Source organism: Thunnus maccoyii, chromosome 22 (genome assembly GCF_910596095.1).
Source record: "Thunnus maccoyii chromosome 22, fThuMac1.1, whole genome shotgun sequence".
NCBI classification, from domain to species: Eukaryota; Metazoa; Chordata; class Actinopteri; order Scombriformes; family Scombridae; genus Thunnus; species Thunnus maccoyii.
This window is the reverse complement of record NC_056554.1, coordinates 6,189,101-6,329,785: the sequence shown is the minus strand read 5'-3', so window position 1 is coordinate 6,329,785 and position 140,685 is coordinate 6,189,101. Positions and strand designations below refer to the sequence as shown.

The 140,685-nt window shown below is 38.9% G+C and overlaps 18 protein-coding genes across 22 annotated transcripts in view; 16 read left to right on the top strand and 2 right to left on the bottom strand.

Moving 5' to 3' along the window:
* The window catches only part of chrnb1 (cholinergic receptor, nicotinic, beta 1 (muscle)), a 26,676-nt gene extending 11,105 nt beyond the window's left edge, over positions 1-15,571 (top strand). The window contains exons 7-11 of the mRNA XM_042401156.1: positions 1-41; positions 4,269-4,492; positions 9,926-10,101; positions 14,047-14,194; positions 14,466-15,571. The exon at positions 1-41 is cut by the window's left edge and continues 145 nt beyond it. Coding sequence (XP_042257090.1) covers positions 1-41; positions 4,269-4,492; positions 9,926-10,101; positions 14,047-14,194; positions 14,466-14,612 — 736 coding nt within the window. The 3' untranslated portion in view covers positions 14,613-15,571. The remainder of the gene's footprint in view (positions 42-4,268; positions 4,493-9,925; positions 10,102-14,046; positions 14,195-14,465) is intronic.
* An 8,031-nt stretch (positions 15,572-23,602) lies between these two features.
* chrnb1l (cholinergic receptor, nicotinic, beta 1 (muscle) like) lies at positions 23,603-34,596 on the top strand. The gene is made up of 10 exons (XM_042401006.1): positions 23,603-23,748; positions 24,361-24,405; positions 24,884-24,993; positions 25,522-25,630; positions 25,711-25,858; positions 26,316-26,501; positions 27,055-27,278; positions 27,393-27,571; positions 34,034-34,172; positions 34,397-34,596. The coding sequence occupies exons 1-10, from the start codon at positions 23,707-23,709 to the stop codon at positions 34,535-34,537; spliced, it is 1,323 nt and encodes a 440-aa protein (XP_042256940.1). The 5' UTR covers positions 23,603-23,706; the 3' UTR covers positions 34,538-34,596.
* An 8,126-nt stretch (positions 34,597-42,722) lies between these two features.
* Positions 42,723-48,167, top strand: cldn7a (claudin 7a). The gene is made up of 4 exons (XM_042401007.1): positions 42,723-43,238; positions 45,854-46,018; positions 46,776-46,860; positions 46,949-48,167. Exons 1-4 carry the CDS (start codon positions 43,016-43,018, stop codon positions 47,115-47,117), a joined length of 642 nt encoding a protein of 213 aa, XP_042256941.1. The 5' UTR covers positions 42,723-43,015; the 3' UTR covers positions 47,118-48,167.
* Positions 48,168-49,352: 1,185 nt separating this feature from the next.
* Positions 49,353-52,892, bottom strand: si:dkey-112a7.4. Its single transcript, XM_042402439.1, has 2 exons — positions 52,702-52,892; positions 49,353-51,015 (listed from the first exon to the last, which is right to left on the bottom strand). The coding sequence occupies exons 1-2, from the start codon at positions 52,880-52,882 to the stop codon at positions 50,936-50,938; spliced, it is 261 nt and encodes an 86-aa protein (XP_042258373.1). The 5' UTR covers positions 52,883-52,892; the 3' UTR covers positions 49,353-50,935.
* Positions 52,893-59,913: 7,021 nt separating this feature from the next.
* Positions 59,914-64,337, top strand: LOC121890152 (placenta-specific gene 8 protein-like). The gene is made up of 3 exons (XM_042402438.1): positions 59,914-60,039; positions 60,218-60,372; positions 63,542-64,337. Exons 1-3 carry the CDS (start codon positions 59,925-59,927, stop codon positions 63,701-63,703), a joined length of 432 nt encoding a protein of 143 aa, XP_042258372.1. The 5' UTR covers positions 59,914-59,924; the 3' UTR covers positions 63,704-64,337.
* Positions 64,338-66,406: 2,069 nt separating this feature from the next.
* Positions 66,407-68,673, top strand: LOC121889473 (cornifelin homolog B-like). Of its 2 annotated transcripts, XM_042401452.1 has the most exons (4): positions 66,407-66,423; positions 67,149-67,265; positions 67,696-67,850; positions 68,324-68,673. In XM_042401452.1, exons 2-4 carry the CDS (start codon positions 67,160-67,162, stop codon positions 68,441-68,443), a joined length of 381 nt encoding a protein of 126 aa, XP_042257386.1. In that variant the 5' UTR covers positions 66,407-66,423; positions 67,149-67,159; the 3' UTR covers positions 68,444-68,673. The 2 variants fall into 2 exon arrangements, with proteins under 2 accessions (XP_042257386.1, XP_042257385.1); XM_042401451.1 differs by lacking the exon at positions 66,407-66,423 and having other exon boundaries at positions 67,049-67,265.
* An 814-nt stretch (positions 68,674-69,487) lies between these two features.
* On the top strand, positions 69,488-70,478 carry LOC121889894 (placenta-specific gene 8 protein-like). The gene is made up of 3 exons (XM_042402118.1): positions 69,488-69,608; positions 69,983-70,167; positions 70,257-70,478. The coding sequence occupies exons 1-3, from the start codon at positions 69,488-69,490 to the stop codon at positions 70,476-70,478; spliced, it is 528 nt and encodes a 175-aa protein (XP_042258052.1).
* Positions 70,479-72,848: 2,370 nt separating this feature from the next.
* ugt5g1 (UDP glucuronosyltransferase 5 family, polypeptide G1) lies at positions 72,849-76,071 on the top strand. The gene is made up of 2 exons (XM_042401144.1): positions 72,849-72,972; positions 74,482-76,071. The coding sequence occupies exon 2, from the start codon at positions 74,485-74,487 to the stop codon at positions 76,069-76,071; it is 1,587 nt and encodes a 528-aa protein (XP_042257078.1). The 5' UTR covers positions 72,849-72,972; positions 74,482-74,484.
* Positions 76,072-79,408: 3,337 nt separating this feature from the next.
* si:dkey-165a24.9 (G-protein coupled receptor 4) lies at positions 79,409-81,237 on the top strand. The gene is made up of 3 exons (XM_042400951.1): positions 79,409-79,504; positions 79,613-80,446; positions 80,799-81,237. Exons 2-3 carry the CDS (start codon positions 79,866-79,868, stop codon positions 81,220-81,222), a joined length of 1,005 nt encoding a protein of 334 aa, XP_042256885.1. The 5' UTR covers positions 79,409-79,504; positions 79,613-79,865; the 3' UTR covers positions 81,223-81,237.
* A 1,624-nt stretch (positions 81,238-82,861) lies between these two features.
* Positions 82,862-122,876, bottom strand: LOC121889184 (prostaglandin D2 receptor 2-like). Of its 2 annotated transcripts, XM_042400946.1 has the most exons (3): positions 121,042-122,876; positions 103,839-103,914; positions 82,862-84,100 (listed from the first exon to the last, which is right to left on the bottom strand). In XM_042400946.1, exon 3 carries the CDS (start codon positions 84,030-84,032, stop codon positions 82,875-82,877), a length of 1,158 nt encoding a protein of 385 aa, XP_042256880.1. In that variant the 5' UTR covers positions 84,033-84,100; positions 103,839-103,914; positions 121,042-122,876; the 3' UTR covers positions 82,862-82,874. The 2 variants fall into 2 exon arrangements, with proteins under 2 accessions (XP_042256880.1, XP_042256881.1); XM_042400947.1 differs by lacking the exons at positions 103,839-103,914; positions 121,042-122,876 and adding an exon at positions 89,301-89,389.
* On the top strand, positions 89,580-95,659 carry LOC121889186. Its single transcript, XM_042400949.1, has 7 exons — positions 89,580-89,783; positions 93,655-93,780; positions 93,888-94,211; positions 94,301-94,645; positions 94,832-94,963; positions 95,224-95,270; positions 95,374-95,659. The coding sequence occupies exons 2-7, from the start codon at positions 93,738-93,740 to the stop codon at positions 95,500-95,502; spliced, it is 1,020 nt and encodes a 339-aa protein (XP_042256883.1). The 5' UTR covers positions 89,580-89,783; positions 93,655-93,737; the 3' UTR covers positions 95,503-95,659.
* LOC121889190 lies at positions 101,863-103,398 on the top strand. The gene is made up of 5 exons (XM_042400952.1): positions 101,863-101,921; positions 102,028-102,729; positions 102,847-102,978; positions 103,057-103,100; positions 103,216-103,398. The coding sequence occupies exons 1-5, from the start codon at positions 101,879-101,881 to the stop codon at positions 103,339-103,341; spliced, it is 1,047 nt and encodes a 348-aa protein (XP_042256886.1). The 5' UTR covers positions 101,863-101,878; the 3' UTR covers positions 103,342-103,398.
* Positions 105,082-107,238, top strand: LOC121889185. The gene is made up of 5 exons (XM_042400948.1): positions 105,082-105,136; positions 105,280-105,978; positions 106,096-106,221; positions 106,711-106,754; positions 107,119-107,238. Exons 1-5 carry the CDS (start codon positions 105,082-105,084, stop codon positions 107,236-107,238), a joined length of 1,044 nt encoding a protein of 347 aa, XP_042256882.1.
* LOC121889893 lies at positions 109,041-111,218 on the top strand. The gene is made up of 5 exons (XM_042402117.1): positions 109,041-109,095; positions 109,211-109,906; positions 110,026-110,151; positions 110,640-110,683; positions 111,048-111,218. The coding sequence occupies exons 1-5, from the start codon at positions 109,041-109,043 to the stop codon at positions 111,165-111,167; spliced, it is 1,041 nt and encodes a 346-aa protein (XP_042258051.1). The 3' UTR covers positions 111,168-111,218.
* Positions 112,855-114,915, top strand: LOC121889187. Its single transcript, XM_042400950.1, has 5 exons — positions 112,855-113,055; positions 113,180-113,851; positions 113,946-114,065; positions 114,553-114,596; positions 114,763-114,915. Exons 1-5 carry the CDS (start codon positions 113,001-113,003, stop codon positions 114,880-114,882), a joined length of 1,011 nt encoding a protein of 336 aa, XP_042256884.1. The 5' UTR covers positions 112,855-113,000; the 3' UTR covers positions 114,883-114,915.
* On the top strand, positions 117,417-118,196 carry LOC121889892 (immunoglobulin kappa light chain-like; the record flags this gene model as incomplete). The annotated part of the gene is made up of 1 exon (XM_042402116.1): positions 117,417-118,196. A coding segment is annotated over one exon (780 nt), but the record flags the coding sequence as incomplete, so codon positions are not given.
* Positions 122,877-123,858: 982 nt separating the features above from the next.
* Positions 123,859-126,239, top strand: LOC121889362 (immunoglobulin kappa light chain-like). Its single transcript, XM_042401255.1, has 5 exons — positions 123,859-124,496; positions 124,619-125,322; positions 125,423-125,579; positions 125,658-125,701; positions 125,810-126,239. Exons 1-5 carry the CDS (start codon positions 124,442-124,444, stop codon positions 125,921-125,923), a joined length of 1,074 nt encoding a protein of 357 aa, XP_042257189.1. The 5' UTR covers positions 123,859-124,441; the 3' UTR covers positions 125,924-126,239.
* A 4,828-nt stretch (positions 126,240-131,067) lies between these two features.
* On the top strand, positions 131,068-132,903 carry LOC121889287 (immunoglobulin kappa light chain-like). 3 transcript variants are annotated; one of them, XM_042401135.1, is made up of 5 exons: positions 131,068-131,127; positions 131,250-131,960; positions 132,094-132,207; positions 132,286-132,329; positions 132,468-132,903. In XM_042401135.1, the coding sequence occupies exons 1-5, from the start codon at positions 131,073-131,075 to the stop codon at positions 132,585-132,587; spliced, it is 1,044 nt and encodes a 347-aa protein (XP_042257069.1). In that variant the 5' UTR covers positions 131,068-131,072; the 3' UTR covers positions 132,588-132,903. The 3 variants fall into 3 exon arrangements, 2 of the variants coding, with proteins under 2 accessions (XP_042257069.1, XP_042257070.1); XM_042401136.1 differs by having other exon boundaries at positions 132,090-132,207; positions 132,468-132,621; XR_006093492.1 differs by having other exon boundaries at positions 132,090-132,329; positions 132,468-132,521.
* The last annotated feature ends 7,782 nt before the right edge of the window (positions 132,904-140,685 follow it).

Below are 140,685 nucleotides of genomic sequence, written 5' to 3'. Positions count from 1 at the left end.
CATCATTGCCATCTTTAACTTCTACCTGCCTCCTGATGCAGGTATACCAATGCTACAATATAATACAGTATGTGCATGTCAATGAGCCAAATATTTTGTGTTTCCATGTTACTCAGTAGGGTCAGTTCTAAACAACTCAAAAGTAAGCACTTGCTTTGTGAATCTTAATTTGTCTGTGGCAGTTTGTGTTAATAGTGAGTCTAATGTGCAGTGAATAGCGTGATTTATTTCAATTTGGACCCTTTGGGTTTCATAATATATTCCTTCTCTGCTGTAGTAAGTCTCGCCTCCAACATCTTCTGTTGCTCTGCAGTTTTCTTGCTGGCTATGTAAGAAATTATTAAAACCCTTGCATAAGCCTTAGAGGTTTCCCAGAGCAAAGACAGGCTACTGGCCGAAGGAGAATTGAGAGAAAGAAAGACTTCTGATGTAAAATAATCTACGAATTTGTGATCTTTTAAAATGAAAGGGTTCAACCTCTAGTGCTGAGACTGTCCCCTAGCATTTTTAGGTTCAATATCTAAGTACACAGCTGCGTGATCATAGTTGATTCTCGAATAACACTTATGTGGGTTAGAGAAAAAAGTGTATTCTTTATCTGCAGGATGAAGTGTTCTCAACACATCCACATAACCCAATTCTTCGCAAAGACCAGCAATACGTTTTGTCTGTGCAGAGGCAGACAAGGGACCACTGGGAATTCTATCAATCAACGGGTTCATAAGGCAATTAAAATCACCTCCCCTAATAATATTCTCCGTCGGCAAATCAGCCAACGTTGACATTGCATCTGTGAGAAAGTTAAGGGGGTGACCTGGAGGGCAATACACGTTCAGGATACCAAATTCCCCTCCATGAATAATAGCTTTGATAAGCGCAAATGGCTCATTGTTGTCCTTGATACACTCTATCAGTTTAAAAGATGGCTCTTCCTGACTAAGATAGCCATTCCCCTGCTCTTAGTAGTGAACAAGGAAAAATACACATTCAAAAACACACTGTTGCAATTTTAGGTGTTCTATATCTGTTAAATGTATCTCTTGTAAAAGTGCTATATCAACATTTTTCTTTTTCAAAGCTACCAGTTCCTATTTCCTCTAAAGTGGTGAGTGGCTTCCCTTAATATTCCATGTCCACAGTCTCAGTATGTTACCAACCATAGTATCTTATTGTAGTCATGAAGATGCAGCCTTGTTGTTGATAGCGTGCCTGAAGAGACTGTAGCTGAGCGACAGAGAACAAGTAAACTATAATACAAATAACAAGAGCACTAACAGCACTTTTCAAAGGGGCTTCCCCATTTGCCAACCAGAGGACTACCGTGTCTCTAAATACACTGCACTTTGCCTCTCTGTTACATAATTAAACAATAAAAAACAGACAAAAGAAAAGAGAGAGGCACTTCTTCTCTTCACACATAGATATATATTTACTTCTTCGTATGAGCTAAAGCAGCACTACTTAAGTAACAAAACACATATTGTAAAAAGTTTTGGTTACACCATGATTACTCACACACATATAAAACCCTGCTGTCAGTCAGTGGAGACGGCACAGTGCTTAAGTGAGCCATCCATGAAGGCCATAGCTTGGTCAGGGGAGTCGAACACCTTGGCACTTCTGTCATGGATAAACCTTAAAGTCAGTGTAAAGCAATAATAAAGCAATAATAAATATCCGTTCTGAGTTTGTCATACCACAGAAAATTTGTGTATAAAATTAAGTTTCAAAATCATGAAAAAATAAGCAATATTCTCTGAAATGTTGTTTGTAGGTTTAAATTAAGCAACATGGATGATATTTTAAAAATAAAGGTGGTCATGGTCAGAAGCCTCCTCCACCTCCCGGAATTCTTTCCTCAGCCTTGTTGGCTCACTTTCCAAAGTGTTGCAGTTCCAATGCCTGAGCCTGAAGCATCTGGGATAGAGGGCTCAGCTTTTCGTTGATGACTTTTGAGATGTTATCTCAATTATTTCATATCATTTCTTGAATCGCTTGATGAAGGGTAGGGTCAAGTGTGCTGGTCTTGCTAGCAGCTGCTAACTCCTCTGCACCTGGTGGGAGGTTGGTGAGCTCACAGTGCATTCACTCCTGCTTGATTTCTTGGCATTTTTCGACGGCATCGTGTCAGAACGACTCAAAGAGTATTCATCGATGCTTATATTATATTATCCGATGCAAAAACACTAGTCTGATACTATTTAATGTGCGAAACTATCAAAGTTGCGGCGCATTGCTTAGCAAAGTGGACCATCTGCTATGCCGCCACCTTGAATGCCCCAACTGCATATTCTTACTATCCACTCCAACATGTAATAGTTAACTTAAAGTCTCCGTCCGCTCAAAAGTGTGTTTTTCCTCATTACTTCAGTTGGATATTTGAGCCTCACTGTGCAGAATGATGTATGTACAGAATTTGATGCTAAAAGGTTTTCACTTTCATCTGCTGAAGAAGTAAAGTTTCTCTATGCCCACTGAAAATCTGAGTTTAACTAACTAATGAGCATGATTTGTCACTACTAGTTTGGAGCCAATCCTGGACCAGCATTCAGCTTACACAAGTGTGATGTGGAAACTTGAAACCTCTGGTTCACATACACTGAGAATTGACTTTACAGAAAAGTAGGAGACATCTTGTACCCAACAGTTAAACTTTTGAAGTTAACAATATTTGCATATTCATAGTTTCTGGAATTTGAAATGAGGGGGAAGAAGTAGGTGTCATTATAAGGATTTACAAAAGGTAAACATTTTTGTGGAAAAAACACATTAGACATAAATTATCATTCAAAGTAGAGTGCTTCATATATATCTTAAAACATGTCTGGAGGGGATCTTTAATATTTTCACTAGTCTGATTTGGTTCTAGCAACAGGGAAGTTTTTTCAGGGACTCTACACTACAGTTCCTTACTACACTATGATTAAATGTCTTTATGGCAATGCTTCCCAGTTGATATGGGAGTTGATGTGGAATATATATGAGTGGTAGTAGTAGTAGTGGTAATGAGATCTTTTTCTCTTTTCACACTTCTCAGTCCTGTCAAAACAGAGCTGTAAAAAGTCTCCTTGAACTTTCTCGTAATGCAGTGTGATGGAGTAAGTGGAGGAAATGCCCCAGTTTTGGCTGTTTCCCTGAGGGATCATGCACCGTTCTAATTCACATCAATTTCTCGTTGCATACCAACTCTAACCAATCTGAGGTAAACACAGTTTGTAAGTGGCCACTGAATACACAAGGGAGGCCTTGCTCTATTGGCCAGTCAGCTTCACTTAGAATGGGAAATGAATTTTCTATTAGAGTCATTAGTGCTGAATAACATGGACCAAGTGCTGCTAAAATAGTAGATCTCACTCAGCTGAAGGAGGAACAAACCTTGTTCTGGTAAAACTAGATGAGTTGTAACAAGGGCCCAAAAGAATACAAAACTGAAGTCAACTTCCATAAAATGAACTAAACAAAATCAGAAAGAAAACAGTAAGAGCCCTTGGTGGTATTTTTTCAGCTTTTCCAAAAATACAACAGTAAAAATGTAAAGAATGGATTAAACACTGTGTGTCTGTCTGCCTTAATTAAGCTGCAAAGGATAGCATGTCTGGCTAATTAGCTTACTACCTACAGTAGTAATTAAGGACACAGCTACTTCCAACGTCAAGGAGCATTTCATTATCTAACATTTTGTGCGTTTACAGGTACATTAAAAAATAAGAAATAAAAAGCCACATCCACAATAGTACATGCACTGTTTAGTATAATCCCCACTGTGTGGAGGCCAGTCCTGGATGCTACTATATCCGAGTTTAGGATAGCGTTAGCGGCTCTGTCCTGCTTGGATTTGGGGAAGTGTACGGTCCAGCAACCCCAGCCAAGCTCGTTATCCTAGACAGAGCTACGTTCACCAAAAACAGTGGCTCATTTTCATCCTAAAAGTCTTTTCTCTTGTAACATTAAAATTGAAATACACTGTTTGAACATGCAAACAATAAAGCATAAATCTAACCTCTGATCTATCTTGAATGTCCAAGTATTTATGCTTAACAGCCAAAGAGGGTTATGTTAGAATATATATATACGTATATACTGTACAGTATACTGCAATACAAGAACAATGCTTCTTCACAGTGTGCATGTAAAATCAAGGTCCCATTGTTACAGTTATTGTTATTATTGAAAAACTGCATTGTGTGCCATGCGAAAGCTTAGCAAGCATAGCGACAGCAGCTAAGTGGGATGTGGTTATTGTAACATTCAATATGTTTCTCTATCAGGAGAGAAGATGGGTCTATCCATCAACGTTTTGCTCACCCTCACTGTGTTCTTGCTGCTGCTGGCTGACAAAATCCCTGAGACCTCACTGGGTGTTCCTATCATCGTCAATTACATCATGTTCACCATGATCCTGGTCACCTTCTCTGTCATCCTCAGCGTGGTCGTGCTTAACCTGCACCACCGCTCCCCAAACACCCACCAGATGCCCATGTGGGTCCGCAAGGTGAGCGCAGTGCCTCTCTGGGCCAAAGTGCAAAATATCATGTTATATGCTATGGTTGTACGTGTGCATACCCTGGTTGCAGACTGATTTTAATATTCAAACTTTACAGATGGATTAATAATGTTTCTTTTATGTGATTTTCTTTCAACTTCATAAGCTCTCTGGCTCTTAAAACAAGCAAAGTGGAATTTTACATCTGTATGTCTGCTTGTGACCTAAAACATTCATGAGTTAAAATTTGCAAATACTGTAGATGTCAAAATGTAATCATGCCATATATTAATAAGGGGGTAACATAAGATTCAGAGATTTGTGTCATAGATTTTCAGTACAACCCTCGATTCTCCGTCCATGGCAAATGAGTGAAATCACTTTGAAATTGCTGCTGCAAAACCTTGTAGGCACCTGTTAATGAACTCATTCAAGGATTCAAGGACCTTTATTGTCATCTCACCACAGTTACATTTATACTTTACAGTATCAAATGCTGCCTATGAAGAAATGAAATTGCGTAACTTTAGAAGAATTAAATGTAAGGTTTAAATAAGACAAAATAGAAAAAAAGATAATAGAGAATTAAAGAATCTCAAGAGAGTCTCAAGAACATGGATTGTGCAAAAGATATACATAAATAAATCTGGTTATTGTTCCACAATTCAGAAATACAGAATAGACAGAATAGTGCAATAGGATCAGGTGATTGACTCATTGACAGTAATTGACTATACATCTTTGTTGAGTTAGTGCAGTTGGATTTTATGTGTGTGAGTATGGTAGGGGGGGATTAGGGGCATGGGGTAGTTATATGTGGGGCAGAGAGTCTCTCTAAAAGTGTCTGTTGGCCTCTGGGGGGTAGCAGGGTGTTGACAAGTCTCACAGTCTGTGGGAAACTGCTGTTTCTCATGCAGGAAGTTCTGACTTTCAGACTAGAGAACCTCTTGTTGGAGGGGTGGTGGATGTAGAGGTTGTGGGAGGGGTGTGAACTGTCCAGTACAATGCTGCTGGCTCTGTGGATGCAGCTCTTATGGAAAGTGTCCCGGATGGCAGGGAGAGGGGCTGCAAAAAGATACACTCAGCAGTTATTAAGACCCTCTCCATTGTTGTGCGGTCAGCAGTAGAGCATCACCCAAACCATGTGGAGATGCAGCTTGTAAACACGCTCTCAATAGTGCTTTGGTAGAAGGTGGTGAGGATGGGGTGGGGGCGGCTTGCTCTCTTTAGGCGTCACAGGAAATAGAGGTGCTGTTGTGCCTTCTTGGCCATGGATGTGACGTGGCAGCCCCAGGTAAGGTTTACATTGAGAAATTTGAGTGAATTTTTTAATGAACTTATTCACACACAAACTAACCTACTAATGTATGTAAGTCTAAAATTAATTAAAACTGAAGCACATTTATTTTGTAAGTAAGCAACATCTCATTCCCTCAATGTAGTGAATTGTAGCCGTGAAATAATTACTTTGTTAACATAATTTTTTGTGTTAATTTGGAAATTGCAGCAGCAGTCGTTTGGGTTCAGGCAGTCTAGTGAATTACATCGACACAGTCCTTAACACCCTGAATGTCATGTTATACCATTAACCTCCATCAGTGGCTGTTGCCCTCACTATACATTATGTGAAACTAATTACAAGCCTGTGTTATGCTATCCTTTCAGGGTACATCCACCTTAAAAAGGCTCACTGATAACCATCAAAAGGTCATTTGGTTGGTTTAATGGAAGGAACTGGTGCTGGATTGATGGAGAAAACAAACATCATAGGCTCTCTTCATATATTAATCAAATTTGTTCTAGCTCTGACTTTTAGTTATGAGCAGGTCTAAAGCACGTGTTAACAGATTTTCTTTTACTTCAATTCATTTGCCAATGACTCCTGTTGATACTGTGTTGATAAAAGCTGCACTATTCAATGTTTTATAACAACAATGTATCAAATAAGTGCAAAATACTATGTAATGTTTATTGTATTGGATTAGCTTCTGCTGTTGCAGTTGCCAATCTTCTTGGGGTCCACACAATGTGAAAAAGGTCACAGAGGACAGGCAGTTCAGCAGCCACAGCCCAGTTAGCTCTGCTGAGTATCACTCATTTTTTTGGTTTTACAGCCTACTTATTAATTTATTATTTCAAATTAATTAAAATGTTGGATGGGTAAATGCTAACACATTCACCATGATATAGTAACATAGTGATAATATGTTGATGTTGTGTTTATAGCTTATCCTGCCGCCCCCAAGAGGGAAAAACAAATAAATTAATACAGCATTAGATTTTTTCATAGATGGTTTAGTGATTGTATGTATTTTTTATTACTTTGGACATAATATTAGAAAAGTAAATGTGAAACTGTAGCATATCATTTATACAATTTTGAAAGCCCAAAAAACAAGATCAACAAGAAAAAGATCAGTTTAATGAGAGTTGACTTTAATGTATACCGTTTGCAGCACAGCACTTTATGGAATGTCTGTGATGAGTCACCAAAACCAAATAACATCTCATTCTGAGAAAATATAAATCACTGACACTGACAAACACTGACAAACACTGACAAATGACTACAATAACTATATTCCAGAAAATGAGGGCAATATTCTTCTTTCAATATTTTATTGCAATTATTATGCTTTAATGGCAGCCTTCTCAAGCTGGGCGTTCAGCCCAGCCATTCTTCAAATTAATCCACACATCCTAGCCAATCAGCAGAACTGTTATACACAGCAAAAAAAGTCCTGCAATTTGAGATAAACAGCATTTGATTTTTTTTTAAAAGTCTGGTACAAAAAGTGTGCATTAATATTGCTGTAATATATCTTACATATATCTGAAACATTGCTGCTTTACCTCAAAGCCCTTACAGAGGGAAGAGCAGAAAGCCAGAGAGGTTGATATCACCCGACGCTGAGGGGGCAAATCTAGTATCAGGAAATATACGGATATCAGTAACATCTCCCCTCTCCAGCTGTAGAATCACTGTAAAGGACAAATTTAAATGACCCTCCCCATTTTCCAATTGTTTGTACTTTACAGATCTATCATTCTTATACAAGAAAACACCCATCCACTTATAAGCTCGGTCATCTATGCCGCTAAACCTAAAATAATAAACTCCTCTCATAGGTGCAGTGAAGCTGCCTGTAACTGGATTGTAGGCGTTGCCAATGTTGATATAGACCCATCTGAAAATTACTTTTGTAAGTGTGTCAAATGGTCCATATGTATCCCCACCAGGGAGGTCTAAAGCAACAGAGAAAGCTACTTTTGGAACGGTTTTCAGTCTCTGCATAGACGTCATCTCTGGTGCTTTGTCTTCCTTTCTTGTCTTGATGGTTGCCATCAGCATCCCATTTTCTTTCTCCAGTCGGTCAACTTGGGTGGCAGTGGCGTGTTGTGAGGCACGCAGGGCTGAGTTGTCTCTCCTCAGGTCTCCCATCAGGGTCCTCTGGGTGTCAAGCGCAGCCTTGGTGGCTTTCAGTTCCTCCTTCTGCTCCATCACCATGTCTCTCAGCTCCTTCAGCTCAGCCATTATGTCGCTCTGGATGCTCTCTGGTGCTGTGATGTCATTTTGTGTGAAGGTCTGGTCGGCTAAAGTCCCACAAAGACAGAGCAGCAACACTAGCTGAGTTATATCAGTCATGGTTGTAGAATAAGGTCTTTGTAGCTGAAGTGGAGCTCTCTGCTGTGCAGTTTCCTCTCTTATATTCACTGGGGGATACGCCAAGCTGTGGGAAATCTAACAGGTGTTGCATGTCAGTGAGAAAAATGCAAGTGTATGTTAAAACCAGCAAAGGCTTGAAATGTAGGACACAGTGCTAATCGCCTTGCTTTTATCCTAAAAGCTCATTTTGTGTCATTAACATACATGAACTGAAGAAAATTGTCTGTTTAATTAAATTATTCAGTATTTCCTTAATCAGCTCATATTTGAACAGGTGTCACAAATGGAATAATCCAGAGCTGAGCCAAGGGTGAGGTGTCCTGGAAAGTAGTTTGGCTAAACATTTATTAATGTCAGTCAGATGGGCTCATCTGGCTTTGGATTTAGAAATACTGAGGTTATAAGTACAAGTCTCAAAAGTCCAAAAAGAAATCTTCTTTTTGATTTATTCAGTTAAACATTGAATTATGTTTGTCATTTTTTCCAAACATGAAGGGCTAAATGCTGTTTCAAACCCTTCCTCATAATGCCAATGATACAATTTATGAAGGAAAATTCAGAATCCTTATTCATTTATTGTTGGCCATAAGTCGGTCAAACTCTACTGGAGTCTTAAATATACTGGAATCAGCCTTTGAAATAATATATAAAAATTTTCAGAAAAAAGCATCTACAATGTCCTGCAGCTTGATTTTCTTATGGCTGTGATCATGTGACTGTGTGTGACTCACTAGTCTGCAGTTCCACACAGAGATGACAGTCTACGGGAAATGTGACAGGTGTTGTAGCAGACTTGGAAACAAGGGAGCAGGGAAAGCAAGGTCAGAGGTGGTCATATAATAACATGGACATACTTGCTTCTGAATGAATTCAAGTCAAGCTCATTCACCTCACATTACTCTCACTATTGCAGCTACAGTACAGTATGTTCCCTGCCAGTGAGCTATTATTGACATCAATCTGTCAATACATGCAGGCAAGCCAAGACTTATTTCAAAAGCACTTCAAACTGCAGATAAAAGAGCCATTCACAGAGGCAAACAGCATTTATGATATTGATCAAGACTAACATTTAGTCCGGTGATTTGCTGTTTTATTTTCATGTCAGAGTCCTCTGGTATTCTTTTGAAAGGCAGCCTCATCTCTTAAAGCCAAAGAACAGTAACAGGGAGTAATATGAAGGGAGTAGTTACTTGACTTTCCTTGTGTTTTATCCAACATTGTCTATTTTTATCATTTTCCTACTACAATTCTAGTCCTTTACTGAGAAGCTCCGCTGAAGCGCCCAGAGATTACGTGCCATGCTCAAGGACACCTTGAGAGTAGACGTTGAGGAATTGGCGAGCATTACCCATTTGGTTTCCCCACCCACATCATTCAGCAGCAACTGTTCTCAAAGGTTATCTCACTGCTAAATTCAGCATTTTGAGTCATTTCTCACCCTTAATAGGCAAATACAGGGCAAGTACATTTCAGCTGAACCATAAATCATGAAACAAGAATCCAAACAAATGGATTTTTAATACGAGGAAAGACGATGGATTTGGGAGGTCCGGGAGAGCCAACCAGCTATCGATTGAAAGTGGAAAGCACAGTTAAATAACCCTCTGTTTCATAATGTGGTTTGGAGTCGAACAAATCTTTGTGTATTTTGACATTTTATTTCCATTTTTAAACTCACAACAGCTCAATTCTGCATTCAAGCCAAATGAGAAGCACCAGAAGAGCAAAGAAAAATTGACTTTGCTGCTCTTCACCTCTTTCTGTCCTCCTAGATCTTCATCCACATGCTGCCTCCTTACCTGGGCATGCTGCGGCCGAAGGTGGAGACCCCCCTGTCCCTAGAAACCCTGCCCCGTCGGGTGAAAAATGTGTGCGCCATCAGCAAAGTTTCTGATGAATACTTCATCCGAAAGCCTGATTGCTCCTTCTTGTTCCCCAAGCCTAACAGGTGAGGTCAGGCCTGCTCTGGGGTCAAGGGTCCTACTGTACTGTAGGTGTACATATTTGAGCCTGTGCATGTGTCCATTGTACTTGGGTACATATTTTGGTCAGAATGTATGTGACTTTATTAATGTGAGTAAGTGTGTTGAATGACAGTGTTCTTTACTCAACTCCATATTAACTCTTCAGTTAGTTATGCTAACAGCTTTGCTTCACTAAGACCTATATTAAAAACATATTTGACATTTTCTTAAATGTGACATTTGTATTCCCATCATTGAAATATCAATTATGTTTAGTTAGTGTAAGTTATTGTGAACTGTGATGTATCATGGTATTCTTGATTCAGATGGGTACATTATTGAGGTTATGGCCTAAATTAAACCCTGTTGTTGCAAAATGTCACGCAAAGATATGTATTTTCCAAATATTACCACAGAAACTGCCTTTATATGAGTAATATATAAGATCTAAGGTGTGTCAATATTTGTACAAAGTTCCTCTAAATGTGTGGAACCATTTGTTTTCTTTTTTTGTAAAAGATGTATTACACAAGAGCACTACACATAAAAGCTTTGATTTCAGTCCCATATCCACTTGTGATACATTATCCATATCTGACTAAAACATGTAACTTTTTGCAGTAGCAGTAATACTACTAAAAACTACTACTAAAGTTGGCAAAATGTGTTAGATAGTGCTATGTCATTAAAGTCAATAGTTTATGTGTCTTGTCCTGTGTTTTTAGTATTCATAGACTTTCAAGACTTTCTGTATAGATAAAACCATCTGGCCAGCAGTTTCTGTTCTCCCACAGTATTTATCTCACATTATGTTATTAAAACCTACAGCAACACAGTAGCTGTTATTGAGAGAGTGAATTTTTAGTTTTTAGTTTAGTTAGACATTTTCTTAAAAGTCATTGTCACATATTAGGTGTCCTCTGTGTAAATATCACAATGTCGTTTTTTATAAGCTTGCAGTAAATGCTGCACTCACTGCCAAAATTTAGGCTGTCAAATCTTATCCTCATTCCTACATTGCCAGGTTGTTTGAGAAATATGAGTTCAGATGTTAGCTCTTTACTTTCTGACCTTCGACTTTGAAATTGTACTACGCTGAGTTTTGAGCCAATATTCAGTATTTAAAACTTATCATGTAAAAAAGTATAAAACAAAGCTATTTTTGTTAAGGTCGTGCTGCCTCTAAAAAGGCATTTAGACCTTAGAACTCAAACACCTCCAGTGAAACGCAGACTGATGAGTTTCATCAAAAGTTTTACAGAGCGCTGCCCCTGAAGCTGTTAAGTAAGGAGCTGGATTTGGGCCAGTGTTGGCACACAACATGGTGACAAACTGTTCTATCAGTCTAACACTAGTCTCCATTCTTTGTACACAAGAAGTAGTTGACCTTGCTTGGGTCAATTTACGTAGAACTGTATGTCCTGTACGTCAGCCACTGAGTATTCTACAACGAAAATCTTCCTCATAGTCTGTAGCAGTCCCTCCCTTTCCATCCTTCACCTCCTCTGAGAAGTGAAATATGCCTACAGGGAGAGACTGGAGGCGGCAGAGAATCGTTGCTAAAATAATAATGACCCGCACAAATCGACTCTGACACATTAGAGCGGGACGCTGAGTGTCTAGGTGAAAGAACGGGTGACGAAGGAAGGGGAGGGGGACTCTATTAGAGCAATTTGATGAGACAGCAGTATCTCTCTTGAGCCCACACATACACACACCTTCTTAATTGGGTTTAGTGCATGTCTTGGCACCAGACGCAGCCAGTTTTAGTTGAATTAGTCTCCTGAATAGTCATTTACTTCTCGCTGATGAAGTGCTACTTTGAGCCACGAAGGAGGGAAAAGGGAGGAGGGGTAAAGAGGCCGAAGAGTGTCTCTGTCGCTCTCTTTCTCTCTCTCTCTCTCTCTTTCCCTCCCTCTCTTATCTCTCTTTCTCGATCTGATGAGGCTCCACCTCTCTTAGGTCGCAGCCTCTTCACCTGCCACACTCAAAGGAGCAGCAGTGACGGCAGCACTGCATTGTAAACTCCCAAATTCCTGCACTGAATACCAAGCAGTTCTTTACCCTGCCCTGACTTCCAGGTTACAATATGTTTATGTTTCCCACTAAAAGATACAGTGTCATACTGCCATCTGGTGTTAAGCTGCCTGACCTGCAATTCATCTTCTCTGGGGTTTTTTTTTTCCTTTTTTGGATTCTAAAAAATGTAAGTGGAAGAGGTGTTTCATATTTTAGGTGTTTCATATTGAAACAGATGTTTGGAAAAGGCAGATTGCAGCTGTTCTGCAAAGATGATAATATTAGTTGTTTTTTTTTGGATGAGGTCATGGCAGTGACCAAGAATAGATGAGTTTTAAGGACTTTGTTAAAGGGGGATACTGCTCAAAATGTTGTGCAAAATAGTTTAATATAATTTTCATGCAGTATGTGCTAGTACACACATAAGAGGCAATACCTTATAGCTGAATGTATATTGTGTGTGCATGTGTGGTTGTCTATTTGTATCTTTCTGAATCATTTGTAAGTTAACATGCCCTAAAATTTCATTATTAGCTTTCTGGTTTTAAATTTGACCTCCTGCACTTGCCGTACTTGTGCGCTCACACAGTTTTTCTGTACAAAGAGATTATTATTATTACAGATATTTTAGGTACACTCATTTTGATTTGACATCCAAATAAAGTTTTCTAGATAATCTGGATAAATGGTTGGCTTGTTTACAACCTGTCTGACTTGTGACTTGCAATGTCACTCTGTTCCCAGATCTCATCACTTAGCTTGGTGAGTCAAGTGTTATTATAACTGATAGCCCCCGTTGTAATAAACCAGAATTATTCTTTAATTTCAGATGCAATGTCATTTCTCAACTAAGCATTTTTCGCTGTGATGTCCTGCCAAGAGAGTCGTGCTGTATCACTACTTAAAGATGTGGGAGTATTAGAGCTCTGGGTCTGTGTCTCTGCTGGAATGAGCAAATGGAAATCCATGTGTCATTGCTCAAGGTCATGTTGCGCAACCGTGCATAGAAATACAGCAGGGAAAATCCTAGAAGAAAAAGCCGATGAGTAATGTTTCAACTTTTCTAAATAGTTGTCAACAGTGGAGCTGCTCAGTGGTCAAGAACAGAGGGTTTTAATTTAAATGGGCAGCTCCCATGTGTGAATGCAATGAGGAAGGAACTAAACGGTACGAAAATGTATCTGCAATGTTAAAAAGAGGCATAAAGTTCAACAAAACATTAAAACTACTCTCTAATACACTGTACTGTACTTCGGCAGCAGCAAAGTTTTTCCTGCATAAAAGATAGCAGAGAAAACACACTTAAACACACTCAACCTCAATTTTTGGTGGCGTGCCAATTTATTTCTTTATTGTGATTTTAATAAAGAAGGAAAACAAATTCCATTATATCACTTGACAGAGATAGAAAGCAACCTTCTCCCATCTTCCCCTGGCAACTGATGGTTGGTAACTGAGGGCAACAAGTAAACACAGAAACATGCTTACACACACACACACACACACACACACACACACAGACAGTGAGGGTTTGTCAGCCAGAGCAGCCCAGTCAGCAGATGCAGAGCGGTAGTACCACACAGGCAGAGAGAGCCCGGGGAGCTCCTCTGACCTTCTCTTTATTCCTCTCTGAATGAGAGAAGAGAGCAAAGGAGACATGCAGCCTGGCTCATAAACACTTTTCTACTTTACAGCTTTTAATTAGTCCCAACCGACATCTGCTTTCATGTTTCTACATTCCACAAGCTTGTGCATTTGTTAAATTTGGGTTTTGACACTTCGTGTGCATTTGCTCCTTCTTTTCTTCCAAATCAAGATTTATTTGTGACATCAAAATATGTTGTGCATCATAGATACTGTTCTGCAATTATTTCATTGGTTCCCACTTACATATGTGTGTAACTGTGCAGGTACCACCCAGAGGGCATGTGTACCGACCTGAGAAAGTTTATCGATGGACCCAGTAGCTACATTACACTACCTGATGAGCTCAAGTCAGCCATAGAGGCCATCACGTATATCGCCGAAGCTCTGCAGGCTGAGAAGGACTATGAGGCTGTAAGTTTGTGTGTGTTGTCTTCTTTGCATTCTTACTGCTTTATTTCTTTTAAAGAGCAGTTTTGTTAATTGTCTCTTTGTTAATTGTTTCTCATTTTTGCCCCTTTTGTCTCTTCTTTTCCTCCCTTTTCCACCACCTGTTCCTCCTCCATCTCTCTTCCTTCCTGTCATTCCATTTCATTTGTCTTCACTTCCATCTATCCATTTTTCACCATCTCTCCCATCTATCCTCCAATCAACCACCCATCCACCTTACAACCTCCTCACCCAGCTGAAAGAGGACTGGCAGTACGTGGCCATGGTGGTGGACCGCATGTTCCTCTGGATCTTCGTTGTCTTCACAACTGTGGGCACCTTGGCTATCTTCGCCGATGCCAGCTTCAACCACACACCTACTGACCCTTTCAAATCCCCCTGAAACATTGGGACATTTTGTTTCCTTGACCCATCATCTTCTTGATGTACCATCTCAAGAAATAGGGAAGAAGAAGTCACTGTATTATACGAGTGTAGCTCAACATAGGCCCTTCATGCCAAGAATTTTGAAATGTTTACTTGTATATGCACTTATGCAAATGGGGAATGATGGAAATACACTTCATGCTCCTCACATGTTTTCTGTCAACTTTTGTCTTGGAAAAGGAAACAGTACAAGTGTAATTATAGTGATGGGTTGAATGTTTGTGCACTGCTCTGACTGGCAAACCCTAAAGAACCTCGAGATGTTGGACTTTATTCATTTGCATAATGTTTAAACAGTGTAAATTCTTGACATACACATTGACAATATTTCATTATAATGTTTCCAATACAACACCTTCATTCTTGGTAATACAGAAGGCAAATCAACCTTCTCCTTGTGCAACCAGTTCTTGCCACCACTTTTTCAAGAGCAAAGTTGACAAATTTGGCATACAAGGTCAGTTTTTGGACTAACTCTTGAACAGAAGGGCATGTATCTTTATTCTACCTACACATAGAGCAGAGCATGTGTTTGACCAGTTGAGGTTTGTCAAATAGTATGCCGTCAAGAATTCCTCCAAGCATTCAGACTTCATTTGCAAAATAAATGCAAATGAATGAACATCTTGAGGTTTCTCGGCTGAATGAGCAACAGTGCTCAAGAACTTCTCGGCCTGCTGTACTGTTGCCTTAATTATAGGGGAATTAAATATTTGAGCAGATCTCTTGACACTCTGCCTGTGTTTGTCATATTTGCCATACACTGTTGAAAATGCTGAAAACCACAGCTACTGTATATGTGCAAGTATATTGATTATTGCATGTAATATACCAATCTAAGCAATGTTATGTGTGAATCTAGTGTTTGTTTTTTTTAACTGTACTTGCTACAGTGCGAGTCTGAAGAGTGTGGATCTGGCGTTTGATATTCATATGTGGTGTTAACAAATAAACACCAAAACAAACCAGATGCTATAATGAGCAAACTGTATGCCTTTCATTTCCCCGTGTCAGAATGTGCCAGAGTGTGGCACATGCTTTGTGGATATTTCTGCAACCATAGTAATCCTCTTTGTATTTCCAGCACTTGCGTATGTGTGCGTTTGCATGAAGGCTATTCTTATGTCGGAGTGCAGAGCAGCACGCCAACTCAATTCACCAGCTGCACCAATAGCCTGTGGAATTCCCATTATATACTTTAGGAGACCTGTGCCTCTCAATATCTGGCTTTCTTACAGACACCACATGCCCTTTTAGAATATCCCACTTGACACAAACACACACCTGTCCTTTTAATCTTATGCTTCCATTTAGTTTTAGTTTTTTAAATAAAGATCAGAGGGGGAGATATCAAAGGCTCCATCTGTTGTCAGAATGCTGCCGTGAGAGTTGCGACCCTCGCTCTGTCACCTGCCCACTCGGCTATTAATAACCCTGCACAAACACACACACACACATAACACAAACACACTGGCACTGGTTACTGGACACTTCTGCATGGGCTTCCCTGATATTTGTAATATGTGTAAATACATTCATGCATATATGCGCTGTGAGCTCCATCAGCTGAAGCATGTGAAGCCTGAAAGTCTGCAGTCATTCCCAAAAGCCCATTGTGGCGACAGGGCTGATAGTGCTTCAATATCATAGACTTGCCTGCAGCATTATCACCGCACTACTGTTTGACGCGTGCTTGTTTCTATCCTCGGCTCATGATCTCACACTTGAAACAGATGAAACTGCGGTATTGGGAACACAGGCTGTCTAACCAGTTCACAAAAACATACAGGGACCATTCTGATTGATGTATTTATACTGGGAGAGTTGAGCAGGAGGGCAAGTTGAAGACATTTTCCCTCTCCGAACTATCAACCTGAGTCTGATTTATGGCCTGTTTGTGTTTTTGTGCTGGAAACCCTGACCAGCATGAGAGAGAGAGGATACTATGAACTGAGATACAACAGAGAGGAGGTAATAGAAAGTGGAAAGTAGAGACAGAAATTATAGGTGATGGAGGGAAGGTTTTCTTATCTTGTGTAACAGAAGAAATTACTTCATGACCTTTGAAATACAGACATCACCTGCATGAAAAACAATGTGAAGGATCCAAGAAGCAGCAGGATCCAGAGTTCATTCCTCGGCCTTTACTTCAATGATCATAACACTTGTTCACTGGCTCAGACATCACGTCTCAGAACTTCATTTACCATTTCTATGGCAACAACATCCATCTCTATTTTTATGTCCTATTCGACATAGTTATCTACCCTCAAGCTCACCTGAAACTCAATATCAGCAAGACTGAGGTGCTTTTTCTCTGTTGAAACTCTTATAAGACCTCTACATCACAATTGGTAGCATCTCTCTGCTCCTGTCAAGAAGTTTGGTATAATTCTAGACTGCCTCTGCAACTCCATCCCTGCAGGTAATACAGAATCTGTTGAATAAGACCCTTCCTCATAAGAGACTCTGCCCATCTGTTTGTTCAAATTTTTATTCTGCGTCATTTTCATTTGGGAGCTGCTGGAACTTCTGAAGCACTCCACTCTGCCCTAAAACTCATTCAGGATACTTGAACACACCTTTGTCTCCTTATATCATTTATTCTTGTTACTTACAAACAGACATACATGTACATTAGCTTTAATGGCTGAATGATGTCTTCTCGGCTCTTCGAAGTGCTTTCCAAATATGTCTTTCTCCTACTTGTCATGACTTTTGTTATTACTAAATTGTCAATTATTGCCCTTAAAATTTATTAAAATTTTAAGAATGGCTCATTTTACGGTTGCACCACTTAAATGTAAGGTTTCATTCCAGTTTCATTAATCAGATTGTCTCGGACCTTTTTTTGCATGTCATTCCCCATCTCTCTCTACCCCCATTTCCTGTCATCTCACTACTGTCGACTATCTAGTATGGGAATAAAATGCCCCCCAAGTATAATTTTTTCTGACCCAAAATTCCGCTACTTAAAGCCACTATGTGCCTAAAGCCATACATTTTAATGATTATATAATCTTTTTGTTTGTAGAAAAGTAAACAGTCCCAACCATAGTTGGTTCAGTCTATGTGTTGCTTCAGCCTGTTCATCTCAGTATCCTCAGGATTGATTCATTAGACACTGTCATAACTATTGTCGTTCCTTCACTCCATCTCGTCCCCTCTGATGCAATATGCCACAGTGTCTTTTTTGATTCTACCACTGGGAGGCACCATAATTGTGAATCTTACACAATTCTTCACACGGTGGCTTACATACATTTTTGGAATTTGTCCAGGATATTTTCAAGAGAACTGTTTTTATACAGGAACAATTACATAAGTTACTGAAACAATGAAATCCACAAACCATTTAAGTATCAGTACTGTTAAATTAGATTGATTTTGTTTTAATCTTTTTAATAAGAGAAATAAGAGATCAGAGATATAATGCACAGCTTGAATTCCAGCATTTTTCCAACAGCCTTTATACCAGACTCAAGGCAGCATAACGGGAATGACTGCCACTGCACCAAAACAGGGAGGGTGGATACAAATGTGTGAAGGGATGGAAGAGGTTGAGGAATTGTGATTTAACAGCAAAGAATAATAGGGGCAGATGTTCATTAAAGGATAAAGAAGGCATTAAAATTGAAATGAGCAATAAATGCCATTAACCGCTTCAGCTCCAATCCACCACCAATACTTCATCCACAGAGAAAGTCAACCCCCCAATCAACTCTACGCTCCACTCCGCCCACTTGCTCTCTTTCCCAAAAATATCCCCATTGTCATAACCCGTAGCCCATTGCCATTCCTTTACCCCATCCCACCCCCTCCACTTCCTCTTCCTCCCACCCACCATCCCCTCAGTCCCCACCTCAGATTGGTGAGCACCAACAGGTGCCTTCCCCACAGGCTTCCCAGTACAAACACATTCCGCCCTCTCGTCACTCCCAGCACGCGCACCCAATCACGCCGTGGTTTCACCCATGGAGCCATGGCCACAAAAAGAAGAAGAGAAAGGAGAGAGAGCTGTTAGCTGAACAGTGTGTGCCGCTGAAGGTGCCAACTAGCTGTAATCCAATCGGAGGTGTGCATCTATTTGCTTGAGATAGAAAGGTGTGTGTGAGCTTTTGGAGACGCTCATCCTTATAGGTCCCAGGTGAGGGTGCAGAGGGGTCAAAGTGCGTGGTCATCGTGGAGAGGGGGGCCTCTGGTTGGCACAAGAGAAGTGTAAGAAGATGTCATGACTGTCACGATTGGACAAATTAAGATGAAGATGAACATTAATGTGAGAATGAACACATTTATCATCGTATGCAGCTGCCTCTGCTTCGCTTTCACTGGTAAGAACATTTAAGAACTGTTGGTGTGTGTTTGTGGAGACGACTGAATGATCTCATGATCGCACTGGTAATAGTTTTATATCAGCCGATATTTTCCGCAGTATTTAAACACATTTTTAGCACAATTTTAGTTGTTTAAATATTAATTTTTCAAGATGAATGAGATAAAACAGAATTTGAAAAGAACTTGAATCTCAATTTCTGTGTAAGGCTTACAGCATTTGCTTGTCAAAGTTTTGTTGACACTAAAAGAACAGAAATATTTTTTTCCTGTGTCATTTAAATTAAGATATAAGGTATATGTTGAAATGTACAATGAAGGAGATAAAGGGGGGGAAAGAAAAACAAAACTGTTTGACTGCCGTTGACTTTGACCTTCGACCTCATATCAGGCTTGGAAACAAACAGTTGCCCTGTGCTTGTTGGCGACCGGCAGTGCAGTGTTCCCATTCCTCCGTCTGTACAAACACTACTACCTGTTTCTTGTGGTACTGCCTGGAAGTGAATCTTTTCCACCTCCATTTTCACACATACACTTAAGAACTGAGGCATTTTTGTGCTAAAATCAGATATGATGAGATAACAGCCAAGTATCTCACATACCACTGCACTCTGTCAGTTCGGCTAAATTGGTATTGATTCCACTTCCTCTGTTTTTGGATAAAATCATGATTAGAATCGATTTCCGATGAAGTCCTCACCTGGAATCAGTTGAAGGGCTTTGACTTTGACCCCGCAGTGGGATTGGAAAGCAATGCACTGGCTGGTGACCTCGTCTGCGGTTGTGGTGTATTGTTCCTGTCCCTCTGTAAGTCCTACTGCCAGTGTGATTTTACAACTATATTGTCCTAAAGAGGTGGGCCAACAGAAAGAGGAGAGCAAGAGCAGGAGTGGGAGAAATAAAGGTCAATCCAAATGGAAACATATGATCTTACTATGTCCTATGATGTTGTTTCACTTAAAAAGCAAAAAAAAAAACCTGACTGTCCTGCTCTAGAACATATAATGAATCATATTAACACATCATTGTTTGATAATCAGAGCCTATTTTTGTCCCTGATGGAGCTGGTATCCCAGTCATCCCTTTGATCTCATTCCCTTGCTGCATATCAATTACATTAGCTCAGTCACCTTTGCTACCCATCGTACACCACATCCTTTCTGTCCTTCTTTGTCTTTTCCACATGTTAGTTTGTTACATATTTGGAATGAAAGTCAGTCTATCGTCAGCCAGTACTGAGACACATTTTTGGAAATCCATGTCATCACGCTGAGTGCTTAATTCTCCTGAATATTAAATTCCACATATTTCATTTCACACCTTTCTTAAAAAGTGAATAAAACACTATTTCTGTTTTCGTTCTTCCATAGGAAGGAAGCAAAATATACGTACAAAATCTCATTCAGCAACAGTATTTATTTCCAGATCAAAAAGTAATAGTATCTATGACACTAATAGAATGCGAATCAGACAGACCAGTCCATCCATACTGGGTATACATGACTACATGCAGTATATTTTTAGCATGGGTCATCCCAGAAGGAATTGAACCCCTAACCACTGCAGGTCTGACTCACTGATCCACGGAGAACAAAGCTGCTGTGGTCTGGGTGTCAGTGACTTAAAGCTGCAGATTGACATGTTCCCTGATTGTGTTGTATTTTATCTCATTTTTCCAGCTTTGGTCTTTTCTATTAACTCTTAATTTGCTCTTGGTTTCTTCCATTCTCTTTTTTTATCATCAAAAATAAAAGGTAAAAGAATGGGAAAATATTGCCCACCAAAAAAAGAAAAGAAAAGAAAAGAAAAGAAAAGAAAAGAAAAGAAAAGAAAAGAAAAAGAAAGGAAAAGAAAAGAAAAGAAAAGAAAAGAAAAACAATTAAAGAGAGAAAAAAAAGGTCAAAACATCAAATATTAGCTCCAGACAGACAGATAGTTATAAGACATATACAGATTACTCTGCTTTAAATAACAGTTTGTGTCTGATGTTTTTTCCCCCCACAAAAATAGTTTAAGTATCTAGTTAAAAATATTGCACATCTATTGTTCAAGTCTAACTGCTGAAAACATATGTCTCCTACTTAAAAGTCCATTCTCAGTGTATGTGCGCTGGAGACTTCAAGTTTCCACATCACACTTGTATGTTAGCTCCAAACTAGTTGTGATGTCACAAATCCTGCTTGTAAGTAGACAACTTAGGTGTGTGAGATTTAAGGTGAGCGAGAGAAAGTTTCCTCCTTCAGCTGATGAATGTGAAAACAAACTCTGCACATACATCATTCTGCACGGTGAAGCTCAAACATTACACACACACACATTAACATATTTTTGACTGGGGGGGTTAACATATTTTAGACTGCTGTAACACTATGTAGTCCTTTATAAACCTGTCAAAAAAATTTAAGCTAAATGTGTGTTTAAGTGTTTTAAGTGTGATAAAATTTCCTTGTGGTTTTTGTCTGGAAAAGTAAGTAAGTAAGTAAGTAAAAAAATATGAATTTCATGTGTCCCTTTTCTATAAGATTGTGTAAAATTTAGTCTCAAGCCAGTAATCGTTTTTAATTGATTAATTAATTAATTAATTTATTTATTTATTTATTTATCGGGACAGTGTACAGTTTTTAACATAAATGATGCACTGTACCAGATTTGGCTTCAAGCTAATTTTCATCTGCAGTCCCTAAAAACATATAACAGCACAATAGCAAACAGTAAAAAGCAAAAAGGACAGGACACATTATACAAAATACAAAGCTAAACACAACAGCACATCACATACACCCACAATGTCAATCAGAAATTAACAATGCAAGCATGTCAAACCAAAAGCAAGATTATTTGAGAAGACCATGAGATCAAATCCAGACTCAGTGGCCACAGAGCTGAGCAGCCTTCAGCAGATTCTTCAACCTGGCTCTGAATGCACTGATTGAACTGCAGCTCTTCATATCATCAGGGAGGACATTCTACTGAGTTGTGGCTTTCAAAGAGAAAGCTGACTGTCCAAATGCAGTGTGACGAAATGGCATGGTACAATCATGTATAGAGGATATTCTGGAGGATCTAATAGAACTTACTCAGTGAGTGTACACAAAATCACATAGTGGAGGAGGTGCCAAACCATTTAAAATTTTATAAACTAGGCACAAATTAGAGAATAATCTAACATTCTCAAAGCTCAGTAAATTGTATTTCTCCAGTACCCTACAGTGATGGAAATGCATTGGCTTTTTGTCCAGAGTTTTTAGTTTGTTTGTATAAGGACTCAAGAGGTTTTATGGCTGTTTCTCCAGCCTGCCCCCAACATGTGATGCAATACAACATATGGGAAAGAATCATAGCATGCATAAATATCTTGGCTGCGTACAAAGGGAGACAGTTTCTAATATGTCTAAAATTTGCTAAGTTGTACTTTATGGTTTTAACCATTTTTTAACATGTTTCTTAAAGTTCAAATTTGGATCCAGTGTCACACCAAGATATTTAAAGTCAGTAACTATGTAAGTCTTTTCACCTTTGATGAGAATATCAGCGTTAGGAGGTTGTACCATGGTTTTTTGAGAAAAACATACCTTTTGTCTTGTTTACGTTTAGACTCAGACATGATTGATCAAGCCAATTTGTGATCCTTTCCAATGCAATTGTTAACTTAGCAGCAGCTAACTTAGCTGTTTTTGCGTGTGTGTACACAATGGTGTCATCTGCATACATTTGTAGCTCTACATCATGACACCGTTGAGGGAGATCATTAATATATAGGCTAAATAATAGGGGACCTAATACTTTAGGGGACCTTGTGGAACACCCATTGTGCACTTCATGTTACTGGACAGTGCGTCACCAACTTTGACACATTGTATCCTATTAGATAAATATGAAGACATCCATGCCAGTCCTCTGGATGAGAAGTTAAATTTAGAGAGTTTCTATATTAAAACATCATGATTGACTGTGTCGAATGCTTTACGCAGATCTAAAAATACAGCACCAACTACTCCTCCTTTGTCCAGTTTTGATATAATTTTCTCTATTTAGAGCAAGGTAGCAGTTTCGGTGGAATGATTTGTTCTAAAGCCAAATTGCATACAATGTAGACCAAAGCTGCTTGTATTAAGAAATGTTATCAGTTGTTTAATGACAACTTTCTCAGCAACCTTTGAGAGTACTGGCAGTATACTTATTGGTCTGTAGTTACTGGCTTCAAGGCGGACTCCAGATTTAAAAATAGCCGTGACAATGGCACATTCCCAGTTATCAGGAAAGGAGCTGTGTTTAAAAGACAAGTTAATTAAATGAGCAATAGGGGGAGTTAAAATATATTTGTGTGATTTAACAAACATGGTGTCAAATTTGAAAGCATTTCTACTTTTGGAGCTTTTTAAGAAGCTGATGATTTTGTTTACTTGTAACTCATTAGTCTCTACCAGTTCGAGTTTGCATGATCCCCCCTTCTCCCTTGTTTCTATCATGTTTTGTCTTGTTCTTATTTTGCTGTTCTTCCTTTTTCATCCATGTCACCGTTCTCTGCTATTCTTTTTTTTCAGATGGTGCTGGCTTTTGTTATATTATTTTATCATTCCATGTTCCCCCTCATCATTTTCTGTCTCTTTGCATCTGTAATTTTAGGAGCCTCAGAAACAGAGCGGAGGCTCCATAAGAAGATATTTCAGAACTACAACTTGAAAGTCAGACCGGCACGCTACTGGGAAGAGAAGGTGATGGTCCGGGTAGGGATGACCCTCTCCCAGCTAGTCAGCTTGGTAAACACACACACACACACACACACACACACACACACACACACACACACACACACACACACATTTGTGTAGCTATCTTAGTGAGGACATTTATTGACATAATGCATTCCCTAGCCCCTAACCCTAAACTTAATCATCACAACTAAATGCCTAACCCTGACCCTAACCCTAAACTGAACCTAAACCCAATTCTAACCGTGACCTTAAAACCAAGTCTGAACCCTCAAACAGCCCTTTCAAGGTATGTCAGAAAGTGAGGACCAGCGAAAATATCAGTCACTTTCCTAAAATGTCCTCACTTCCAAGGTCTAAAACTCAAATTGATTCTCATAATGATAGCCATTCAAGTACACACACACACACACACACACACACACCAGCAACATGCACATAGACACTCATACATACAAACATATCCTTATGCATCATTTACACTATATATTAAGTTATTTTATGAAGTTATCCAATCACACAAAGGGTGCGTCATGGTTATCTATACCCAATTAGTTTCCACTGAGAGTAACAGCGCTGTAATGCACAACAAGATATTGTGGCATCATTAATTATGTCTCCTTTCTCTCTCTCTCTCTCTGTCTCTCTATCCCACAACAGAACGAGAAGAACGGCGAGATGACAACCAACGTGTTCATGAACCTGGTATAAGGATGAAAACATTCATCTTCATCACTGAGGCTCGCTCTGCTGCTCTGCTCAGACTCCTCTGCTCTCTCCCCGCTGCTCTGTCACTCTGATCTCAAATGGGCTTGTCACTTCTTATAAACACAAATTATTTCTTGCTTTATCTCTCTTATTCTCTTACTCACTCTTTCGCTTGTGCACCTCGCCCTCGTTAATTAGAGTTCAAGACGGCTAGAGTGGTTATGACAGTGGTGTGCGAGTGCGTGCGTATGTGTGTGTGTGTGTGATAGTCTGTCCACATTGGTTGTATTAAAATTAATTATCAAAGACAGGAAAAAAACAAGCACGTAAATGAAAGAGACATCAGGGCACCGTGGTAATGATTTCACCTCTTTTCTGCTCCTGCTATGCTTGTTATTTACATTCTCTCGTTTTTCTGCCCTCCCTTCCTTGCTGCTTTTTTCCTCCTCTCGTTCCTTCCTTCCATCCTTTCCAGGAATGGACAGACTACAGGTTGTCATGGAACCCAGAGGAATATGACAACATTAACGTTTTGAGGATTCCTCCCAACAAGGTGTGGCGTCCTGACATCTACCTCATAAATAAGTGAGTGTGTCTGCATTGACAGTCTTCCACTTCATCCATAATAATTTACAGACAATCTGCTCTGAAGACAAAAGTGGAAAGAAACATGTTCCACTTTAAAATATGTTCAGAAATATGCTAAAACAATGCAAAATATGTGAATGTTTTAAACATATTAGCATGACCTATGACCTAATTTTAAAGGTCACATTTTTAAATTTTCCTGTGACAAAACAAATAATCTGATGATAATCTGACTTGGTTGAGAGGGGAAACAAACAACAAACAAACAATTGTTGCCACTTAGCCCAGTTAGTCCCTGTTCCATCTGTTATTGACACAATATTAACACTTACTAACATGTCTGTGTGTATTAATGTATAAATATTTGGGCCCAAATACATGCTATCGACAGTTCACAGAAGGCAAATGTAAGGCAAAGGTACAAAATATACTTTGAATGAATGTCACATACTAAAGGCCACAATAAATCAAAGATGTAGAAGTAAATGTGAAATGTCACATTTGCTTTCTTTTTTCTCCCTGCAGTAATGACGGTCAGTTTGACGTGGCTCTGTATGTCAACGTCTTGGTTTACAGTGATGGGAAAGTCAACTGGCTCCCCCCAGCCATCTACCGCAGCTCCTGCTCTATAGAGGTACAGGCTTTGAGGATCATATGCCAAACACTTTTAGTTTATTCTTCTTCTTTCATTGACTTTCACCCAACAATCCATAGGTTGCGTATTTCCCGTTTGACTGGCAGAACTGCAGCATGGTTTTCCGCTCATATACCTATGATGCCTCTGAGGTGGACCTGCAGTACTTTCTGGACGATGAAGGCAAAGAGATCCAGGAGATTGTTATAGATGAGAACGCTTTCACTGGTATGTTTATTCACTAGCCTCTTCTGCTTCCCATAGTTTTGTTCAGTGTTCAATCTACACATAACCTGTGTCCTAGCCAATGTGTACAATGTGTGGAGTTTGTTTTATGAAATAATAATGTAACAAAATCCCACTTTGCTGCTATTACAAGTTGATTCAGTCTAGTACACAGTTATTCCCCACAAGTTGGGGAATATATTGAGTCAGTACTCAAGGTCAAAGGTTCACTTTTTCACATTTAAGCTTTTCTGAGCTTTCAACTGGACCTTTAATCTTTGATTATTTTGCTGCAAATACTGTTTACAATGGTTACAAATGAATTTTAATGCTCAAGTTACTGCACTATTAAATGAGCAGAGAGCGATTCTTGTTTATGTCCAATGAAAAGCCATCTCCCAACACTTAATTTAGGTCCCCCTTCCCAATACTTTTTGCTTCCCCACCTTGGTCTTCACAGAGAACGGGGAGTGGGCCATCTGTCACAAGCCCTCAAGGAAGAACGTTAAGGAAGACCTGTATGAGGACATCACCTTTTACCTCATCATAGAGAGGAAGCCTCTTTTCTACATCATCAACATCATCGTGCCCTGCATCCTCACCAGCGTGTTGGCTATATTTGTCTTCTACCTGCCTCCTGGAGCAGGTCAGCACATCAGACATGTTTTGACGTTGTGACTACACATCTACTCAGTGATGCATTGTCTAATGTCATGACAAGAGGCATGTGTCAGACTACATCATGAGGCAGGACAACCTTAAAAGGCACGGAAGGATTTTGATTTATTATGGATCAGAGGAAAGTGACCTTGGCTAGGAATCTACTTTGTCAGTATTTGGTCCTGTATGGCCAGAATGATGAGAGAGTAGGAATTACAGATTCAAGGGAAAGCAAAAGGATGGACGGTAAACAAACCAAACATGTTGAACTCTCAGAAAATGATTTTTTTTCATCTTTTTGGATATCTGTGAGACAGGCATCAATCAGACAAAATATCTTTAACTAAAACTTACCAGTAAACTCAATACTTGCAAGTAATGCCTTGGTCCAGCATTTTTAAAGATTAAGCCAATCTAGCAATTGCATGTCTCTCCAAAACAAATGCGTGCATTTGTCAATGCAAACCAGAAGCCAGTAGAGTAACATTTGTTGCTTCACTATCTTAATTAATTCATCAAATTGTCCCTGTCCTCTCCAGGAGAGAAGATGACTCTCTCCATTTCTGTCCTCATCGCTTTGACTGTCTTCATGCTCCTGCTGGCTGACAAGGTCCCTGAGACTTCCCTTGCCATACCCATTATTGTCAACTACGTCATGTTCACCATGATCCTGGTCACCTTCTCTGTCATCCTGAGCGTGGTTGTCCTCAACCTGCACCACCGAACAGCCAGCACGCACATCATGCCACACTGGGTTCGGAAGGTGAGGCTGGGATTGTTTAAGCCTAGTCTGTTAAAGCATCCCGATAGATATATAAAGAATTAGAAGCACATATATTTCATTACTCACCCTGATTTCTGAACCTTAAATTCCCAGTTCTTCATTCACTTCCTGCCCAAGTTCATTGGCATGATGAGGCCCAACCCAGAGGAGCCTCTGCTGAAGGAAGAGTCTAAAGACGACATCCCTATCCGAGGCTTCAGTGGACGGCAGCCTGGAGGAGAGTACTTCTTTCGCAAGATCAACCCTGATCTTGTCATACCCTGGAGGGGCAGGTAAGGCTGCATTTATAAGGTGACTCCTGGAGACATGAATACACAGTTTGACAGTTCATACTGCCTCATCAGAATAGAGTGTCCATAACGGCTACAGCAGATGAATCACTCCTTACATGATTACAAGTATAAAATTTATGTCAGGAAAGACATTCTTCCCATTTCAGACCAGTCAGTAAAGATGCGTTTTTGTTCTTTTTTTCCCCACTTGTATTGCGGTACGAAAAAGAAAGAAAAAACATCCATCTTCTAAAGTTTCAGCTTTCATTCATGCCAATTGCTGACAGTATGAATATCCAGCAACAAACTTTATACACTCTCTATAAAAAATAAAGATTTAGATTTCCCAAAACAACAGAAAACTCAAATAAATCTCATAAATATTGGTTTAAACTTTGATTAAAAAAAACTTGATTGGGTTTGACTCAAAAGATAAACCAAGCTCTTGGTTTGAATTGTTGAGAGTGATAAACTTCCAAAATGTTATAGTGCCTATATTCTTACCTGTCAAGACCTGTCAAGTTAAAAACTATGGATATGAAATAACGACCATGAGGGTCATTCATACTGATTCAACCTCTCTCTCGGCTAAGATGTGCTGATCCTGATGTTTAAACCTGGAGAAAGCTATTTCTATTAATGTTAATAAAAGCCAGCACAGGCATGAATCTTCTTTGTAGAGTCTGCCAAAGTGTGAATGTTGGATCAGATGCCAGACCAGCTATTATAGTAAAGTACACAGTGTGCTAGACTTGGCAGAATTACAGCCATCACCACAGCAGTTCAGAGAATCTGTCAAGACAGTAACAGTAGCTATGTGCACTTCTTTCAGCCTCATATACAGTATTTAAAGCTAGTTTAATATTACAGCCTGAAAGCTACTCTGACCAACAAAGGATGGATCTTCAAATAGTTCAGTGTACTGGGAGTAAACCAAGTGTCATTTTTATCCATGCTAGCAGCGTGGCTTTATGGATTGCGATTTCGGTCCATTAGTCTGTCCACTTCTTTGGTTCAGAATGAAATATTACAGCAACTATTGAATAGATTGCCATGAAATTGGGTACACACATTCATGGTCTCCAGAGGATGATGACTTTAGTGGTTCCCTAACTTTTCATTTTGCACCACCATGAGGTTGACATTTGTGGTTTTAAGCAAAATGTCTCAAAAGTTATTGAACGGATTGTCATAGAATTTGGTACATACATTTACATTCCCCTCAGGATGAGTTGTAATAATTTTAGCGATCCTTTAACATTTCCTCAAGTGCCATAAGTAGGTCAAAATTCCCCTTCCAAAAGATCCCCTTTCAATCTAGTTGTGGCAGCTGGCACTATTCCTTTGCTATTTAGCCACGATGGTCATAATGCTCAGAATTACACAGTTACTGTCCTAGACCTACCAAAATTTAGGCGTTTAGTTCAACAAATGTTGAGGCTTTAATTAATTGACTGAGCAAAGGATAGGTTATTGCCAATGAAATATCAATCAGTGATAGAGATCAAAATACACATTACCTCAAATTTTGCTTCAATTTTGTGCTGTGTGCCCAACTGTGCTGGCTTTACTCTGGTTAATCTGCCAGTAGGCATCAGCCTTGCCACCCAGCCCTGCTATCTTAAACAGCTCCACAGTCCCCTGAACCAGGCCTGGTGCTGTGCACCTCTCATCCCGTTCCAAAGGCATCAGATTCAGCCTCAGCTAAGCCCCGCACCCCAGTCCACAGTCGCCAGCTACTAAGCCTCTGTTTAGTTTGGGCATTAGGGGGTAATCCCACAGAAAGGAGGTGGACGGACAGTGAAGATTGGATAGGGCTGGATGAGTGGAGGGGAAGACCAGTGCTGAGTGATCGGAGCAGAAGAGGATTTTGTCGTTTTTGATGTGGAAGAGATGGTGGTTGTGCTGTTAAGGCAGACAGAAACACAGGCACCAGTGTCCAGTCTGTGTACTGTAGAGGTTTATTCCAGGCGTTGTCCTTTACAACACATTTATGAGAATTTTCTGGATGTTTGATGATGTGAGCTGCTAGTATGCGTCTTCATTTGTCTGTATTTATTCGGTATCACTGGTTGAGTGAGAGTCTGCGTCCTGCTCTACATCACCCATAGATGTGTATTTATGTGAGCATGCTGATATAAGTCAATATAGATACATTCACATGTACAGTAAGTATAGCTACAGTGTCAGTAGTGTATGTGTGATTGCTTAAGAGTGTGAGTGTCATAATGAGAAGGGCTTCATGTATCTGTGGTGATGAATGCAAGCTGTGGAATGTGGATGGCATGCAGCACGTAGGGCACCACATAGCTCTGCCCTGAGCTGTGGCCATGTACACACACACACACTCACACACATACACACACACTCATTTTTATTGTCCAGCAGTCCATCTGTTGTCACTCTGACTCTTTGCGACACTGATAACTTATCCCACTCCTTCACTGACGCCTTCCTCTCACTGGTGCCAGAGGTTCTACACGTTATCAACACCATACACACCATATACACACTGTACAACTCCACACTGCATACATAGACTGTATGTAGACATGCAGTGAAGGTGCCAGTCTGCACGAGCCAGACGTCCTCAGAGGGTTACACATTTGTATCAATGTTGTGTTCTCCCTCCCTCCCTCCCTCTCTCTCTCCCTCTCTCTCTCTATCTCTCTGTGTCTCTCTCCAGTGAAGTTCTTTAGTATTCTTAATATTGTCCCTCATTAGCAAATGAATGCATAAGTGAGCACAGCCCATAAATAAACAAATTGATGAACAAATGAATAAGCAAAACAAGCAACCAAAAAATGTATGAATAGAATAATTAAAAGAGAAGACAAAATACAACTACAAGTACAGACAAACAAATAAATCAACTAAGAAATCATGGAAATTCTATGACATGAAGGGCAATGCAGGAATATATTTATACTAAAAAAATCTAAAATACCTTTTTCACAAGTTTATACAAGTAAACTAATCAGAGTCAAAATAAGTATGAAGATAAAATTCTCAAAAGATCATTGTGACTCAGCTGTAGAAAACAAGACTTATTTGTTGGAAACATATATTGTGATAATAAATAAAGACACTGAACAGGACTTTAAAGAAGGCAATATGTTGTAACGTATGCTTTCATATACAGTAAATATACCGTATGTACATGAGGACACACACAATATTGGACAGAAGTGTATAAATACAAATACTTACAATTTATACAGTGGAGTTATACATAGAATAAAATAAACATATTAAAAATAAATGAATCTGCATGTCAGTACAGTATGATTTATCCTCTATATGCTTTTACTGTTTCTCATGTATGTGCTAATCCAACACACAAACACATATTTGTAGACAGTATATGTGTCTGCACTGCTTCATATGTGGTTGTGAAACAGGACAGGTGTGATAACCTTTCCAATTAACCCTCACCCGCTCATCACACCGCCACTCATGAATAACTTTCCCTCCTCGGCAGTTGTGCTGTATTTTCACAGAGCAGAGAGAGAGAGAGAGAGAGAGAGAGAGAGAGAGAGAGAGAGAGAGAGAGAGAGAGAGAGAGAGAGAGAGAGAGAGAGAGAGAGAGAGAGAGAGAGAGAGAGAGAGAGAGAGAGAGAGAGAGAGAGAGAGAGAGAAACCTATGTGCAGTGAAGAGATCAAACCTTTCATTATACTGTTACACGTTCAGTAATGTGACATTTAGCTGAAGGGTAGACATGTGCTGTCAACATGTATATACATGCCACAAGGGGCCACATACATCCCTTGTTACTGTAGCGATGTTGATGGATTGATCAGGCTGTGATGGTAAATGACTGTCATAAGTTCATAACACTCAAATATAGCAACAAAAAAGACATTTATATACTGTATGTTTAGCATCACATGGACATTTGTTCTGATGAAAATATGTGCACTATATAAAATATTGTATATTATTAATATGATCCCCTGTACAGGACAGAAGGATGAACATTTAATTTCACTGTGAGACATCTATATGCTGAAATACTCCTCAGTCAAGTGAAAAACATACAGTAATGTTCAGATATGATTGTTGTAAGGGGAAAACCACAAAGCCGACTTTGAGGAACCAACAGACTACCCTATTTATACAAAGTGTGTTAGAAAGATTTAACTTTCCATTCTTATAGAAGTGAATCAAGTTTTAGAAAACAGCACATATTTTTTAAAAAGTGAAAATTTAAAAAGTTTAAAAGTCTGGAAATCAAGTTTTCACCTGACACTGAGGATATGCATAATACACCCATGTTTCACAAGAGGTGAAGGGTGAATGGGGTGACAGAAAACACAGGGCAGCAGGAGGAAGTGGAATCGTTACCAAATAGTTAACACCCTATTTAAGTGTTTGCTTGAACTTGTGTAACGTGTGGTCAGACTGTGACCTGACCTGTAAGGGTCAAATATTAAGAAATGTGCACTTCACCACAGAAAATAGAGAAGTAAACATTACAGGGTTTGGTAACATCTTGTGTTTTTCTTCTGGAAATCCTTGAAAACACATCTGATTCTGTTAGAAATCTATTTTAAGGTATTTTCTGCAAAAGAAAAAGCAACGTGCAACCAGTCCTGTATGTTCCCTTTTAAATTATTTAAATAATGAACTTGAACTTGACACAGTCTCCTTATACACTGCCTATACATATATTCATTGTAACCCGTAATTTGAAACTGTCATCTGCTTAGTTAACAAATACTGACATGTACACATAGGGAAAGAAAATGTATCTCGCATTATAATTTGTAGTTTTGAGATTATAGTTTGTGCTAATATATTTTTATATTATTTTCCTCGCAATTCCAAAGACAATCTGCATTTATGGTTTTTATAAATTCCTCAATTGCAATTAAAAGATATTTATAAAATAATATTTCTGACTGAGCAGTGAAAAGCATGTTGCGACAAGAACGCTGTCAAAACAAACCTCCCCCTCTCGCTCATATGTTTTGGGTTATGGAACAGCTGTGTGAGTGTAAGAATGAAGGGGTCAAAGGTCATGGCATCACATAAACATTGACCCAGTGTTGTGTCAATGTCACCTCTGTGTCGGGAGTGTGCTGCTGCTGTCACTCAGTGCTCAGTGGAGCTGCAGGAAGCCTGTGAGTGGCTAGAGGGCACACAAGGACACATACTGTATGTTAGCAGGAATGTGGAGGAAGGCATGAAGAGGCAACACTGACATCTGCTTCTATACCGTGTGTCCTACGCTGGACACCTAATGTCAGTGCTGGTTTGTTTCAGCAGACGTGAACTATGGTGTGCTCATGACGTAGGTTACACGACATAAATCTGAGCTAATGGAGCTTTTGTGAAGGGTGTTGCTGCATGTTTTAACTTCTTCCAGAGGACATGTGTCTAAGTATTGTAAGTAATATGACACCCAGGTGTGACTGTGTTGCCTTTGGAAAAATCATGGGACACTGCCCATGTGTCCACTAAATAAAAACAGCCTATAATAAAATAATAATAACACTAAAATAATAATAAACAGATAAATCATTTAAAAAAAATTATATTTAACTAAGATAAAAGGAAATTGGATTGACTGTAGTTATCCTGAAGGAAAATTTTCTGCCCAAGATGCTCAATATACAAGGTCAAATAGTTAGTTGTGTTATTTATTGTGCCATGCATACAAATGCTCAGCCCACCTGCACTGTACTGTACTGTTGTGTTGCAGTGTTAAAACATTTTGTCAGTAAAAAAATAACCTCTTACATATAACTTTACATTTAAACAAATAATTTGTGTCTTCTGTGCCAAGATTGACAAATAAAATCTGCCACAAAAAAGGTTCCACTCCTATAATACAAGTCAAAGTTTTATAAATTATATAGTCAAGTTTTTTTAATCATCCATCCAGTAAAACTCAGAACTGGATTTTTAATTTTTATTTTTTAATTTTACAAAAAAGTATAGCCCTATCATCCTTATATAATGAGCAATAAAACATTAAATGGAATAGCTACATCAATTGTTTTTTTAAATTAAAGGTTATTAATTAAAAAATAAAGTAGAAAAAAATAAATAAAAGATGGTGCACATTACAATGCATGAATGAAAGTGCAGGTTACAGGTTATAAACAGGAATAAACTGCACATAAAGGTGCATCTGTGTTATTATGTTAATTACAAATTAGAAGCACGTGAAAGTAGGTTAATATGCAGGTATTAAGATTCATTCACACTTCTGGAAACTTTAAGAAATAAAATTAAGGCAGTTAAACAATAAGTTGGTACTTTTTTTTTACAGTTTATTATCTATCATATCTGCAGTAGGGCTCCACATAAAAGCTCAGATTGTTTCTCTGATGAGTTAATATTTAAGTTTTAGACAAGTTTTAGACAAACATTTGCAGCAGTTCAGTGTTCTATATGTCTTTTCATGTGTATCTCTGTTTCTTTACATCCTTCCCCCCCATGTCTGTGTCTTTTAGGTGTGAGAGCACAGTGCAGCTGCAGCGGCACCCAGACACTGACGGCTACTGTCTGATCCTCCCTCCCAACCTGAAGTCAGCCATCGCTGCTGTGACATACATGGCCGAGCAGCTGAAGAAGCAGGACACGGACGACACAGTGAGAAACATGCACAACACGACACACACCGTCAGGCAGCTTGTTATTCAGTCGGCATGCAGTTACTGAGCACAGAGTGTTCCAAACATGCCCCAGCGATGTTCATGTGTCACTGCATACATACAGTACACTGCTGACTCAGTGCTTACAGTAAGTCCTTTGTGTGTGTGTGTGTGTGTGTGTGTGTGTGTGTGTATGTGTGTGTGTGTGTGTGTTCCCTCCAGATGACAGGAGACTGGCAGTTCATTGCCCTGGTGGTGGACCGTCTCTTCCTGTGGTTATTTGTCATCATCACCACCCTGGGAACCCTGGCCATGTTCTTGGATGCCAGTTTCAACTATACACCCGACAACCCTTTCCCATAGGAGACAACACACACACACACACAAACACACAGACACACACACACACACACACATCACACATATATATATATATATATGCACACACACAACACATGGATACTAGGGTATTTTCAACAAAATCTTAATGAGATTTAAGTATATTTTATTGAATCTTCTGAACTCTTTACTGTTTGTTCTTTGATAAAAATAAATCCTAATAAGTCATGGTGCTCTCTGAGCTCACCAGATCTGACTTTCCATAATTCCATATTTCTGTTGCCAGTCTCTGAAATGTAGCAGACAAAGAATTGTCACCTTGTATAATGTAATAAAATTTTAAAAAATGGCATACCAGCTAATGCTAACAAAATCCATGTATGTAGATCTACAGTATAGAAGGTAAAAGCATCAGTGGTTTTGCATTATTTTTGTCGAAATCATGTATTTAACACATTGTGATCTTTGTTATTTAAGTTTAAAAGCTTGAAATACATGTTTCTTGAAAGTGACAGTTTGTGTTTTTTTAGTGATGTACTGTAGGCTAACTAGTTTGTTATTTGACTGTTTGTGACAGAGATATCTGTCCCAATTTTACTGTCAATAATCTCCCTGAATCAGATTCTCACAAATAGCTTTCCACCAATCAACCAAGACAACAAGGAAGACATCTCATAGGTTGTAATGTTGGTGTTTGAGCAATAGAGGGCAGTAATATTAAAGTAATTCATCAGAGATCTATGCTGGTGAGAGAAAAGTGATAAAAAGGTTACATTTTAATTAGTTTTTACAGAGTCATCGGTTTCATCATATTACATATATTATTATGTATACAAAAATCTAAATGTGATTACTTTAAGAGGGCAGGTGGATTCGTATGTTCTTGACCAACATGTTGCCATCTTTGGATGCATTATTTTCAGTGATCAGTTTGAGTCAAGTGCAGGAAAAATCCATCATGAGTCATGCTTCCATCTCAACCAGCACTGTGAATGATTCAATGACTCAAATCTGACTTTCATAAAAATTTCATTGTCATTCTCCTCTCAGCCAGGCTTTGACACACACATACACACACACACAGTAGGCCTTGATAAATCAAATGTCTTATTGCTTTGTAGAGCTGCAGAGCTGCACGAGGCAATTTATACTGTTTAATCAGAAATCACGGTGGGTCTCAGTGGTTCTGTACTTCAGTACAATTTTGAGGTACTTTACTTGAGTATTTCCATTTCCTGCTACTTTACATTACAATTACATTTCAGTGTGTTGTTCTTTTTTTTTAATATACTTTGTTTTTTCAAAATGATTTTCACATACTGTATGCAGCTTAGATGCATCCAAATTTATAATTCAAGGAAAATTTCAAAAAAATCAAAAGTTTAAATTACAGAGAAACAAAAGAGCAAAACAAAAAAAACCCAAAACATAACGAAAAAGGGGGAAGATATGACAGAGAGGTTGGATTCTGCACACATTTATGTACATTAAATACATTCACATACATCTATGTGTTCACCCATGTATGTTGTGCTTTTTAGTCCATCTGACAGTTATACTTACAACTTTGCAGATTAACATTTTACATTCAAAACATGTGATTATGCATTGTTATATATTAAGCTACCCAAAAGTAGTAAAAATAGCTCCATCTCAAGTTGCTACATTAAAATACTGCTCACTTGTTATTGCAAATTTGTCAGTAATAATTCAAGAATACATGATAATATAGAAAATTGATGCCATTATGCTGTATGAGTGCCTTTACTTTTGATACTTAAAGTACATTTTGCTGATATGTTTGCTTATTGTTACTTGACTGTGATGTTTGTTGTGATGTTTTGAGCTTCACTGTGCAGAATGATGTATGTGTAGAGTTTGGCACTAGATGGCTGTTTTCACATTCATCTGCTGAAGGGGGAAAGTTATGTGTTAATCTTAAATGTGAGTTTATCATGTACATGATTCTTGACATCACAACTAGTTTGTAGCCAGTTGTGGTCTAGTATGCTGCTTATACAAGTGTGATGTCGAAATCTGAAACTTTCCGGTGTATCAGCTTTTCAGTGAGGGAAAAAACATCTCGTGTCAGGAGAAGATCTTGAAGTAAAATTTTGAAAGCAGGACTTTTAGCTGTGATGGAGTTTTTGTACAGTGTTGTGTTGTATTGCTACTCTACCTAAGAAAAGGACCTGAAGACTTCTTTCACCACTGGTGGGGCTGCACACAGGTGAGCATCCACGACTCTAACTGAGATGATTGTACTGTCAACTGTGTTGAATATGTTAATCTCTGCATTCACTCCATTCACAGGAAGTGACACATTCAAATGTAAAGCAAAGTACAAACTGTGTGATTGTCAGAATCAGGTGAGTCATTTATGTTACCAGACTTTCTCCTCACAACGGTTAGTAAACATGAATTTACTGTAAGCAGTTCAATAACATCACCAGCTACTGTCATGTAGGTAGTTCCTACCATTTGTTTTTTGTATACAGATATCTACAGATCCAGACAGATACAGTGAGGGAAATTATTTAAAGGAAAACTACTTAAACTACTTAAAAATTCCTTAAATGACATCTACTCCTCCCTCATTGAAATCCAGAACCTATGAATATGCAAATGTGTGCCCTCTCAAAAGTTTAACTGCTGAACACAAGAAGTCTCCTACTTCACTGAAAAGCACATTCTTGTGAATGTACGCTGAGGCTTCAAGTTTCCACATCACACCTGTGTAAGTTGCATACTGGACCACAATTGGCTCCAAACTAGTTGTGATGTCACAAAATTCTTCTTATACACGCACACGTCTCTAAACAGATTAGAGGAGAGGACTGAGAAACTTTCCCCCTGTGCAGATGAACGTGAAAACACTCCTTTAGTGTCAAACTCTACACATACATCATTCTGCACAGTGAAGCTCAAACATCTAAGTAACAGAAAGCAAAACACATTTTTGAGAGGAGGGGGACTTTAAAGTTTAGAGGCCATAGTCATAAATGCTCATTATCTTTCATTTTCGACTTTGTTTGCAGAGTCTGTGTCAGAGTAAGACTTCAGAAGGTCAACTACTGTATATCCTATATGGTGGGTCTCCGCTGTGCACTGCCTCTTAGCTGATTAAGTTGTCTTGAACGGTACATTCCATAGTTACTCTGTAGCTATTTTCATGCTCACTGATGTGCAGCGTGAAGCCACAGAGTCTGACATTGTATTCACTGTGTCCAAACTGTGCAAATATGTTTCTACCCAATATGTAACACTTGCCAAACTCTTAAGAGAGAAAAGAACGCCTCTCTCTCTCTCATTGCCTCAGAGGGAAGACAAGAAGAATGAGTCCACAAGACCAACAACACAATCTATTGGTCCTGTCCTGCTGCTGCTGTACAAAAGCCAAGTCATGTTGCATAATAAGGCTGGAGGTGAAAAAGACATGGAGAGAAGGGCGCCATCCCCCTCGTTTGCGCACTCGGAGCTTTTCAGAGAAAAGCTGTGGGCCCAGCATGTTTTATTGCTAATGCCTCAGTGACTTCCAAGGGCACTTAAAAGACTTCAGTCATTGGATTTGCACTCCCCTTGCTCACTTCAGACCCGGAGGAGGCCTCAGAGATGGGAGGGAGAGCCCCCGAGAGAATGTTGTTAGTGCCCTTCTTTGGGCTGATTTAGCTGTTTTCTTTTTCACCTCCCATTGAGCGTTGAGCAACGGCTAAACCAGCAAGACAAATGTGTGTTTACGCTTCTAAAAAAGAAAGTAGTAAAAGTGGAAAGAGGCGCGAGAGAAGAGGGGGGGAAAAGAGCAATGTTCATTTTGTGGGCTTTACAACCCAGGATCTGGGTGGAGAAGCAGCCAAGAGGACATCATATAAATCAGGTTACCAATAGCAACAACACTGCTAGGCCTGAGACTGTCTATATACTGCGCTCCTGAATTTTCTTCCTCTTCTACACCTCACCTAGCTGTTTGTGCTCAATCTATGTTTTTTCACCTTTCCTTCATCTTTCTCTTCGCACCTTGACCCCAGACCTCTCAGCTCCTAACACCCCCCCCCCCACCTCCTCCTCCTCCTCCTCCTCCTCCTCCTCCTCCTCCTCTCTTCAACCACTGTATCAAAGTGAAACATTGCTTGAACTACGTGGTCACTCTTCCTTGGCAACAATGGGGCATTTGTTGGCCTCCACAGCTAAACCTTGAGGCCTATTACCCAATCCTGGATACAGTAGAGGGGGAAAGAGTTATAGTGAGAGAAGAGGTGGAGTGAAAGGGCAAGAATGTGAGAAAATGAAAGATCAGTGGAAGGCAGAGGAGAGGTGGAAAAGGAAAACAGGGCCTCCTTACATGTATGCCTATAAGTGAACTGATAATCCAGCCAGTAGGTGACCACATTCCCATCAACCTGGCAGTGGGGATAACTTCCACCAGGCTTATGGGTTATTACTTCCTCTCTCATTACTACAGGACTATTGTTTCTTCACAGTGTGAAGTCATACAGACTGCAGTGCCAAAGCCTGACCTCTGATATGGACAATGCTTCCTATTGTCTCTCGGTTTTTGCTCGTTCACTGCAGGAAGTGGCTACTGCTGGCATGATAATGAACCTAATAGAACTGATGTGTTGTTAACTATAACAAGAGGTATAAAATGGTCATCTCCAGTTAGGTTATGAACATTTGATTCACTGACAAAAAAACACTGTACGCACAGTTTGCATGGATCAAACAAAAAGCTACTTTAGAAGGTGTGTTATGCAACTTGAAAACCACTACTGAATTTGTAATCGCCTGGAGGTGATCATGTGTTTGGTCGTGTGTGTCCGTGTATTTGTGTGTGCATGTATGTGGGTGTGCGTGCGTGCGTGTGTGTGTGTGTGTCTGTCCACAGCTAATCTCACATACCACTGGACCCATCAGCCTAATATTTTTTGTGCACATTTATGACTGCATGCTCAAGGACCTCTTGTGATTGAGTAATTCATGATTGTTGAAAAACCTATTTTATAATGGGTTTTATACTGCCAGTATCTGCTGACTCCTCACACCTCTTAACTGGCCGGTTGGGACCACAAGTGATCACCAACAGCAGTGAATCGGCTAGGCTAAAAACAAGTCTGTTGCAGGCCACATTTTGGCCTTTGTCGTGGCTCAAAAACTCCATAGAAAAGTTTGGTCTCATCTTGAACTGGAGCATCTGCAGATTAATTCCATACCCAATATGTTATGATCCACTAAAGGTAGGTACGATATGAGATGAATAAATCCCTGTTTTGGTTAGCTTCGCTGCCATCTTGACTGTACGGGAGCCAGGAGGGACAATTTTGTGAGATTCGACACTTTTTTGTTTGGGAGGGGAGAAGGACGTAGGGAGGGGTTTTATTTTGTGTGGTGTGTTACAACAAATGTTGTAAATAAATAACAATGTTTCAATTGAGAAGTTTTGGACCCATCATCATTTATGGTTACTTTATTGAGTTCATACAGTTAGGTGGAGCCAGGAGGACACTCCTGGTATGCATCTGAAAGAAAACTGAGAATACATTTCCCCACACACACCTGGTAGAGATCTACAGTCTACTGAGTGCGCTCTTCTAGGGATGTGCAGAGGGCCCAGTATTTGTATTTGTATCTGTATTTGTTGAGGCACCAAATTATTTATATTTGTATTCGCATAAAAGTGGAAATAGGCGTAAGAATCCTGTTTTGTTTTTATTACACTTTTAATTTTAGGATATTTAAGTGTTAAAATAAATGTTTATGAATAAACTATCTTATGAAGGAGGTCCCCACACTGGGTCTTCAACTCAAGTCTCCCAGATAATAGACGACTATGCTGACTACTGAGCTAAAACTTTGCTCAGTGTTGCTCAGTGTAGACAGACCTGTATGCATTTATTCACCCATAACACAGAGACAGGACAGTGTATAACGTGTAGGGAAGAACTTCAAAGGTGATGATTGCTTTGCACTTTCAATTTATTGCCTATTTTTTACAACCTAACATTGTGGAAGGGAAAAAGGGAACAACAGGTTATGGAGAGTCCCTTGAGAGCACTTTGCTTATGTCATTAGTTCAGCTTTATCTCTGGGGAACACCCTCAACTCTGGGAGTGATGTCCAAATAAGGAAATGTGCGTCATATAGCAGGTGGATGTGACTCACCTCGATGAGACCTGCTGATAGACGTAACAGCGGAGCAGAGGAGAGAGATTGAGATAGTGATATTATCCACCTGTGCGCTGGTATTTGACATGTTTTTTTCCTTCCTCCCAAAAAAAAAATTTTTTTTAAATATTTGTACGAAATAAACATTCGTAAAAAAACCCATTATTTGTGCTTTGCCAAATAACATATTTGGATTTGGGCACACTCCCAAATTCTAGTTAGATTTGTGACTTGTTGGTGGCTACTGGGGTTTAACTTGTGTAAACCTTGTGAGGTATGCTAGTGGCCTGTACAACCCAACTGTACTGCAGCATGAGGTGCCTTGCTCCAGGACACTTCAGTTTCTCTTTTATTCACTATTTTTTCTAATAATAAATAATGAAACAAGCAGTAGTGGTAGAAGTATTCTGATCCTTTATTTAAGTAAAAGTCAGAATAGAACAATGTAACAATAATCTGTTACAAGTAGAAGTCCTGCACTGAAAATTTTACTTAGGTAACAGAATAAAAGCTTTATCAATAAATACTTTAAAAATACTCACTATGCAGCATGGCCTCTTTCATAGTATTATTATATATATTATTGGACTAGTATTATTGCTACACTACTTTTTAAGCAGCGTTATTGAGTTGGAGATCATTTTAACTATCTTATATACTTCATCATCATACTATAGAAGTTGGTAACTTGTTTTGTATGTAAAATCTGTAAACTAAACTCTCCAATAAATGTTGCGGGGTGAAAACTACAATAGTTCCCTCTGAAATGTAGTGGAGTAGAAGTATGAAGTGACATAAAATGAAATAACTTAAATACAGTACATGAGTAAATGTGCATAGTTACTTCCCATCACTGGAAACATGGAAGCATCTTCAATTATTACTAAATGTGGGTTTTGTTCACTTGTTTTTAGTGGTTTCAGATTCCCTCACAAGGCATGTTTCATGTTTCCCAGTTTACTTTAACCTACTATTACAGTGTGAAAAAGTAATAAGTCAATAAATATGTAGAAAATCAACATGGGTAAAAGTCCCACTTGATTTAATGAATATTTGTCTTTCATCCAATAACTGTGGTTAATTTTAAAACAGTCGAGTTTGTTATTACAGAAACACTATTGATGATAATACTTTAGTTTTGAGCAGAAACTCAACATCAGCATATCATCATGTCTTCTTTTTGACCTGTGGAGAAGCCTGCCCCTTTCCAAATGTCCCTCTGCCAGCTCCATTGAGCTGCTGAACTGAGCCTGGCTAAATGCTCCCTCTGGTCTACTTATATGATGCCTTCTCTGGCTTTAAAAGAGCTTTCACTGTAGTTCATCTGGTTCTCACCTGTTGATAGTTTGAATGCCACCAAAAGTTGAACAAGAATGGGAGAAAAGTTGTAACATCTCAGTTTTTCTAGTAATCCACCTCTTCCCGGTGTCTGAAACTATCTCAACTTGATGATGCAGCTCTCCCTTCATGTTAGAAGTTTTCAACATTGAATCTTTCCACTCGTACCCAGCGGTTTACAGTTACTCATTAACACATCAGTGGCAACAGAGAGGTCATGAATCAGCTCTGAGCCGGTCAGCAGCATGTGATTGGTGATCTGTGGTGAAAGGAGTTTAGTCTACTTTGTTCACAGACAGGTTGACTTATAGCATCAATCTGGGTCAGTGGGTATTCTGTACATACAGGCACACACACACACACTGTATGTACATACTTAGAAAAAATTAGACAAAAATGTATTTAGGCACCAATTCAAATGATGCCAGTGTGGGATGATACTTTCAATATATATAAGCCTAATATATAAGCCTACTTGTTGTTCATTTTTGCACTCATTTATTTTGGCATTGTGGGAGGAATAAGAAATGACCTCTTGAACCCTCCCTAAATACCACCTGAGAGTATTTTAAACAAGAAAAAAACATATCTCATATGAAGTTTATGTTGCTATTACATATCTTGTACAAATTTGAGACAAATTTCAGGTTTGGACAGGTTTGATTGAAAAGGTTAGAAAGTTAGAAAGAAATAGGCTTCAGTTGAGAGACAACCTGTTGCTCTGCTGGAAGCGGAGGGAACATTTCCCAGCAGCAACTCCATGCATCAGCAGGCATGATAACTACACACACCCACTTCACACCATCACCCACATCTTGCATGCCCATCCCCGAGCAGAAGACCCCCGGTACAGCACTCAGGAGCAGGCACGGATACAACAAGCTGCTTGTGCATCACTTAAAGACAATTAACAGAGCTTAACACAGCAATTTCAGGAGCTTTGCAGTTTGCAGGGGATACACAAGATCATCGTTTAAGTTCATTTAGAGACTTTAAAAGAAAACGATGGCAAACTCCGGTATTCAGCTGCTGGGATTTTTCCTGTCGTTAATCGGTATTGTCGGACTGATCATCGGGACTATTCTGCCTCAGTGGAAGATGTCCGCGTACATCGGGGACAACATCATCACAGCGGTGGCCATGTACCAGGGGCTGTGGATGTCATGCGCTTTCCAAAGTACCGGACAGCTCCAATGTAAAATCTACGACTCTATTCTGCAGCTCGACAGTAAGTGTGGTGATAGTTTAATTTATGTTGTGTAAAAACAAGAGGATGCTCACTGCAAATATATGTTGTTAAATCCACAGATAACACCTGCAGCTCACTCTAAATTAAACTCACTTGACAAGTATTACAGTGTTAGATTGTGTGCAGTTTCTCACTTGTTTAATTCGTTCAGCTTCTCCACCTGGACACCCACCTGGTCCATCAAAGCACCTCCTTCACCTGTCGTCATTGATTAGATTTGGTTCAACCTGCTAACCACACCTTAATTACCTCTCATCCACCCCCTGTAATCTATTACTACAGTGGGACATTGTCTTATTTATAAGGCTTTCTTTTATAAAGAAACTATTGCAAGGAACTTAAGAGATACATCTATAGCGAGCTTTCCTTAGAAACTTCACCTTCGCATTGTCACATTCTGGGAAATCCTCCCACTCTGCTCCCCATCTCCCAATATTTTCTGATGCTATCACATACAATAGATGACACAAGCTTAGTGTCAACAAGTTTAGAACTGCAACAATCAGTCAATTAATCAATTAAATGATTAATCGATTGACAGAAATGTATCAAACTATTTTGATAATCGATTCATAGTTTTAAATAGCCTAAATAACCCAAATTCTCTGATTCCAGCCTCTCACATCTGAATATTTTCTGGTTTTAGCTTTGGCTTTAGTCTTGTATGACAGTAAACTGAATATATTTGGGTTGTTGACTGACAAAGCTAGGTTGTATCTTGGGCTTTGGGAAGTGATGATCATCATTTTTCACCATTTTCTGACATTTTATGGATCAAACAACTAACCGATTAATCGAGAAAATAATTGACTGATTAATCGATAATGAAAATAATTAAGTTAGTTGCAGCCCTGGTGATGTTTCCAAAATAATCCATTTCCAACCTTCATGGATAGGGATGGCCATTGTGGCTACACTGATGCAGCACAAGCATCTCAAACATCCACTGACACACACATACACACAAATGTTTTCCACACTTCTTTAGGACAAATTGCACCTCTGGGTTTAACCTGTTCTTAATAGCATCTGTTCTGTAGTCATAACAGCTGATATATTGCAGACTTTTGGTCTCATTTGATGGTTTTCAGGTAGTGTAACAGCAACTCTGGCAGCCATATTGGAGATCCTGAGAAGTACTGTGGGTCGACTTTTGAAGCCAAGCACAGCATTTTCTGGCAATATACAGCACCAGTCAAAAGTTAGGACACACTTTCTCATAAAAGAGAATGGGAAAGTGTGTCCAAACTTTTGACTGGTGCTGTATTTGCAACTTTTGATTGACAACTAACAATTATCAGATAGATATATCAGATAGATTGTGTTTCTGTGTTAACAGATGTGATTTGCATTGCCTTGCTAACAGTTGTGTTCACTGCAGTAACTAGGCCTGATGGTTAGTTTGCATATGCTATGCAATGTTGAAGCCATGTAACTACTATTTGATGAAAGCTCCAGTATATTACCTGTTGCAGTGTGGTTGTCATTTATATTAAGAATGGGAAGGTGTGTCCAAACTTTTGACTGGTACAGTATTTGGTACCATATATATTTTTTCTTAAATCGATTGTATAACTAGTGGATTAGATAATGGAGTCGAACTACCTAGTATCTAAATGCTGAAAGAAATCTACCATTTTACTTGTATTTAACAATAGCAAACTGAACACAGGTCAAAGCAGCATCTTTCTCAGGTTCATTTTATTCTCTTCAGTAGATTTCCATGGAGACACCAGATGTGTTACATTTTTGAAACAACTGCAAAGCTCACTGGCAATAATCAGAACACTGTGATTTAACTCTGAGCCAGGATACTGTGCATCCTTCTCTGGATCTGCATTTTCTGTAATCCACCCTATTGTTCTTCACTATTTTATAGAGTCCACCTCCCTCCTCTCATCCTCTTACCCTCCGCCTCTCTCTACCCATCCCTCCTTCCCTCCCTTGCTGCTGGAGGGTTTTGTTTGTTTGGGCAGGGCAGGGATGGCCTAGACTGGCACAGACTGGTTCTAGGTGGACAGAGAGGGGAGAGAGACAAAGGGGGGGCTCACCCTGTGATAGGTTTATAGGATGAGGGGGGGGTGGGGGGGGGGGGGTTGCTGACAGATGAGGGTCCTGACAGTAGTGTGTTTCAGCAGTGTGTGTTTCCACCTCTCAAACAGCAACAGAAAGAAGAGTGTGAGATGTGTCTTTTCTCTTCCTGTTTGTGTGTGCTAGCGTGGCTTCATGTGTATCCCCTGGTTTCTCTTCCAGGAAAAGCTCACATTAAAATGTCCTGACAGGCTAATGTGAGTGTAATTCACAACCTCTGGACACACATACATAAAACCTCTCTGATAGGTGGAAGTTGGTTTATTTGAGTATTTCTTTTTCATTTCCCACTTTGTGCTTCGAGATTTGCACTTTGAATACAGGATTTATGATTCGACTTTATGTCCTCTTTGTGTTTTGTGCAAGATGTTCTATTATTTAACCTTTTTACACTGCACTCCCACATTCCACAAAATGAAAGGCCACTTATTGAATGCCTCTCTTAACAGAACCAACACAGTCTTGCTGTACTGTTCTCATGCTTACATTTTTGTCGTCTCCAGGTTCGCTCCAGGCCACTCGTGCCTTGATGATAGTCGGCATCATTGTGTCTATCGCTGGGCTGGGTGTGGCCTGTATGGGAATGAAGTGCACCACCTGTGGAGGAAGTGACAAACTACGAAAATCCCGCATCGCCATGACAGGAGGCATCATCCTGCTAGTGGGAGGTGAGGATTAAAATGCTTGTTTTTAAAGTTTCCCTGTACATCATGCCACAATGGCCATCATATGTGAATGTGACATTTCAGACCCTCCATATATAACCAAACATTTGGTAAAACATGTCAGAACTGTTCACACAATATGAAGCCATGCTCCTAAATGCATATCACTTTGAATGCACTTATGACACACTTATGAATAGTAATCATAATTAGACTATAATGCCATCCCTAGAGCTCCCAGCATGCCTAAAAAACATATCAACCTTGCATTAAGAAAATTGAAAAATGTGAAAAATTGATTAATGACTAGCTGAAATGGTAAAATAATACAATATGTATACAAAAGTGTGTAAAAGTTTATTCTTTGCTGACCAAATGATAAAGCCACAGATGGGGCCGATGTTCATCTGATAAACAATACATATCTGGTTATATAATTTCAAAACACCTAAACTCACCTCAGATCTTAGATCCTATGTGCATGATACAGTACTGTAGGTAGGAGGCAGTTTGATCCTCAGTCCAAAAAGCTTTCTTCCCACTCCTCTGCTCCGGCCCTCCAGAGGTCATTAGACTGAAAGAGTCCGGTGCTGCTGGCACTGATTCTAACATAAGAGGTCTAACTGCCTCTAAGGAGAAACACTAAAAGCTAATTGTGCTGGAGTCAGTAGCTAGGGGATAAAAGCATGTCTGGCCTCTTAGCTTTTGATGATGTGCTGATGGGTGATTGATCTTTGTTGTTGACTTGTCTTCCTGTTAGGGCTGTGTGCCATTGTAGCATGCTCCTGGTTTGCTCACAATGTGATCCGGGCCTTCTATAATCCCTACACTCCTGTCAACACCAAGTAAGTAACCCCAAAGCACCTTGTTCTTGCTTGACCACCATATTTTATTTGTTTAATATAAAATTCATATCATGAACCACTGTCTCAGGTTTGAGTTTGGTGCTGCCATCTTCATCGCGTGGGGAGGCTCCCTTCTAGATGTCCTGGGCGGGGCCATGATGGCTGCTTCCTGTCCACGAAAGAAGCAGGTATCCAAATACCCATCTATGGCCAGTTCCCGCTCCGGCCCATCGAGCAGCACTAAGGAATACGTCTGAGAGCTCCCCCTGCAGTCTGGGTGTCCAACAGAAGCCGCTGAAGAAGTTCCCCCTTGTTTCAGCACCAGTAAAGAGTGAAACTGAAGGTGTACGGGCAGTTATGAGTCATAGACAGGAGAATTACTGAAATGGGACTTTTTCTTTACTTTTTTTCCAGGCAGGCCTTTGATAACCCTTTGATTATCATGCAGCACTCTCAGTCATTTCATGAATGATGTCTCTCACCCCATCCAAACATTCCACAATTGTTTACAATTGGTCTTCACAAATACATTATAATTGGATCGCCTGACTTAATGGACAAGCCCTCAGGGTGTAACCTCTTGAATCGTAGCCTAAATGGTGGATTATGGCCAACACTTGCACCTCCGTGTCAGAACCAGCATCTATTAGCGTTTGCCATGTAATTGAATGCAATCAATTCCAGTTTGGTGTCTAGGCTCCGGCTCAGGAGCTCACAACAGAAACACAGGGTGACAATACGGTGTTTTGTATCAACTGTTGGTGGTTCTAAAATAGACATTACAATGAGCAGGGTGTGACTTCACACACAGGACACACTGTGTAGGGTGACAGTGCCACACAGGCCTTTTACTACAACACTCACTACAGGCCCTGCAGCTCTTCATACCAGTCTGTTACAAACCCTGCTCATATATGAAATATTTTATAATGTAGTCACTGTGCCATTATCACTCTAATAGCTTCCATATCAGCCACTATGAGATACCTTTTAAACTGCCTCTATTTATTTTGTCAAACGCAGGATGAAGCTTTTGCTCCGTTGTAGATTTGCATAATTGGTAGTTCACTGTGGCCCGATTCTAGCTTTCAGAGATTATAATGTCATATTTTTATTACAATGTTTTATGCTCTGATCTGTGTCTGCTGTTTTTTTTTAAATGTCATAGCTGTATTTTGTATACACTTGGCACATCTAGCTGATTATGGTGTACTGAAAATGACTGGAAGACACTTTTTAACATGTCCAACAGTACTTAATAATAAAGCAACATTGTTAATCGTGTGGTGGTCATGGTAGCTGATTACAGTTTTTCTCTATTGTTAGAAACATAGATCCTAGTTTTGATAGTAGGTGACACTAACACCAAAACTGGCTATTTGTAAAACAGCAAATGCATGTAAAAAAAAAAAACCCTCCTCACTTAAGACACCAAAAGAACCTTTTTTTTCCCAAAACCCCCCAAAAAAGTTTATACCTGCAAAACTAAGCAAAACTAAAAATAAAATATTTTGAAATCCCCCTCCACTCATAAATATGTTTTGCTTATTGTTACTTCACTTGGATGTTTGACCTTCACTCTGCAGATTGATGTAGTCACAGACTTCAGTTGTTTTCATATTCATCTACTTAAAGGGGAAAGTTTCTTTGTGTTCACCATGAATCTCAGTTTATGATTTTATGATTTTATCTTATCACAGCTAGTTTTGAAGCCAGTCATGCTATGACATACAGAAGTTGGATGTGGAAAGTTCACATAGTGCACATACTGAGAATGGACTAGTCCATGTCTAACAGTTTAACATTTGAAATGGAAAATATTTGCATATTCATAAATTATGGATTTTTCAATTCAGGAGAAGGAGTAGATGTAATTTTAGGTATACAGTGTTTAAATTGGTTCACTTCTCCATATCTTGCCTGTAATTTGCATCAGGCCACATCAGCACTACTGTTACATTCTCACAGGTCAGACACCTTACATAGATAAAATTGCTTTGTGTGATAAATCCAATCATGGCACGACTAAGAGAATCATCACAGGCCAAGTGTGACTTGACCTCACCTACATCAGAGATGCATTGCATATTGTCTTTTGCTTCCTTTTTTCCCTTTTTTTTGGAAAACAGCAGGTAACCAATCAGATATGTATCTTTACATTTGATTTTGTAGTTCTGGAGTCAAATGTTCTGTAACTCTGCATATGTTCATAGAGTGAATGAGTCAACAAAACAGATGTTTTTCTTCCATTGTGATCAGGATTGAGAATACTATAAGTAAATACTCATTAGTAGTCTGAATTTGTGTAACAACGCTCTGCAAACAGTGTTTTATATGATAGTTGTATGAAAAGAAAAAGAGAACTAGTGTATGTGAAAAAACAAATCACTGCAAGTTATGTGAATGCAGTTGACAGACTTGTATCAGAGAAACAGAGAAAACCTATAAATCAGTCATGTTAAAATACCATTGGTGAACATAAAATACAAATATTTCACAAAGATTCATCCTTTATTTCCCGAGATGCATTAAGAAAAGTCGACCATTTCCATGCAAACGGCCACCACAACCCAAACAACAATCTTTGAGTCAGAGAATGAGCTGTGAAACGCAGTGCTTTCATGACACAACAAAAAAATTAAAGTAGTAACAATTTCACAGCCAACAAGGTAACATGACATCAGCATGAGCCTTTGTAAGCAATAATATGTCATTAGGTGCATCTTTTAAAAAAACCCAGATGACCCAAAACACATCAGTGTAGGATTGTCTCAGCAGTGAGAGCTAATCGTAAGCTGTTGTTTGCTTTCCATGATCCCATACTGTAATTATAAGGTGGAGGCTGACTTTATCTTTAAACAGTCCACTTGAACCTGAACAATGTCATGACGTCATTTAGGTGTAGTTAAGCAAGCACTTTGTACTGCTATACAACTAAACACTAATACAAAGTAGGTGTTGTTCATCATGATAAGCCAATCAGAATTAAGTTGAATCAGTTCAATCTGATGTAGCGTTAAATATCATTTGGCAATTTTTTCAAAACATTTAGAACTGTACACATTCTTTGCATCACAGTTGTCTGGCCAACTGGGGAAACCCTGCCACTGAAAACACACAAATCCTCCATAAGTCAGTTGTTGTCTTGTTTATGATATTTTCCCGCTGAGTCAGCAACTCAAGCTAACAATGAGCTCAGAGAAATGTTGACTCTGCATGATCTAAAGAGCAAAACGGTGACATGGTCTGGAATACTTCTACATAGCCCTTGATAACGGGATACCAGTTACGTGTTTTGATGCTTTAACAGACTCCATGCATTGAATTCTGCAACATGTCACTGCACATAACAGGCATTCCCACAAAGTGCACCATTTGGAAACATAATACATCTCAGTTATAGATGACTGAAGCAATATCCATTCAGAAACAAGTAAAAAACATGTAGAAGCCATAACAACACAACAAAGTGTTTCTTCTTGTTTTTTTAAACAATAAATAATTAGCAGTAGTTTTTTCCCCCGTAAATAGCGAGCTTTCATCCACTGGATAATAGTACACCACTTGCATCAGTGTGAGAGTAGAGAATGATAGTCATTGCACAACCTAAGCATAACATTTCACCTGTGTGGTACACATTTACAGGCTTGTGTTCCCTCACACGACCGACTCGCAGACAATCAGTAACCCATACCAGAAAACAGGCTGGTGAGAGGCTGCTTTTCATCAAACCATTTGCTCAGTGCAACTTTAGAAATGTAGCCCTTGTTAAGAAGCTCTGAAAAATATAGACACTTTCTTCAAATCCTTCTCAAGTCCTGATAGTCTAGTACCTACCGAGGTATAGAGTAGAGGGCAATGCAGTACAATTCATTCACAGTCTGACCAAAAGGTAAGTTAAATAAACACTATTTACAAAGAGGGCCTAGGCTTCAGCTGGCGCTAAATTAGCCATTTTTGTGCCTTGTTGAGCCATCAGAAGCTTCAGTAGGACACTTGACAGGATCAAGGCCAAGATCACTGACAGGGAGTTTTGGCGTCCCGGGGGATTTTTTTTGGCACTTCTTGGTGAAGTTTAGGAGATGGGCGACAAGGATACAGGACACTGCCCGTTGTTGTTCATGATGTCATCCAAGTCTTCATCACCCAAGTCCACTGAGGAGGAAAAGTCAGAAGTCAGGAATGTGTGCCTCTAGGTGAAGAATGCATTAATACTAATACCAGATACTTGATACTGGGAAAAATGGAGGTTGTCTATTCTGTCCATTTAGAGAGATGAATTGGATCAGTTCTCTCAAAGCAGTAGTTCAACATTTTGAGAAATACATGTTTACACTTTCTTGCAGAGAGCTAGTTGAGAAGATTGATACTACTCTCATATCTGTCCATTATTTATGAAGCTACCGCCAGCAGGTTAGCTTAGCTTAGCATGATGACTGAAAACAAGGCAAACAGCAAGGAGTGTAAAACATAAAAGATATGGTTTTACAGGGTAACCAGGAAATCACTGCAGTGCACCCAACAAGAAATAATCAGGCTCATAAACCCGACAAATGATATTAAACATCTTAATTTGTGATCTTCAGAGATGCTGTTAGGTAGATCTTTTTTTAATCTTTGGACAGAGCCAGGCTGTTCCCATCTGCTGTCTTTACGCTAAGCTAAGATAACCGATTGATGGCTACAGCTACATATTTCACATACGAAATGGCATAAGAGCGGTGTCAATCTTCTCAACTACCTCTGGGAAGGAACATGTATTTACCAAATTGTCAAACTACTGCTTTAAATATTTCAAATACAATCCCTGCTTCAGCAGCTATAGTATTTGCAGATTAAGTTACATTATACTCAATCTAATTGAGCACAGCCTTGCTGACATTTACTGTAGGACTGCAACTATCAGCTATGTTTTGAAAAATCAATGACATATTCACCAAATATTCAAATATCCTTTAAACAATTCCAACTAAACTTTGTCTTCTTGCTCTGAAGACAGGCGAGCCATGGAGTTAAATTAAAAATGTTTTTTTTCCTATGTGGTGTGGGTATTTGTGGTTTTGTTCTGATCATTAGGTTAGTGTAAAATGAATATGCTTTATGCATTATGAAGAACTTCTCAAACTGGTGAATCTTTTTTAACTTTCTCTAAATGGGTAGAAAAAAAAGGAACTGCAAACACCCCCTGAAATTCCCCCTTTTGTTTCAAAACTCCCATCCAGGAACTCTGGACTACCCAGACTGGGAACCACCTGATGTTAAAGGTAGATTACCGTAGTCATAACACTATAGTTTCTATCAGAAATGTCATAATGACAAAAATGTAACTTTAAGTATTGATACACTTAATTTACATACGGTAGGAGGGCAGTTCATATTGCCTAAAACTAGAAAAACAAACTGTCTTAATACTAGAGATATATATGAATGGACTCACTCCCTCGATAGATTACTCAAGAAAATAGTACGTCTAGTTTTTAAATTTTATCAAAGAGGGATCTTCTGAAAAGAGACTTCAAATAGAGTTAAACAATTTGGATGGTGCTTATTTCTTTCTTATACTGAGCTTGTGTGTGTCTGTCCTCTCATGTTGTGTTATGGTTTATTGTTTGCTTATGAAAGTCATTTTAATTTCAGATCATGTCTATGTGGGTGTAGCAGTTGCTTGTGTCATCATTATTGACATTATATATACACACAATGTGCTTGTTTTGTCACTGCACATATAATATGCAAATACATATTTTAATATGGACCTCAGGTGGAATAGTGTTACGCAGCAACCAATGGAGATCCAAACAAACAAATAAACAAACATCTCTGAAAGGTGCCGTCACTCACCTTTCTTGGACCGACCAATCTGACCCAGCTTGGGTGCTCTCTGCCCGAGTCTCTGAGGGTTGGGCCCGCTGCCGTGGCCGTTGACCTGGGGGTGTCCCGGGTTGTACTGTCCGGCCGGACCGGGCTGCCGGGGCGGCCCACTGGGCGGGATGAGCTCGGGGATACCTGAAGCTCCGTACATCTCGAGAAGGCGCCTTCTCCTGATTGGCCGCTAGATGTCCGCACAGCCCAAGCTTAGTGTCGTGTCGGAAAGCCTCTCACTTCCGTAATGGCATTCAACAATGAATGTATGGACAGCGGACGACGAAATGTTGGAAATAACAGCGAGAAAGTCCTCGTAGCCTGTGAATGAAAGTAAACACGTTTGTCAAAAATAGCTCTCCTGCGTCAGAGAGCGGCTGGTTTTTGGCAAGTGCGCACAAACACTTCTCCGCTGTTTATACTAAAATAAGCGATGTACTCCTGTGTTTTCCTCTGTATTCCACTGTATAACTAACAGGTGTAGCAAATGCCTTCCTGGCCATTACAGTAGCTGAACAGTACAATAACCTGTCTCCTGTTTGATGTGTTCACTATAATTAACTGCTTTTCCGTCCGACTCTGAAATCAACATTAACAGATCGCTTTCTCTACAATCCTCTCAAAATACTCGTAAACATGATAAATATTACCTCACCTCTTCTTAACCGAGGCCGCAGTTATGAGCTGAATCCGGTAAAAGCGGCTTCTGAGAACCGTGTTGTTGTTTATCAGAGCTCTCTCTCTCTCTCTCTTTCTCTCTCTCTCTCGGCACAACAGCGAGGAAGCGTCGATTTAAAGGGGCCTCTCGTCGTTTTCTCGGCCTTGGGGATTTCCTCGTATTTTGTCTTGACTCATATCGGCATACGGACGTCACCGTGCGGTTGATATACGCGACTGTGCTGACACTTTGGATTATACGGTGGAGGTGTGCCAAAGTTTCGAGGGCGCAGTGCGTAATTACGCACCTTCAATAATGACAGAGTGACTCAGGCGCCAGCCAATGGCAGACACAGTTCAATAATCCCCCATACATAACACATGTAATGCTTTATGTCATAGACACCAACTCAGGTCTCCTCACTGAACTGCTGCCCTGGAGTCATAAAGAAAAAGATAAATTAGATAAAACACAAAGAAAAAGATTTAAAAAAAAAACATAGAAATCAGGACACTGATCTTCTATGTTGCAAAGTTTGTGACCACTAATTTCTTCACTTTATGAATCAGTGCCAGTGTTGTGTTGAAGTGTTTCCCCATTCATTTGTATTTTTCCTTACCTTATTCTGAAACCTTACCCAACCAGTTATTTCTCCATCTAACCATTGCCTGCGTATAGAGACTCAGATGCAGAGAGCAACCTTAAGGAAAACATACAGAGAAAAAATATTTTAAGGGAAACCTGACTGAACACTAATGTTACTTCCGAAGAACACTGCTTTCAAATAGATTCCTGGTGTTTTTGGCCAGAGCTCTGCCTGTAATTCTGATGCAAATGGTCAGTTTTATCAAAATGTGTCCACTTTGGACAAAAGGAACAAGTTAACCTCTTAATCCCAACAAACCTGCCAGCGGACCAGTCATACAATCTCATGTTGTGCAGACAAACATGGTTCAAACCCCATAAAGCTTTACTTAAAGTGTGAGTGGAGATCCTGAAGTTTCCTGAAATACCAAATATGTCATATAAAGAGTTAAAATAAGCTGATACAGAATATATACAATATGATAATGTCAGACAGTGTGGAATAAGATGAACTTTCCTACCTTAAAACTATGGCTACAAAAACATAAATACTGTAATGTATTATTCTAATGATTAAATCAATATTTGTGTTAATGTTTACAACATGTAGGCTTGTTATTTTTTATATTTATCAATCATTATTAAAAAAATGTAAAAGACCAAAACTGATGATTGTTGGGTAGCTGACCTTATTTGAAAAACTATAAGTTATGATCAGGTGATATAAGAGCTACAACAATGAGTCGATTAATCGATGGACAGAAAATGAATCAGCAACTATTTTGATAATCAAATAATCATTTTAGTAATTTTTTAAAGGAAAAATGTCAAACATTTGCTGGTGTCAGCTTCTCATATGTGAGGATTTGATACTTTTCTGTCTTTTCATGTGTCAAATATCTTTGGGTTTTGGGCTGCTGACCAGACAAAACAAGACATTTGAAGATGTCTCACTGAGTTCTACAAAATGATAACAGTTTTCACTTCTTTCACTTCTGACATTTTAGATACACACAATATAACCATTAGTTGCTGACCTCGGTTATACATGCTGTATATATATTTACAATATATGTTCTGGTGCATAAAAACTAGTTAGCAAGTGAGCAGGAAAGTGTGAATGGATAAAGTAATGGACAATAGTTGAAATGCTTTTCTGCTTCTGCTACTCTGACTGGTAGTAGTATGAATGCAAACTCGATGAAACGAAACAAAGAAATGAACAAAGAGATCAAGCCTGAACATCTGCAATTCCAGCACTATCTCTAGGTTCATCACATTTTAGGGATGAATCCATGCACAGTTGAAAGATTATCCCCCCCAAAAAATCCCCCCTGTAGACATGCCAAGACTGATCTACCTGTAGATCAAAACTCTGAAGACCCACGTGGATCTGGACTATCTGGGCCAGTATATAATTGTCGGGAATGATCTTCTCTTGAGCAATAACTCAAACACATTGTCGTGAACAGAGCGAACACACTAACTGCTGCCATCATGTCCAGAATCATAGGTGTGACTCTGCTGTTCATTGTTCTGGTGGACAACTTCTACTACAACGCAGGTAAATACAAAGAAAATTGGTTTTCATGGGCATACATGCGTCTTAACAGTCAACAATTGACTGTGCTTGCACCATTCTGTCAATATGTAAATTTATATTTAACAGTGAATGTTAGAAGGGGTGGATGGGTAACATATTATTGTTCCACACAAATGATTTCTTGCTATTTGTCTCTTTCCACTGTTTACAGTTTTATCTGCTGGATTTCATGTGACCAAAGTTCACATCCGTGAGTGCAGGTGTAGAGGTGAGTGATCACTGCTCTTTAATACTTTTTGGTTAAAAATTGGCAACAATGACAACGAGCCTAAACTGGTTCCTGCATTATGTGGTCATCAGCAATACATACAAAAATGATTCAAATCAATCAAACAATTATTAGGATGTCTGTCTGTGTGAAGAGCTTAGTGCAAGTCATTTAAATTCATCAAAGGGGTAAGAAAGTTCAACTTTTTGTAGAGAAAGAGCTGTTGTGATGCTGTATTGGGATCTGTTACTTGGAATAGATTAGCTGTAGACTTTCCTGCCATTGTAAACAATACTATGCTGTCAAGTAAAGAAGAAAAACAGGCATTAAGAGCACTTATGATAAGAGTTTCTGTGAGGTGAATTTAAGTGACCACCTGTGTTTTTATTTCAGTTCTTCCCAACGGAAAACTCAAGTGTCGCTCCCTACACTTTCCCAAAACCCAAGCAGCCAAACTGGATCTGATCAAATGCTTCTGCAACAAAACAAACCAACACAGTGAGTGAACTGAAATTGTGTGTGGGTGTCAGATACAAAGATTATCTCTTTTCTCTGTTAATATTCAGTTGAGGAGTGTAATGTGTTGCTGTTGCTTCTTTTTGTATGTTTCCAGAGTTTCCAGAGTTTCAGGAACCCTGCAAGTCATGGCTTCCCGGTTTTCCAATCTCCCTTGTATGAATTAGCGGAATTGTGCAGAGAGACCTGGAGTGAAGGAGCTTGTACATATTTCATGATGAGCTAAGATGGAATCACCACATCATACCACATGATGTTAAACATCCTGTTATATCCTGGTATATAAAGTCACATGACAAATAGCACATCATTGTAAATCACATAACAAAACCAGGTTAATGACATGACATGAAATCACATTACACTGTGTATCTCACCATCCTTGTAATATTGTCACACATTGTAAATAAAGACATATTTTCTATTAGTTTTGCTTCTGTCTTTGTGTAGGTTTCCATTTTTCTGTGGATCATTCACAATCCTCCATCAAGCCTGAAGGAATAGTGTGAAATTTTGGGAAATATGTTTATTTGCTTTTTTGCCGAGAGTTGAATGAGAAGATTAATACCACTCTAACTGAGCAAGGTATTGATCTTCTCAGTTTACTCCTTTGCTCCTTCAAAGCTTTCTTTACTGGAATGGTTGTAAAATCTATACTGTGAAAACCTTACGGTCAGTTATTTTTGATCTTTTTATTATATCTTCAATCGAGACATAAACAGCTAAATGTGGCAAATTCCTTCCTTCCAGTTTCCTTCATTTTCAGCCTTTTTGTCACCTCTGACATACAGTATACTGTAGAAATTAAATTGTCATTGTCAGCTGTGACTGTAAATAATCAAGTTTTACATGTTTACGTAGATGTGACACTTTTAACTAACCATGAATTTCCCCTCTGTTAATCTTCTGTGTGATCATATGTGTCAGCTACAGCCCTTATGGAAGAGTTGACTGGTTTTGCTTGATAAGGGTAGGATTCACTGTGGGCCCTTCCTGATCTGTCTTAAACTCACTTCTGACTGAACAATGAGAAATCAGATATCCTAGAAGAAACTGTTTTAATGTTGCACTGCCTCATTGAGAATGATCTCTCTGAAATCCTATTACTGTCAATGGTTTGATTTTCGGATGGTTGATGGTTTGAAGTTTCATAAAAGTGATCTGTGATGACATTTTGTGATTTCTTACGTCTCTTACTCAACTGTTTACTGGAATGGTTGTAAAATCTATACTGTGAAAACCTTACGGTCAGTTATTTTTGATCTTTTTATTATATCTTCAATCGAGACATAAACAGCTAAATGTGGCAAATTCCTTCCTTCCAGTTTCCTTCATTTTCAGCCTTTTTGTCACCTCTGACATACAGTATACTGTAGAAATTAAATTGTCATTGTCAGCTGTGACTGTAAATAATCAAGTTTTACATGTTTACGTAGATGTGACACTTTTAACTAACCATGAATTTCCCCTCTGTTAATCTTCTGTGTGATCATATGTGTCAGCTACAGCCCTTATGGAAGAGTTGACTGGTTTTGCTTGATAAGGGTAGGATTCACTGTGGGCCCTTCCTGATCTGTCTTAAACTCACTTCTGACTGAACAATGAGAAATCAGATATCCTAGAAGAAACTGTTTTAATGTTGCACTGCCTCATTGAGAATGATCTCTCTGAAATCCTATTACTGTCAATGGTTTGATTTTCGGATGGTTGATGGTTTGAAGTTTCATAAAAGTGATCTGTGATGACATTTTGTGATTTCTTACGTCTCTTACTCAACTGTTAGAAATCAGTGTCCGGTGGAGTAACACTCAAACCAAAACATCTTCTTTTACATAGGGGCAATAAGTGAAAGTTACTGAATGAAGTGGAATTGACCATCCCACTGTAAGGAAATACTTAGACTGAAATTCCTGGTGTCTGGGCATCTTTTTAAACATCAACTAATCTCTCAATGAGTACTCCAAATACATCGTTGTCAGCAGAGTTAACTGTCACGGGAACTGGGTGTCTGCCTTGTTTACTTGTCTTATCTGACAGTTTCATATTTACACCAAAACACTGCAGTCATGCAAAGAGCACACGGAAATGTGAAAGACAAAGCAGGAAGACATAAAGAGAGTAAAAGTCAAACACAGTAGAAGAAAAGTGTGCCCAATACATGGATTTCCAAGGATTTTGGTAACTGAAAAAAAAAAACTCTAAACACAGGTAAGTCATCTGTTCTTTAAAACAAGGCTGGTTATATTTTCAACTGGACTTCATGCTGCCTAAAAAGGTAAATCATTTGTTAAAGCACAGCAGGCTGGCTCAGCCATGCATGTACCAGAGAAAGGGGAAGTTTGAGTGGAATCTACCACCTTCTGATAGCGGTTTCCGGTGGATGTTGGCTTTGGTTTATCTCAGGATTACACGTTTTTGTAACTGTAATCAGCACCTTAGTCATAGTTTCCCTTAGATGCAAGTTTGTAATTCAGATGTTGATGTTATGCCTTACTAAACAGGCTTATGTACTAATTTGCTTTGCCAAATACATTTTGGAGGAGGGTAAATGTTTAATCTCAGATAAGGGTTTGTGTGTTGCGCTGCATGTGTTGTCAGATTTACGCCACCATAATAGGTTATGGTAAGACGTTGTTTGGTTAAATATTTAAAAAGTCGATGTGTCCTGTCATGTAGTCATGGTGGTTTTGACATCTTAAACCATTAAGGCAAGATCACAATCTTTCCATAACCTTAACCAACTGCTTTGAATTGCTTTACCATACTGGTCACCATATAAACAACAATGTAGTTGTAAAGGGAAAACAAATTAAATGCACTGAGTGAAAGCTTTGCAAATATGTTCACTTTTAAAGTTTATGTTGGTAAAAAACATAACATAGCTGCCATTATGTTTTCAATAAAACATGCTTGTACAAGACAGGGTTGCTAAAAAGACACATAACAAGCCTCCATCATTTAAAGCTGCAGTAGCTTAGTTTTTTTTTTGTTTTTGGTGTCACTTGGGGGCAACATTAGCATTCATTTTATGTCTTTTTATATCCACTTGGTCAATAAGTCCAATATCTAATATTCAGCAACAGAGCTGTTGATAATTCTCTGTGGCTCAGTCACTATGAGTCACCACTTTCACATTACATGTAGTCATTTGATCCATTGTTTATAACAAAATATTTATTATTGTAGCTTTAACTTTTCAGAAATGAAAGAAGGCTTTCTGGAGAATTTTATCCTAAATACAGTGTACGAATGATTAGTGAACTTTGAGTGATAAGTTTGGTCAACTCATCATTTGAATTGACAAGATCTGAACTCACAATAATAACTTAATGGCATAATGGCTCTGAATGTGATAACTAGACATTTAAATGGATCTGATTTAAAACTGATGAATGTATCTAAACACAACAAGTTGAATGATTAAAGATGAGTTGATTTAATGAAAATGATTATGAGACTTTACTGTGTATATACTGTATGTATGTACAGAATGGAAAAAACAATATGTTCTGCTCAAAACACATGAGGAACATCAGATCTAGAAAAAACAATGAATGTTCTTGGAGTTATAGTCTGGCTGTGACCCATATCTTCTGACTACAACAGTCCCCACCTCTTTTTTACAGTCGTGGATGAGCAGCTCAGCCATGTCCCGACAGGTGGTCCAGGTCCAGCCGCAAAGCAGGGTTCAAGATGCAGGGCAATGGAGCACTGGCCTGTGTGAATGCTATAAAGACATAGGAGACTGTAAGTGTCCAAACATGAACCATTCAGTGTGGATTTAAAGTACATTTGACCATCTGTGCTCAATGACAGCTTAAGTGCATTTCCTGAAATGTTGGACTGTTGTAAAACAAACAAACAAAGAAAAACATCAATTGTCATCTTTTTGTGTATTGTGACTTGACCCTGTATGTGTGTGCAGGCTGCTTTGCCCTGTGCTGCCTCCCAGTGTTTACCTGTAAGGTGACCAGTGCGGTGGGTGCATGTCCCTGCCTGCCTCTGCTGGACTGTATCGGCTGTGTACCTCCAGCTTCATTAGCCATGAGGGCTTCTGTCAGGGAACGATACGGCATACAGGTAATACAGCATACAGGAGTATGAAAGAAAAAATCTAAAATATATCACTAGTTGCTTCATTTACTCCTCAACTGTCTGTTACCTTTCATCTTTAATTTAAAACTTATTTCTTGAGTCAAAAATAGTTCCAATGGAAGAAAAGTGTACTACTAACAACATACAGGGTAAGTGGGAAAGACATGGGTGACAAATTAAAGGAAAAACTGGGCACTGGGTGATATGTTCCTTCACTGTAATAAACATGGCACCCGTAGTTCAACTTGACTTCTGGTCCTGGTATCGTAAGTACTCACTTGTGCAGAGAAAGTGTATTCATTCACTGAAAAATAGTTCCCAACAAATTCACCAATTACTCCTGTTTAAGTAACATTTGCAAAAACCTACAGTGCCCAACTGTTTTAGGAAATCCCTGAGTCTTTATTAAAAACTCAAACTACATATTTGTGACCCATTTTTAAAGGTTTACTTCTTCAGTAAGAACAAACGGGCTTGGGGCTGAACGCTACCAACAGGGTAGCAAAGGGCAAAAATATTATGAGACTAATTAATTGTTGGTTTTGGTCTTTTAATTGGATTTGCTGACAATACAAAACATAGAATAACGCCAGCCTCATCCTTTCATATAAAACATTTGATAGACTCACAGCACTTTGCCTAAATTAAGAGGACAATATGTCTTTGCAAAGACTCATGTGCTTTGGACTTAGTGGAAAAAATAACAATTTGTCTTCCACTGACTTCCATTATTTTATCATTAATTGAATCCCATGGGAAACATTAGCAATGCCAAACACTGAAAGACCTGACTGTGCTCAAACAAAGCTAATGGACTGATAACATTTCAACAGGTTGCGCGACACTGCAATTGCCATAACTGGTTCAACAGCTTTGACCGCTATACTTAACATTTGACAGCTAACTTGACAGCTTTGCTCATGCAGCTTTTAAGATGTTTTCCTCGTTCGCGTGGGAATGTGAGAGTTAACTTTCACTCTCACAAGTAACGATTAAATTCTTTCATTCAAGTGGAGTGGCCCCTGTTGTTGTGATGTTGTGATAAATACTGCCTTGAACAATGCAGCTGATTGCTTTCGCTCATACCACACTGTATCCCCGGCTCAATTACGCAGAGCTGCTGGTGCTTTGAATAATTATGATTACTGCTGAGGAGATGGAGACGGTTCAGTGATGAAACACAATAAAAGCACACATGGGAAATAGCGGCAAAATTAAGTACGTGTGCCTAATGACACAGTTATTACTTTATTATGCAATGCAAACAATGGTTTAGTCTATATAGTGACATCAGAAGAATCTTATGCTGAGAATGCAGGACACATTTATTAAATCTGCACTAGAGTTATAAATAATTTAATGAATAAACAACATACTGTTAGTGCTTTTAAGATACAGCAAGCTGCTGAGGATACCCACCCACTGCTTCACTGCTGTGCTGTTTGTCCACATTGAACACTCATACACCTGCCTGCATGACCCCCACATCCTGATAGACATCAGGTCTCCATCACTGATCAGCGCCCATAGCTCGAAACAGTTGTTCCACATGCAAACAGGCACATGCCAGGCCAAGTTGTGAGTTTGATTTTGGATAAGCCGAGCCTTTGTCGTTTCTGGGACAGTGAAGAGAATCAGAGATAAGGCTGGAGGTGGGAGTGGTTGGAGGCCAGGCAGGCAGGAGCTGGAGAGCTGCCATCCCAGAAGGAGGTGGTTGGTAATGTTGGCTTCTCTGGAGGTGGAGTGGGCTGTGGATCGCTGTCAATACTGCAGAGCACGAGCTAGGAAGGTGCCAGAAGTTCTTATGAAAACAAGTCTCAGCATGTAGGTTGTTTGTAAAGCAAGAGAAGTACTTACGGGGGGAGGGAGATAATGCTGTAACAGCATGTATCATTAGGATATAACTATAGATTACACCAACCTCATTTGGATATCTACCAATATTTGTGTGTAAACTGTGTTTATGTGTATACCACCACATTTTCTTTTCTTTATCACAATAAACTTGCTGTTTTTGGTCTTGCATGCTCATAATTATGCACGTTTTTCATTCTTATTTGTATGTTATTGTATTGATAGCTTTGCATCTTCTAAATTTGCACAGTGTAACTGTGTACTTGTCCATGTAGCAGCTGTCAGGGCGTCTTAATACACTAAATAAACCAACAAATTATTCAAACATATCAATGCAAACTAGTAGTTCAGATGCTATATTCTCATTTGATTATGTATATTATGATATAGTTGTATCTGCATACAAACTCTACATCAGAAAGTTGCGTGTTGTATTCACATCCTCAGACCTGTAATGATGTTTGGGGGCGGTGTGATAATTTTAGTTGTTAATGTCACCCTCCCACAGTAAATAAGGGAGGCAGAAGGCACAGGAGAGAGACAGCGTGTTGAGTGTGCTGCTCACCAAAGAGAGTGTAAATGTTAGTTGGTATTAATATATGTATTTTTCATAAATATCCTGTTGGTAAAGTAAACTCAATGCATAATAGTCAAGTTAGAATTAAAGTTTTGATTTTTCTTTTGAGATGTTGATGTCTAAGTATAATGTTTTGACTTGACAGTGATGAAGCTAACAGTACTGCAGTAATCAAAGCTTATTGGGCTCTAAGTTGCAGCGCTGACTCAGTATCCTGAAGGAGAAATCACATGCACAGGCTGCACATGGAACAATAAGGATTGGCCTTCTTGTGTTTCTCAGACTTTATTGATTTTTCATATCTCACCCACCAACATTTCCATCTTGACATTACTGACAAGGCCTTTATCCTGGTTGCTGTTGCTAAGAGTAAAGACTACAAGCAGCCTTTCATTACTATACATTACTCTTTTTTGTTCATTATTATTGGTGTATTTACTAAATTTGGTCCTCTGTAACACTTGTTTGTTTGTCTTACATTTATCAAAAAGGAATGTGGTAAAACTATAGATTTTACCACCAGACAAGAGTCTAACTAACTATAAGTAATACTGTTATTTACAAAAGATGTGAGTATACACTCATAACAGAGGACCACAGGTACATGAAGTGCTGAACTGCTGCATTGTATATCATCAAACATGTCTTTTTTGCACCTAAATGTAAATGTTCACCTTTTGTTCGCACCTCCCACATGTGTTCAGTCCTCTCTGTGTCTTACAGGGGAGTGTTTGGAGCGACTGCCTGTATGGATGCTGCTGCTACCCGCTATCTTGGCTCCAGATCTCCAGAGAGCTGAAGAGAAGAGCAGCATCCCACGCCTCCTCCTCCTCCTCAGCCAGATACACTGCCCTAACCTCCCTGCAGGGGGCGCACTTGGTCTAGACATGTCCAACATTTCTTTCATCTGGCCTCCGCTGCTGCCTGTCCCTGCAGGGTACAGGAGTTGATTTAATCACATTTCCTCCGGTCTGCCGCCACTCCTTGTTACCTCAGAGATTTCAGCGGGGACACAATGTGTCTCACAGAAAGAAAAGTTAAGTCTGTGCTGAAAAGCAGCACAAAAGTGAATCAAATGTTAAAGCAGGGGGAACTTTGCATGCAATTTTAAGTCACTGATTGGTATATTTCCTTTGGGAGAATGGAAAAGTACCACTGATGATGCCTTTAGTAAGAATACATTAACAAACAATACACAAAGACAATAAAACCTGCATTTCAAAATATGAGTTTGACATTGTCAACAAGGTAAAGCAAGAGAACTGCACATGCCACTTTTCAAAATGATAGTGTAAACTTTTCCTGAATGTATGGAAACCAAATGTCACATTACTCCCAAAGTCTGTCTTAGTAAGTTTAGTTTTCTTATTTTATGAAGAATTATCAATTAATGAGGACAAATAGAGCATTCACTTCCACATTCAGTGGCCAAATCAAAGGTTGCTCACCAAATCTCATAGCAATAGCTTAGTAACTGATTTTACTGTAGTTTTACTGTTTTAACACTTTGCATGATTTGCAGGGAAATAATAAATAATACACCACAAACTATTTTGGCTGATTTCATGGATCTTCATATAGTCTACAGCCATACTAGCAGCTCTGTGAGACTGTATTTAAGCACAGCAGCTAAATGCTATCAATCTGAGGCTGATGGGAATGCCAGTAGTTTAAACCTACAGTGCTGAACTTTTACATATAAATGAAACATTAATTACATTGAAAAACCCTTGCCAAAGGAGTTCACACAATGCTGATTAAGTCTATCACTGCCAAATCAATCTCTCTGTATTTCACAGCATACAGAGTTTTTAAATCTCATGCTGGGCAGGACATTCCCACTCTGGCTGTTGCACACCCAGAGACTTCCACCGGCCAAGCTGGCTAACTTCCAGTTAGCTCTCTGCTAACTTGAATGAGGATAAAATAATTTAATCGTGTGGCTCCTTCAGCCTTTCCCAATGTTATTGGATCCAATAGATAAAATTCTGATAGTGGAAGGAATCATTTCGTGGGGGTTGTGTGACGCTCAAAACAATTTATCCACCGTTTTACAGCCACAACAGTCGCAGTGGCATAGGCTACGGCAGTGCCTATGACATAAGCACAAGTTGACAGTGTTTTTGTAATTACTCTCACTGCCAGAAGGGGGAGACAAAAGTCCCGCACTCCAGCTTTAAGCCATTTTGGACATCATATATTTCTGTACTAAATTTTATGGTAATTCACCCAACACTGTAGTTCTTGAGACATTTCACTTAAAACCAAAATGGCCAAAATGGTGGTGCTAGAGGAAAAGTCAGGGGATCACCAAAATAATCCTTTTGGGACCATGGATGTCTGTAGAAAACATTTGGCAATCTCTCCAATAGAGATATTTCTGTCTGGACCAACCAAATGACAAACTGACATTGCCATTCCTGCCCACACTGCTACCTAAAAAGAAACATTTTTATTACTCAAGTAAGTGTTTAGTTATAGTTTTGTCCATCATTTAGGATTATGATAAACAACAACAACCAGGAATTATTAAAATGACGTAGCATTGACAGCTATTGACAATTTGACTTGTGACACTGGCAACAACTATGCAAATTTGTAAATGTTCCTGTTGTAATCCTTCATGATAACCCAGAAGTTCTACATTTTAATTTTTGCTATTATTGCTTTTCCTACAAACATCTCCTCAGCTGTCTTCAAGTTTGAATTGGCCCTACCATTAATATACAAAAAAATCCAAATATTTTGTGTTGAATTTTTTTGAATTCACGCAGGCAGTCAGTTTATAGACACATGTTCCATATACCCTTCAATCATGTATGTCCACAACCTGCTTCTCTCAATAGTCTATATGAACCTTTGCCACCCATTCAGTCTGCATATAACCCCTGCCTCCCCTTCTATAGCACTCAGTTTTGTTCTGAATTTTGAATGTTTCTTTTTTATGTGTCAGGTCCATCAAATGTTGTGTATCTCAGGCTCTGCCAGGGAGTTTGTGAGCTCAAGGCATCACATGACGAGAGCCACACCACCAAACTAAAATGCATTTTGTTACAATAAATGGTTAAATCTTGACATGACTGTCTCAACTGAAATTAATTCTAATAAAACAACCACCTCAAATGTTGCGATGCTAATCTGAAAACAATGAGGAGATGTGAATTCAAGGAAATGGCAGATTCAACAGCTTCTCAGTGAACGTGACAAAGAACTCTGAAACATTCAAACAAAGCCATAGAGCTGCATGTCACTGTGGCAGAGAGGAGGAATACTGTACAAGACATTCTCTTTTGTTCTTATCACATACTGCTGTCTAAGAACAGACTAGTGAACTTTAAATATGAGGTAATGTGTGTTATGGGGTGTGATGACGTCTGAAGCTTCAAAATATCTGTGATGGTCAGATAGCCTCATGTCTGATTTTCAGAGGTGTTGACACACGTCAGACTGGACAGACCAGTTGGTGACATGCAGACTCTGCTGTCCTGTCACGTTCACTGCTCTCCAGTGTGTCTATAAGATGCCCCGTTGCCCTGCAAACTCAACAGTCATCCGGTTTGCAGATTTGAAAAAACACTGCTCCCTCTCCCTTGAAGAACAATAAGGTAAGAAAATCCACTTAGTCAAGACGGGAATACTGACATATTGGCAGCATTTAAATTTACATTTTCTACTGTTATCATAGGAGATAGGAGAAAAAATACAGTTTGGCTCAAATGGATGAAACATTAATTTCTATTATGAGCATTGGATTTAGATGACTTTCACATTTTAACTCAAGGTGGAGGATTGCCTCATATAATAACTATATTATATCATAATAAATTCTGAAACTCTTCAAAAACAAAGGTAGATTAACTCTTATCTCCAGACCTGTCCTCCTACCATCAAGCCTTTTTTTTCTTGGAGATAAGAGGTTTTTACTTAATAACAGATATGCAATTTTCATGGCCCAGGGCAGTGTAGTAAAGTTGCCTGAACATGCATCACTCTTAATGCAAGAAACTGAAAAACTGCCTTGAGGCCTTGAATTTATGACATCACTAGGATTTAAAATCTGGCACTGACCCAAATATGACAAATTTGGTGCTGACTTTGATCTTGCTCCCAACTGAGGGTTGTGCAATGACATCCCTGGTTTTTGGCTTTCAGGGAGATATGTTCACCCCAAGTTTTGGACCCTTGACTATGTTTAACATAGACATCATAACAGTACATAAATGACAGAAAATCACAAAAAGCATGATATGTCCCCCATCAGGACTCATATTGCTCACATATACGATTTTCAGCAGTTTTATATTTTATGTTATCTATATGTTTCCTTCAGAAGCTGTTGCCATGTCTGAAAATATGGTTGTGACCCAACCCCGGCCTTTCATCATGAATACTGTATCCAACCAATGGACCTCTGGCATCTGTGACTGCTTTGATGACCTGCCCCAGTGTAAGTGAACTACTTTTTTATGTTGATTCTTAACTAAGTTACAATTTTCAGGACACATGTTGAGACAAGCACCCATAATCTAATCCTTGTCACGTGCATAGAACTGAAACCACACTGATCATTCAGACTGATCTGGGTTCATAGGAATGCCAACAGGCGGCAGATTGGAGATCTGTAGGTGTAGTGAAGTATGTGGGCTTTGTTATGCATTACCACTCTTGATGCTCCATATGATAATGCAAACTAACAGTTAACCTTAAAGAAAGTAACTTCATCACTTGCAAATCTGAACCCCAAAGCTGATATTCTGACTTATTTACTCTTTTTATGGGCACTACAGCAATGCGTCAGGAGGCTTAAATGTTCAAGAAGGGATATTTGGACATGATCTCTCAAATGAGCACATTCTTATGTCATAAATATTTTTTAGGTTGCTTTGCCTTTTGGTGCCTTCCATGCTTCACCTGTAAGACATCGCGTGAGGCCGGGGAGTGTCTATGTTTACCTCTGCTGGACGCTTTTGGAGTCATCCCACCAATGACCACAGCCCTCAGGGTGTCAGTACGCCAGCGATATGGCATTGAGGTAAAAATACATAAATAAAAACTGTTCAACCGTGTGCCATGACTGAGGCTTTTTGGTGTTGGACCAGATGTAAATAAAATGCACTTCACCTGTGTCAATACTAGCATAGTGTTTACCAGCATAAAAGTCAGTGTCACAGTCAGGGTTTATCTGATCTCTATTCAGTCTTAAACCTGTTTATGTTTACGACCATACTACATGAATTACTGGATTACAACATCCAGTAATTCATGTAGTATGGTCATTAAAGAGGGTTGCAGTACACAGTGTTCCTTTGGTCCAGCTGATTTGTTTAGGTGGAATCTAACAATGATTACTGATTGTGGCAGAAATATCAGCAACATTTATGCAAATAAATCTGTATTGCACATTGTAAACAAATATTTGTGAGTGTGAACAAGCTGGATGACTTTGTTTTATCCCATTACTGTTTGATTCATGTATGTTTAACCTCTCACCCTCTGTCTTCACAGGGTACAGTTTGTAATGACTGCGTGTATGCTTGCTTCTGCGGGCCCTGCACCTGGTGTCAAATAGCAAGAGAAATCAAAACAAGAATGAATCCCATTACCTTCGTTAACATGGCTGCCTGATAAGAACAAAGGCTGAATTCATCAGTGCATCATTATTACTGAAACAAACGTCATCACCACCATGGACTTCTTTTCCTCGCCAGGACCAGTGCTTTCATGCTACTCGGAAATGAGAGAGATACTGATTTCTGCCTCTGAGGAATGTCACTGAACAGCTGATTACAGATCAACACATGAGGGTTACATAGAGAATGTATCATCAAATAAAGCAAGAGATACTGTGAGCAGACATTCAGCCTCTGTGACATCCATAATTTTCATTACGTATTCTTTTTCTGATGCTTTATAAACTTTTATCCTATTGTCGTAATTGCCATTTGCATTTACATTCATGAATTCTGTTTGTTTTAATGGCTAGAGCGATTCACATCCATTTATATTCAAATTTTTCATATTTATAACTATGTGAGTCCTCTTGAACGGTACAATAAAATTTGTATAGATCAAAGCCTGTCCTTGTTAAGTTGATCAAATGAATCTCAGTGATCTCAGTCCTATGCAAACTACACATGCAAATCTGCTAAATCCTCCCTTGATGTGCTAAATGCCACTTCTTGCTCCATTGAAATCCAACCTGTGTTCACAGAGAGGCACACATCAACATCAGGTGAGTGATTATCAAATTTAAATTAAAAAAAAGGATTGCAAAGAAAACCGAATAGTTGGCTACTGGACTATGCATGCAAGGAAGCTCAACTGCTGAGACATTTACATTATCAGTAACTTCAGGCTCCAGTGAAATTCCTGCAAAAATGTGTTTTGATTAATAGTAAACAGCTGTCACCATGTGATAGTGCACACAGAGCGTGTGAGTTAATGGTGTGAACACTGTCATGGGGATTTAAATGACCCATATCATGACGCAGAACAATTGAAGGAAGGAAAGCTTCTGAACCAGCGAGCGTCCCGGGAGCTTTGTTCAGACATTTGGGCTGCAGGTCAACTTTGAAAAGGTGCAACATAGAAAGACCCCCATGAGAAAAAAAAAAGAGAAAAAGTTGTGATTGTTTTTATTCTCAGGCCTTCCTTATTTGAGTGATCACCATGGCAACGAATGTGTTCATCAACAACCAGCAGCCTCAACCTCAGCCTCCGACTCTGATCGCTGTCCACTCCAACCAGTGGAGCACTGGCATCTGTGACTGCTTCGATGATTTAAATGTCTGTAAGTCTGCTTCCCTTTAGCGTGTCACATGTTTTCCTTCCACTGAAACTTACAATTATTGTCAAAGTGGCATTTGAATGTTAAGGGCTTTCGATGTGAAGAATACTGCAAACCCATATCCATAGGGAATAAAAACTGCAAACTGCTTGAAAAACTCAGACTGGCTACTTCAGCAACTTTATTCCATTTTCACATAGTAAGGAACAAACAACGTGTTCGACCAAAGTCTCAACTTAGAATGTGCTAATCTGAAATCTGAAACCTTTTATGAAACTGCCAGGGCTATTTTGAACCTTCCCATGATAAAGACCCTCTGACTGCGTCTTGACATAAAGCCTTTTACTGCCTGTTATCTCTTATCTTTTCCTCATCAGGTTGCTTTGCTTACTGGTGCTTTCCTTGCTTTGCCTGCAAAACCACCTCTGAGTTTGGGGAGTGTTTCTGTCTCCCCCTGCTGGATATGCTATGGACCAGCACACAGATGGCGTGCATCCCAACATGCATTCCACCTATTTCTATGTCCTTGAGGGTTGCTGTGCGTAACCGCTATGGAATACAGGTAAATATAGACAAAAAGAAGAGCCAGAAAGCCCTATTTGGTCAACAGTTTCAGAAAGCTTGTATTAATCTTTTTTTGTGTCTGATCAGGGTGACATGACAGCTGACTGCGTATATGCCACTTTCTGCAACGTGTGCTCCTGGTGCCAGGTGGCCAGAGAGATCAAGAGACGCAAGCAGACGCACACCATCATCAACGCCCAGCCAGGGCTCATGGGTGCCCAGCAATATATGATGACCACCCAGCCGGGGGTCATCACTTCTCAGCCTATGATCTCAGCTGCTCCTCAGGCTGTTCTAACTTCCATGTAAACCTATGATTTTCTCCAAAGCAGAAGCGGTTTATAGCATATGAATGTCAAAAAAAGAATTTAATATGCTTTGTTAATTTATGACACTCTGGGGAACCTAATAGCATTATATTTTTAAGAAGAAGGCTAAAGGCAAATTTGTACTGTTTTATAATGCCTTTACAAATAAACATGTGTTTCTGTAAATTGCTTTACATCACATTATGTCAAGCATAATCTTCATAATAACATTTATATCATGATTAATTTTTATTGACTGCTCTGACTGTCATAAAACTGTGATGCCTTTCATACTTCTTGCTGAGAGTATGTAACCGGGTGCAGTATCTTCCTGTACTCTCTGCACATTGCCTTGCAACTGGTCCCAGCCAAGACATAGTCCAGCATATGACCCATCATAAACCTGCGAATTGTCATTTTTACACTTAGATTATTGTTCAGATTAAACAAACAAGATATGACGTGTAAATTAGTGAGTAGTGCTGGTAGGTGGGTTTTGTTATGGTTGGACAGAGCCAGGCTAGCTGTTTCCCCCTCTGTGCTATAACTACAGCCGTGGGTTGAAAATGCTCATATGCATCTTCTTAGACATTTTTGGAATGACTGTATAGCATTACTCATGATAAACAATAAATGATAAATTATCTAGAGCAATATATTCAGTTCAGAATAGTAGTTTTAGCTTACCAGTTACAGCTGCTGCTTTCCTGTATGAAATTAACCTTTGATTGGATGTTACACTTTTTTGAGTTCCTTAGGGTAAATGACAAAATAAAACTGGCATTGATTTTGTTTGCAATCTCTTTCTCTGTGCATATGTTTTGTAAGAACTTATTAAGGTGTTACTTGATACCCTTTATGATAGATTTTCTCTTAAGTACCCCCTCTACCAGTAGCAGACTTTCCTTCCTGCTTCAGTTTGGTTTTCTTTTTGTTTTCATTTCCGCCAGGGTCCTATAATTCATTCCCTATTTATATAGTGGGCCACTTGTTTCTGCCATTGATATTTAAGATAAAGACAAATAAAATCACACTGCACAGCTTCTGCACAGTAACACATAAGGATTTTGTGAAGAATGAACAGTTGGACAGACGTAGATGAATCCCTTGTCTCTGATTGGCTATTCCTGCGCTGAGCACACATGTGATTAATCATATGGATGGTTAAGAGCTTCTTTGAGGTTACTGCTCCAATTTGCTGCAGTGGGAGCAAGCTGCTTGATAACAGTATCTTATTTTCTTACTTTTAGCCAGAAAACTCCAAAAAGTTTCCTCTTTAAGGCATTCTTAAATGTAACTAAATACATATAGTAATATATACTGTACTTTGATACATACAGGCCCTGAGCTGCACAGTCACAAAACTCTTTGCACAGGTTACTCTTATCAAACTGCGTAGCAAAGCAGCAAAGATGCAAGCAAAATAAATCTACCTTACATGCATTTATTTGCAACTTAATGGGCTGCATCAGTCTTTTTCAACTATGTCACTTTTGTAAACATACGTATACATGTTCCTTGTAAATTCTTGAGTCACGCAAGCCACAAGCGGCATATCTTCATCTGCTGTTACCTCAAGCTGACTGTTGTTCCCTGGCTCAGGTTTATATAACTCCACAGAGGCAGAGGAGAGGAGGGGAAGGCTGCGGTTCACTGATATGACTGCTCACTTTATTTTCCCTCCGCTGTGTGACCTTGCTGCTTCCTCCTTCCCTCTTTCCCCGCCACTCCCGTCTCACACACTCTGACTGTGTCTCAGTTTGGATTTTTCCCTCATTCTTCCCGAGGTTTCCTCATCAATCTCAACAGCATAAACGTCAGTTTTACATTTCTCAGGCAGATTGTGAAGCATGTAAATGGAGTTTGCCAGTGAGTGCTCAAATAGGAATCTATAAGAAATGAAAACAGTCATCCAAAGAAATTTGGAGCTCAGCAAGATAAAGTAGTATAAGACGTACAAAAACTCATAGTGCACGCACAACTAAATCAATCAAATGAAATGTTCCTTAGTAAACTTTAAACAAATTCCTTAATTTAATACAAATTCTAGCATCTATGAACAAATCTAAAGTCTTTAAGGTGGCTCAATTAAACAATCTCTTCACTTATGAGTGACTTTTGCTATATATTGTATATTGATTTGGCAAAAGACTTCACCAATCAGCACTCACTTCATTTAAATGAGTGGACATGAGGGGGAAGACATAGAGGAATTTAAATGACTTGAGACAATGTAGAAATTGTGTAAAATGTTGGATAACTCACCTAAAAAGCCATTACCAATATTACATAAGCACACTACCATATAACATTGACCTTTGCCCTTTATTACAACACTTTTGAACTTTGTTAGGTACATATAATCCACAAACTGGACTTTGGCTGGACAGAAAGAGGTCCGTTTGTGTAGAGGTTAAGCTGTATTGAAACACAAGACCTCACTCAGGACCTGGAGCTTGAGCCAAATGCCTGGATTGTAATACAGCAAGGACCAGGTGAGGCATTCAATTCACTTTTAATTATATAACAAAAAACTTATCAACTTATCAACTAGCTCTGACTATACATCTTTTATGCCACTGTATAAAGTAAAAAAGGTATGTATAGTAATAATAATAATCAAAAATAAGTAAATGTTATGTAAAATGTGGCACGAAAAGTGTTTATTCAGAACTTGATTCTGTTTTTGTTGAATTTTAAAGTTGATGTTTTATCATTACAACCAGGGTTAGATAACATTTTAGGCTCAGTCTCTGCAGCTACTGAACATGCTGTCAGTAAAGATTCCTCTGCTTAGACTTGTGATCAAATGTGTATGCAATATTATAAAACCGTAGGCTTATATTTTTAACTTATATAAATATAACTTAGAATTACAGACTTATAATGTTTGGCATTGTCACATGGCAGATAACGATCTATGTGGCAATAAGCTAACCTGTTTTGTGCAACCCTTGAAGTTTAACAACCAGCTACTGATAAGCTAGGAGTGGAGCAAAGTAAAATATGGGTCCATATCTCACTTAAATGGGGCCAAAGAGAAGAAGATCCACACTTTTAAGGCAGACATACAAAGATGCATGTATAAGATGAGTGGTGACAGTTTCTTTGTGAAGCTTCCATCTTGTCGCAGTTCAATCGTCTGTGGTTTGAAGTGAATCTTCTTTACAGACTCCTACAAATCTAAAGATGTAAAATAGGTTGCATCCATTATTTCAAAGCAGGTTTATAGCTGTAATTTATTGATTAGTAGCTGATCATCACTGTATTCCTATAAAAATAATATATTGGCCTACTTTGTATATGAGCATTAAGCCCCACAGTATTTTCTCTCGCAGGATTATGTCCAATTTCATCCACATACTTCATACACAATACTCACTGTCCTACAGTAAACCATGCACACCCAAAACATCAACTTTTCATGTGCTAAGACTTTGTGACAATGCATTTTGGGGCTTTTAAATACTTTGTTTAACTTAAGTAAAAAGAATTTTCCCAAATGCATAAAAATAGAAAAAACTCAGAGGAGATACAAGGTTTTCTTTGGACAGCTGCCATAAAAACATGGTGTAAATATAATGTTTGGACGATAATGATTGTTTAAATATACTAACACTGTATGATCATACAATATACAAAGTGACAAGGTCAAGTGGCTTAGAAAATACTGCAGATGACCCTTTGCTCAAGAGCAGAAGCAGGTTAAATGCCGAAGTCTTCTGTGGGTAAAGAAGGGAGAAGCAAGAAACCCCATTCTTCTTATTCTGCAGTGGGTAACACTGTGCTGTGTGACCAGTCACACCACAAATTAGGTGATGTAACGCTGGCACAAATTAGACATGCCATTCTTTTGTCGCCTGACAAAATTAATTAATGGTTTGGTTTAGGCAGCCATGAAGAGTTGTAAATCACTTTCATTCCAGCATTTTCAGCTACACCTCAATGTTAAGTGTTACGGGGTTTTTGTCAGTCTAACTATTGCTACCTGTTGTTTCTCCCAGGAAATGTCAAGCCCCATCACCATAGCCCTGGCAACGCTTTGCTTCCTGTTTCTCTGGCCCACTTGTTGTAAAGGCAGCAGGATTCTGGTAGTGCCTGTAGATGGCAGCCACTGGATCAACATGGAGGTGATCCTTCGGGAGCTGCACTCCAGAGGCCACGACCTCACTGTGCTGCACTCTGCCAAAAGCTGGTACATCCCCAGTAACTCCTCAATTTATACCTCTATTAATGTGCGCATGCTGGAGGATGATTCAGACAAGGAGTACTACAATAGAATGCTACAAAATGTTATGGAGTGCCGCAAGTTCCCAATTTTTATACGCACCTTTTGCCAACAAAACTTGCTTACATCCATGTTGGCAACAGGCCATCAGATTCTTGCTGGAGCAGCTGCCACAATGTTGGATGACCCTGTTTTTATGAAGAAGCTGCAGGATGCCAAGTTTGACTTAATGTTAACTGACCCTGGTCTGACACTAGGGGTTCTTCTAGGTGGTTACCTCAGGCTGCCAATGGTTTTCAACGTGCGCTGGATTAACACTGGAGAGAGCCATTTCACCATAGCTCCCTCCCCTGTCTCCTATGTCCCTGTGCCAGGAAGTGAACTTCATGATCAGATGGATTTTCTGGAGCGAACAAAGAATATGTTACATTATCTTTATAGTGTTGTTGAACAGCACTTTTTCATTAATCCTGCGTACTCAGATCTGATTCAGCGGCACTTCCCTCCTGGAACAGACTTGCTATCTTTGGAGCGTGCTGCTGATATATGGCTGGTGAGGACAGATTTTGTCTTTGAGTTCCCTCGGCCAACCATGCCCAATGTGGTCTACATAGGGGGGTTCCAGTGCAAAAAGGCCCGTCCCCTCCCTGCTGAGCTGGAGGCCTTTATGCAGACCTCCGGGGAGCATGGGGTGGTGGTCATGTCTTTGGGGACATTTGTGTCAGCCCTGCCTCGTGAGGCCTCAGAGGCAATTGCCGCTGCTTTTGCTCAGCTTCCTCAAAAGGTAGTGTGGAAGTTTATGGGTAAAAAGCCTTCATCTTTGGGGAACAACACCCTGCTGGTGGACTGGCTGCCTCAGAATGATCTCCTGGGACACCCCAAGACTCGTGTCTTTGTAGCCCACGGAGGCACCAATGGCATGTATGAGGCCATCTACCATGGCGTTCCTGTTCTGGGGCTGCCGCTCCTCTTTGACCAGTTTGACAACGTACTCCGGCTGAAGGTGCGTGGGGCAGCTCGGGTGGTGGAAGCCAAATCACTCACCAAAGACAACTTCCTGGAGGCTATAAAGGACATCCTGGAGACTCCTTCATACCGCAACAACATACAGCGTCTCTCCAAGCTACACCGTGACTATCCAATGTCTCCTATGGACACTGCCATCTTTTGGATTGAGTATGTCATCAGGAACCAAGGAGCAGCCCACCTGCGCTCAGCAGCTTTTAGCCTGCCTTGGTACTCCTACTTTTGCCTGGATGTGTTTTTTTTAATCATGTTCCTCATTGGAGCCTTTGTCTGGGCTTCAGTCTCAGTCTGCAGGATTCTCTGTTGCCGGAGGTCCAGGAGAAAAATGAAAGCAGAGTAACTAATTGGAACATAACTCATGCTAAGTGACTGCTCAATGACTTGAACAGTGACTGACATGCATTTACATGTTTAGAAATGTTTCTGCCTCATATTTGAACCTTTTCCAGAAAACAAAGGTCTTAATCATTGTGTAAATTGTTTGAAATATTTATTTTAGACAATCTTGTAATAGAAATGTTTTCGCCAGAGATGAATGAGAAATAGTTAGGAGAAGTGAAGGGTTGTCTCAACTTCAGGAAGATTTATCAGCTTTAGGGAATACTTTCACTTGTCATACACTGTATGGGTAAAGTCCATAAGTTTTCACTACAACGTGTTATCAGAGTGTTCTGACCTGAGAATGAACTGGTGGTCAGTGGTACAGGATGTTGCCCAAACAGGAGTTTAAGCCAGATTTTATTAAAACAAGTGACATATTTTATAAGATATATATACACTGTATATAACAGTAGCAACATGGCATATCATTATATCATCCCCATATAAACTACTATCTCACAATGGTGACAACCTCCATCTTACAGCCTGATCATGGACAAAAACTTGAACACCATATTATCTTTTTTTTTTTTTTACAGAACATATTTTAATATCTTCTATCTCTTTCCCGTGGCTCTTCCCCAAAAGCTGACAAATGTAATTAGTGATTAGTAGTTGCATGTTTACTCAACACTATAACAAACATTACATTTTTACTTATGCACAGTATGTGCTTATATCAAGATAATATGATATGAACATACTAATGACCTCAAGGAGTCTGATTGTTTGATTGTCAATGTCAGAAACTTTTATGAACGCTATACATTTAAACAGATTATAATTGCAAACACATGTGGAGTCTTTTTTATGAAATTGTTCACTTTGGTGCTGCAAACTACAAACAAGTGTGAGATCATGGTGCACACAATTGTTTTTGTAGCTGCTAAATTTGAAAAAGAACCTTAAACCAGGTCAAGCAAAGGGCTCAGGCACTAAGGAGAAAAAGTACTTTGGTTAAAATGAAACCACTCACCGGACTGTAGTAGCAGAGCTGACAATATACATATTGTGTTGAAATGTTTTTACAAATCTGTTGGAATTTTATCTCACCTGTGCAGATTTTGAAAAAAGAGAAAGGAAAACTAACATTTTTGTTCAGTGATGTGGCAGTATGTATATGGTGGTGACTTGGGGGTGGATAAGAGCAATAGCTGATGAAGTGAAACTGACAATGGGTTGCATAATATATACCCAGAGTACATACTATAATGCACATCTCACACCACAGAGCTGCCCACAGAGGGCCTCAGATGTAGTAATATGGTGATGATGCTACATTGGCTGAAACAGTAAAAATGAAAGCCTCAGTATTTGTTTTACTAAATTTCCCTTTTTTCCCCCTTACTAGAGCTCTGACGAGAGAATCAGCCCTGATTTTTTCTTTTTTCATGATGTGATAGAGCCACACCTGGGCTTTTTGATTATCGGAAGAATGTAGCAATGCAGTTACCACTTTCACACAGCAACTTCCTGTGTGAGCATAATTTTGAAGCTCTTTGAAGTGGCACCTGACTTGAGACTTCAAGCTGTGACTTTGTTTTTACTGAACCAGTGTTCCCTCTAGGCATTCTAATAGCCCAGTAGCTAAGTTTACAACTCGCTGTTCCATGACAAGATGAAATTCCAGCAAAAAACAGAATACTTCCTTTGATATGCAGCCAGCCTGCTGCAGGAACAACTTATCATGTTGCCTCTCTACTGGGAGCTTCTCCAGCAGCACTTCCCATTGGACTTGCTGTCTATGCAGCATACAGCTGATATCTGGCACATCAAGACCAATGTGGTCTGCATACTGCAGGGACATGGAGACCTTTATGCAGCACTCTGGAGAGCATAGGGTGGTAGTAATGTCTCAGGGGATTAGTCAGTATATTAGTAACCATCTTGGATTATTCAATAAATCAGAGATTGTGACATTTTAAAGGAAATAAAGTGACTGATTAGACCCTCCTCCCTTTGAAACCATGTAGCAAAAATACTGCCTAACACCCATTGTCTCAACATACCCATTCTTCCCCAAAACAATTTCAATTGTGCAAGATTTTTTCCTCCCTGTGGTGCCTGAGAAAAGTTCACCCTGGTTAAATTAAACATATTCAATGTCTACAAATTGTATAAATAAAATTAATCATTTTAAGTTCAGTTAAGTGACATTGCATTTTATTTAACTCCTATATTTACTTTTACTGCAAAAAAAGTGTTTGTGCTACAGAGCTGTTTTTGTCTGCTCTGTTTTTTTTTTCTTCTAATCTTGTCAATCACCTCTCTGTGGTAAATGAGATATGTGCACAGTGTCACACACACATGCTTGTTTTTGTCACTTAGGAGGACGCTGTAATGTATTGTACTTATTTATCGGGACAGTGTACAGTTTTTAACATAAATGATGCAAGCTAATTTTCATCCGCAGTCCCTTACAATTAAAACATATAACAGCACAATAACAAACAGTACAAAGCAAAAAACACGCAGGACACACTATACAAAATACAAAGCCACACACGACAGCACATCACATACACCCAAAATGTCAACCAGAAATCAACAATGCAACCATGTCAAACCAAAAGCAAGATTATTTGAGAGGACCATGAGATCAAATCTAGACTCAGTGGCCACAGAGCCGAGCAGCCTTCAACAGATTCTTCAACCTCATCCATAACCATTACTTGCCTTACCCTAACCCTGGTCCAAACTCTAACCCTACTCCTAACAAAGAAACAAGTCTTTAATCTGGAATTCAATGGTTTACTTTGTGGAGACTTTTTGAGTGTTTAATCCCCATAATGTGACTGTATGAATAGATTTTGACATCTTTAGTTATAGAAAGCGAATCTAAAATTGCTACATAAAATGTCTGCATCCTACAGTATGTAATAAAAACAATATTCAAATGTGCTGAAAAGCATGTTTAAAGGCGGCACAGGAGAACAGTTAAGAATAAGAGTTAATGTGTTTAATGGCACATAGCCAGCAACCAACAATCTAAACAGCATTAGTGGACACCCTACATCAGTTCCTCCCCTCACAGCCCTTGTCCACCTTAATCATCGTGTCTACTACTGGAGTAAGAGAGTGGGAGACAGAGAGAGAGAGAGAGAGAGAGAGAGAGAGAGAGAGAGAGAGAGAGAGAGAGAGAGAGAGAGAGAGAGAGAGAGAGAGAGAGAGAGAGAGTGTATGTTTTTGTTCTGGGACAGAAAGGCGTTCTCCTGCCTCAGGATGTTGCCTTTAAAGCTGAAGAAGTGGGTTTCCTGTGGAGGAAACGATTACAGAATAGACAAGGCTCAGTCGAGACACCATGTTCCCAACATTTCTTGAGTACAGGTCACCCAGCTGCAGAGCGGGCAGTGCGCTTTTGTGGAACAAAGTCGGTCTTGCTGTCTTCAGAGGTGAGTGAAAAGTCTTGGACAGAGATTGCATTATACTGTATGGTTGAAATCATCATGCACCTGCTGATACTAAACCACCTGAGAATGATCTTTCTATCTGCCTCGCAGGTGTTTTTTTCCCCTGATGGATTCTGGATGCTTTGAAGACTGGTTGACTGACAGCACGAAGTCTGAGCCTGACCTTTCCCACAGGAGAATGTTGACAAAACTTAGACTTTTTGTCTTTTTTTTTCTTTTGCTTTGAATGAATGAATGAATGGGTATTTCTGCACCAAGTCATCCTCCTGTAAGTATCAATCCAATCAATGTCTGAGTGAGGTCACCTGTAGTTTTCTATGTCAGGTATTTGACCAACAGAGACATGTCCAATGACAGCTGCAACTTCCCCTTGGACACGGACACATTTGGCCTGACCTGTATCTATGGCCTGATCTTCTCTTTGGGTCTCCCCAGCAACCTGCTGTCTCTCTGGGGACTGTACCACCTGGGCCGCTCAGGTGGGGGAGGCTGCCAGCTGGTCTACATCCTCAACCTACTGCTGTCAGACCTCCTCCAGCTGCTCACCCTGCCTTTGTGGATTCTTTACCTCCAGGGTGCGCACCGCTGGCCCTACGGCCAGCTGACCTGTGAGCTGGTGGGCTATGTGTTTTACGTAAACGTCTACGCCAGCGTCATGTTCCTGTGCCTGATAGCGCTGGACCGCTGCCTGGCCATCGTGTACCCACTGAGCAGCCGCAGGGTGAGAACTGTCAGGGTGGCAGCGATGTCAGGTGTGGCAGTGTGGAGTCTCACTTTCCTGTTCTGCCTGTGGGGGCTGCTGCCATCAGTGTTTGATGCTGAAAGACTGCTGTGTCTGGAGCAGTACCCTGTCAGCCCCAGATATGCCCACTTCAAGATCACCACAGTGGCTCTCGGCTTCCTGCTGCCATGTGCCATACTAGGGTGAGTTACCCCCAAGATACCAGTGACGATACTCTAAACTGAAATTGGTCTACCCTTTTCCAATGCCATAAGAACTTCTTTCATGTCTAAGTCTTGAAAGTGGTCACATTTGTGGGACAGTAAAAAGGCTACCTTAAGTTGAAATAATACAATAAAAACTTATAAAGACGATGTTAAGAATTTGTGTTTTTTGAGTCTGACCAACTCCAGAGTCTGTGAACATGGAGTGATTGTGTGAATGTGCAAGTTATAATGGAGCTACTGGGCTACTTTTATCTTTTTGTGATTGGTATAGTTTAACAGAATCCTTTGGGGATACCATTTTCTAATCTGCATCTCTCTATCTCCTCAGCTACACCTCAGCCCACATTGGGGTAACACTCCGACGATCTCCCTCCCTCTCTGACCATGAGCGGCACAAAATTGTGGGCATCCTGGTTGTGATCACCGTCAATTTCATTGTTGTGTTCGGACCCTACCACCTCGTGGGCGGATACAGGTTTGTCTCCTTGCTGCTGACTGATGAGCCGTGCGGACTAGAGCGTTCCATTTTCCTCATCTATCGCCTGTGCTACGGTCTGACTAGCCTCAACACCCTGCTAGATCCCCTCTTCTACATCTTCCTGTGCCCTGATGCCCGCCTAGAGCTGCAAAGGTCCTTGCCCTGTTTAGGGAGGGGTCAAAACACCCGCAAAAAGATGGCCCTCAGTACCAGAGCTCACACAGACACCCAGAACGAGAGTGAAACTGGACATAATAATCTTCTAGCAATATAAATTGGATCAAACCACAGATATGACTTCTGTAATTTAGACAAAGCAATTGTGCCACCCAGTGGAAATGCATGTGTTAAATTAATGTGCAGTTTTAGTTTCTCATGATTTCATAGGTTACTTTGTAAGTAGCACAAAGGTGTCAAAGTACAGACACTTGAAGTGCTGCTTTCAATTATCTCAATAAACCAAAAATACATGGTTTCATATTTCAAAAATACATTTTTTTCTGACAACCCACAAAATCTCTTGTGGCTAGATCCACATGAGATAAAATCTAGAATTAATCTGATCCATTCATTCATATCTTCTAGATTTGTTTGGGTTTGTTTTTGAAGTCTTAGCAGTGTATGGGATTGAGCCAGTGTGAAAATGTCAACATTTTTTGTCAAAAGTTTTTTTTTTACTGTTATGTTTACAAGAATTAAAAAGTCATGTGTACTCACTTGTTTACTGGAAATCATTTTAATAATAGAATTGGTGTGAATCACTACGGAAGCACAAGCATGACTGTGGTTATAAAGGAAGTTGTTGCAAAGGCGGTGTCATACTGAAGCGTCAGATTTTTCTTTTTGTTTATTATGGATTAAAAATGTCACTTCACAGTATTAAAAAGCATTAAATGAGTACAATAATACACATTGAAGAATATGCACAATGCAAAATGTATCTATTATAATGAACATGTTATGCATCTGTGACTTATACTGTGGTTTAAACACTTTTTACAAAGCAAAAAAGAAACTGAAAAACAATATCATATGGCTCATTCAGCAAGATGTACATGACAAACAAGCATCAGCATAAACAAAACAAATGTTCTATTATATGTGTTTGATTTTTTTTTATGTTTAGCAGTAAATGTTCAGGTTAAGAGCTATAAGAACATCCCTAGTTTGAGTATTCAGTGCATACTGTACAATAATGCTGACTAACCCATTGAATGCTCTGGAGAATATAACAATTGGTTGGATGGATGGATGAGACACTTTAAGTACCATTAGTTCTGTAATAAAAGTCAGTATTGAAATAATAGTCATAATGGCTGGGGGCATGGCCAGCACAAACAAATAAAGGCCAGTAACTTATAAAGGCTGGTTAAAAAATATTGAGGAAGGCTGGAATAACTTGTGCTTATATGAAAAATTTTAAATAAAATTATTTCCACACCACTAATTCCATTAGTACAACAATGTCAAGTCAATTCTTTGCTAAGGTTCTGTCAGTGAAACTTAAGACTCCTTGCTCATGTTTCAAAGTAAAAGTATGCCAGGAATATGGATAATGCCTATTGAGGTGCTGGGTGGCTGTGCAAGAAATGTCATTGACAGTGGTTTATCACTCTAAAGATGGAAAAAGGAAGCAAAGGGAATTAGGAGGCAACAGGAGATGAATGAAAACTGTATTTCTGTTAGAGAAGAGGAGCAGAGTGGTGAATATCAATGACTCCGTCGAAGTTTTGAGTTTAATACCAAACAGCATCAGTTGCAAATTCAAACATGAGCAGATCAGAAAACAGTGGTATCTGGCTAAAATATGATAAGATAAAAGAAAAGGCCCCGTCTCTTGTACAGGACTGTTTCAAATAAAGGGTGGTTCTCTTTACAGTTGAAGTTAACAAAATTTCGTTCACTGTTAGTGAATTCATGGTATGTTTACGTTAAGTTCTGAGCAGGGTTATCCAGATCTTCCCCCTGCTCTTGCTCCTCTGTTTTCAGGCTCGTGCTTTGAATGGAATTTCTCTGCCTAAACACAGCCCCAGTTGTGCTGACAGAGGTGCGAATGGTGCTGCGGCGCCGGGCCAGCTCTGCCAGATCCTCAGCCAGAACACTCTCCATCACCGCGCCTAAAGAATGTCTTATCCTATTGCACAGGTCAGGGCAGCTGAACACATATAGAAAGGGGTTTAGGACACTGTTAAGGAAGCCAATAGTGGCTGAAATTGGGAGGACTTTGCTTGCAAATGTCTGTGCAGGATGCCGACTGGGGGCCACCACCTCCATAACACTGAAGAAGTGGTACGGAGCCCAGCAGACTACAAAGCTCACCACCACGGCCACTACGAGCCGGACAAAACGAAAAGAGCGCCGGCAGCCTCTGCGTGCCAAGCTGGTATTCACGGCAGCATAGCTGAGGATGATGATTAGAAGAGGAATCAGGAAGGCTAGAAAGAGCTTCATGAAGGCCAAGCTCTTCCCACGCTGCTTACATAAAGATTTCAGGTCAAAGGGCTCACTAGGGAGGAGTAGAGCATAGTTGTAGTAACAGAGGACTTTGTTATTGCGTAGGGGAATGGTGTCACGGAATATGTAGAAGGGGATAGTGCAGAGCACAGCCAAGGCCCAAATCCCACAACATATCTTCCCTATTAGTTGGATGTTCCTGTAGTTCTGGGCCCAGACGGGTCTCAACACAACAAGGCAGCGATCCATAGAAATGGCTGCCAGCAGGAAGCCGCTGACAAACATGTTGAGAAAGAAAATGGAGGAATGGATGCGGCAGAAGGTTGTGCCCAATGTCCAGGTGTTACCACTGGCCATGTAGAGGGTGAAGAAGGGCAGTGAAGCAGTGGCCAGCAGGTCAGAGGCTGCGAGGTTAAGGATCCAAATGCTGATGACAGAGCGGCGGACATGAAAGCCCACTACTCCGAGGATGAGGAGGTTTTCCAGGATGCCAATGGTAGAGAACAAGCCATGCAGGGAAATGGTAAAAACACTCAAGGAACTTGTTTTGGTTGTTTGGTTTGATGGAGAAGCGCTGATATTTATCATCTTCTGGATGAGAGGACAGTAGTCAGTATTAACGGAGGCCATCTTGCAGGGAAAAGGTCCTATTGAGCTGATGTCCTTTAATTTAGCCTTTTGCTTCACACTGCTGAGATCTACAACAGAGATTAGAGCATGTCAAACTTAACAGGCAATTTACAATTTCAAGTGTCAGAATCTGTTTTGAAAGAGCAAGAAAAAACTTAAGAATATAGAAAGAGGATTGTTTCTAAAAATGTCCATTGTTATGATGTGTATTTATGGAGATTATAAGGGACATTTTAGCTTTTGGACCTTACTGATAATTTCTCTTTCAATAAACCTGTAATGGCTATTTAATTTAAAAGCTCTTGAAAGCTCTTTAGTATAGTTCATACAGTCTTAATAACAATTCATATGGTTTCAATTCATTGCAAAAACTGTTTTAAGTTGTTCATGAAATGAAAATGTGTTTGTGGTTATAATGCTGACACAGAAACACCATTGCTGAAAGCTAAAATAAGAAAGTTGGTAGAAGTGAGAGGAACATGGGTGTACTGTTTCTCAGCTAAACCAGCCTCTGCATTGAAATGATCTGTGAGTGTTTGTTTGCACCTTTTGTTTTCCCTATTAAAATTAAGACTATAAAACTGTTTATAAGCTGTAGTGAATAAACCATTTATTGATGTATTTCATTAGGAAAATGTTTGGGTTGTCAGGCTGTGAAAACTCCCGAGCCAAAATGATTTTTTTGCAACCTGGCAACCCAAAATGTATTTCTTATCATGATTTTACCCTAATATACCTTAATAAAATGACGCTGTATAACAATCACACATTTTACCGACCACCAGTTTTATTTTATATAATAAAACTGACATTTTATCCGACTCAACAAACTTTGGAAAATATAATGTCAATTTATAAGACTCTCATTTGCCATTTTGTTTGCAACCTTTGTGCTGGCACTGAAAGTCTTATCAGTCTTATCTGTGACACTACCCACATCCTCTGCAATTCGTTTCGGGCGCATTTGTATAACTATAAGCCTGTCCAATTTGAACATGTAACTAAATATGCACAGTATTAAAATATCTCTACATGCTAGAGTTTCACATAAACTGTAGTAGTCAACTCAAAAGCTCACATAATTGCTGAATTACAATAGGGAAGGTATGCAGTAAGCATAATACATTAACTTTGGCTTATTTTGTTAAATGAAGATCAGAGTGAAGATTTAGTCTATCTCTTGTTTTCAGCCATGTGTGAAAAAGGAAATTAGCTAGACTGATCGGTCAGCCATTTGTGGTTACTACTGTGCTGCTGATGCAAACTCAGCAAAAAAAACACCAAATAAAACCAAGGAGACAAATACATAAAAAATAAATTCAACAAGTCTGGCTTTGTTGTCTTAAAACTGTCCTTAAAGCCACATAATCAAGTCACAACATTTAACCTCTTTCAGTGCATATTCATATGATTTTTTAAAATTATGAGTGAAGAAATGACCTCAGTGGATATATCTGTCTCATTGCAAGATAATGACTCTGACATAGACGGCCTTTGTTTTAGCCCCTTGCACTAACCCCTTTATGCAAACATGCAGACCATCCCCATGCAAAAAATCACTCACCTGTTCCTCTGTCTTGTGCAGGTCTAATGAGGTCTCTGTCATGTTATAGTAACGTATGACACAACACACAGCATGAGCTTGAGTGTAGAAGTCAATAATAGGAAGTCAAAAACCTCAACCTAAAGACTTCTCATAAGATGAAGTACAACCAAGTGTTACACCAATGTGTTTGAGAGGACCTTTAAGAGAGTTGTTTGATATGAATACAGTCTGTTAGGTTTCTGGTTTCTGTAAAGAGACTCTCAGGAAATGAGGTTTGCAATTTATAGAGCTTTATGTATATGATTCCAGTAGTTCACACTCTTCAGTTCATGAGAATCTTGCGGGTTACTATTTCACAATCTTTCCTTTTACTGTTTGAATTTGGCTTAGTTGATTTGTTATAGCCATATTAGTTTCTCTTAAGAACTCTGTTTTTTAAATGTTCTATTATGGTTAAATTGTTGATTTTTTTGGCATCAGAACGGTATCCTTTGACCAAACCACTACTGAAACTACTTCTATGACTCAAGTATGAACATCAAAGGTTACTAATAAAACAAAGCATACTGAACTGAATATACTGTAATTTGACAATATATTAATATTTGTTCCTAACCATTTAATTGGTCTCCACTACATTACTTGTCATTTGGGACCATAAAAGGCAAAGAGTAAGTAAACAGCATTGTTTTGAAATAAGTCAGAATGTGGTCTGGCCTTGCCTAATAAGTTGGCAGCCCAATTATGCAATAGGGGTCTGTATTATTGAGCTACCAACTTAAAGGATGACTTCACTAATTTTCAAGTTGATTCCTATATTTCTAATGTGGGAAGATACCTATAAATGAATAACATTAAACTTCCCTGTATTAAAATATCACTCTTCAGGTGCAAAAGACTGCGGAAATCTGCCTTGGACTGCAAACTATTTTTCCTCATTTGTATTTCCTCATTGTATTGGTGCTTTCAAGGACTGTGTGGGGGTTCTCTGAACTCAGGGAGCACAACAATCTATCTGTCTTGTTGTTTTCTCACTATAGCGATAGGGAAAAGCAGACAAAAAATATCAGTGTATTTGGAGGAAAACTAGTTTCATGATATGATGTTGGAATCAGAGATATGGCGCTACTGCAGTGTTATGAAGCCGAATATGTGTGTAGGAGAAAGCGACCACTGGAGCGACTTTACAGCCGCAGCCAAAAGAGAGGCGCTGCGGCCGGTGCCAGTTGAGGATCGTCATAAAGAATGGAGACACAATTAATTTTGTCAGTTGATTATGTGATAGAAATTATCAGTACTATCAGAGAATGGTTGAAGGGTATTTACACGCAACTTCAATCTGTGAAATAATCCAAATGTATGCGTATCTGATGACTAAACAGGTAGAGACATTTCTTGTTTATTCAGACATTTCAGATCAGGAAAAGACAACATTTGAGTTATCTCAGCAAAAAACAGAATGCCAGATAAGAAGCTACTGAAGCAACTAGAAGTAGACTAGAAGGACTAGAAGTAGCAAACAGAATAGGACCAAGATCATGGAAACATGTTTGCATGTTTTCTGTTTCACTTCTTTCTTGCGCTGGTGAACTGGCAGACAGAAAAACAGAACAGAAAAAAACACTGAGGTTTGATTGTGTTTTGGAATGAAAGGAAATTGCATAATTGGTTGAAGTCCTTTTTATGCACATAAAGCACATTGGTGGACACTGGCCATAATAACAATTTCATCAAGGGGATAAATAAAGTTTTACTTGTCATGCTCTAAATTTTATTTGACCTATTGACCTTTATCTGTAGATGATGATCTCTCGAAAATGAAAAAAGGAACAACCTAGAAATAAACTGTGTGAACTACCTATGATCTGCTCTATAGTCTTAAATCCTTGTAACCACAGTTTGTGACTTAGACTGAATCATTTTATCTCTTTTAGTAATGTGCAGACTGTTGTCGATACATTACAGTCTTCTGATATAACTCTGCAAACTGGTAAACCTCTTGCTTTGTATCTTTCAGTACAAGAAATAGATGATGGTGTTTCATTGCTCTGTGTTATTTAGTAGAGAAAACACATTGCGTCAACACATGGGCTTCATACTCAAGACTCAAAGCAGAAGTTACTAAACACAAGAACAAGGGAGGCTGTCACATCATGAAACATGACATACTCCAATCAGTCTCTTACATCAGTGCCAAACATCACTGTTGATAAAAATACCAAGAAATGTGGGTTCATGTCTTTTTTTCCTAGTCTGAGGATGTAAATGCCTGGGATGTGTCATGGCAGAGCAAATATAACCTACATGTTTGATTATGTTGTGTTCTGGGTTTACACTGCCTCCTGCTGGTCCACTGGGGAGCTGATAGATTCTAAAACTTTCTCTGACAGTTCCTCTTTATGAAAACCCAACCTCTCTCTGTTTTTGTGTTGACATAACACAAATTATGTCAAAACAATAAATACATCATTGTTATTGTTTAAATACATAAAGATACTTATAATTTCTTCATATGGTGATTAAGCAAATGATGATGTGACAAGGACTTCTGCTTTTTATCTCACTGCTGCATGTATTTGTGTGTGTATGTGAGAGAGAGAGAGAGCATGGATGGGTGTGTTATGTGTCTTTACATTCTATTTGTGACATGGCAAAAAAAAGTGATAAAACAAATAAACAGCTCGCACACAGCAGGGCTCCAATATCCACTAGAATTTATTGCACCAAGGTGATGTTTCGAGCACACCTGCTCTTCATCAGACTGAAAAAAAACGAAAAAAAAAAACCCTTTGTTCATACTGAAATCAGTTTCTCGGTTTCACAATTGCTGGCTAAGCATTATGACTCAAAAGGCATAGGCTGATGACTGCATCTTTACTAGAAGTGTAGTGTTCATCATTATAGAGGTTGCTGCATCTACAGATAATCAGTTAAGACTTTTGTCACATGCCAAAATCACCCAACATACCATTTTCCCATAACTATATTGATTTGGAATCACCTTCTTTAGCACATGTGGATATGACACGGATACAAAGAATCAACACATTGATCCAAATTTGTGAACATCCCAAAAAACTAGAATGATATAATATGTTAAATTGTAGTCAAAATTGTAGCCAAAAATGGTCAATGTTGCCAACTTTGGCCATAATGTATGTAACACATATGTGATTCCTGACACATATGAGGATTTCTGACAGGATCTGTATGTATATATATATATATATATATATATATATATATATATATATATATATATATATATATATATATATATATATATATATATATATATATCTTATTTTTCTTTGAAGGAAGAAGAAGAAGAAGAAGAAAGAAGAAGGGTCTACTTTGAGCTGATTGCTAATTACAAATCTGACTGAACAAAACTGATGTGGAGTTCCCTAAGGGTCCATTCTAGGGCCTCTTCTGTTCAACATCTACATCCTCCCACTGGCTAAGACCATGCAAAATTACAAAATATCAGTCACACTTTATGGTAATCATACATGAAAAAGCTTGAATTAATTTATGTAAGGTCACCACTTTATTTGAGGGGCCACAAAAATGATGAAGTCATTAAAAATTCATTCTTAGTTAATCATGATTACACCACTTGTTATTTAACAGAATGCGTATGCACTATTGTGATTGGTCTTACAGACTTATGTATGAAGAAGACATGAACATCATTAATTGAAGATTGATGATTGAAATACCTTAGTTGTTGCTATAAGCGGAGCCACCACAGGGGCAGAGGCCCACGCTCACTAGGGGCCCCGCTGGGGACATAGCGCGCGACCCGATCTGCGAGCGCAGCAGGAATAGCAGAACTCTCTTAACTTTTTCATTTCATTCTCTATGGTAGTTCTTATCACTACAGATGTAATACCCCCTCCGACCACAGTGTGGGTTGCAATGGCAGAGTGGCGCTGTCCGTATTTCTGCTTGGTGACTCCGCGGGAAGTGAGGACTGCAGAAGCAGTGATTCAAAGTTAATGATCAACTTCGCTGAAAACTTTATCCAAAATATGAGCCATTTGTGTCTTTTTATGTTTGTGGTGAATGAAACTCGTAAGACGAAGTTTCAGACAACTGAGGCTCATTATGAGCTATTTGTGTTCGTGCATGGATGAGGCCAGACTACCGACCCTACTGTAATGGACTACACTAAACTACAGGCTGAGCAGGGACAACAATTGGTGAGTGAAACATGTAACTTTCATAACTTATGGAAATTATGTTATGTACTGGATCTTGTACTGGGACTGACAAGCCAGCCAAGGCTTTGGCTTCCGCATTGGCTTCATTTTATAGTCCCAGAGGTTGCTGCTTAGGTATTACAAATACAATGTTACAATTTAATTTGGCAGATGCTTTCATCCAAAGCCACATACACATAGAATTAATACACAAGCAGAGAGGATCTATTCAGGAGAGAACAACACGAATAAGTGCCATGAATATCCATGTACCTTCGTTTCAGTTGATTTCCTAATGAAAATCTGAAAATGAAACAATGTAATGTAACAATATTTTAAAAATGGAAATAGTTTGGAAATGGAAATCTGTTTTCCTTTTAAATTTGTCCTGAAAATAGAATTTTGTATTGTTGCCTTATTACAGATTTTCATATAGTGAGTCAAACACAAAAAATCCAGTTTCCATTGCTATAAAATGCAAAATTGGGGCAATTTTAAATGATCCTTGGTATCAAAAGGTGAACCGGAAGCATTCATTGTCGGTATTTTTTTCTATGATTTTAGCAGCAGGTCAGGGCAAGTATATCTGTGTTGGCACCAAGGGGTGCAATCCCCATGTTTATTAATCAAACATAATTATTTTGTCTCTAAAAAATATCTTCTTTACATCACTGGTTTGATAAAACAACCCAAAAATAAGAGTATAGGTAAGACAGGTTATGCAACAACAACTCTGACTCCTTCCATGTAGTTGTAAGCTATTTATCTAAATATGCAACAGAAAATATGCATATCAGAAAATGGATCCACTCTCCTCCGGTAGTTAATTCAAGACCAGATGCAAGTTAGCAAGTAGATGATGCACAGGCAGACATCGACCTCACACCGCGTTGCCTGTGTGTGCACCTTGTGCCACAGAAATGGATGGAGAGGCCACGAAGCAAAAGCAGACGATGTTTAATGTTCTTACAGCACATCAAAAGGCACTGAAGGTTAGTTTAGGGAAAAAAATCTAAAGAAAGTATTTCTCTGTTGAAAATGAGAGATTTTTTTTATAAGTTGAAACAAGGTAATAGCACAAAGGACTATTATAAAAGACTGTTAATCTAACAAAAAGGAATGGAAAGGAAATATAAGAGTGTTAAGTTAAACAAACATCTTCCTGAAGACAGTTATTTGACTGTGTAGTACAGTACAGCACACAGGGAGGGAGTGTTAGTGTTATCTGACTTGTGTTATGGTACATTACTGCTACCTGGTGGACGGATACAGACAGTATCCTGTAATAGGGTTTGGGTTTTGTTTTAAATAAAGTTTATACTGAGCTTCTACACCCCTTTCTTTCCATCCAAACATAACAGTGAAGAAAAAACTACGATACATTATAGCCAATTATTCTATGGTCAGGGATTGATATTTTTAGTGGGTGAACATTTCCATTTTGGCAGATATGTCTGATGAGACTAAATTAACTATGATCACAGGGCAACTGTTGGTTGTTGATGGGATCTCTGGCCATGTGAGGACATTTATTATATTCAGTTAATATTTCCAAAACCATAGCCTATGTTCTGTTAATATATAGACTTTTATCAGTAGGCATATTTTCAACCAAATAATCAATAACAGACTGTGCATTGCCAGACCTATTCCAAACCTCTATTAGTGCAACAGTGGAAGAAAACTCAACAACATGCCGCCATCAACTTTTATAATAAGTGGGTAGAGTCCTTGATATGTGCTGTTGTAGGCCTAAGTGCCGTATAGCTTTGATTATTCATTTGGCCACAGGATTAGGCTACTGTTGACAGGTTAGTGGATGTGATATATTAACAGAGGATATGCCATCATTTTGCAGCCAATTTATGTTGAAGGTGGAAAAGTTTAGAGTTTGAGAAATTACATGGGCGCGGGTAGGCTGTTAAATTTGATGAAACAGTTGGGAGATTACCCTGCATATTGTAGGCAGACCACTGTTGTCTTGCACTTCTTCTGTGCAGGCCATTCTTGCTTATTTATAGACTGGACACATATACATATAACTGAACTGTCCATGTGGTAGCTGTTGTTAATAATGTTGAAGGGTTAGGGTCAATATTAACCTAGAAAGAGGGTTCCTTATCAAGAAATATTAAACTGGAAAATGAAAAAACAGAATTTTGGGCCTTTTTCTATAAATTCTATTTCATGTCAGCAAATGCTTTGATATCCATTTTTTTCCGAACTGAGTGACAAAACCATCTTTTAAAAAAGCCCTGTTTTATATTTTCTGACTTTTGTCTCAGAATAGGAAATCAATTGAGACGAAGGTACACAGATTCATGAAGCCAAGTTCAGGTCCAATAGGGCAACGGACAGTGCATAGAAGAGTACATAGAGGCTAATACTTTTTTTTCAGTTCATCAGTGTGGAAGTGTTCACAAAAGAGCTGGGTCTTTAGCATTTTCTTAAAGATTGAGATATATATATATATATATATATATATATATATATATATGTGTGTGTGTGTGTGTGTGTGTGTGTGTGTGTGTGTGTGCATATATATATATATATATACACACACATTAAGACAATTACAGAATTGACCTTCCATTACCTTGAAAAATATATCAATAATTAAAAAACTTATGTCTCAGCCAGATTTAGAAAAAAACTTGTCATTGCTTTTATCTTTTGGAAGATGATGATGTAATGGTAATTGATCAGACAGCTGCAGCTGATTCAGAATGCTGTGGCTAGAGTCCTCACTACAACCAAGAAGGTGGATCACATCACATCCAGTTCTCACATCTTTGCACTGGCTTGGTTTAAAAAACACTGAATGGTTCAGGGCCAACATACATTTCTCTATACTGCTATAATATGAACCATCCAGATCTCTCACATCATCCGGGACAGGTTTCCTTTCTCAAAGGTTCTCAAAGTCTAAACTAAACATGGAGAAGCAGCATTCAGTTTTTAATGTACCACAAATCCCGAACAACCTCCCAGAAAACATGAGGTCTGCTCCACCTCTCAGTTCTTTTAAATCAAGGCTTAAAAGTTTTGTTTGCCACTTCCTTTCTTAAATAAAATTTGGGACTATACATTCACATCTTGCGCTGCACCATTACTGCAGTATAATTTCTATTCTTACAGCAGTTCTATTTTATTCAATTTTGGCTCATTTTTATTTTGCATTTAATTTTTCTCTTACAAAATTCTATTTATATGTGTCTTTTTATACTGCCTTGTGTTTTCTTAATGCCCTTTTTATGTCTTGCACAAAGCATTATTGAATTGCCTTGTTGTTGAAAGGTGCTATACAAGTAAACTTGCCTTGCCTGTGAATCACTCTAATCACCCTGTGGGGCTGACTGCTGGCCACAAGGCAACAATAAACATCTCTTCCAGAAAAGATGATGCAGTTGTTGGCGCCCTCCTCAGGCCAATCAATGTAATGTTCAAATAAGGGGAGATAAGTCATGAGAAGCATCATTTAAATGCACAATAGAGATACAGAATCACAGGCCATCTCAAGCAAGCCTGGCAAGCCTCATACATCTGATAAAGCGCATCTAAACCACAAAAAGTTCAATCAAAAACAGCCAAAGATGTCCTAGAAAGATTGTTTTAGGTCACCTAGAGTCAGTGGAAAATTACAGCACTGTGCGAAAAACAAGCAGTTCTTTTGGATCGAGTACAAAGAAATATAGTAACAAGTTTTGAGCATCAAGAAGTTTATTGTTTAGATTCTATGGAAATGTTCTATCTAAATACAATGAGAAAGAAACCTACTAAATGTCAATATAAGAGGTCAAATCAAAGCTTCTCATATCCTTTTGTACAAGCACTGACACCCACAAATCTGCACCACCTGTTTTACGTGCAGACCTTTTGCGGTTGAAAGTGTAGGTGTTGTCTTCAAACCCTTTGCTGAATATGCCATTGCACTGGAACACCGGAGAGTGAAGGATGTTCAAGTTCTATGTGCTCTTGGTTCCTCTCTCTAGAGCCTGTAAGTCACTGCGTACAATCTTTTTCATATTGAAAATGAATTATAGGTCTGAGAAAAGCTTTTCTGTACCGTCAGTGGTCTTTAATTTATCTTCATCTGTGTTTCAGATGGTGCTCTGCTCTATGCTAACCTCGGAGACAATGTGACTTTGCCATGTTCCTATGACTCCGGTGCCAAATATCTGTGTTGGTATAAGCAGGTTGCAGGGGAGCAACCTGAAATAATATCCTCTTTCTACAAACATTTACCTGACTCCAACAACTTCCACAACCAGTTTAAAAACAACAAACGATTTTCAGTTCACACTGGAGAAAGGTTCTACCATCTGAACATTTCTAATGTCCAGCACATGGATTCTGCTATGTACTTCTGTGGACAGACCAGTATTACTGTCACTGAGTTTCACGATGGAATACTTTTGGTGTTCAAAGGTATATTTTTTCATCACATTTTTTCCATCAGATTTTGTCTCTTTTTTCTTTCGTGACCCTGTCTAAAATAAAATTTCTCTATTTTTTAGAGTCCCGTCACTTGTCTTTTCTCCAGCAGCCGATTTCCGACTCTGTGCAGGCAGGAGGCTCTGTGACTCTGAACTGCACAGTGTACACTGGAACCAGTGACAGAGAACACAGCGTTTACTGGTACAAAAAGGACTCAGGAGACTCCCACTTGGGAATCATGTACATCCACACACACAGCAGCACTCAGTGTGTGAAGAGCTTTGAGTCGGAGTCTCCTGCACAGAGCTGTGTGTACAGTTTATCGAAAAGGAACGTGAGCCTGTCGGACGCTGGGACGTACTACTGTGCTTTGGCTTCATGCGGAGAGATACTGTTTGGGAAAGGAACAAGACTGGATGTTGGAGGTGAGCAACAAATATTCTTTTCAATTTTATCCTTATGTTGTTAACCTATTTAGAATATGCATTGTTGATATCAGTCTAGACTGATACACTTTAAGGGTGAAAAAATATGCCTGTATCATTAGGACAGGTGTGTCATTCATATTTCTTCCTATTTTTTTTCTAGTCTATGCTTTTATATTTTCACAGGGAAACAGCATGACACTTTGCCTGTCTTGGTGCATGGTCTGGTTGCAGTTCTGCTTGTGTCTGTCATCTTGAACATCATCCTAACCTGTATCCTCTGCAATATGGCCAGGAGAAAACACATTCATTCTGGAGGTATACATGGCCAATATTTATTAGAGACAAAAGGCTAGTTTACCCAATTTCTATTCCAATACAATGGAGGTGAATGGCATGTAGATTGTGGTGGTAACATTAAAAATGTAATTTTTCTCATTTAACATCACCATGTCTTTCCACTGTGAACTCAATTTATTGAACCTAATTTCCATCAAAGACATAGTGAACCAACACTGAACCCTTTAATGGCAGATGACTAGAGGGTAATTGCTGTAAAATCTGATTTTTTTTTCTAGGGCCGCACCCCCAGCCAAGTGCCCCAGAATACACTGCTGGCAGTCAGGTTGGCTAGTAAAATCATCCAGACATGCCTGTTGACACATGTCATTTCTCTGAAATAAGTTTTGCATCCCATGATAATTATTTAGTCTTCTTATTTCCAACAGAATGAGGAATCTGGTGCTTTGCAGTACGTGGCGCTGGACTTCAAAAAAAGGCAACGCAAGGGCAGGAGACAGAGGAGCACAGAGAGGGAGATGATTTACTCTGGACTGAGAGTGTCAGACCTGGACTGATGTTTACTGTTGAATCAAACCAAACCTTCCAAAACCTGCACTGCTGCTGCTCTCTCTCTGACTCATGTCATTCCAATTATTATTAATATCCTTCATGAGATCAGCTTTTGTGGTTTTAATACTTATGATCATCCTAAATCATGAATTTGCTGTACTGCTCCATTAAATGTTTATTCTTATAATAAAAATATAATTTAAAAAATATGACTAATTTATAGTTTAAATATATTTTTCTTGTTGATTACAATAACTTTATTAAGGACACAGCTCATGGGGGTCTGTAGAACAATAAAATACAATGATAAATAAATACACAATATCTAAAAAAGAACATTTACAATTAATGCACTGCATAAGCTACAATGGGTTTGTGTGACTTTACTGTGCTGCCTTCTACTGTACATCTTTGGCTGTGGATGAATTCAGTATCAGCAGTTCTGTGCAGTTAAGCTCTCTGTCAGTAGGGAGCAGCAGCCCACCTAAAATAAATATAACCGATCACACAACACACAGACTGTTGTGACCACCAGATAGCTAAAACTGGAAAGACGTGATGTCAAATATCTTTTTTGAGTGAATTCACCGCAGAGAGAGGCTGAACTGCATTTGAACATTTCAGAGACAGAACTTGTAAGGTGTGTCCTGTTTGCTCTTAACATGCTGTAGCCATCCGCCCACGGAGGGATGTGCCTGGAGGTTTAGTTGTGGTCGCCTGACATAAAAAGCTTGCTTTTACCCTTCATTCAGAATGCTCCGGTGCTGTGGATGCAGCGAATAGATTGATACAAATGGATATGTCAAAACTTTCTTTAAATTCTGTTTTGACTTGATCACTGTTTTGATGCTTAGAAATAAAAAGTGGTGCCATACTCAGACGATAAAAACTCATGATCACATATTTGTATGGTTTGGTGGATGTTTTGTTCAAACTTAAAGGTTTGCTGTTTCTCTCTTCCTCTCAAACTCTCATCAAGTCAGTGAGCTGTTTTCAAGCGGTAACAGCCAAGTGAGAAATGAGAAAAAAAATGAGAAAAAGAAAAAAAAGTCTCGCTTCTGAATTCCCGCTCTGGTCAAGCTCTCACACTGTTCTACTTAAGCGGTTTTCTCGCCCCCCACCCCCGCCCTCCTAACAGGATGTCTATGTGGTTTTATTTGTGATGCTGTTTCTTGTTTGTTTGTTCCAGTCGCTTCACTACAACGCCTCTGTTCTTTCACTGCTGATTCTGATGTATATTTTTACACTTTAATGTCTGTTGGGTTAAAAACCAATACACAAAGTCACACTTTTAACTTCATCTAAACAAAACAGCAATGATAACAATCCATCCACATTGGTCACACTGCTGACTTGAAGCTGTCACACCAGTTATAAAGTAAGGAGGAGGAGGAGCTCTGTGACAAGGTCACTGGAGGCCTGTCTTTGCTTTCTCTCCACTCTGTAACCACATGGCTTTTGTTCCTGTTTTTGAAATATATATCTTTATAAATGTTAAGAGAAACATATGAAAGAATAATAATGCAAACTTGCTAACTTAGTGTCATTTGCAGCATGCAAATAGCAAAATTCTTGTGATTGCAACACAAGCCACAAAAAAGGTATTTGATCTTAATGTTTTATAGTGCAGAAGTACAAAGGAAGTATATTTGCCTCTAACTGACCTGAATTCACTTCTTAATGCCAACAGTGCAGTGGAAAAAAAATCCAATATTGCCACAAGAAACATGGGCTGACCAAGCTGGTGCTCTGGTAGCCAGCTAACAGTTTCTGACGTAATTTCAACAGTTATGAGAAACAACTTGACTACAGAAAACAAATTAAGAAAATTCAACCCATCTTATCCACAAAAGGCCATGATCAAAGTAATGTGTAACTTGTAATTTGTGACTGAATCGTAAAAATGGTGAGATGAGATGTAAAAGATCAACAGTAGTGAGGTTTCTCTGCCTCCACTGACTCCTGTTATAAAGTCTCATAAACAGCATAAAATCTCAAATGTGATTTCCCAAAATATTCAAGTGGTTTCCAAAAAAAATAATGTTTATGGTTTGGTGGCCAATTTAAAGTTCAGATAAAGTTTGATGAAGTTGTAGGACTTCAATAGGGAGTGGCTTTTTAAAAAATATTTATGGATAAAGGACTCCACCTCAAAATTACATATAGTAGCATATACATCTGTGATAAGGAGTCTTCAGTCGTGGTTTTGATGTGAAATGGTCAAGTATACTGTACAAAACACACAAACCACACACAAAAAACAATTCTGTGATAGTATTTTGTTCTAAATTGTCCTATAAAATTAGCAAGTAACTCACCAAAATTGAAAGCTAAGACGACAAGAGTGGTGCAACTCACAACCTGCTGTCAGTTTCACGCTATTCCACAGCAGTAATAACCACCTAGAAGTGAATGTGCCAACAACAAGGCAAGGAAGAAGAGGAGTGCTGGCATGTAAACATGTAAACAATGCATGCATTCAAAATAAAAATTGGCTTTGCAAATTTTTGATGTGGAATGAAATGCGTTTGACATTTATTAGACTAGACAAGGATACACACAAGTTCTATGAGCTGCCTCCTAAGTCATTTCACAAAATAAGCTCATAATGATACTGTAGCTTTCACATCGTCTACACTTGTCAAGGTTGCAACCATGCATGCAGCAACTCTGTGTGGCCCCATGGAGGAAGGAGACTCTGCAGGTCAAAGGTATTTGTTTTGAATAAAGAAAGGAGGAGCTGGTTGTATAATGAAAGCTGAGCTGACTAATAATAAGAGCATCAACTGAAGAAAGTCAAACTTAAAGTGAACCAAAATAAAAAAAGCAAGGTACCAAACTAAAGTAAAAGAGTCCTCCAAACACCCTTTTTTGGGAAGTGCAGCACAAACACGTCAGTAGTGAACACTTAGCTCCAAATGACCTTGAAATAACATTGAAGGCATAACACAGTGCAGAGTTGTGCTTGGCAAACAGCTACATGCTTAACACACTGAAACCACAGTTAACATTTACTCTCAGTAATCCATCTCTACCTTTTTTGCTTTTCTTTAAGAAATATGTTAATATAAAGCACCGTTTAATTTCTTCATTGTTGGGTGTATGGTTTGTTGTTTCAGTTTAGCTTTGACTCATCTGAGAAACACTGAAGATTAGGCCGTCCTACTGTCACTTCTCAGGAAGTATGGGTTCAAGTGAGAAGAGTGTCGGTCAGTAATGGCTCATCTCTACTGAGTAAACAGCCTTCTTCTTTCACCACAGCTTTGTTAAAGCATGTACGTACTACCACAAAGATCAAAAGACATGTTTGAGTCACACACAGCAGCCTGCTTCTGCTAGGCAAAGGTCTTCTGCATGAGTTGACAGTGCTGTTACATCTTTCAGGGTGAGGCTGAGGGAATTAGACAAAAATACTAAATTGTACTTAAAGCATAAGAACAGATGCAGATATCTGACAACAACCAGACCATTTCTTTCTCACTCCAACAGAAACACAAGCTCCTACACAATTGTACAGTATAGACACACAAGTGTACATGAGCAATGAAATCTTTTAACCATGTGTTACAGTCAAGTACCCTGAGTCCATTACACAGCATTCAGCCCTCTGTAGCAGCTAATGTTTAGAGGACAGTACCTGGATTTTTGTATGTTTTAGGTCATGTGCTACTTTAAATTACTACCACCCTCTTTCCAAAGCCTGCACTTTGGAAAGTATACCTGGGGATCATTTTGAAACAACTTCCAACTGAATTACCATGCCAAAATGATGTAATTCTGACAAAAATAGATCCAAGCTTCATGAACTAATGATTTAACAAAAACCAACAGATGTATGGGCAGCAAAAACACATTTGTCAGTCTAAAACTCTACGGTATGTTTTAAGAAATGGTTAGAAACACACAGACGGGTGACAAGTTAAAGGAAAAACTGGTACAGGCCTGAATGCTTGACGCCTACAGTGAGGGGATTTGGTGGCTCTGTTATGCTTTGGGGGGCATTTTGCTGGCATGGTTTGGGTCCACTTGTTCCCTTAGAGGGAAGGGTCACTGCAAATCAATACAAAGTTGTTCTGAGTCATCACCTTTATCCTATGATGAAACCTTTCTATCCTGATGGGAGTGGTCTCTTCCAGGATGAAACTGCCCCAATTCATAGGGCATGAGGGGTCATTTAATGGTTTGATGAGTATGGAAATGATGTGAATCATATGCTATGGCCTTCGTCGTCACCAGATCTCAACCCAATTGAACACCAATGGGAGATTTTGGACTGACATGTTAGACAGCACTCTCCACCACCATCATCAAAACACCAAATGAAGGAATATCTTTTTGAAGAATGGTGTTCCTCAGCCTTGGCATTGATTTTATAAGTCCCTGGAACTCTTCTGGAGGGATGAACACCATTTTTCAAGCAAAATGCCCCTCAAAGCACAGCAGAGCCACCGGATCCCCTCATTGTAGGGGTCAAGTATTCAGGCCTGTACCGGTTTTTCTGTTAATTTGTCACTGTATGTGATTTGTCATAGGTCTGATAAAAGATAAAATTGTCCACTTTATCTCCTGTTACAAATAGTAAAACCAGCTATCTCAGACAGTTGTGTTACTAGCATAATAAAAGTTATCAGTGTTAGCTGTTTACTTTCCACAACAGGAACTCATTTATTATGAGTATAGTTATGTTTTTAATCATGCTAGCAGTTTTGCTCTAAGGATGGCAATGTTGGCTTAGTTGGTCCACCACCTTGGTCTTTGGATGTTGTACAAACATTCATGGTCCTCAGAAGATGAAGCCCATTGACTGTGGTGATCCCCTGACTCTTCCTCTATTGCTAACATGAGGTTGACATTTTTTGTGTTTGTGTTTTTGAGGGAACATTGCGAAACCCATCAACAGAGAGTGTGATATGCCTACATATAACTATGTGTAATAAAATAGGAATGGAAACGAGGCCATCTCAGAGTGTGGTGCTCTCTTCCATTTCTTCCCTTTTTTATCTTAACCTCCTTCCTCTTTCTACTTACAGAGATTTTTGAATGCTGCACTTGGCATTGAGGGATAACCATTATATATAATATAATGCCTCAAATAGATAAGGTCTATTTGATCAGCAGAAGGCAGTAATCAGTGGTGGAAAGTACTAAAGTACTGTGGAACCACTATATGAACCACTGGACTAAACTAGCTAACTGTATATTGTAGTTCAAACTAGCTCCACCTCTAGCAGCTACAACAGTAACATGCTAATTACACACTGATGCTTCAGTATTAATAATATAATGATGTCATATATAACAATAAATCAGTCAGAGGGACCAAACCACTACTTTTACTGTGATACTTTAACTATACTTTGCTGATAATACTTATGGACTTTTATTTAAATAAGATTTTTCACGCTGAACTTTTACTTGTAATGGAGTCGTTTTACGTTGCTGTATTGGAACTTTTACTCAAGTAAAGGATCTGAATACTTCCTCCACCACTGGCAGTAATGAAACATCAAATTAATGCGGTCTGCCATTAAAAAACACCAAAAGAAGAACAAAAACAATGGCCCTCGAAAACATTGGTGTCACTCAGTCTTTACATGTGGTTTCATCTGAACAGACAACTTCTGATGTTGATGTGAACAAGTCAGTGGGTGTTGTCCCATTCCAATAAAGGGTTATGGGAATGTATAAGGACTAGAGACTAGGGACAAGGGACTAGGACTAAGGAGTAAGTCCTGGGACAAATGCCACATCTGACCTGAGAGGCATCACCGACTTGTAAAGACATATGTAATTAACTGTAAGTTATCATCATTAACTTTAAAGTACTTTACTGGGTTACATTACTTGAACTGTCTTTTTTCTGCCTTCTGCCCACATGTTCCCTTTCAACCCACTTAGCCATTCAAACATGCACATCACCACAGACACACTTAATCAGCACAAGTAATCCTATAAATAATCATATATGCACACCTAAATCTAACAAATAGAATAACAAACCTGTGTCATGACTGAAGAATACAGCATGTTTTTCCAAATGGAAATAAATCACCTCTAAGCACATTGCATATAGTGAAACACCTAACCTCCACACCTCCATTCAAAAATGGACTTGAGAGAATTTCCTTTTCATGGTATACAAGCATGTTGTCACACTTGTTGTCCTCCAGTGTACAGCAACAAGAATATAACCAAACAGACTCGATCAATACCAATTACACCTCTGGTCACCTGATCACATTGATCTTTTGGGAGAAAACAAATTGCAGGTCTGACTCTAGACCAAACCAGTCACCTTAGCCAATCACAAACAGCCTTCGTCTCCTATAAGAGTTGGGTGCGATCGTCAAAACACAGCACACAGACTGCAGAGCTTCAGAGATGATGCCACTTTGCATTCTACTTGTATTTCTCAGTCAATTATGTGAGTATTTTACACATTTTTCTCACTGTTTCTACTTGTAGGAATATAATTTTGAGGGATTTTCTGGTTTTGAAAGTATAATTCATATATTTTGTTTCTTATGCAGGTCAGGTACCAGCTGTTCACGAGATCTCAAGTATAACTCAGGATAGTGGTGTCAGAACAGCCAAAGTTGGGGGAAATATTACTTTGCAATGCCTCTGTCAGGAAGATTCTGTAAATTTTTTCTTCTGGTACCAGCAAACATTGGGAGGTAAACCTCAGCTCATATCATCACGGATGAAGCACATCACAGAAGCAGAGATCTCCCCCGAGTTTAAGGAGAGGTTTCAAGTTCTTGCAAAAAGTGGAGAAAGTATCAATCATCTTATAATCACAGACCTTCGCCTGTCGGATTCAGCAACATATTACTGTGGGATTTTAGCATTCAACGCAATTGAATTTGGACAAGGAGCTTTCCTTCATGTCAAAACATCACTGTCCAACATCCAAGCTGTTATCCATCAGCCATCATTACAGCCATTTCAGTCAGGAGACTCTGTAAATTTGAGCTGCACAGTACACGCTGAACCATGTGTAGGGGAGCAGAGCTTCTACTGGTTCAGACATGGTGCGTCTCAGCCTGCAGTCATATACCCCAGAGCAGGACAATACAAAAACATCTCCAATGAAGAGTCTGTCACAAAAAGTTGCACTATAAACCTTTCTATAAAGTCTGTGAGCTCCTCTGATGCTGGGATCTACTACTGTGCTCTGTCCTCCTGTGGGGAGATTGTTTTCGGAAATGGAACAGAAATCAAGATTGCAGGTATGTGGTGGCAGCTGATGTTGCATAACATTGTTTTTTCCATTTTGAAAAAGTCATGAATGAACTTTTGTATATGAAATGGGATTTGATGTATCTCTTCTCTTGATTGCATGTTAGGAGGCTCGACCAAAGACTCCATTCTCCTTGTGTATTGTCTGAGTGTAGCATTGGCAGTTTTCATTATTGTGCTCCTTGTATTGGTTTTCATTGTGCACAAGTTGAAGAAAAATCTGTGCTCTGTCTGTTATGGTAAGATTTTCAGAATCAAGGTTTTCAAAATGTTGCCATGTTGACCTGGCTTGATCATTCCTCTATTCTGATTTGCAGGAACTGTTTCTCATCTGACATGTTCTGCAGCCTCTGACGTTGCGGTAGGTGAAATGAATGTATAACGAAAAGCCAAATTCATTCCTATAGAAACAACCATCATATTTGCTCCACTTATATTTCTGTCATTATTTCCTATTGTTTATTTGCCATTACCAGAGCCAAGATGCAGACAATCTCCATTATGCTGCTCTGAGTGTGAACAGGAACAGTGAACGACACCGCCGAGAGGACAATGTGGAGAGTGTTTGTGTGTACTCTAAAATAAAGAGTAGAAAAGAGTGAAGTAGAACTTTGCTTGTCAACAATTCACAAGAATAAATGTAAATAATATGGAAATAAAGACAATAAAACATTTTAGCAAAATGTGTTTGCAGTGTTTTTGGATAAAATACATTCTGAAAGTGTTCCTCAGTCACACAGAGAAACTTCTTCGTAGAGACAATATGGAGGCAGATTTAGACAAAGCAGGCTCATGAAAATCCCCTATGTTCTATTAATACCTTCTTCTACCAGAAACGTCAACAGAGATTGCACCATTTTATCTAGCCGGCTCTCACCGTTTACCTTTCACTTTTGCGGTGAAGGTGGTGTGAAGTACAGACAATAAGTTTCCATTGGTGGAAACACAAGTCCCTAGCTTCAACACAGGAAGAGTGGCCTGTAGCATTCAGTTCACAGCGTCTTACACCTCAGCAAGCCCAATCTCACAGGACTGTGAAACAAGTATCATGTCCAAGGTGCAGAAAACAAATGACTGAAAAAAACTGATTTTTACATACCTCCATTCCAACAGCTGAGATGTATTTACAGAAGAGTGCTTTGAGTGACGCTTTCATTTCAGTCTGTTTTCTTCTTCTATAAATAACAAACAAAAAGTTTCAATCATCCCATTGTTGCACAATTTCACTATTTCGGTTCCCTAAAACTCCGGCCCAAACTTGACCCAAAGCTTTGCTTTTTAGGAGACTCCCAGTTTTGCAATGTTTTGAGGAAGTTGACATATTATGCAGGTCCACAAGTCGAACTACATGAGGTTTTTCTGGTTAAAGAAGTTGAAGTAGTGGATAAAGTCACATTGAACAGAACATACAGGAACATTTCCAGTGGTTCCTTCACTACTTTTTACATTAGAAGCTGTACTAAAGTGGTGGGCAATATGGCTGCCATATAATATCACAGTATGACATGATATTTAATGAAATATTTTCTGCTGCTGTCAGCATTAGAAGCATAATGTGCATAATGAAGGAGATCAACTTTCTTACTGTTCACACAACCAAACTGGCATTTTACCACGTCTTGCAGCACATTATGAATACGACTCAACACAAATAAGCACAACTTCATCTATACCATCACTAAAAATGTCCATAAGAAAGAATATTATAAACAGGCTACTATAAGGAGGTCAGAGGTCAATTTTAAATCTTATTTTCAACCTTTCCATTATTGCAAAAATGTGTCTTTTGTAACATCACAGATTCTAACCAATGAATAAAAACACGCTTTAGGTTTTAAGTTTAAATTTATCAACTTGGTGTCAGGGAGAAAACACACATATTATATGTGTCCTATGAAATCAGTAAGAAACAGTAGGTCTGCAAATACCAAACAGAGATGGGAGAAAGGTCAAGAAGAGCGGTGTTAATGGTCAGAGTTGCCATAACCAGTTTTATACAGTCTTATCTTAAGACTGATAAAACTAAGCTAAAAGTAAGAAGGCTCCTTCATTTATACAGCAGATGATCCCGTAGTTTTCTCATGTACATTCATGCATATTCAACCACATTAACTTTGGAATATGATCATCACAGTCGTGTGTAAAACCTGAACTCGCAACTCTGCCCTCTTGGAATCAGTCCTTTCTAGACCAAACATGAAAACTGTAGGAGGCACTGAACATGCGATCAATGTTACTTTAACAGAGTCTTTTCTGATTGGCCAATCAAACACAGCCTTGTTCCTCTGAAAAGTAGAGGATGTATAAAGATTCTCTCCAATGATCACGGGGGTTACAACAAAATGACATCTCCAGTTTTTGTTTTGTATGTGACATGTCTGCTCTTGGAGAGAATTGGTAAGCTGCATCTTTTACATTTGGTTTCCTTTATATATCAATATTTTTGATTTGTTCTGTCACACATTATGTATGTTACAATATGCTCCCTGTCATGGTGTAAAGTTAACTGTGTATTTGCTTGGTCTCCATTTTCTCTTCAGCTCCTATTACATCTCTGAATACATCATCATCTTTACGCTTTGAATCAGTTAATGTTGGTGAAGATGTGACTTTGGAATGTTTCTATAAAGATGATGCTGCAGTGATGTTTTACTGGTATAAACAAACTCTGGGACAGAAGCCAAAGCTGATGTCTAAACTCTATAAACATGATACAAATGGCAATTTTCAAGGTGAATTTAAGAACCATCCACGCTTAGGACTGGAAGCTAGCCCTGGTAAAAATCACTTGAAGATCGCAAATGTGCAAATTTCAGACTCGGCTACTTACTACTGCGTAGCTGGCTATTCATATTTGTATGAATTTTTAGAGAGCATTATTGTCGGTGTAAAGGATTCAGGTTCAAACATCCAAGCTTTGGTCCATCAGTCGGCATCTGAGAGCATCCAGCCAGGAGGCTCTGTGACTCTGAACTGTACACTACATACTGGGACCTGTGATGATGGAGAACACAGTGTTTACTGGTTCAAAAACTCTCAAGAATCTCATCCAGGAATCATTTACACACATGGAGGCAGGAATGATCAGTGTGAGAGGAACAGCAACACACAAACACACACCTGTGTCTACAACTTGCTGATGAAGAGTCTGAATCTTTCTCATGCTGGGACCTACTACTGTGCTGTCGCCTCATGTGGACAGATACTGTTTGGAAACGGGACCACATTGGATTTTGAGCGTAAGTAACTTTGTAGCAAAGATGGCCTCATTTGTTAAGCAGTGGAGGAAACTTTATAATCAAATTTGATGAACAAAGAAAGAAAACTGTAATGTGTCCTAATGTTTGGATCTGCAGATGAGGAAGACTCTCTTGTCTTGGTGTATATCTTGAGTGGAGCTTTGGCACTCACCACCATCCTGGTTGTTTTCCTGGCTTACACAGTATATACAATGTTCAAGACAAACAGCTGCCAAGGCACAGGTAGGCTAAACTGCAGTTCCTTATATTTGGAGTGTGTAATGAACGTGATATTGATGCGCAGTAATGTGGACATTAGTAAAGATTTAGATTTTAACATTGTACATTGAAGAACATGCACATACCATGAGAATATACTGTGTATTTTTTATTTCATGTTTCATCAGCTGCAAACATCATCAGTGTTGAACTGTTCACTTCTGCTTCAGATTTATAGTCAAAGAATCCTGGAAAAATGAGCCAGTCAAGAACGATATTTTTTAAATAAGAATCTGAAATGAAAACAGTATTCTAAATAAACTGATGTAAGTTTAATAAATACTCAAATCTGGCTTCTATATTTAAGCGCCGCCTCGCCCTGCAGTTTCGTGTTTGTCACATTTCAGTGACCGATAAATCAGAAGAACTGTTTCATTACTTTCAGTATAAATGATCAAACTAAGTTAAAAAGGAATTTTGAAAAACAATTTTGTTGTTTTTTTCCATGACTAGACTCGCAAGCAAGACCATCAGCTGCCGCGGCTCCAAATGCAGAGGTAGGTGTTTAAGTGCTCTAATGTCACTGTAACATATTTTACAGAATGAAAACAGAGCACAGGGGAAACATAATACAATACAAGAAGAGCAACATTTTTTAACCAATTAGAAATAGTGCAGTAAGTGCTACATACCCTTGTAAAGGTTGATTGTAGATTGTAAAACAGTCTGCAATGGTAACTGTGGGAGACTGAATTTGTTGTTGTTGTTGTACTAGATTACATTTTAAGCTTCACAAAGGAAGTTATTTTTGCAGGAAGTATATATTGATTTGCATGACAGTGAACAGAAGTTGCTGATACTTTTTTCAATGCTTGTTTGTATCAATAATGAGACAAACACTGTTTTATATTTTATTACCAGGGCTACCAAGATGCAGATAACCTCCATTACGCTGCTTTAAGGGAGAACAAGGTCAGCAGGTCAAGACGACAGAGGGACGACACCAGGATTGAATGTGTTTACTCCGGTGTGAGACAGTAGAGCTGAACATGTTTCATTTGTACTTTGTGTCTCTGTGACTAGAAGAATGAACTGAATATAATATAACCAAATAAATACTTTCTTTCAGTTACAGTTGAGCCAGGGTTCTTTGATGTGATCTGTTTTGTCAAAGGTGCCATATTTCCATTCTCACCATGCCTGCAGTTAACAAAGTACAAACACACGACCACACACAACACATCTCTGCAGTGTTTGTGGAGTCAGATATTTGAGAGAGAGTTTCTGCAGCTGTCTGTATCAGTCTCTAAGTGCTGCACTGTTAAAGGCATGATGTCACATTATTTTACAAAGCAAAACCATCATCATATGACAGAAACACTATTTCAGAGTCAGAGGGACACATTCAGCTTGTTGTGCTAACATCCTGTGTGTCTGGTACAGACGAGACTCCTCTCAGGTGTGGTAGCACGTTCAGAAACATCAGAACCGGCCCTCTCACAGCAGGCTGGCGACAATACTCATCAACATGTGTATTCTGAACACACTCTGGCACTGATACTGCCCATTGTTCTTCACAAGTTGTTTACAGTAAATTAGCAGATTGCACATCACAAACCCAGAGATGTGAGGATCTTTTTTTAGCTTCTGTGCGGTCTGCAGTCGAAAGATTCACTCTCAGTGTACTTCATGTAATTCAGTAGGACCCTCTGCTCTCTTTGTGGTTTTAAACAGGAAGTCTCTGCAGTGTTTTCATGCACAGCCTCCACACAGTATAACTCTAATGCCCAGACTTGATTAAAAAAAAAAGACTGATGCTCTGTAACCAATTTTCACATTGTGTCATATTCAAGAACTAAAACAGGGTTCAAATGTTCAAAACTAATAGCTAGTAACTCTGTGCATTTGCTTAGAGGAATCCAATATTGTCAATGTTTTTGTCAAAACCTGTTAATGTACACCAGCTTTTCATCATGTCCAGCCATAGAAATCAGGAAATTCTGCCTGCCAGAGTTGTGCCAACATACAGGCATTACATTCACTCTTATATCAACCAAATGGTGGCCATGACTGTGCCATGTGTGCTTGGGTAAGAACAGGTAAAGCAATAAACATCCTCATATAACAAGTCAATGTTAACGATAACCACAAAAGATAACAGTGTATTTACTTTGTTGACATAATATGAACATAATATCAGGTTACAGCTATGCACCAACCTTTGGCACTGGCAACATAATCTCACACAATCTCACAGTCCAGAGTGAAAGTCAAAGCAGAAGGATTATGGTTATTATAAACACACCATCCCATTACTGATACACAAGAAGTTGCCACAACTGATTTGTGGGGATGTTGTGAGGTGATCATAAATGTTCATTATTTTTAATACTGATGATTTCTGAGAAATAAGACTGAAGATGTCATCTGGTATTCAGGATATATTTGAATATTAATGCACAATCTGAAAGTATCCAAATGATATATTTCAATAAAAACCAACCAATTACAGAACTTTAACTAGTGCAAGTAGCAAAGTAAGATTAGTGAGTTTTCTAAGAGCCACTCCCCACATTCATAGCAACTGGACATTACAGAACCTGATAGCATGTATGGAATGAAAGAGCAGAAATCAGATGAGTGAAACTTCTCTCCAAAGCTCTGTTTGAACTTGCAGGTCTTTGTTAATGCATTGCATTCAAGGCAGCACTTAAAATGTTTTCACTGTTTCCACATGTGGATATTAGGCGTTCCTTCTCACTAGCCAATCAAACAGAGTCTTCTCTCTGAAGAGTAGAGAACATCCTGAGATTTAATTCTTTAAGCGCAGCATTTTGAACACGATGACACCTTTGACGATTGCTGTGTACTTGACTTGTTTGTTCTTGGGAACTTCAGGTAAGTTGTTTATCTTTAATTGTTTTTGATATATTACATTTTTTTCGTGCAATCATTATGATACACTTTTATTACGGAATTAAATGTGCACTTTCTGAATCTCTTTTCTCTTCAGCTCAGAAATCACCGAAGTATGTGCATCAAGAGAAGACTTTTTATTCAGTTAATGTTAGTGAAGACGTGACTTTGGAATGTTTCTATAAAAATGATGCTGCAGTGATGTTTTACTGGTATAAACAAACTCTGGGACAGAAACCAAAGCTGATGTCTAAATTCTATAAACATGATCCAAATGGCAATTTTCAAGGTGAATTTAAGAACGATCCACGCTTAGAACTGGAAGCTAGCCTTGGTAAAAATCACTTGAAGATCTCAGATGTGCAAATTTCAGACTCGGCTACTTACTACTGCGTTAGTAGCTATTTAAATAACTTAGAATTTTTGGAAAGCACTACTCTCAATGTAAAGGGTTCAGGTTTAAACATCCAAGCTTTGGTCCATCAGTCGGCATCTGAGAGCATCCAGCCAGGAGGCTCTTTGACTCTGAACTGTATAGTACATACTGGGACCTGTGATGATGGAGAACACAGTGTTTACTGGTTCAAAAACTCTCAAGAATCTCATCCAGGAATCATTTACACACATGGAGGCAGGAATGATCAGTGTGAGAGGAACAGCAACACACAAACACACACCTGTGTCTACAACTTGCCAATGAAGAGTCTGAATCTTTCTCATACTGAGACTGACTGTGCTGTCGCCTCATGTGGACAGATACTGTTTGGAAACAAAACCAAGCTGGACTTTGAGCGTAAGTAACTTTGTAGCAAAGGTGGCCTCATTTGTTAAGTAGTGGAGGAAACTTTATAATCAAATTTGATGAACAAAGAAAGAAAACTCTGTAATGTCTCCTAATGTTTGGATCTGCAGATGAGGAAGACTCTCTTGTCTTGGTGTATATCTTGAGTGGAGCTTTGGCACTCACCACCATCCTGGTTGTTTTCCTGGCTTACACAGTATATACAATGTTCAGGACAAACAGCTGCCAAGGCACAGGTAGGCTAAACTGCAGTTCCTTATATTTGGAGTGTGTAATGTACGTGATATTGAAGGGCAGCAATGTGGACATTAGTAAAGATTTAGATTTTAACATGTTCATTTGTACATTGAAGAACATGCACATACTATGAGAATAAACTGTGTATTTTTTAAATTCATGTTTCATCAGCTGCAAACATCATCAGTGTTGAACTGTGCATTTCTGCTTCAGATTTATAAAAATCCAGGAAAAATGAGCCAGTCAAGAACAATATTTTTGAAATAAATCTCTGAAATTAAAACAGCTAAATACATTGATGTAAGTTTAATAAATACTCAAATCTGGCTTCCATATTTAAGCGCCGCCTCGCCCTGCAGTTTCGTGTTCGTCACATTTCAGTGACCGATAAATCAGAAGAACTGTTTCATTACTTTCAGTATAAATGATCAAACTAAGTTAAAAAGGAATTTTGAAAAACAATTTTGTTGTTTTTTTCCATGACTAGACTCACAAGCAAGACCATCAGCTGCCGCAGCTCCAAATGCAGAGGTAGGTGTTTAAGTGCTCTAATGTCACTGTAACATATTTTACAGAATGAAAACAGAGCACAGGGGAAACATAATACAATACAAGAAGAGCAACATTTTTTAACCAATTAGAAATAGTGCAGTAAGTGCTACATACCCTTGTAAAGGTTGATTGTAGATTGTAAAACAGTCTGCAATGGTAACTGTGGGAGACTGAATTTGTTGTTGTTGTTGTACTAGATTACATTTTAAGCTTCACAAAGGAAGTTATTTTTGCAGGAAGTATATATTGATTTGCATGACAGTGAACAGAAGTTGCTGATACTTTTTTCAATGCTTGTTTGTATCAATAATGAGACAAACACTGTTTTATATTTTATTACCAGGGCTACCAAGATGCAGATAACCTCCATTACGCTGCTTTAAGGGAGAACAAGGTCAGCAGGTCAAGACGACAGAGGGACGACACCAGGACTGAATGTGTTTACTCCGGTGTGAGACAGTAGAGCTGAACATGTTTCATTTGTACTTTGTGTCTCTGTGACTAGAAGAATGAACTGAATATAATATAACCAAATAAACACTTTCTTTCAGTTACAGTTGAGCCAGGGTTCTTTGATGTGATCTGTTTTGTCAAAGGTGCGATATTTCCACTCTCACTATACCTGCAGTTAACAAAGTACAAACACACGACCACACACAACACATCTCTGCGGTGTTTGTGGAGTCAGATATTCAAGAGAGAGTTTGCAAGCCTGAAAAATGAACATTAAAACAAAGTACTGTGCCGTCTGTATCAGTCTCTAAGTGCTGCACTGTTAAAGGCATGATGTCACATTATTTTACAAAGCAAAACCATCATCATATGACAGAAACACTATTTCAGAATCAGAGGGACACATTCAGCTTGTTGTGCTAACATCCTGTATGTCTGGTACGGACGAGGTGTGGTAGCACGTTCAGAAACATCAGAACCGGCCCTCTCACAGCAGGCTGGCGACAATACTCATCAACATGTGTATTCTGAACACACTCTTGCACTGATACTGCCTATTGTTCTTCACAAGTTGTTTACAGTAAATTAGTAGATTGCACATCACAAACCCAGAGATGTGAGGATCTTTTTTAAGCTTCTGTGCGGTCTGCAGTCAAAAGATTCACTCTCAGTGTACTTCATGTACTTCAGTAGGACCCTCTGCTCTCTTTGTGGTTTTAAACAGGAAGTCTCTCTGCAGTGTTTTCATGCACAGCCTCCACACAGTATAACTCTAATGCCCAGACTTGATTAAAAAAAAAAGACTGATGCTCTGTAACCAATTTTCACATTGTGTCATATTCAAGAACTAAAACAGGGTTCAAATGTTCAAAACTAATAGAGTAGTAACTAGTAACTCTTTGCATTTGGTTAGAGGCATCCAATATTGTCAATGTTTTTGTCAAAACCTGTTAATGTACACCAGCTTTTCATCATGTCCAGCCATAGAAATCAGGTAATTCTGCCTGCCAGAGTTGTGCCAACATACAGGCATTACATTCACTCTTATATCAACCAAATGGTGGCCATGACTGTGCCATGTGTGCTTGAGTAAGAACAGGTAACGCAATAAACATCCCTATATAACACGTCAATGTTAACAATAACCACAAAAGATAACAGTGTATTTACTTTGTTGACATAATATGAACATAATATCAGGTTACAGCTATGCACCAACCTTTGGCACTGGCAACATAATCTCACACAATCTCACAGTCCAGAGTGAAAGTCAAAGCAGAAGGATTATGGTTATTATAAACACACCATCCCATTACTGATACACAAGAAGTTGCCACAACTGATTTGTGGGGATGTTGTGAGGTGATCACAAATGTTCATTATTTTTAATACTGATGATTTCTGAGAAATAAGACTGAAGATGTCATCTGGTATTCAGGATATATTTGAATATTAATGCACAATCTGAAAGTATCCAAATGATATATTTCAATAAAAACCAACCAATTACAGAACATTAACTAGAGCAAGTAGCAAAGTAAGATTAGTGAGCTTTCTAAGAGCCACTCCCCACATTCATAGCAACTGGACATTACAGAACCTGATAGCATGTATGGAATAAAAGAGCAGAAATCAGATGAGTGAAACTTCTCTCCAAAGCTCTGTTTGAACTTGCAGGTCTTTGTTAATGCATTGCATTCAAGGCAGCACTAAAAAATTTTTCATTGTTTCCACATGTGGATATTAGGCGTTCCTTCTCACTAGCCAATCAAACAGAGTCTTCTCTCTGAAGAGTAGAGAACATCCTGAGATTCAATTCTTTCAGCGCAGCATTTTGAACACGATGACACCTTTGACGATTGCTTGGTACCTGACTTGTTTGTTCTTGGGAACTTCAGGTAAGTTGTTTATTTTTAATTGTTTATTGTTTATGTTGTATATTACATTTTTTTCGTGCAATCATTATGATACACTTTTATTATGGAATTAAATGTGCACTTTCTGGATCTCTTTTCTCTTCAGCTCAGAAATCACCGAAGTATGTGCATCAAGAGAAGACTTTTTATTCAGTTAATGTTGGTGAAAGTGTGACTTTGCAGTGTTTCTATGAAGGTGATGCAGTGATGTTTTACTGGTATAAACAAACTCTAGGACAGAAACCAAAGCTCATCTCTACCTTCTATCAACATAAAAGTGGCACATTTCATGATGAATTTAAGAATGATTCTCGTTTCACACTGGACACAAGAGATGGTAAAAAACACTTGACAATCTCCAATTTACGTGTTTCTGACTCAGCTACTTATTACTGTATAGGTAGCTATGCATTTCAGTTTGAATTTGCGGACGGCATTGTTGTCAGCGTTAAGGGTTCAGGTTTGGACATCCAAGCTGAGAGCATCCAGCCAGGAGGCTCTGTGACTCTGAACTGTACAGTACACACTGGGACCTGTGATGATGGAGAACACAGTGTTTACTGGTTCAAAAACTCTGAAGAATCTCAACCAGGAATCATTTACACACATGGAGGCAGGAATGATCAGTGTGAGAGGAACAGCAACACACAAACACACACCTGTGTCTACAACTTACCAATGAAGAGTGTGAATCTTTCTCATACTGGGACCTACTACTGTGCTGTCGCCTCATGTGGACAGATACTGTTTGGAAACGGGACCAAGCTGGACCTTGGCAGTAAGTAACCTTCTAGCTTTCATATGTGGTTATGATTTCTACCTACTCAATATTCCTACAACTCTATAATGTCTCCTATCATCTGAATCTACAGATGAAGTGGACTTTGTCCTGGTCTACTTCTTGTTTGGAGCTTTGACATTCTCCACCATCCTGATCGTTTTTCTGGCATATGCAGCATATACAATGAACAAAAACTGCTGCCAACGTACAGGTAGGCCAACTGTTATTTATTACTGTTGGTAGTTTGAATTCATGTACTTAATATTGGAGGCACAGCTATTGGAAGTTGATAAGAACAACAAGTTAATCAAATCAAGACAAGAGTGTTAACATATTCCACCACAGTGATTACTTCCACATACTGTAGGAACATATTTTCATGGTTTATCAACTAGAACTTCAAGTTTTTATTTATCAATTCATAGGAAACTGAGCCAGTCAACAAGAATATTAACTAAAGAGGCCATAAGTTAGAAACTTTATACTGTACTGTTAAATGGTGTCAGTGTTACAGTAAGAAGTGGTTTTGGTTTGGATCTTTATTGATTTATATCTATCATGGTGCAATGGTTCATTTTCCATCATGTTTGAGAAATATATCAGACATAAAATCATAAGTTTTAAAAAGTCTTAAATTTGTCCTCCCATCACCAGCTTAGTGCATTTTAAAAGCTTTTGTTCTTTTTTCACAACTCAAGAGTCTCAAGAAAGATCTCCAGTGGACACGACTCCAGATCCAGAGGTGAGTGTTCTTAGAGTTGTACTACTACAACAACAATATACTGTATATTACAGCATGACAACATGTACAGGGGATGGACACAATTCAGTACAATCATCCTAAAATAAGACATAATGAGACACAGGATGTATACTAATGTGGTGATTGTTTCATACTTTATTTTCAGAGTTACAGAGACGCAGATAACCTCCATTACGCTGCTTTAAGGGAGAACAAGGTCAGCAGGTCAAGAAGACAGAGGGACAACACTGGGACTGAGTGCGTTTACTCCAGTGTGAAGCAATAACCTGGCTGCACTTTTAGAAGACATGACTCTCTAAGTCTGCCTATCAATCTATCTATAATGTATATTTAAGATGTGTTTTTTCTCTATCTGTCTTTCCCCTTATTTGACATACAAATAAACATTTGGTCATTTCTGAACCTTAAGATGTCTTTTAAAACTGAGTAAGAGAAAGAGAAAGCTACAGAGAGTGTGCAGGATAGTGAGTGAGAGTGAGGAAGTGAAAGCAAAACGTTTCAGGCAGTGAACTTTAATGTTATTTGGTCCATGTTTGTGGTTACTTGCTAATTCAAAAGCAGATAAAGCTCTGCCACACTAAGGTAGTTCACCATCTCACATATCCTGTGCTACAAATGTTACTGGTCAGAGGGACACAGTCAGAAAGGTATTGCAAACATCAAGCTTGTGTGATGCGGACGTGACTCATTCCCCACATGGTTACAGCCTCAGAAACAACACGTTGGGCCTTCTCACAGCAAGATGGCAACAAGACCTACCAACATGTAATTTCCTATTTGTCTGTCAGATAGTGAGAGTTCACCGAAAGCACAGTCTTACCCAAACTGTAAATGTGTGTTTTAGCCTGTGTGGGGTTGGCAGTCAAAAGATTTACTCTCGATATACTCCAGTCATGTACGTCTGCAAGACCCTCTGCTCTCTTTGTCTTTGTGGTTTCAAACAGGAAGTCTACAGTGTGTTCATGCAAAGCAGCCACACAGTCTAACTGTAATGCCCAGAGCATTTCAGTAGATTGTATCAGCAAATCAGCACCAAAAAGCTGAGACAAACAGCTCTATAACATTAATATACTGTATATGCTCTTGGTTATTAGATTGTTTTTGTCAATATCGTTTAGAATACTGTGTAACTGTAATGCCAAAAACACTCAAGACTTTGCTGTTAGCATAGGTTAGCTGTTGGTTAAAACATCACACTGCTTTCTTCTTCCTGTCAGCATTGATTCTTTCTTTCTTTGAGCAAGGTTTCAAGCCCCATGTTGACCCACATACTGGCACTTCATGTGCTACCATTGGCAAAAACATCTAACAAAGACGCACAGTCAACACAGCAGAGAACGCAGGCAACAATTATGGATATTATAGACATGCCAAACATATAACTGATACATGGAATATTGAAAATCAGCAAATTGTCACTTTAATAGCCCATTAACATGACACACTTCAGCAAAGATGCCACAACTACTGACTGGGGGCCATTGTAGGCAAAGCTTTTTTAACAATAATCAATCAAATCAGATTAATCAAATAAGAATGAAGACATCACTGTGTATTACAGTTATTGAAACCTTACAAACGTCCACTAATACCTTCTTCTAACTAGAAACATTAGTGCAGGTTGCATCTTTAAATCTAGCCAACTCTCAGCATTCACCGTTATCGCTTCTGTGGTGGGAAGACTGACCTTTTGACTGAAATATGTGATAACTTTCAAAAAACACACTGTTGAATAAAGTGTGAGAGACGATTCTACTCATGGAACAGGTGATTTGTTGGAGTCAGGTTGTAATTTCACGTTTTCAATGTAAAGTAAAAGAAGGAAGGACAGTGGATGGAAAGATAATATACTGAGCTCCACAAATACTAAAATACTAAAAACAACTAGTGAGTGGAGCTACTTTCAGCCTGTCTTAGTTCAACCTAACCAAAATCCTGACCCTACCCTTGGCCAAATTGTTTTAGATGCCCAACCTCTATTAAACTTTCAGTTCCCTAATGTTTCATTTTACACAGATAAAAGGTGTTATACTGTCAAACAATCCTTTTGGGGTACATAAAATAAATCTTCATAGCCACACAATGTAATTTGGGGTCCAAGGTTTGCACTTGTGTCTAGCTCAGCCGTGTTAAGATGTGTTTACTGGGGTCAGTGTAGTAGACATTCATACAGCACCAAAAGAGCAATTCAGTACTTCCTCAAATATTTCAACAACCAAGTCTCTTAATCCACTTCATTTCAGTTTTCTACACTCAAATCTACAGTTACCTGAGAGGAAATGTGTGATTATACATCCTGCCTCTTTGTCTTTTGTATTTGTTTGTCTCTCAAAGTCCTCTCTAAATACCTGTTTAAACCTCTTCACACTTTTACTGCTCTTGATGCCGGCCAATGAAGGTGAGCGACCTGTGGACTAGAGAACTCTACCTGAGAATTAATTGACTCAACTGCACTTTCAGGCTTAAGAGTTATATTGTGGTTCTGGTACCTCTCTCCATGTGTCTTGTCTGGGAACCAACCAATTGACAATGGAGGCGGCGCTGAACCTGTGTTCATTGTTTCCAAAATAGGACATGCAGTGTCACTTCTTGTTAGCCAATCAAACATTGTCTTCACTCTAAGAGTAGAGAACATTTAGAGGTTCTCTACATTCAACAAGATATTTTGAACACGATGACATCTCTGAAGTTTGCTTTATTTCTGACTTGTCTGTTATTGGGGAGAACAGGTAAGTTTTGCAGTTGCCTTTGTATCCTTAAAATGTATATACATTTTTGTTGATATAATTTCTACATTTTCTTGCAATCAGTACATTAAACTTCTATCATTGCATTAATTGCAAATCTCCTTTGTCTCTTTTCTCTTCAGCTCTAGCGACTAATCTTAAATTGTCCTTATCTGTACACCAAGAGAGTGGATTTTTATCAGCTAATGTTGGTGACAACGTGACTTTGCGATGTTTCTATGAAGGTGATGTAGCAGCAATGTTTTACTGGTATAAGCAAACTCTGGGACAGAAACCACAGCTCATCTCTAACTTCTATAAACATGATATAAAAGGCACTTTTAATGATGAGTTCAAGAATGATCCTCGCTTCACATTGGACACTGAAAACGGTAAAAATCACTTGATGATCTCAAATTTACGTCTTTCAGACTCGGCTACTTACTACTGTGCAAGTAGTCTATTATTGAAATTTGAATTTGCGGAGGGCATTACTGTCAATGTAAAGGGTTCAGGTTTGAACATCCAAGCTTTGGTCCATCAGTCGGCATCTGAGAGCATCCAGCCAGGAGGCTCTGTGACTCTGAACTGTACATTACACACTGGGACCTGTGATTATGGAGAACACAGTGTTTACTGGTTCAAAAAGTCTCAAGAATCTCATCCAGGAATCATTTACACACATGGAGGCAGGAATGATCAGTGTGAGAGGAACAGCAACATACAAACACACACCTGTGTCTACAACTCGCCAATGAGGAGTCTGAATCTTTCTCATGCTGTAACCGACTGTGCTGTTGCCTCATGTGGACAGATACTGTTTGGAAACGGGACCAAACAAAAGGGTGAGTAACACTTTAGCAGAGGTTGTTTCATATGAGAAGTAATTATGATTACTCCCTAATTGAACTCGAAATTGATACAAACATAAAACTAGAGAGTTCTTTGTCCTGATGTGTCTCTCTGCAGATGAGGTGGGCTCTCTAGATTCTCTTGTGTATTTCTTGAGTGGAGCTTTGGCGTTCACCACCATCCTGGTTGTTTTACTGGCTTTCTCAGTGTGCATGATGAACAAGAAAAACGGCTGCCAATGTGGAGGTAACTGGGATGGTTTTTATCTGGCAACTTGTTATCACTGATTATGGCTTTAAATAAAAAGCTTTTTCTTTGTTTTACAACAGAATTTGAAAGAATTTCAGCTTCCACCCCAACAAATGGAGAGGTGAATACGACCTTTTTAATTAAAAGTGTTGAATAGTGTTAATTTTCGAAAACTATGACTAAATATAACAACCTTTTTTTCTATGACTATGATGAGACAATGATGACATGGCACTGACTTCATTAAATAGTAACTGTGACTATATCAACATGCAATATTGTTGATGAAAAAATACAAGACTAAAATGTAGTTTAAAAAATAAAAACTTTACCAAAATCTCTCTTTATTTTTGTTGACAAAAAAGAGGAAACAAAATATTATAGACTGTTTTTTTTTTTTCCAAATTACAATCCAAATATCCAAATATGTGTGTGAGAGAGAGAGGTGTGTCTTGGTAAACTCAAGTGTCAGTAATATGCTTATATGGATATATATTTATTACATTTTTTTAATGTGAGCAGATTGGTGTGTTTACAGTATTCTTTTCAATTTTATTAGGCTAACTACTTTTATTTCTGTTGTTCAGAACAGAAAGGTAAGTTTGTATTTCGGGCATCCAAAAAATTGGTTCCAAAATGTTTTATTGTCTGTATAGCTCCCATTGTTTTATAATAGTTTGAAAGAGAGTATTGGGCCCCAGTTGTTGAATCATGTTGGTTCAAAATAAATATGCAAATCAGAACATGTTCCATGTTTGGAAATAATCCTCAAAATGATCTCATCAGACCAGACACTTTCTGCAAAGCTGTATTCTTAATCATTCAACCTGTGTTTTTCATCATGTGATTCCTCATGTGAAATAAGTTTGACTAAAATGACAAAAATGATTGGTTTTGGCTCAGCTAGATTAACTGAAATGTTCAATATAAAACTAAAACTACACTAAAATAGTTAGTTTTCTTTGTCTAAGATAAGACTAAAATGACCAGACTTAAAAAAAAAAAAAAAAAGGGTTAGGTTGACTAAATATGATGAAAACTAACAAGGACATTTGACACAGGACTAAGACTAAGACTAGATAAAAATATTTAACAAAATTAACACTGAAATTAACACTTAACTTGAAATACCACCCAGACTTATTTTATAGCACAGCAATTAGGTGATTTTGGACTTCTCATTTGTTTCATGTACTGTTTTTTAATTTTTTGTTACCAGGCTTATCAAGATGCAGACAATCTCCATTATGCTGCTTTACGGGATAATAAGGTCAACCGACCGAGAAGGCAGAGGAATGACACCTCGAGTCAATGTGTGTACTCCAGTGTGAGGCAGTAGAACTGGACAGGTTTCAATACTCTGTTTTTGTGTAAGATGTCATTTTGTTAACATCTGCTTGAAGAAGTGATGTAGATTTTCGTACAACATGAACAATTTTGTAGGGCTGTAGCCTCCCAGTTGATCGGTTGGTGAATATGCTCTTGTCCAGCCAAATTCTCATTGGTCAGACAATAGCTGGTGTTACACCTGGACCCACCCCGGGGGCCACATCTGGGGCATCCAACCCCCGAAAGTTTAGTGAGAAGATAGCTCTGTGTTTGTTTGTGGTTGTAGATAACTCTGGTTCACACTCAAACATGGGAGGTGTTTACTGTATTACATGAACACTGTTTTTTTCCCTCATAGACTAGCATTTCTCAATGGGGGCAGTACTGTTTTTAATGCCTGTTTAGTCCTAGATTCAAATGCACATTTTCACAATTTCATCATTAGACTTCAGCATTTTCCTTTGTTTTTCACAGCATAGTCAAGTCTATTTTCCTCTCTTTTACACACGTAACTTCATACAAATGTCTGTATTGGGCTCTGAGTGCTATGAAGACATGGGTGACCTACGCTCAACACTGTACCTGAACGCCTCCTGTGCAGACACAAGGGGAAACTATGCTGAGTCTCTACAGTGTTTTGCTGTCATTTATGGTCACACTAGCTTCTCTGTCCTCTCCCTGCTCTATTTGTTGGTGTTTGTATTTAGCTTAGTTTGTAACCTCACATGTATTAAATTTGGCAAATTCCTGTAAACTTAGCTACTGGCTGAAACATCCCCTCCTCTCAACCAGCAGCAGAGGGGGGAGGAGGAGGAGGAGGACAGGATGAAGGTACTGACTGATGTCTCTGTTCTTCATTCTTTCTAAACTTCACTCAGGATTTTAATGTCAGGAATATTATTTATTTTACTGATTTTTTTTTTCTTTCAAGTGAGATATTATTCACCATTATCAATCAACTTATATAGTGACTGCTGATGGAAACATTACTGTTGCTGCTGTAAGAAACAAGATTTTGTCATATTTAAAATATAAATCTATTCTAATCCTATACTGATTTTCTTTTAAAATAATAATTCAAAACCCCCCAATTCTTTAGTCATGAAAAATATTATTGATAAATACTCTTATTTCTTTCTTTTAGCGTTTCATTCATTCCACCAATGCAGTCAACAAAGCAACATAACACATCAGTATAACTACCATCTCTACTGTTATCAGATCATTGTAACAGACACAAACATGATGGAAACGGTTGGTTACGTTACCTTTAGATGCTGAAAATGATCTGAATCAAACTGATGAGTGAAGGTGAAATTAATCAGCAGCTTCAACCAGGAAACCAACCTGAAGAAGAACAAACATGTAATTCACAGCAGGAGGTTTTTAAGGTCTGCTGATTCACAAACAGCCTCAACTCTCTGTATTCATCTCTAACATGAAGTGTTCTTTAAGTAAATCTGATTGCAGAACAGCAGCTCTGAACTTTGGAATGAAAAAACTTGGGGCAAAAGTCAAATATTAACAGACAGTGTAAATCTTTATCTGTTGGATCATAAAGTTTGATGTATGCCTTTCATTCCAACAAGGAAATAAAAAGTAGTGAGATGGCATTAATGCAGTCTGTTGTATCTCTGTGATATGTGCAAAATGGGACAAATAAATTGTTTGTGGATAAGATAAAGATAAAATTCTAACCATAGCGGTTTCTACAGCTGGTTATTGGTCATAGCCTGACTATGGTAGGATGAGAAAATCACAGTTCAAATACATTCACTCTAAGCCTGTTTTACCAATGTTTTGTGGCTATTATTTTTTATGGCACACAGTGTGTTTTTTAAATAAATATTGTAATGATGATAGTTCAAAATTGTGTGAAAATGCACAGTTTTTAGTCAAATAACATCAAATTTTCTTGGGGGATGACCCCCAACCCCCCCCAACTGGAACCCCAGTGGGCTCTTGAGCTGGTTATTTTATTTGACCACTACAGGTCCAATTATTTAATCAACTGAATAGCATCATAAATCAACAATAATCATATCATATCAGCAAAATGGCGCAGAACAAGAAAAAATGCCGCCAGCATTCTGTTGAACACTTTAGCTATGGATACATTTCCTTCTGCTTTTTTCCAGTAGCCTCAGACTTTTTCTTTGGTAGGCTGCTCTTGTTTTCTGTTGGAACAATTAATAAGAATTCTTCTTGTTTGAGTGTCAAATTTCTAACTGTTGCATTTGTTTAACACTCATAAATATAATTTCTATTCATATGGCTTTTTTGCTCCCTGCATGGGAAACTAATGATAATGATATTCCAACTGCCCAGTTAAATCAATCTGTTATTTGGCATATAATAACATTTTTTTATGATATTACACAAAATAATAATCAACATTAATATTCAGGGGAGACAATTAGCCTACATTTTATTTGATGGGGGACAGTAAGGGACCTGGATAATGGATAGGGGGGTGCTGGCCCAACCACTGCCATAGACCAATTGACTGGTTGAAGAGTAGGTTCAGTCCACCAAGATTTTCTTTGGTTGTCTACAGCCCTACAGTTTTGTCCACAATGACCTGAAATACTTGAAATTAGTGTGAAGAGGTTGTCAGAGGTTTAAGACCATATTTCTACTATCACTTTGTATCTGAAACCATGAGGCACCACTTTATTTTACCACGCAAAACCTTCACCATGGACAATGTAAACAGGCCACATAATATTCTATTAAACTGATTGCACATAACATAGAATATCAAATCTAGGAAATATCTGTTAGTCTTTACATGTTTTTTGTACATGTTGCTACAAACCCAGTGATTTAACAATCTTTTTATAGCTTCCCTTGTGGTCTGCAGTCAGAAGATGAGATCTCTGTATGCTTTGCTAAGAGTCAGTCATATGTATATTGAGGACTCTCTGCTCTCTTTGTTTTTATGTCTGTATGGTTTCAAGCAGGATGTCTCCACAGTCTTACTTTGTTTTCTTCCAAAGCAACTACAGTATGCATTTATAATTCAGATTGTTTAGCAGATGATAAATGATTTTTCAAGTGAAACCAGTATATTTAAAATGCCATGTTCACTGATTTTGTACAAGTGCAGGAACATAATGAAAATAAACTGTTACACTTTTTTGTCCTAAATGCAGTACCGTGTTTATGTTTTTTGTGTCATTAATGAGCTAATAATTTCAATCATGTTACACTGTGAAAGGTTATCACATTACCGATGTGGTAATATGATGCTTACTGTGTGGTTACCAAGACCCTACTAACCAAGATATAGTAGGAACAGTAGTAGTTTTAGAGCATGATGTACAGTGTACTGTAGTATGAAACGTCTCAGCCATAACACAACAGACCACTCTCTATCAGTTCTGTGTCAGCACGGTTCTCTGATGTACTGACCTCAGACCAGTGTTCATACTGGGAGCTCAGTGCACACTGTGGTGTTGTCTCTTATTATTGGCTGATAGAACTGTTTGAAAGCCAAACTCAGACAGTTGGAAAAGAAAAGAGTGAGGCTGAGGATGCTTTGTTAATCTGAATGTCCTGCTGTAGCTTAAAAGATAGGTTCACACTTTTTCAATTCTGCCTTAAAACAACAGTCAGGTGTCCATATGAACAGTGAAAGAGGTTTTCCTCACTGTAAACATTCCTGTGCAGCAGCTACTGTGGTTTTAGTGTTAGGGTTGCAGGATGTAGACATGGTTGCACTCCCACCCACCTGTCATTTAATGCAGTCACGGCCTCAATTATACATAACTTAAAGTTATATAAAAATTTACCCCCGTACAGTTGCCATGAATGGGGAAATTAGCTATACAGACCAAAACTGTGTTTTGTAGCAGGCTGTAAACATGTTTATTTCTGCTGTGAAGTTGTGTATTTTAACATGGGGGTCTATAGGGATTGACTCGCTTTTGGGGCCAGCCTCAAGTGGCCATTCAAGGAACTGCAGTTTTTTACACATGTGTGTTGGCTTCATTTTTCAGCCCCAGAGGTTGCTGCTTGGATCTAACTCTAAGCTCTACAAAAAAGATTTTAAAGAAAGAACCATATTTTTCCACTGATACTACCACTAGTGGTATCTAGCTATGCAGACAGTTTGGGCTTTATTCGTCTTCTGCCTCCACTCCCAGTGCAACAGAGTTCTTATTTGTAGTGCTCAAAGCATCAAAAAGTTATTTTTGGACTACAGCTGAGAAAAAAGGGGTTTGTCTCCTCCAGCTTAGGTAGAAATGAAAACATAAGATTGTGTACATCTGACAAATGATCTTTGCCATGCTGTATTTCTGGTCTATTTCAGGGGTATTCATGGGGGTAAATATTATCATGCCTGCATGTTATCTGCTGAACATGACGGTCACTCCATTGCCAAATCTCAACCACAACTGGTCTCCACAGTATGTCCTCACTAGTGTTTATACTGCACAGTTAGTTTATGTTTCCTTAATATTAAATATGACGCCAGGGTGGAGAGCCTTTGTGTTCTTCATGTACCTCTCACCATGTGAACCGTCTCTAAAAGCAAACATGTGATCAAGTTTCCTTATTAGGGCACACAGTGTCACTTCAAGTTAGCCAATCAAACGTAGTCCTGTCTGTAAAGAGTGGAGTAACTGTCGACATACTGTCATTCAGCACAGACATTTGAACACGATGACATCTCCAAACTTTGTTTTCTATCTGACATGTCTGTTCTTGGGGGAAATGGGTGAGTAGTGTTTTTGTGTGCCCAGTTTTTATCTTTCAGTGTGAGCTCACTCCTCATGCAAATGTTTAATTTTTCAATGTTCTGATTTCTATCACCAAAATCTCTCTCTCATCATACTACAGCACAGGTGACCAATCTGAAATTGTCCTCATCTGTGAACCAAGAGAGTGGTTTTCTATCAGTTAATGTTGGGGAAAAGCTGTCTTTACAATGTTTCTATGAAGTTGATGTTTCATCATATCTGTACTGGTACAAGCAAACTCTGGGACAGAAACCAAGGCTCATCTCCACCTTCTATGTGAATGAGATAAATGGTACTTTTTATGATGAATTCAAGAACAATCCTCGCTTCACACTGGATACTGAAAACGGTAAAAATCACTTGACGATTTCAGAGTTACGTCTTTCAGACTCAGCTACTTACTACTGTGCAAGTAGTATATCATACAAATTTGAATTTGCAGAAGGAACTGTTGTCAGTGTAAAGGGTTCAGGTTTGAACATCCAAGCTTTGGTCCATCAGTCGGCATCTGAGAGCATCCAGCCAGGAGACTCTGTGACTCTGAACTGTACAGTACACACTGGGACCTGTAATGATGGAGAACACAGTGTTTACTGGTTCAAAAACTCTCAAGAATCTCATCCAGGAATCATTTACACTCATGGAGGCAGCAATGATCAGTGTGAGAGGAACAACAACACACAAACACACACCTGTGTCTACAACTTGACAATGAAGAGTCTGGATCTTTCTCATGCTGGGACCTACTACTGTGCTGTCGCCTCATGTGGACAGATACTGTTTGGAAACGGGATCAAGCTGGACGTTGGCTGTAAGTAACTCTCTAGCAGACATTGTTTCATCTGATCAATACATGATTACTCCAAAATCAAACTTAACATCAAAATACAGATAAATCTGAGAGCTGTGTAATATCTCTTTATGTCTCTCTGCAAATGAGGTAGACTCTGCTGTCTTGGTGTATTTCTTGAGTGGAGCTTTGGCGTTCACCACCATCCTCAGTATTTTACTGGCTTTCTCAGTGTGTATGATGAACATGATCAACAGCTTCCAATCTGCAGGTAACTGTTTATATCTGACAGCTTGTATTCACTGAACATGACTTTGAATAAAATTACTTTTTCTGTTTTCACAACCAGAGTCTCAAGAAAGAATTTCAGCTTCCTCCACAGTCAATGCAAAGGTGAATAATATCCTTTGCTAATATCCTTTTTTAACATTCAGCGCAACAATAAATTTTTTTGGACATTGTTTTAGAATAATATCATATTGATATATACTTTGTTACCAGGGTTACAAAGACGCAGACAACCTGTATTATGCTGTTTTAAGTGTGAACCTGACCAACAGACGAAGAAGACAGAACCAAACCTGGAGTGAATGTGTGTACTACAGCGTAAAGTAGTAGAACTGGACATGTTTCATTTGTACTTTGTGCATAAGACATTATATTGTAGAATCTCTTTGAAGGTGTAACATGGATTTAGTTGAAAGTTTGAAAGAAATATGTTTTATAGTTTCTTAATTCTCTTGCTCTGCTTTAGTATTTTTAGGATACTCTACTTTTTGTCTTAGTAGTCTTAAGCAGAATATCTGCACAGCTTTGTTTCTTGCAAATACACTGTGTATCTCATGTTATTTTTAGTACATACTGTATGAATATAAAGATTTTTGTGTCTTAACCAGTAAATCATTTGATCTATACTGTAGAAGATACTTGTGGGTTTTTAGGATAAAGATTATGTTGTGTTTTATCCGCATTGGTTTGTTTGTATTGGTTTAACATGTATGTGTTTTTGTACATTTTATATTATTAATCAAATAAACATAATCTAAATTTGGAAGACATTGACCATGAGACAAGTCACTTGTTCTGGAACAACAAAATAAAGTGGCACAGGAAGGTTTCTTCTAATGACCTGAAGCTCTGTTAATTTATAGTGTTACGGTTTGGGGAAAATTGACTGGCAAGAGTGTAAGGGGAGGAGGGGTGGGGGGCGTGGAGCGGGTGTGGCTGTTTGAGGCAGGAGGGTGGGAGTTGCTCAGTGACATATAATAATAATAATGAGAGGAAGAGAAACAGTGCAACGTCGTTAAAACGAGTCAGAGGTCAGAGCTGGCAGCCACAAAAACAAAAGAAATCCTCCTCTCATCTCGGCCTGCAGCTCTTTAACTCTCCAGTTGTCCGTTTCTGCAGATATCAGCTGGTAAAATCTTGTTTTAAAACATTAAACCACAGTGTAACCTGAGCCATTACTGAACCTGCTCGACCGCAGCTCTGCTCTGTAGCAGACAGGTTCAGCTCATAGACAGGACAGGCAGTTCTGGCTGCAATTTAACGTTTTGAAACAAGATTTTACTAGCTGATAACCACAGGAACAGACAGCAGCGCTGTAGCTGCCATTAGCTCCTGAAGCTACAACTGTCTCGATCAGCATATATTTGAAAATAAGCGGGGGGCTGGGTGAGGTGGGCGTTATCATTCTACCATTTATATTAATTTCATGATACTGTATGTCAGCATTGGCCACGCCTTTTCAGGGCTGATTTTAAACAGCAGATGACAGGTTGAGCCATTTGCAAGCCATGAAATGCCGATTTTGTATAAATTTGGTGTCAATGTCAATATGAACACCAGCGTTGATGTGTTTCATTACAGTACAGTCATATAATTTAGTTTACGGCTCAAAAAACACGTTTTAGTGTGCAGTAATGTTACCTCTTTAAGAGCACTAGTCAGAATACCATAGACTGTAAAAAATAATGGACATAGCCACTGTGACATCACCCATTGGTTTGTGGACTCCCATTTTGAAGCCTCGAGTTTGCATTTTGACTGTCACCATCTTGGATTTTTGGAGCCAGAAATGACGATATTGATGAGAGGATGGAGCTGATCCTAATGCTAGCTGCTAGCTTGGTTAGCACATTGCATTTACAGTCTATGATTAACTGTGATAATGCAAATGCTAATGGTATTTTTCGCTCGTGAACAACAGGCTTAAACCATTAAAACACAATGTACTTACTGGAAAAAACTCCTTAGAGGGTCTTTTAGTACAACCAAACGCCGAACAAGACTTTTGTAGGTGACCAAAATGTTACAATTAACTTTCATTAACTGAAAACACACTGAAATAGCGACAATTATGGCTACACCTATACTCTGTGAATCTGGGGCTACGCGATGGTTACGTTACCTCACCAACGTTGTCGCTATGGGAGCAACTTGCCTGTGACGGCACCAGTGGAGGCTGGTCCGTAGAGGCAGAGGAGATTGATCCTCCTCTATTTTTTGAAAGGCAAGGGAGAGATCAAAATATAAAGAAGAATATTTGGTTGAAATAAACCATTACAAATCTCAGTATTATTTATAAAGTATTTTTTATCTTTTCTTTGGAAAAAATCCATTACTGAAATTCTGTTTAAAATGCTTCAATAGTGACACTTGCAGGGCGGGAGGAGAAAGGGCAGTGTGTGTGAAGTGGTTGGGGGGGGGGGCAATTGTTGGAGGTGGAGTGGGGGACAGAGGAGGATGGGTGCCTGCTGTCCTCCGCAAGGTGGGATCTCTTACATTGGACTTAATGTATTTCATTTTTTTTCATGCTAATCTGTGATTAGCCATGACACGTAAAATGACGCCCCAAGGGAGGCTGTCCTCCCTTACCAATCAACAACCAGAATGCAATATTGATATCGAGTTGGTCCAACGATAGCCTCCGGATTTCATCTTCAATTCTCTCCACTGTAAGGCAGAGTAGCAGCAGTAGATAGCTGCTTGCTTTAGCCAATGCAACAGCTGGCTTGTTTTAGCAGCCTGAAGGACTCTTTATACATCCATGGAAGGCATTTAAGGACTGTTGTTAAGCTAATGGGAGAAAATATCTGGACTGGGCAGCGCAGTAGCAGCAGGACGCTGCCGGGGAGGCTGGAGAGAGAAGCAACAGGAGAAACAACCATGAGATTTAGCTTGTTTGTCATTGTTGCTAATGATATCAGACTGGTTAAGCAACAGCCACAAAGTTCTGATAACTAACAAACAAGATGACCAACAGTCACAAATGGACGTTATGACATGAATACTTCATCTCCATGAAAGAAGGAAGAAGACGTCGGATAACGTGAGTCAGATACAGCTTCTCTCTCCGTCTCTTTGGTCGATTTCATCTCTGTTGGTTAAATGTCTCTGTGTGGCTGTTGTGTGAATTTATCTCCTTCACAAGAATGCAGCAGAGATCATATAATGTGTTGTGGGTAACGTTAGTTTGCTTGTTGAAGTTACAGTGAGCTGTCTGGACTCACTCATTCATTCGTTTTTAATTGGTTGTTCAGTCACCTGTTGATGATGTGTGATTAGTGAATGAGTGCAGGAGGTCTGGCTGCTTGCTTCTGGCAGTTTCTTTAGTTTGTTTTTAAGCTGAGCCGTATATTGAGTAATAAGCTTAAAGTAACTAGAATAACAAGTGTTAACTAGTGGTGTAACGGATTGTAGTTGATCCGTGATCCGTACGGATCGCCCCCAACGGTTCGGTAAGTAAACAAACTGCTGTAAGTACAAGTCATGGACAGACAGATCAAACCAGCATCTAACGGGTATGATGTGACATTTGAGTTATGTTTACCTGCTGTTTAATGTGCTGCAACTGAGCAGCTAATTAGCATCGAGCTGCTAACTGACGTTAGCGGTGAATGTTTGTTATCATGAAGTTTTGATGATGTGGACAGAGGCTGTTTCATTCACTGTTTAAAATAGGAAGGTTTCATGCCTCATATTGCAATATCTGAGCATTGAATATTTAATATGTTTTATTTTATTGTATTTTATTTAAACATTGGACATCTTAAATGTTGTTTTCATTTAAGACCATGGGCAAAAGTTCCTTGCTGTTTCTGGCTGTATGTGTGTTACAGAATAAATAGAAAACAAAGTTTTATTTGTCTCCAACGTTTTTTTTTCGCTGATCCTAATAATGATCTGATATGTGACTCAAATCCGTGATATGATCCGAACCATGAGTTCTGTGTTCATGTTAAGACCCCTAATGTTGACATGTCAGCTTTGTAGACTATATTTTGTATGTCACGCACATAGATCAGAGTGTGTAAGTCATGTATTTGATACATGCATTAATACTTTCTGATGTGAACCTACACTTTTAGATCTGTGAATGTTTTTAGTGTTCAGTCTTTCTAGTATTCAGCACTGATCTGTTCCTGTATCACATTAGAAGCTTTGTGCTACTTTATATATTTCTGTATACTAAGAAAATATAAAGGAAACACGTGTAAATCATGTGATATGTTTGTTGGTAAAATGACACATTTGATCCACTCCATGGCTAAAATGAGCACCTCTTTGTTTAGAGACAATATGTATATGCTAAATGTCTTTAAAGAAGCAGCCATTTCACCACTCAGGTAAATTGTTTTATTGACATATAAAATTGCCCCTACCCCTCCGATTTCATGAGGTGAGACAATAATATAGTTTGATGTGGTTTGTTGTTTGATTCCATGTTGGTTTTCCTCCTGTCCTCCCCAATTTTTTCAGTCACCAGCCGCCACTGGACGGCACCCACCTGTCACTCAATGCAGCCCCACCCTTCATTATGCCTAACTTTAAGCCTTAGTAAAAATTTAAACGGGTAAGCTATACAAAGATTTACCCCCTGTGCAGTTGTCATGAACAAGGAAATTGGTTATAGGCAAAACCGTGTTTTGTACCAGGCTGTAAACATGTTTATTTCTGCTGTAAAGTTGAACATTTTAACATGAGAGTCTATTGAGATTGACTCGCTTTTGGAGCCAGCCTCAAGTGGCCATTCAAGGAACTGCAGTTTTTGACACTTCTGCGTTGGCTTCAGTTTTCAGCCTCGGATGTTGCTGCTTGGATCTAACTCTAAGCTCTATAAAAAAGATTTTTTTAAAAAAAAAAAAGATCTACAAAACCATATTTTTCCACTGATACTACCACTAGTGGTATCTAGCTATGCAGACAGTTTGGGCTTTATTCGTCTTCTGCCTCCACTCCCAGTGCAACAGAGTTCTTATTTGTAGTGCTCAAAGCATCAAAAAGTTATTTTTGGACTACAGCTGAGAAAAAAGGGGTTTGTCTCCTCCAGCTTAGGTAGAAATGAAAACATAAGATTGTGTACATCTGACAAATGATCTTTGCCATGCTGTATTTCTGGTCTATTTCAGGGGTATTCATGGGGGTAAATATTATCATGCCTGCATGTTATCTGCTGAACATGACGGTCACTCCATTGCCAAATCTCAACCACAACTGGTCTCCACAGTATGTCCTCACTAGTGTTTATACTGCACAGTTAGTTTATGTTTCCTTAATATTAAATATGACGCCAGGGTGGAGAGCCTTTGTGTTCTTCATGTACCTCTCACCATGTGAACCGTCTCTAAAAGCAAACATGTGATCAAGTTTCCTTATTAGGGCACACAGTGTCACTTCAAGTTAGCCAATCAAACGTAGTCCTGTCTGTAAAGAGTGGAGTAACTGTCGACATACTTTCATTCAGCACAGACATTTGAACACGATGACATCTCCAAACTTTGTTTTCTATCTGACATGTCTGTTCTTGGGGGAAATGGGTGAGTAGTGTTTTTGTGTGCCCAGTTTTTATCTTTCAGTGTGAGCTCACTCCTCATGCAAATGTTTAATTTTTCAATGTGCTGATTTCTATCACCAAAATCTCTCTCTCATCATACTACAGCACAGGTGACCAATCTGAAATTGTCCTCATCTGTGAACCAAGAGAGTGGTTTTCTATCAGTTAATGTTGGGGAAAAGCTGTCTTTACAATGTTTCTATGAAGTTGATGTTTCATCATATCTGTACTGGTACAAGCAAACTCTGGGACAGAAACCAAGGCTCATCTCCACCTTCTATGTGAATGAGATAAATGGTACTTTTTATGATGAATTCAAGAACAATCCTCGCTTCACACTGGATACTGAAAACGGTAAAAATCACTTGACGATTTCAGAGTTACGTCTTTCAGACTCAGCTACTTACTACTGTGCAAGTAGTATATCATACAAATTTGAATTTGCAGAAGGAACTGTTGTCAGTGTAAAGGGTTCAGGTTTGAACATCCAAGCTTTGGTCCATCAGTCGGCATCTGAGAGCATCCAGCCAGGAGACTCTGTGACTCTGAACTGTACAGTACACACTGGGACCTGTGATGATGGAGAACACAGTGTTTACTGGTTCAAAAACTCTCAAGAATCTCATCCAGGAATCATTTACACTCATGGAGGCAGCAATGATCAGTGTGAGAGGAACAACAACACACAAACACACACCTGTGTCTACAACTTGACAATGAAGAGTCTGGATCTTTCTCATGCTGGGACCTACTACTGTGCTGTCGCCTCATGTGGACAGATACTGTTTGGAAACGGGACCAAGCTGGACGTTGGCTGTAAGTAACTTTCTAGCAGACATCGTTTCATCTGATCAATACATGATTACTCCCTAATCAAACTTAGCATCAAAATAGAGATAAATCTGAGAGCTGTGTAATATCTCTTAATGTCTCTCTGCAAATGAGGTAGACTCTCCTGTCTTGGTGTATTTCTTGAGTGGAGCTTTGGCGTTCACCACCATCCTCAGTGTTTTACTGGCTTTCTCAATGTACAAGATGAGGAGAAACAGCTTCCAATCTACAGGTAACTGTTTATATCTGACAGCTTGTATTCACTGAACATGACTTTGAATAAAATTACTTTTTCTGTTTTCACAACCAGAGTCTCAAGCAACGTTTTCAGCTTCCTCCACAGCAAATGGCGAGGTAAAACTTATTTAACTGTCGAATTAATATTTAAACACATTTTTAACACAACCATTATTGTTGGAGAGTTTTTTGGACATTGTGTTGATGTTCGTCAGCATCCATATTGTTATCAACTTGTACATATTTTGTTACCAGAGTTACAAAGAAGCAGACAACCTGCATTATGCTGCTTTAAGTGTGAACCTGCCCAACAGACCAAGAAGAGCGAGGAACAACACCAAGAATGAATGTGTGTACTCCAGTGTAAAGCAGTAGAATTACATGTTACATTTCCAGTTTTAAAGTAATATTTTTTATTTTTATTTTATTTTATTTCATTTTCATATTATCATGTAGATTTAGAAGTTGATCTTGAGATAAATATTTTTTATAGCTTCTTTAATCTTAGATGAGGTTAGTTAATGTGCACATTTAGCAAACGTCTCTAAGGTGTTGCTTTTGTCTTTGTGGTTTTAAGCAGGATTTCTTATTGTAAGATGAAAATCTGTATTTGAAATACTGAGACAGTTTTTAATACATTTGAATAAATTCCAAAACTAGTAAATGTATTGTATAAGCACAGATGAATTGATGACTCATGGCCTTTGTTTTTATATATACATTTTATATAATTAGTGATCAAATAAATAATATAAGTTGATTATGGATCACTTTGACCTTGAGATAATATGTGTGGGTGTGAGTTCAGTCCCTGGTAGCATTAACTGCAGCTTCATCATACAAGCGTGGCTGGTGGCATCATGTGAATCAGAGAAATCATGTAACTGACATCACTCACTCTAGTTAGTGGGTGACTCTCGTGTTCTGGCACAAAAGTAAAATGGCACAGGAAGGTTTTTATACTGACCTTCAGTACTTGAATCCACATATGTCCAAGTCAGGTACAGTATATGAAGTCTGGAAATGTAACAATGTAACAGGCTGGAAGATGATCCCACTTTCACTCAGTGACTTCATTTGAAAACTGGATCTAGTAGATCTGTTACTAACTCAGTTGCTATTACACGGCCAGGTTATCATTGTGTCTTCCCACTGTGTACTGTGTTCTACTGCACATCCAACATGCAGCCACTGTTTCAATAGTTACTGCTGAAAGTACAGAGAAATACTTAGTGTTTGATTGTTTTTACAAAACAAGCTTGTATACAGACTTTATGCCAGTTGTGTGCAGATTTGAATACAAATATGAGACTGACTGACCAGTGAAAAGAAAATTTATGGTATATTTCCCGATGAATTTTCCATAAATGTGGTCATTGTGACTCAATGAGTCATGCTAACTTTGCACTCGCCAGCATCAATATAGAGATTCATGGATATGAAGACTCACACAACACAACATATATCGGGGTATATACTGGTGCTTTATGAGTGTAACTTCGACCCACCACACATTACTGCATCGACTGTATACTGAGCTGCATCTGAGTGCACAGCAGCACTGTGACTGAACACATACAGTTACATACTGATGGAGGACTGCAGCTGCTGCTTTGTGCTGCTTTCACTATGCAGCCCATGTAGAGCAGGTTTAAGAGGGAAAAAGCTTTCATGAAATACAGTGGTTGTACATTTTGGCACTTTTTTGATGATAAACACATGTAGAAAAGAAAAATAATTTGTGGTTTTTAGCAGGATGTAAGAGTGTTTCCACTCTCACAAGGATATCTCTTGAGCCAAATCCACTTAAAGGAAATGTGGTTTCTGTGGTTCTGTGTGTCGTGGTAATTTTGCTCTCTCCAGCTCTGTTATAGAGATTCAGGGAATTCACAAAGACGTCTGTCATTGGGACAAACTGCTGAGACCCCTACAGCTTTCCAAATAAACATGAATCACTTCAAAAGTGTGTTTCACAGTCTGAACGAAAGTAAAGAAAGAAACTAGCTGCCTGTAGTAGCCATAATGGCTAACTGCATAGAGAGCAGAGACAGAGTGCACCGCGTCATACTCTGAAAACCCTGCCCACTGGAGGGGAAAACAGTCGGCGCCATAATATGCAACCAAGGGCTGAAATGCTAACAAAATGCCTCTAGCTAGTGAACAACATTAGATTTCAGCATGTCAAATGATTATTTTAGTGCCCTATGTCTACCAGAGTGTAAAAGGTAGTTTATAGTAAATGCTGAAACCTGATACATTGTATATGCTAAGATGCAATACATGAATTCAAGGGCTGACATCATGACTACAGTAGAGATAGGACAACTGTATAGGAAACTCCACTATGTAACAGGTAAGCATGACACTTTTCACAGGCTGCTGATATGTTGACTAGAGTTTATAAACATAATCAATACACACAGACATGCAATCATTTCCTATTCAGGCTCTTTTTACAGTTAATATTTCAGCTGAATGCAGGTTAGCTATTCTGTGATTTAAACGTCTATTACTAACATACCTTTCAATTAAGCAGCTGTTCTTACTTATAAAAAATTAGTTCTGGGTTTTTACCCTGTTGGTAGTGCATCCCACCACACAGCAGCTTTTAGGCATTTCCTGTTGTTTGCTAACAGACAGAAGTGACAAGGAGGAAGCTCCACGCAACACAAAGTCAATGGAGAGTGGTGAATTGTTTTCCCTTCCAGAGTGGGCGGGACTTAATCGGCTCTGTCTCTACAGTGCTGGTCAAAAATATACAAATGAATCCTAAGTGCCGATTCTTTTCCAGGTTCAACACATACCAGACCTGCTGGTACGTACTGTATCCAGGAAGTACTAGTAGTCATGTAAACACTAACAAAAGCCCTCACCTTCTCCAACCTGCTCTGCTTATGTTGCTAAACTAACTGCCAGTGATCAAAATGGAAATATTATAATGTTAAATAGTGCTAAAACTCATTTGAGTACTGTGTAAAACTGTTTAGTTGTTAGGCAGTGCAGGCGACTGGTGACAGACTGACAGGTTTTCCCCTCCTACTTACCTGTATTACTAGTGCTAAAAACCTGTATACTAGACTCTACTCAACTGCTAATGCTGATACAATTGATACCATTCAGACTTGCTGCCTTCGACACATCCTGTACATGCTGACGCGCTGTCCGTTCATGTAGAGTCAGACACAATTTGTTAGCCTGTTAGCTTGTTAGCCTGTAGATACTTTGCTACTTGCAGACTTTGGAGATCCTTTCTGCTGCAGTTTGGTTGATAAAATACTTTGACTACTTTAGTGCCTGTTAGTAATTGTTTTGCATTTTGACTGAAATGTTTTTATTTTCTCCAGGTCATTTCTTATTTTGTCATACATGTCAGTATTAACTGTAATAATCATACACATGTAGCACAATTATCACTGTAAATAAAAAAATAAATAAAACAAACTGATGCAATAAAATATCAGCTGTATTTAGTTCACAGCCCAATATTTTGAGAGGATAATGAAGCATAAATATATTTACTACCACTTGATACACACACATCTGGTTAGAGTGTCCTGGTTAATGGCCTGAGAGGTCACTATAATGCACACTAGGTCATTAGTGCAACCACTACTAGAAGACTTGGAATACTTGATACATTTAGAAGTCCATCATCGAGTATACTGAGACAACTCAAACACTGGAACTTCCCAGTACTAATAGGGAACTACATCCGGGACCACTTGCATGTTGGTTTGTTTATGTCGGAGGCTGTGGATAGTTCAATGTCTGTTTGAAAATGTTAATAAATGCTGTAAATCCATTTGTTGTAGTTACACAGCTGGGATTACTCTCATCCATGGACACTTCTAGATCTTCTGAGTCTGACAGCTACAGGTCCCACTCTGCAGAAAAAGTTTTCCTCTTCACTCTTCAGGAGAACAGTGACTTCAGGAACAGCAGCAGTTTCTCTGAGGTAACTGTTACTGTACGTTGTCTTTCCTGACAGTCCTGTTGCCTTTCTGCCTCCATTCTTTATATTTCCTGTTTCAATTGTTTTATTTCCTCTCTGTGGCGGCAGGACGTACAGTGAGTCATCCACTAATTAGACGGTCGGTGGGTCGATGCCCAGCTCCTCCAGTACGCATGTCAAAGTGTCCTTGGGCAAGATACTGAACCCCAAATTACTCCCAATGGTTGCCGTCATTGTGTGAGTGTGTGTGTGTGTGAATGGGTTAGCATTAGAAGCATTGTGGAGAGCTTTAGATATAAAAGCACTATATCACTCCTGATGAGCAGGTTGGTGTGTATTGTACAGCACTCTGAGTGTTCAGTAGACTTGAAAAGCGTTTTATAAGTGCACTCATTTACCACCTGTGTACTCTGGCTCAAATAAATACAGTTGGCCAGTCAAAGTGAAATGACTCACAATTGTCCTCATAAGAGTCACCAGATAATCCAATAATTGCATTTAGTTTTTTTTAGTTTCCTTACAAACTAACCGCAGTGAAAGTCAGCCTCACACATATACACAAATTGGATGAATAAGCTGGGTGGTTCAGTTCACCAGTGAGCTGCCACGGACTTTTGTGAATCACCAGAATATCTATAACAGAGCCAGAGAGAGCAACATTACCTGAAACATGGAGACACAATGGCCACATTTATGGGAAATACATCAGGTTCAAATAAACCGGACTTTTCCTTTAAACACTAAAAAACTTGTCTGATTATATCACTCTGTAAGATGAAAAGCCCACAATTTCAAATGCAAAAGCCTGTCTGACTTTATGCTTAGTGGTGATTGAACTGATTTTATTTGACTTCTGTTGCCAGTCCAGTAAAATGGAGGTGAATGGAATTTATTATTACACTCAAAGCATCAAACAAACACATTAGAAAATCAGCAACTTCTCTGTCCAGAAACAGTGTCTTGCTTACTCAGGACAATTCACAGTTAGGTCATTTAAAAGAAAGCATGCAGCTATTTGTATGTGGGTTTTATAACAGTTATATTCTTTAAAAATCTATTTCCTCATTAAGTTACAACTACATCTACCAACTGATCTGCATCATGCTGTGTCTCTAGTGTACTTCACAGGTAGTTAAATATTCAAGCTTGTCCACTATGACCTGCTACATGATTATACTAGATATTTAATTTTTAGTCATTTTATATTTAATGCCAAGATGTGAGCTGTTCTTTATATATTTCTGTCATCATGTGAATGTTGTTGAGAGACAAACTTCACATTATAGGTTGAAGTGAACATGTGATCATGTTTCCTCAATAGGACACGCAGTATGACTTCTGGTTGGCCAATCAAATGCAGTCTTGTCTCTGAAGAGTGAAGAAAAGATCAATGCTCTTTTCATTTCACACGACAAGTTGAACACGATGACATCTCCAGTGTATGCTCACTCCTAATACAAATGATTCTAATATTTTTAATATTTTTAATGTACTGATTACGCTGAATTCTGTCACATTAAGTTGACAAAAATTTGCTTTATTTCTCATTTCACTTCAGCTCAGACAACTGCTCTGAAATTCTCCTCTTCTGTTCGTCAAGACAGTAGTTTTATATCAGCTAATGTTGGTGACAGCGTATCTTTGAGATGTTCCTATAAAGGTGATGTTGCAGCAAAGCTTTACTGGTATAAACAAACTCTGGGGCAGAAACCAAGGATCATCTCCACCCTCTACGACTACAAAAGTAATGGCACTTTTTATAATGAATTCAGCAACAATCCTCGCTTCACACTAGATACTGAAAACAGTAAAAATCATTTGAGGATCACAGATTTGCACATTTCAGACTCAGCTACTTACTACTGTGTTAGTAGCTTTTTAAACAAGATAGAATTTTTGGAGGGCACTACTCTCAGTGTAAAGGGTTCAGGTAACATCCAAGCTTTGGTCCATCAGTCGGCATCTGAGAGCATCCAGCCAGGAGGCTCTGTGACTCTGAACTGTACAGTACACACTGCGACCTGTGATGATGGAAATCACAGTGTTTACTGGTTCAAAAACTCTCAAGAATCTCAACCAGGAATCATTTACACACATGGAGGCAGGAATGATCAGTGTGAGAGGAACAACAACACACAAACACACACCTGTGTCTACAACTTGCCAATGAAGAGTATGGATCTTTCTCATGCTGGGACCTACTACTGTGCTGTCGCCTCATGTGGACAGATACTGTTTGGAAACGGGACCAAGCTGGACGTTGGCTGTAAGTAACTTTCTAGCAGACATTGTTTCATCTGATCAATACATGATTACTCCCTAATCAAACTTAACATCAAAATAGAGATAGATCTGAGAGCTGTGTAATATCTCTTTATGTCTCTCTGCAAATGAGGTAGACTCTGCTGTCTTGGTGTATTTCTTGAGTGGAGCTTTGGCGTTCACCACCATCCTCAGTGTTTTACTGGCTTTCTCAGTGTACAAGATGAAGAGAAACAGCTTCCAATCTGCAGGTAACTGTTTATATCTGACAGCTTGTATTCACTGAACATGACTTTTTAATAAAATGACTTTTTTTTTTAGCTAGGAGGGGGCATGGCTGTGTGAGGCAGGAGGGCAGGAGTGGCTCAGTGACATATAATAATAATAATAATAATGAGAGGAAGACAAACAGTGCAACGTCATTTAAATGAGTCAGAAGTCAGAGCTGGCAGCCACAAAAACAAAAGAAATCCTCCTCTCATCTCGGCCTGCAGCTCTTTAACTCTCCACTTGTCTGTTCCTGCAGATATCAGCTGGTAAAGTCTTGTTTTAAAACATTAAACCACCATGTAACCGGAGCCATTACTGAACCTGCCCAAGCGCAGCTCTGCTGTGTAGCAGACAGGTTCAGCTCATAGACAGGACAAGCAGTTTTGGCTGAGCTCCGGTTACACTGTAGTTTAACGTTTTGAAACAAGATTTTACTATCTGATAACCACAGGAACAGACAACAGCGCTGTAGCTGCCATTAGCTCCTGAAGCTAAAACTGTCTCGATCAGCATATATTTGAAAATAAGCGGGGGGCTGGGTGAGATGAGTCTTATCATTCTACCATTTATATAAATTTCATGACACTCTATGTCAGCATTGGCCACGCCTTTTCAGGGCTGATTTTAAACAGCAGATGGCAGGTTGAGCCATTTGCAAGCCATGAAATGCCGATTTTGTATGAATTTGGTGTCAATGTCAATATGAACACCAGCGTTGATGTGTTTCATTACAGTACAGCCATATAATTTAGTTTACGGCTCAAAAAACACGTTTTAATGTGCAGTAATGTTACCTCTTTAAGAGCACTAGTCAGAATACCATAGACTGTAAAAATAATGGACATAGCCACTGTGGCATCACCCACTGGTTTGTGGACTCCCATTTTGAAGCCTCAAGTTTGCATTTTGACTGTCGCCATCTTGGATTTTTGGAGCCAGAAATGACGATATTTACATGAGAGGATGGAGCTGATCCTAATGCTAGCTGCTAGCTTGGTTAGCACATGCCATTTACAGTCTATGATTAACTGTGATAATGCAAATGCTAATGGTATGTTTCGCCCTTAATTATGCCTAACTTTAAGCCTTAATAAAAATTTAAACGGGTAAGCTATACAAAAATTTCCCCCTTTTACAGTTGTCATGAACAAGGAAATCAGTTATAAGCAAAACTGTGTTTTGTAGCAGGTTGTAAACATTTCTGCTGTGAAGTTGGACATTTAAACATGGGGGTCTATGGGGATTGATTCGCTTTTGGAGCCAGCCTAAAGTGGCCATTCAAGGAACTGCAGTTTTTGACACTTCTGCGTTGGCTTCAATTTTCAGCCTTGGATGTGGCTACTTGGATCTAACTCTAAGCTCTACAAAAAAGATTTAAAAAAAAAAGATCTACAAAACCATATTTTTCCACTGATACTACCACTAGTGGTATCTAGCTATGTAGATAGTTTGGGCTTTATTCGTCTTCTGCCTCCACCCCCAGTGCAGCAGAGTTCTTATTTGTAGTGCTCAAAGCATCAAAAAGTTATTTTTGGACTACAGCTGAGAAAAAAGGGGTTTGTCTCCTCCAGCTTAGATTGGTATGATTACAAAAGATTTTTTTTTCCATCCACCATTTCCACATATGACAAATAATCTTTGCCATGCTGTATTTCTTGTCTATTTCAGGGGTATTATATTATCATGGGGGTAAATATTATCATGCCTGCATTAGTTTTTCTGTTTTCACAACCAGAGTCTCAAACAACATTTTCAGCTTCCTCCACAACAAATGGCGAGGTAAAACTTATTTTAACAGTTGAATTAACATTTAAACACATTTTTTTACATAACAATTTACTGTTGGGGAGTTTTTTAGACATTGTTTCAATGTTTGTCAGGATCCATATTGTTATCAACTTGTACATATTTTGTTACCAGGGTTACCAAGAAGCAGACAACCTGCATTATGCTGCTTTAAGTGTGAACCTGCCCAACAGATCAAGAAGA

Excerpts from the sequence above, each read along its gene's own strand:
- chrnb1l (XM_042401006.1), top strand. The coding sequence starts at position 23,707 with ATGGTCCGGGTAGGGATGACCCTCTCCCAGCTAGTCAGCTTG. Across the intron at positions 23,749-24,360 it reads TCTCCCAGCTAGTCAGCTTG|AACGAGAAGAACGGCGAGAT; the intron begins GTAAACACACAC and ends ATCCCACAACAG. Across the intron at positions 34,173-34,396 it reads AGCAGGACACGGACGACACA|ATGACAGGAGACTGGCAGTT; the intron begins GTGAGAAACATG and ends TGTTCCCTCCAG.
- LOC121889187 (XM_042400950.1), top strand. The coding sequence starts at position 113,001 with ATGACACCTTTGACGATTGCTTGGTACCTGACTTGTTTGTTCTTGGGA. Across the intron at positions 113,056-113,179 it reads TTTGTTCTTGGGAACTTCAG|CTCAGAAATCACCGAAGTAT; the intron begins GTAAGTTGTTTA and ends TTTTCTCTTCAG. Across the intron at positions 114,066-114,552 it reads AAACTGCTGCCAACGTACAG|AGTCTCAAGAAAGATCTCCA; the intron begins GTAGGCCAACTG and ends TCACAACTCAAG.
- LOC121889473 (XM_042401451.1), top strand. The coding sequence starts at position 67,061 with ATGATATGTCCCCCATCAGGACTCATATTGCTCACATATACGATTTTC. Across the intron at positions 67,266-67,695 it reads CTTTGATGACCTGCCCCAGT|GTTGCTTTGCCTTTTGGTGC; the intron begins GTAAGTGAACTA and ends AATATTTTTTAG. Across the intron at positions 67,851-68,323 it reads GCCAGCGATATGGCATTGAG|GGTACAGTTTGTAATGACTG; the intron begins GTAAAAATACAT and ends CTGTCTTCACAG.
- cldn7a (XM_042401007.1), top strand. The coding sequence starts at position 43,016 with ATGGCAAACTCCGGTATTCAGCTGCTGGGATTTTTCCTGTCGTTAATC. Across the intron at positions 43,239-45,853 it reads CTCTATTCTGCAGCTCGACA|GTTCGCTCCAGGCCACTCGT; the intron begins GTAAGTGTGGTG and ends TGTCGTCTCCAG. Across the intron at positions 46,019-46,775 it reads CATCATCCTGCTAGTGGGAG|GGCTGTGTGCCATTGTAGCA; the intron begins GTGAGGATTAAA and ends TCTTCCTGTTAG.
- ugt5g1 (XM_042401144.1), top strand. The coding sequence starts at position 74,485 with ATGTCAAGCCCCATCACCATAGCCCTGGCAACGCTTTGCTTCCTGTTT.
- si:dkey-112a7.4 (XM_042402439.1), bottom strand. The coding sequence starts at position 52,882 with ATGTACGGAGCTTCAGGTATCCCCGAGCTCATCCCGCCCAGTGGGCCG. Across the intron at positions 51,016-52,701 it reads GATTGGTCGGTCCAAGAAAG|TGGACTTGGGTGATGAAGAC; the intron begins GTGAGTGACGGC and ends TTTCCTCCTCAG.
- LOC121889190 (XM_042400952.1), top strand. The coding sequence starts at position 101,879 with ATGATGCCACTTTGCATTCTACTTGTATTTCTCAGTCAATTAT. Across the intron at positions 101,922-102,027 it reads TGTATTTCTCAGTCAATTAT|GTCAGGTACCAGCTGTTCAC; the intron begins GTGAGTATTTTA and ends TTTCTTATGCAG. Across the intron at positions 102,979-103,056 it reads TCTGTGCTCTGTCTGTTATG|GAACTGTTTCTCATCTGACA; the intron begins GTAAGATTTTCA and ends TCTGATTTGCAG.
- LOC121889894 (XM_042402118.1), top strand. The coding sequence starts at position 69,488 with ATGGCAACGAATGTGTTCATCAACAACCAGCAGCCTCAACCTCAGCCT. Across the intron at positions 69,609-69,982 it reads CTTCGATGATTTAAATGTCT|GTTGCTTTGCTTACTGGTGC; the intron begins GTAAGTCTGCTT and ends TTTCCTCATCAG. Across the intron at positions 70,168-70,256 it reads GTAACCGCTATGGAATACAG|GGTGACATGACAGCTGACTG; the intron begins GTAAATATAGAC and ends GTGTCTGATCAG.
- LOC121889185 (XM_042400948.1), top strand. The coding sequence starts at position 105,082 with ATGACATCTCCAGTTTTTGTTTTGTATGTGACATGTCTGCTCTTGGAG. Across the intron at positions 105,979-106,095 it reads GACCACATTGGATTTTGAGC|ATGAGGAAGACTCTCTTGTC; the intron begins GTAAGTAACTTT and ends TTGGATCTGCAG. Across the intron at positions 106,755-107,118 it reads CCGCGGCTCCAAATGCAGAG|GGCTACCAAGATGCAGATAA; the intron begins GTAGGTGTTTAA and ends TTTTATTACCAG.
- LOC121889287 (XM_042401135.1), top strand. The coding sequence starts at position 131,073 with ATGACATCTCCAAACTTTGTTTTCTATCTGACATGTCTGTTCTTGGGG. Across the intron at positions 131,128-131,249 it reads TCTGTTCTTGGGGGAAATGG|CACAGGTGACCAATCTGAAA; the intron begins GTGAGTAGTGTT and ends ATCATACTACAG. Across the intron at positions 132,208-132,285 it reads AAACAGCTTCCAATCTACAG|AGTCTCAAGCAACGTTTTCA; the intron begins GTAACTGTTTAT and ends TTTCACAACCAG.
- si:dkey-165a24.9 (XM_042400951.1), top strand. The coding sequence starts at position 79,866 with ATGTCCAATGACAGCTGCAACTTCCCCTTGGACACGGACACATTTGGC. Across the intron at positions 80,447-80,798 it reads CTGCCATGTGCCATACTAGG|CTACACCTCAGCCCACATTG; the intron begins GTGAGTTACCCC and ends CTATCTCCTCAG.
- LOC121889893 (XM_042402117.1), top strand. The coding sequence starts at position 109,041 with ATGACACCTTTGACGATTGCTGTGTACTTGACTTGTTTGTTCTTGGGA. Across the intron at positions 110,152-110,639 it reads AAACAGCTGCCAAGGCACAG|ACTCACAAGCAAGACCATCA; the intron begins GTAGGCTAAACT and ends TTCCATGACTAG. Across the intron at positions 110,684-111,047 it reads CCGCAGCTCCAAATGCAGAG|GGCTACCAAGATGCAGATAA; the intron begins GTAGGTGTTTAA and ends TTTTATTACCAG.
- LOC121889184 (XM_042400946.1), bottom strand. The coding sequence starts at position 84,032 with ATGGCCTCCGTTAATACTGACTACTGTCCTCTCATCCAGAAGATGATA.
- LOC121889362 (XM_042401255.1), top strand. The coding sequence starts at position 124,442 with ATGACATCTCCAAACTTTGTTTTCTATCTGACATGTCTGTTCTTGGGG. Across the intron at positions 125,580-125,657 it reads CAACAGCTTCCAATCTGCAG|AGTCTCAAGAAAGAATTTCA; the intron begins GTAACTGTTTAT and ends TTTCACAACCAG. Across the intron at positions 125,702-125,809 it reads CCTCCACAGTCAATGCAAAG|GGTTACAAAGACGCAGACAA; the intron begins GTGAATAATATC and ends CTTTGTTACCAG.
- LOC121889186 (XM_042400949.1), top strand. The coding sequence starts at position 93,738 with ATGTTCAAGTTCTATGTGCTCTTGGTTCCTCTCTCTAGAGCCT. Across the intron at positions 94,212-94,300 it reads AATACTTTTGGTGTTCAAAG|AGTCCCGTCACTTGTCTTTT; the intron begins GTATATTTTTTC and ends TCTATTTTTTAG. Across the intron at positions 94,646-94,831 it reads AACAAGACTGGATGTTGGAG|GGAAACAGCATGACACTTTG; the intron begins GTGAGCAACAAA and ends ATATTTTCACAG.
- LOC121890152 (XM_042402438.1), top strand. The coding sequence starts at position 59,925 with ATGAGCAGCTCAGCCATGTCCCGACAGGTGGTCCAGGTCCAGCCGCAA. Across the intron at positions 60,040-60,217 it reads CTATAAAGACATAGGAGACT|GCTGCTTTGCCCTGTGCTGC; the intron begins GTAAGTGTCCAA and ends ATGTGTGTGCAG. Across the intron at positions 60,373-63,541 it reads GGGAACGATACGGCATACAG|GGGAGTGTTTGGAGCGACTG; the intron begins GTAATACAGCAT and ends TGTGTCTTACAG.